At 45.4% G+C, this 121,896-nt stretch overlaps 3 protein-coding genes across 4 annotated transcripts; 2 read left to right on the top strand and 1 right to left on the bottom strand.

Annotated features, from left to right (window-relative positions):
* Window positions 1–1,848: 1,848 nt before the first annotated feature.
* LOC140429843 (neuroendocrine protein 7B2-like) lies at window positions 1,849–15,311 on the top strand. Its single transcript, XM_072517325.1, has 6 exons — window positions 1,849–2,018; window positions 2,357–2,576; window positions 9,104–9,253; window positions 11,412–11,524; window positions 12,963–13,016; window positions 14,982–15,311. The coding sequence occupies exons 2-6, from the start codon at window positions 2,363–2,365 to the stop codon at window positions 15,078–15,080; spliced, it is 630 nt and encodes a 209-aa protein (XP_072373426.1). The 5' UTR covers window positions 1,849–2,018; window positions 2,357–2,362; the 3' UTR covers window positions 15,081–15,311.
* Window positions 15,312–17,117: 1,806 nt separating this feature from the next.
* On the bottom strand, window positions 17,118–73,002 carry LOC140429842 (structural maintenance of chromosomes protein 2-like). Its single transcript, XM_072517324.1, has 24 exons — window positions 72,535–73,002; window positions 66,678–66,827; window positions 64,770–64,892; window positions 64,532–64,570; window positions 63,164–63,274; window positions 61,265–61,309; window positions 59,051–59,284; window positions 58,460–58,609; window positions 57,730–57,963; window positions 56,600–56,759; window positions 55,011–55,128; window positions 52,730–52,868; window positions 52,478–52,597; window positions 51,127–51,331; window positions 47,285–47,420; window positions 45,553–45,677; window positions 42,143–42,336; window positions 38,888–39,031; window positions 38,603–38,797; window positions 35,906–36,106; window positions 33,978–34,094; window positions 25,716–25,876; window positions 19,469–19,616; window positions 17,118–17,639 (listed from the first exon to the last, which is right to left on the bottom strand). The coding sequence occupies exons 1-24, from the start codon at window positions 72,700–72,702 to the stop codon at window positions 17,448–17,450; spliced, it is 3,609 nt and encodes a 1,202-aa protein (XP_072373425.1). The 5' UTR covers window positions 72,703–73,002; the 3' UTR covers window positions 17,118–17,447.
* Window positions 73,003–73,230: 228 nt separating this feature from the next.
* LOC140429841 (dnaJ homolog subfamily C member 25-like) lies at window positions 73,231–96,345 on the top strand. 2 transcript variants are annotated; one of them, XM_072517323.1, is made up of 4 exons: window positions 73,231–73,257; window positions 84,329–84,481; window positions 88,102–88,572; window positions 89,756–96,345. In XM_072517323.1, exons 1-4 carry the CDS (start codon window positions 73,246–73,248, stop codon window positions 89,876–89,878), a joined length of 759 nt encoding a protein of 252 aa, XP_072373424.1. In that variant the 5' UTR covers window positions 73,231–73,245; the 3' UTR covers window positions 89,879–96,345. The 2 variants fall into 2 exon arrangements, with proteins under 2 accessions (XP_072373424.1, XP_072373423.1); XM_072517322.1 differs by lacking the exon at window positions 73,231–73,257 and adding an exon at window positions 77,079–77,384.
* Window positions 96,346–121,896: the final 25,551 nt, after the last annotated feature.

Genomic DNA, 121,896 nt, shown 5'->3' with positions numbered 1-121,896 from the left:
TTCCAGTAATCCTCCAGCTTTGGACAGGACCAAAACATATGAACGCGATTAGCGGGGCCCCCCCCCCGTCCCCCCCGCAACGCTCACACACATCTTCTACTCCTTCAAAGAGTCGGCTCATCCTCGCCCTCGTGATGTGTGCTCTATATACCACCTTCAGCTGTGTCAGCCCCAACCTCGCGCACGAGGTGGAGGCATTCACTCTCCGGAGCACCTCACACCAGAATCCCTCCTCCATACACTCTCCCAACTCTTCCTCCCACTTTGCTTTGATCCCTTCCAGTGGTGCCTTCTCCTTTTCCAAAATAGCTCCGTACACTGCTGACACTGTCCCCTTCTCCAGTCCCCCTGTCGTCAGCACTTCCTCCAGCAATGTGGAGGCCGGCTCCATCGGGAAGCTCTGTATCTCCTTTCTGGCAAAATCCCGAACCTGCATGTATCTAAACATTTCCCCCTGCTCCAGCCCATACTTCGCTTCCAGCTCCGTCAGCCCTGCAAATCCACCCCTAAGAAACAAATCTTTTAGTGTCTTAATCCCCTTCTCCTCCCATTTCCGAAAATTTCCATCCCACCTCCCTGGCTCAAATCTGTGGTTCCCCCGAATCGGCATTTCCCTTGAACCTGTCCCCAACCCGAAGTGTTGGCGAAACTGCCTCCAGATTCTCAATGAAGCGATTATTACCGGACTCCCTGAGTACTTCCCCGGGGCTATCGGGAGCGGCGCAGTTGCTAGTGCTTTCAATCCCGACCCCCTGCACAAACTCTCCTCCATTCTGACCCACTGGGAATCAACCCCTCTGACCCAGCTCCGCACCTTCTCCACATTCGCCGCCCAGTAGTAATACATCAGGTTCGGAAGACCCAAACTCCCGCCTGCCTTCCCCTCTGTAGCAGCACCTTTGTAACTCTGGCCACCTTCCCTCCCCATATGAACGAAGTAATCCTTCCCTCAACCCACAACCCAAAGATGTGCAGGGTAGGTGGATTGGTCTCGCTCAATTACTCCTTAATTGGAAAGAAAAAGAACTGGATGCTCTAAATTAAGTTTTTTTTTAAAACTTGGGGCAGCACGGTAGCATTGTGGATAGCACAATTGCTTCACAGCTCCAGGGTCCCAGGTTCGATTCCGGCTTGGGTCACTGTCTGTGCAGAGTCTGCACGTCCTCCCCGTGTGTGCGTGGGTTTCCTCCGGGTGCTCCGGTTTCCTCCCACAGTCCAAAGATGTGCAGGTTAGGTGGATTGGCCATGATAAATTGCCCTTAGCGTCCAAAATTGCCCTCAGTGTTGGGTGGGGTTACTGGGTTATGGGGATAGGGTGGAGGTGTGGACCTTGGGTTGGGTGCTCTTTCCAAGAGCCGGTGCAGACTCGATGGGCCGAATGGCCTCCTTCTGCACTGTAAATTCTATGAAATCTATGAAAATTGTTCCAGCTCAGTCCATTCTGGAAGTTAGGAATATTTCCTAAGTCCAGTTCCCTGACCAACTGTTATATTGAGTATAGGAACCATTCGAAGATTGACATTTTATGTTGTTGGCAGTATTATTTGCATGTGTCAAGAATTGGTCACCATCTTAGTATAACCACAAGATTGATCATGGCAGCTGCCATTTTGTATCATCCATGCTCACAGGTCCCGCAGGCGGGTGGGGGTGGGGCTAACTAACCTTCACATGCACATGGCATATATCGGTTAGAGAGAACCTAGGTTTCAAACAAATGTAACATTGGCAGAGTCTGTCGCAGATTATAAAAAGGGGGTAAGCTGTCTTTTTTTTTACTGAGGGGTCACCACGTCAGGCAGCGACGTTGCAGCCACCCTCTCCTGAGTCACTGAGAAAGCAGATGGAAAATTCGCTGCAGCAGCCTGCCCTCTCCACAGATGATGTCATTGTCCCGGCTGCCTAGACAACAGCAAATGAATTATTCACAGCAGATAGCAGGGGCCAGCAGAGGCTGCGAATGTAACACCACCGTCTCCTTTTTCCCAAAGAACGCAAGGTACCATACCTGATCGAAGGTAAGTCCTGACTGTAAACGTTAAATTCTAACAGCTTAATGGTAATTGAATCTGTCCACAAAAAAAAGATAAACCCCACATTGCAGCAATTGCTTTAAATGCAATGATTACAAAGGATAGAAATGCAACAGCCAAATTGTTTATTGTTTATTGCGCTAATTCATCGACTGTCGATTTATGTACTTTATTGTGCATCTCGGTACTGCTTCCTCTCCGCAATGTTTGATTTGATTTCAGGTGGTTTTTTGAGTGAATGTTGTGGGTGGTGAGTGGGAGGGATTCTCCCATTTGCCACTTGTCTTATCAGTCAGTAACTCTCTCCCCGTCTTTGCCTGCAGGTTTCCATGCCCTCAGCTACCATGTTCAGGGTGGTGCTGCTGACAGCGGTAACCTGGGCTCTAACATCAGCTCACGGCTCCCAGGATCCGGCCAAGGTGTCCGAGGCGGACATCCAGCGATTGCTGCACGGCGTCATGGAGCAGTTGGGCATTGCTCGGCCAAGAGTGGAATACCCGGCGCACCAAGCCACCAATCTGGTCGGACCACAGAGTATTGAAGGTAACGGGTTCCGACAATATTCCGCCGATCGCTGTGAGGCGCGCAGGCGCCCAAGGGTTTTTGTTTTGCATTTGCAAAAACAAAAGCATGCCCAGGAAAATGTTGTGAGTGCAACATCAGATATTAAATTGCAGCTTCTAATAGGGAATTCAGGAGAAAATTCTTCACCCAAAGAGCAGTGAGGACGTGGAGCTCACTGTCACAAGGAATAGGATATATACATTTAGTGGGAAGCTGGGATAAACAGACTGGGGAGAAAGAAGATGGATATGCTGAGAGAGCGACATTAGAGATAAAATAGGGATGAGGAGAGGATTGTGTGGAACAGCGGTGAGAAAGCTGCTTCCCGGGGGCCACATGAGGCCCATCTGGGTTCTGAGTGTGGCCTAGGAGACATTTTGTTGACCGTTACCCACGCGCAGGTTTGCCACATTCCGCTGGCTTCTGCCCACATCGTTTTTGTTCCTATCGGTGTGACTGAAGTGAGACGCAGGAAAAGCGAGGGCGACTACGTGCTGATTACTCCCCAACACTGACTGCGCTCCCCATGTGTAAAAAGTGTAAATATTTCTTTTGTTTTCACCATTTGAAGTTGATGACAGTCATGTTAATGATTAAGCATTTTCTATAACTTACTATTAAATAGGGCAACACAGTGGCACAGTGGTTAGCACTGCTGCCTCCCGGCACTCAGCACTCGGGTTCGATCCCGGCCCTGGGTCACTGTCCGTGTGGAATTTTCACATTCTCCCCGTGTTGGCGTGGATCTTACCCCCACAACCCAAAGATGTGCAGGTTAGGTGGATTGGCCACGCTACATTGCCCTTTAATTGGAAAAAATAATTGGGTACTCTTAAATTTATTTAAAAGAAAAAAAAACTTCCAAGAAATATTTAGCATGTATTTAATCTTATTCATGGGGGGTCATGGTTCGTGAATGAGCCCTGATTTCAATCTTGTGGCCCATTGAGATGAAGGAGGGTCACTCATGCGACCCACTCACTGGCCCAGGTTGCCTATTACTGGTTTGCACCATAAACACTGTTGGGCCGAATGGCCTGTTCTGTGCTTTGAATTCTGTGAAATCTTGTTAAATTTTAAAGGTTTTAAGACCCAAAAATATTTTTATGATACAGCTAACATGGCGAGATAATCCAAATCATTGACTTGACTATGTTTTTTTTTCTTTTTTAAAATAAATTTAGAGTACCCAATTATTATTTTTTTCTAATTAAGGAGCAATTTAGCGTGGCCAATCCACCTACCCTGCACATCTTTGGGCTGTGGGGGTGAAACCCACGCAGACACGGGGAGAATGTGCCAACTCCACACGGACAGTGACCCAGGGCCGGGATTCGAACCCAGGTCCTCAGCTCCGCAGTCCCAGTGCTATCCACTGCGCCACATGCTGCCCTGACGTGACTATGTTTACAACACTGTGGACAGCCTTGGCCTCCAGACCAACCTTTTGCGCCCTAAATCTCCTTTCCATTCAACTCATGGTCAGAATACCATTCTTGGCTCCCACACTCGCTGATGTTGTTAATGGTTCCGTCTCCACGAGGCGCTCCCTCTTAATTATCCTCCCATCTTCAGCTTCCCAGATGCAATCAGCACAGCTGTAGTAATGGATCCCTTGGTTACACCAGGAATCCTTCGATTATATCAATTATCTGTCCTCGTTTTGTCCCTACTTCTCATCACGTCCTTGGTGCCACCATCTGCAGCCAAAGAGTCAGCTTCTCTATGAATGTACGGCACAAAAACAGGCCATTCGGCCCAACTAGTCGATCCTCAAGCAGCTAACAATGTCAGCTCGAGCTTGTCATGACATTTCTCACCCCCCCAAACAGCATTTTCCGACTGCTTATTTAACATCCGGCCTTGAATCATTAACCTTTATCTGAAATGACCGAATGAGCAAATAAGACAAGACTGTATCCTTTGGTCACAGAGTCAGTGATGAGGGGCCCAACAATATCAAATCATCGCTAAAGCTGAGGAGGGGGAGGAGGAGAAACGTCTTTCCATATGGGAGTGGAGTACTTTGCCACTGCAAAGAGCTGTCTCTGCCTTAACTCAATCTCTTCAGGGAAGAGAAGGTAACCGCTGGATGTAGAGCTAGGCGCAGGGTTATGGAGAGAGCATGGAGCAGTGGGATTAGTTTTGGATTTATCCAGCACAAGAGTTCTAAACTTGTCTGGTCCAAAGTTCGATTTAAGATTATTCCTGCAAAGGGAATTCCAGAAATAGAACCAAAAGATTTAATGAAGGGAATTCGAAAGAGATAACAAAGGAAAATACGCTGTTACATGATTGAAAAATGTTGACGTTCAAAATACAAAGGGCGAGGGAAATGGTGTACTGAAGGGACATGAAAGGCAGACTTGCATTTATATAGCACCCATCACAACCACAGGATGTCCCAAAGTGCTCCACATGCAACAAAGTTTTGTAATACTTTTGTAATGGAGGAAACATGCAGCCAATTGACGCATAGAAATATCCAACAAACAGCAAAGGCCAGATCATCTATTTCTGTCTTCCTGTTGATTGGGGGATAATTGTTGGCTGGGACCCTGGGTCGGGCTCTACCGCTCATCATCAAAATAGGATTTATTACATTCACCTGGGAGGACTGACAGGACTTTGATTTAGCGTCCCATCCACAATGCAGCTCCTCCGACAGTGCAGCACACCCAGAGTACTGCACGCGAGTCTCAACATGGATTACAAGCTCACGCCTCTGGAGTGGGTCTTGAACCCACAATGACATTCCAGTAATATTCCAGAAAGCCAGTTGGCGGAGTTTGACCCAGTTTTATATTTATATATAGAGTGAAACATTATAAGACGCCGCTTCTTAACTCAACCTCTCCAGTTTCAGTAATTATCTCTTTATATTTGCTCAAGTGAAACCACATTTAATGCCCTACACCTGCATATAATGAACAATATATAATTAACAAGTGCTAACAACTGATTACACCTGTCATTATGGCACAGTGGTTAGCACTGCTGCTTCACAGCGCATGGGACTCAGGTTCGATTCCGACCTCGGGCCACTGTCTGTGTGGAGTCTGCACGTTCTCCCCGTGTGTACGTGCGTTTCGTCCGGGTGCTCCGGTTTCCTCCCACAGTCCAAAGATGTGCTGGTGAGCTGGGGTTACGGGGATAGGGCGGCGGAGTGGGTCTAGGTGGAGTGCTCTTTCAGAGGGTGGGTGCAGACTAAATGGGCTGAATGGCCTCTTTCAGCGCTGTAAGGATTCTATGTTATCTATGAAATCAGTTAACAGAACAACCCTGAACTTAGAGACAATTACATCTTGAATAGGGTTCATTCAGTCCGAAGACATTGGTCATGTTTAAACATTTATAGTCTTTATACCTGCTAACCATATTCAACCTAACCCATGCAAAGATTCAGCATCATCACAATTGATAACACTCCCTTCTGGGTCAGGTTGCTGGTTTGAATCTTACTCTGGAGACTGAATCACATATTCTAGGCTAAGGGTAGTGCTGGAGTGCTGCAGTGTTGGAGGTGTCACTCTTGTTGGATGAGAGGCTAATTTCTGTCTTCTCGTGGAGGTCAAAGATCCCGCTGCAGTATTTCTAAGAAGAGTTTGGAGAGTTACCTTTGGTAACCTGACCAGTATACATACCTCAACCAACAAATCTGTTGTTGCCGTTCTGTGGGATTTTGCTTTGCGAAAATTATCTGCTGGATTCTCTACATTACATCAGTGACTACACTTCAACGTCTGGGACATGCTGAGATCGTGAAAGGCACTATATAAATGTAAGAATGACATTCTTGTGCTGTGATGGATGTTGGTAGTGGAGACATGTGTATTTTAGGTTGAATCATAGAATCCCTACAGTTTAGGAGGCCATTCGGCCCTTTGAGTCTGCACCGACTCTCTAAAAGAGCACCCTACCTCGGATCAATCCCTGTAACTTCATAACCCCACCTAACCTTGGGACACTAAGGGCAATTTAGCACGGCCAATCCACCTAATCTGCACATCTTTGGACTGTGGGAGGAAACCGGAGCACCCGGAGGAAACCCACGCAGACACGGGGAGAACGTGTAAACTTTTTTTTTATTGGGCGTGGGCATCACCGGCTGTGCCAGCATTTATTGCCCATCCTTAATTGCTCTTTAGGGGGCAGTTCAGAGTCAACCACATCACTGTGGATCTAGAATCACATATAGGCCGGAGCAGGAAAGGATGGCAGATTTCTTTCCCTAAAGGACGTTAGTGAACCAGATGGGTTTTTATGACAATCAACAATCGTTTCATAGTCATTAGGCTTTTAATTCCAGACTTCTATTGAATTCAAATTTCACCATCTGCGGTGGCAGGATTTGAACCGGGGGGTCCCCAGAGCACTACTCTGGGTCTCTGCTTTACTAGTCCAGTGACAATACCATTTTGCCACCACCTCCACACAGAAAGTCACCCAAGGCCGGAATCGAACCCGGCTCCCCGGCACTGTGAGGCAGCAGCGCTATCCACTGTGCTGCCCTGAGGTCGAGGCTGTGAGAACAAGTCACGACACGGAAGAGAAAGTGAGATTGCTACTTTTTTTTTTGCCAAATGCCGATTTGGAGAAAATATTCCCTCACCCAGTATGATCAGCTCTATTTTTCACTACAGCGATTCAGTGTCAGTATAAAACTGTGTCACTACCCAACCCAACCTCCAGGGGCATTTCTGGGAAAATTTAACATTGACAACAATCATTCCTATAATGCAGGTCGATGTTTATCTCCTAACAGCCTGATGGCATGCCTGTTTTATTATGTTAGATGTGCTACATATATATTATAAGTAATTGTTGGTATAATGAAGCAGACTCCAGTGTCCTAGCTGAGATTTGACATGTTCACTGCTGTGACTCAAAGTTTAAACCACATTTATGTCTGATATCACCAGGTTTATACCACCTATAGGAAAATTAGACTAGTGTGTTAACGTTAGGGACTGCAATCAGAGGTTACACCATTAGTGCTGTTCCAGCTGCTAGACTACACATTTATAAAAATTAATTTTATGGGATTATGGGCATCACTAGCTAGACCAGCATTTATTGTCCATCCCTAGTTACCCTGGAGAAGGTGGTGATGTGCTGCCTTCGTACACCCACAGTGCTGTTAGGGAGCGAATTCCAGGATTTTGCCCCCGCGATAGTGAAGGAACGGCCAATATATTTCCAAGTCAGCATGGTGAGTGACTCGGAGGGGAACCTCCAGGTGGTGGGGTTCCCAGGAATCTGCTGCTCTTGTCCTTCCAGATGGTAGTGGCCGTGGGTTTGGAAGGTGCAGCCGAAGGAACATTGATGAGTTGCTGCAGTGCATCTTGTGGATGGTACACACGGCTGCCACAGTGCGTCAGTGGTGGAGGGTTTGAATGTTTGTGGAAGGGGGAGAAATCAAGCGGGCTGCTTTGTCCTGGATGGTGTTGAGCTTCTTGAGCGCTGAGCTGCACTAAATCCAGGCAAGTGGAGTGTATTCCATCACACCCCTGATGTGTGTGTTGTAGATGGACAGGCTTTGGGGAGTCAGGAGGTGAGTTACTTGCGGCAGGATGCCTATCCCTTGACTTGCTCGTTTCTGGTCAATGGTAACCCCCAGGATGTTTATTAAGTTTATCTAATCCGGGAATGCTGGAGGGGTGTGCACTCGCCTTTCCCCAACCCATTCCAATCCGAAAACTCCACACAGTTCAGGGATCAAATTCAGGAGCCTTTCCTGTTCTTTGGGAAAGAGGGGAAAGTGAATGTGGACACTTGACAAGAAAACAATCTTTGAAAAGGGACACAGCAATTTAAGAAAATAAACACATCTCTTGATGAAGTTGTATATATATCTGTACCAAAATGTAACCCGGATACTCACAATGTTGGGGAGTTCAGTTACGTTCTCCATCAAACGTTAATTTTGGGAAAAAGCAAACAGGTTTTGTTTTTATTTTGCTGTTGAATTATCAACTAAAGGTTGGTAATGGAATGGCACAGTGGTTAGCACTGCTGCCTCACAGATTCCAATCTCGGGCGACTGTGCGGAGTCTGCACGTTCTCCCAGTGTCTGTGTAGGTTTCCTCTGGGTGCTCCGGTTTCCTCCCACAGTCGAATGATGTGCAGGTTAGGCAGATTGGCCGTGATAAATTGCCTCTTAGGGTGGGGTTGCAGGACTAGGGTGTGGAATTTGGCCTAGGTAGGGTAGTCTTTCGAAGGGTCGGTGCAAACTTGATGGGCCGAATGCCCTCTTCTGCACTGTAGGGATTCTATGATTCTAAGTTGTCTATCTCATGATTGTTGAAAAGTTTCTCCTGTGCAGTGTCATCTGTTTAACCGCCCTTCTCAATATTTATATTTTTGTTCCCATTTCATGAGGAACATGCCTTCTACCGAACAAATGTTTTATTTGTTAAATCGTCGATAGAGCAGAATGTGGTGGTCAGATGTTGGTGAAACAAAGCCCCTTTTCATAGAATGTTTCTTTCTGATGTTGTCTTTAGGAGGAGCTCATGAAGGATTGCAACACCTGGGCCCCTACGGCAACATTCCCAACATCGTGGCCGAGCTTACCGGAGATAACATACCAAAGAATTTTAATCAGGAGCAGGGTTATCCTGATCCACCTAACCCTTGTCCTTTGGGAAGAAAAGGTAATTTGGGCCTCTGGATTTCACTTTTGACACAAGTATCTAAATGAAACAGCAAATGAACACTAATGACATACGAACATGAATTAGGAGCAAGAACATAGAACATACAGTGCAGATCCATCGAGTGTGCACCAACCCACTTAAGCCCTCACTTCCTCCCTATCCCCGTAACCCAATAACCCCTCCTAACTTTTTGGACACTTAGGGCAATTTATCATGGCCAATCCACCTAACCTGCACGTCTTTGGAATGTGGGAGGAAACCGGAGCACCTGGAGGAAACCCACGCAGACACGGGGAGAACATGCAGAATCCTGCGGGGAACCCAGCGGGTAATCGAACCTGGGACCCTGGCGCTGTGAAGCCACAGTGCTAGCCACGTGTTCTACCGTGCTGCCCCCAAGTGTAGGCCACTCTGCCCCTCGAACCTGTTCCGTCATTCAATAGGGTCATGGCTGATCTGATTGTGACCCCAACTCCACATCTATCCCAAATAACCTTTCACCAACTTCCTTATTAAGAACCTTCCTTAACCTTCCACCAACTTCCTTATTAAGAACCTTCCTTATCAAGAATCTATCTACCTCTACATTAAAAATATTCAAAGAAAGGGGCGCAGGGGTTAGCACTGCTGCCTCACATCGGTAAGGACCCGGGTTCGATCCCGGCCCCGGGTCACTGTCCGTGTGGAGTTTGCAAATTCTCCCCGTGTCTGCGTGGGTCTCACCCCCACAACCCCAAAAGATGTGGAGTAGGTGGATTGGCCACCCTAAATTGGGAAAAAAAGAATTTGGTACTCTAAATTAAAAAAATAAATAATCAAAGACTCTGCTTTCCCCATTTTGTGAGGACAATTCTTCTACTTTTCTGATACTATTTTTTTCAACATTTTAACATTGCTCATTCAACCTTACTGTTGATATTGGCAAGAAAACTTCACTGCAATTCACGCAAGAGGTTTACTCATGATTGACTCACGATTGACGTACGATTTCCTACCTGTCCGCTCTCACTTTTACCTGCATCCAGCCTTTGTGGTTGTTAGGACGGCAAAACTGTCAGCGTTCAGTCTTTACGCTGTGAAACTGACAATTTTTATCATCCGCACATGAAGTTAAATATAGAAATTCAGAAATAGTTGTCAGTTTCTCCCACCGTGCACTGTTGGACCCCACAGTTTCTCCCACCGTGCACTGTTGGACCCCACAGAGGGAAATCTTTAGAAATCACTTGGATTGAAATTACGTTCCATTTTTCATGTTCTAAAAATCCTTGAAGATGCCATAGCTTGTTGGGTAAATGGGGTTTTAATGGCATACTATGTCATAATTGTTATTGAACAACCTTTCACCCAGAGAAATTTATTTTATATTTGTGAAATGTTTAATTCCCCAGTTATGATAAACTCTTCATAAACTTTTAATATAAAACTTATATTTTGAAAGATAAAGGTTTGCTTATATTTCAGCTTCCACCTTAATCTTAATGATTTTCCCCAATCTTTATGGGCGGCGTGGCAGCACAGTGGTTAGCACTGTTGCTTCACAGCACCAGGGTCCCTGGTTCGATTCCCGCTTGGGTCACTGTCTCTGCCCAGTCTGCACGTTCATCCCGTGTTTGCGTCGGTTTCCTCCCACAAGTCCCGAAAGACGTGCTTGTTAGGTGAATTGGACATTCCAAATTCTCCCTCGGTGTACCCGAACAAGCGCCGGAGTGTGGTGACTGGGGTTTTTTCAAAGTAACCTCATTGCAGTGTTAATGGAAGCCTACTTGTGACAATAAAGATTATTAAAAACATTTTTGCTTTCTGTAAAATGATTAAGAAGGGAAGGATGACCAGTGTGCTTTATTTCCTGCCTATGTGAATATTTTAATATAAAAAAAAAAAGATAGAAACGAAAGTGATTGGCTGGTTAGCATGCTTCGTGCCAGCAGCATTACTGGCTGTCAAATTGAGATATTGTATCGCTATCAAAATTACATCAGGTAAGGTGGAATACAAGGTTAGGCGGCAGTGCACCACCTTCTCAAGAGCCATGAGGTAATGCATGCTGGACTATCCAGCGATGCCCACATCCCATAAATGAATAAATTTACAGGGTTCAGTGACTGATGCACAAGTTGATGAATCACTCAGGAAGGTGTATCATTGTTTTCAGCTGCTGATGGATGCTTGGAAGATACACCTGACACAGCCAAATTCAGCAATGATTACCAAGTCCATCAGCGCCTCTTTGATCCACAGCATGATTACCCAGTGATGGGAAAGTGGGTAAGTGTTCAAATAGATCCCCTTTCCATTACATTTCAAATTCTGAATGAATGTCTGAAAGGGAGAGAGATTGAGATGCATTGAATTTTCAGCATCATCTTATTAATGGTTTTTACTGCAGTTCTGAACTATCTCACTTCCCCGGACAGAACGGGTTCCTTCTGGTTCCCGTATCAAGACAACTTCCCTCTGGGTGAGAGTGCATGACATCAGTTCAATGCAACATCAAGGAGTATTAAGCCATGCAAACCGGTTCCCCTCCCATTCGCAGTTCCGCTTCTCCCTGGCCCACCGCAGGATCTTTTCCTTCTCCACAAACTTGTAGAGCCTCACGATCATCGCCCACGGTGGCTCTCCCACTCTCGGCTTTTGCCTTAGGGACCTGTGCACCTTGTTCACCTCTGGGGTCGTGTCTAGCACTCCCTCCACCACCTGCATCCTCAAAACGTATCTCGTGGCGCTTGTAACCGTCCACACCCTCCGCCAGACTGACAATACGCAGATTCTGCCTCCTGGATTTGTTCTCCGACTCCTCTACCTTTGCCCTCGGTGACATTGCAACGGTCCCATTGGATTCCCACCTCCAATGACACCACCTTCTCCATCTCCCGTATCTGCGACCCCGGTGCCTAGAGGCATTTCTCCACTAGCTCTGTCGATCCTTTCAAGGGTTCTACTGCTCCCCCAATGGCCTTTGACCGGTCCTCGTGCATCTCCTTTCTTTGCTGGCAGAACTCCTTTGATAAACGGCATCAACTGTTCCATCTGGGGCTTTCCAACTTGCAACGACCCTTCCCTCTCCATCTTCACAGCATTGCAATAGTTGAGTGTAAACGTAACAAAACGATGGGTGAACATTTCAACAGCAGGTGATCTGGGGCAGGGATGAAGGCCGGAGATGTTGAAGAAGTGAAAGTAACTTCTTTCTCTCTAGTACTTGCGCTTCGTATCTTCACTGGATTTTGAAACTTTCAATGCTTGCACATTTAGACTACACTCCAACCACAATCCACCCTCCCTCCCCCTCCAATAAAAGACGATAATTGATAGAAAGGAGTTATACCTAGTCACTCATGCTCGACCCTGGTTGATGTGGCACTCTTACAGCCTGTGACCCAATCCTCTCACGTGAGAAAGATTATTTCCAAACTTCAAAACAGATAGGTTTGACCGAGTCATTTTTCTTTATGCATTATTGGTGTATTTGATATGGTTTTCTGAACAATAGCTGTTCATTTATCCATTGTTTTGCCAAGCAATCATCAGTAATGAACTAGCTGCATTATTTGAAAATGTGCTGCAGGTATAAACTAGCTTATAAAAGTTGCTAGTGTTAAATTGGTGCCATTGCAAAAAAACACAAAGAAAATGCTGGGGTTTTACACAGACAATATGTGGTGGTAAATATGTTTAAACTTGTGCCTAAATTCCTTCACAGAACAAGAATGTGATGTACGGAAATGTGAAAGGAACCCCAGGAAGGAGGAGGAGGGTATGTTTCTCGAATTTCTTTTCTGTGGTTGGATTCTATATCCTTGTAACCCAATTGGCAATTCAAATATTATTTTGAAGTAGTTACCAAAAAAACCTTTACCGAATTCCATAAACTGACTCTGAACGGTTTTATCAGAAAATCCCAAGATGGACTGATTGGTGAATTATTGTGCACTTGCTCTTTTATGAGTGACAGAATGAAGAGAGCAAATAAACCAATATTTAATGATCACTTTCTATTCCGCAGTTCAGTGAGTGAAGACTTTTAAAAAATATCAGCAGCAGGTTTCAAAGAATATTTTCAGATTCAAATTTTAAAAAAAAACTGAATTTACTCATTGCCCCATCACCTTTTGATTTAAATACAGCCCCATCTGAGGGCATACATATTCTACTGTGCTGAGTTTAAGCAGCTCAATCTAGTCACAACCGGGCATAAAGAGAAAACCAAAAAAAGATGCTGGTTATGCGTGAATGGTAATGGAGGGTTGAGTCGTAACAGGAGTAAATCATTCAGCCCCTCAAGTCTTTCCCATCTGAAGCATCTTTCAGTTTACATATGTTAATGCATCTGCCTTTTCTGTTATGGTTTAGATAAAGCACAAGTCAACAACACATTGAGGTATTATTGAACTGTACTTCGGTTAGGGTTATTTGAAGACAGACAATGGGCAGCATTTTCATTTGGAGCCATTAATAGCGCAATAAGTCAGTGAAACAAAACATATCAGAAACCTTCCATTTTATGACAAACTGGTTATCCACAGCCTCCAGAGTTACTGATCGCAGCTAACCAAGGAAGGTGCCAAGTCATGATCAAGCATTAAGGGAAAGAAGAAAAAAATAAAAAAAATCACCCTGATCTGATAACCTAGCAGCTATGTTTAACTTCATATCGCCATGTTAGTTAGTTGGTTAGCTACCTACAGGTTCAGGAGTGAGTATGATAGAGATTGGAGAAAACTGAACATCTGAAGAAAAAGAAGTTTTCAAAATAGTCAAGGTGGCCATTGCAGACAAATCAGGTACCTTTGGCATAAGGATGAAACAGGCATGAAATAGGTGCAGTACAAATGAGACTTCCCAGTTTGAAAATCTGAATTAATTGGAAAATTAGAAACTTGCGTGTTTACATTCAAATGCTTATTAGGTGCAATTTTGGTGAAGCAGGATAGATGGGCCCTTTCCACCCACTGACACTAGAAGGCGTGGAATCTTCTGGCTGTCATACAACAGTATGCTGCACGATGGCTCAGGAACGGAGGGAAAGGGTGCACAGGTTCTCAGATGCAGCACTTGGTGAAGAAGGTCCAGGGGAGGAATGCTCTGTATCCACAATGGGGAACAATACTGCTTCAAGCTCCTGTTCCTCTCTCCTACACAGCTGCTGCTGTTCTACCTGGCCTCATGTCCTCCCCCAGGCCAAGAACTCCCTTTCCCTTAGTGACTCCTATGAAGGTTTGGCAGTACAGCACTTATTGTTTGTCGGCAAAGTTCTCAAGTGTTTTTGGAATAAATCTTACTTGGGTGTTGGATATTTTAACAAAAGGTTCCCACAAAGTCTCCTGTTGTGGTTCAGAGATTCTCTTCACAGCTGCAGCAGAAAAACACATCAAATCACAAGCAGAGCTTCAAATAGCGCTGAAATAACATCAACGCAGTGTTTATTCTCAAACAACTGGTCGCTATTTGGAGGTCATTAGTTGAACTGCTAGCTCCCAAAATATCGTCCAGTCTCTTGAGCACTAACAGGCATTTTAAGTGGCAATGAGCAAGTTAACAAGTCTTCAGTCCACTGTTCTTGGAACAGTTTTTAATTCCCCAAGATGACATTTTGATGTAAGATGGGCTAAACCCATATTTGAGAACGGTCTGTTGAAAATCACTCCAAAGCAAGTGTAAAGTCTAAAAAATACTATTTCAATATAGACATCAGATTTAAAAAATATTCTTTTGTTTCCAGAGTGTGAACCCATACCTGCAAGGGAAGAGACTCAACAACGTTGTCGCCAAGAAATCAGCTCCTCATTTCTCTGAAGAGGACAGACGCGCCAATGAGTAGATCAGTTACCAAGTCTAAAATAACTCCACATCTAATTGTATAGGATGTGGATCTATCATCCCATCAAAGGTCATAAAGCTATGATATGCACTGTTGATGAGTGGCTACCAAGTAGAAACCTGGCTGTTTGTATCAATGGCAGCTTAGGTTTGCAACAGTGCCTTGACCGTTGCATTAATGTTAATTGAGCAAGAATCCACTACAATGGTAATAAAAGTTTAACTAACTTAATGTATTTGGAAATTAATTAAATATTGAATAGTTCTAAATTTTAACTTCAGTGGCAATTTCAAGGTATGGATTTCCATTTCTCTGCGCATTGACTAGCAGGGATATACATAACCAACAATACACATTAATACCCAAAGCCTCAAGCCAGCGGTTCCACATCTCTAATGCAGACTTTTGCCTGGTTACTGACTTCTGCAATAGCACAAACCCCAGAAGAGAATATCAACTGAATGGGATAAATAACCCTCATATTTTAAAAGTAGGAACACATAAATGGTATGGAGAAAATGTTATTATTTAACATGGCTAATTCTGTGCGATACACCTCTGGTAAAAAAAACAATGTCCAAATCATTATCAAACAGGTACATTGGGGTAGTGTTCATGAAAGGTTGAATATAACTTTTACAACCAAAATTCTAAGGCTGGCTGGCTGAAGCATGAAGGGAAATCTGAAAAGGTGAGATGGGTGCCCCCTAATTCCAAGCAACTAGTTTAAAACTCAGCGTTATTGGTAGAAAGCTGAAATGTCTACAATCTATCCATCCCCAAACCAGGAAAATAGCTAACATGACAAGGGCAGATTAAGAAAAGCTGTAACAAAGATCACCCAAGTTGTTTGTTTAATGATTATTGCATGTGATTTTCTACCTCCCGATTTCCTCTAAAAACAGGCATTTTTGTGCCTTCAGGACTGTACCCAATCTGCACACTGGAAGTGTAGAGAGGCATAACAAATAGGAGGCACGCGATACAACCCCTTATGCCTGCTTCAACGATCAACAAGATCAAGGTTGATCTTCCACCTCAATCCCACTTTCCCTCCCCATCTCAATTCTTCTGGTGTTCAAAAATCTATTGGCCTTAGCCTCGAATATACTCAACAATCAAGCATCCATAATCCGGTAAAGAATTCCCAACTTCCAGTAAAAATATCCTACTCAATCCCTCAACGTTAATGCAGGTTGTGCATAACCCCTCCAGTAGAAATGCTAGAAGGGTGAAAGATAAATTCATAGAGCAACACCTACTAAAAGTGTTTTAACAAAAATAAGAGGAAAGAAGTTAATCAAGAGAAGTATATGTTTTAAAATGTTTAAATATTATAGGCAGAAGGTCAGATATGGGGTGTATAAATAATTCTCTGTTTGAGGTAATGGGGAAGAATCAGAAACCAGTGGCAGCCGCGTGTACCATCTACACACGATGGTACGCACACGAAGCAGGAACTCACCAGGTTCTATAGGCAGCACCTTCCAACCCCACAATCACTGCCACCTGGAAGGACAAGGGCAGCAGATACCTGGGAACACCACCAACTGGAGGTTCTCCTCCAAGTCACTCACCATCCCAACTTGGAAAATATCGTTCATTCCTTCACTGTCACTGGGTTAAATCCTGGAACTTGTTCCCTAACAGCACTGTGGGCATACCTACATCTCAGGGGCTGCGGTGGTTCAAGAAGACAACTCCCCACCACTTCCCAAGGGCAACCAGGATGGGCAATAAATGCTGGCCCAGCCAGCAAAGCCCACATCCCGTAAATTAATAAAAAGTTCCAAGCCCAAGAGGAGGACACGACAGGCCACATGGCATCCTTCTGTGCGCCACGAATTCTGCAATCACCTACCAAACAACAACCGTTACCTTGTATCCTGTTGAGGAATGTGCGAGAAACGTTAGCAGATCCTCACAAATATGTAGCGGTGTCAAAAGTCTTGTGCAGAAGCTGTATGGAGTTTTGAATGGGAAAGAAGCTATCGACTCAAGAAATGTAAGCCAAGCTGGGAGGCAATCAAAAGCATAAACAGTACATCTTTTCTTTAATTTTCTATCACTTAAAGTAGAAAAGTTCATATCAAAACCTTTGCGGTTGTCCCTCTAATTGTTTGGCCATCAGTATTTTTGAACATTGATGCAAGAAATATTCTAAAAAGCATAGCATTGTCCATGAAAAGTGTTCATAATTATAGAGAAAAACAGTTTATTAGAAATATAAAAGGACAGGTATGTATAAAAGTATAAGGAAAACAAAGGGGAAAGAAACACAACTTTGCTGTACAGTGTTACATATACAGAAGATAGCTTGCACAGTGCCACACATCCTCTTGTGAGAAGCTTGCCTGGGTTTCAGAACTATATTTGAAGTCTGTTCCTCCTTTCTTTTGTTTTCTCTTTATCTGTTCGGCCGGGGAGGTGATTGGGTGTGATTGAACCATTCTGACTCTGAGCAAATCTTGTGACTGTTGACACGCCATCCACAAACTTGGTTTTGAACAAGACGTTAGCATTAGTGAACATGCCATCTTTCAATGACACCACGATAAACTGCAAGATTAAAAAACAAAGTCACCTTGACGTGGATATAGCTTTTCTTGGAAAAATAAAATTCCTACCTCCTATTTCTCCTCTGCTATCCTGCTCAATAGATGAAGCACAGATAAAGTAATACCACAGTAATTAGCTATACACTGCGAATGGAGTTTGCCTCGTGTCTTAATCATGAACTATTCTTTCTCATTCATTGACAACAGGTTCCCAACTGCCAAGGTGAAAGGTTGGTGTTCAAGGGTTGGTCACAGTGCAGGGGAGAAATGTTAAATGGTCAGAGGTGTCAGCGGGGCGGCACAATGGTTAGCACTGCCGCCTCACATCACCGAGATCCCAGGTTCGATCCCGGCCCCGTCACTGTCCATGTGGAGTTTTCCCTGTGTCTGCATGGCTCTCACTCCCACAACCCAAAGATGTGCAGGATAGGTGGATTGGGCACGCAAAATTGCCCCTTAATTGGAAAATAAAATGAATTGGGTACTCTAAGAGTGGTCATCGGAGATTAAAGAGACATGGCTTTTAGAAGCCACTGAGAAATGTGCAAATGCATTTACATAAATTGGAGGAGTAGGAAGAGGGGGCACAAGCTTAAACGGAGAATAATCGGAGAAATTGACACTGGGGCAATGCTGCGCAAATTTCCTCAGTCTTCCCTCACATTTCAGAGTTTTGACACTAACCTGTTGCTCTTCTCCAGCAATGCCACCATCACTCAAATATCTTCCTTGCATCTTAGAAACCATCAACAGATGCTCTACCCAAGGAGCAGTCTGACCAGAAAGCTTACTGAATTCGATCATGACTTCCTCTGCCTTGGTAGGTTTACTGCTTTCATTTAAAAAATTTTTTTTAAAAAAAAATAAATTTAGATTACCCAATTATTTTTTCCAATTAAGGGGCAATTTAGCGTGGCCAATCTACCTACTCTGCACATTTTTGGGTTGTGGGGCAAAACCCACGCAGACACGGGGAGAATGTGCAAATTCCACACAGACAGTAACCCAGAGCCGGGATTGAACCTGGGACCTCAGCGCCATGAGGCAGCTGTGCTAACCACTAGGCCACCGTGCTGCCCACTGTTTACTGCTTTCATAATGCATTTCAGCATATTGCTGGATTTAGCGATTTTGTGCTATATTAGTTGGACACCTAGGTCTCTTTAGCACTTCAATTCTATTCACAGCTGCTTTTTCTAAAACAGAGGTTTGCTTCTAATTTAACGAGACAGGCATTGTCCACATGTGAACCATGAGTGAGTATTGACAGGGTATTCAATTGCTGACGCATCACACTCAAGTCCGATTCTTCCTCAGGCAACATCCCAATGAATTTAGTGGTTCCTCGGTCACTCAGATGGTTAAGGTAAGTAACAGAGGAATTCAGGATAATTCCATAATTCATCCCATAAATGAGCCTGGGCTCATTTAGATGCTCCTGGCACATATTGATAGGACCACTAAAATTGGCTTCAGCATTCTCGATCGAAAAGGGAGATATTGGCCAACATTACCATTATTGGAGGAGAGCACCAAATATGTACCCATTGTTAAACAGCCCACCATTGCTCAAAATATAAATGTGAGCAAATGGGTTTGAGGGTTTCTGGAGACTCATATGAAGCAATACCTCAGTGCAAAATCAGAAATAGGAAAGGAGAAGAAAATAGAAAAGGGTGAGGGAGGGGGTGTGAAAAGAAGCAGAGAAAATAGAAGTGAGGGAAGAAAGGAACAAATTGCAGGTTTCAACTCTTATATTGCCGAAAATGAAATGAGAGCAGTTAAACTTTTATGTGCTCTTTTCTTTTACATAAAGTGCGCATAACATACCTGCGAGTGCCGGAAATGTGTTCGCAACATCTGTCCAATGTTTTGGGTATGCGAGAGGTCCAGCGCTGCATCCACTTCATCCAGAATATAAATTGGAGCAGGTTTGAACAGCAGCATGGCCAAGATCAGGGATAGAGCCACCAGTGACCTACACAATATAAACACAGAGCAATCACATTCAGTTACACACAGAGCAGTCACATTCAGTTCCACACAGAGCAATCACATTCAGTTACACGCAGAGCAATCACATTCAGTTACACGCAGCGCAATCACATTCAGTTACACGCAGCGCAATCACATTCAGTTACACGCAGCGCAATCACATTCAGTTACACGCAGCGCAACCACATTCAGTTACACGCAGCGCAACCACATTCAGTTACACGCAGCGCAATCACATTCAGTTACACGCAGCGCAATCACATTCAGTTACACACAGAGCAACCACATTCAGTTACACACAGGGCAATCACATTCAGTTACACACAGAGCAGTCACATTCAGTTCCACGCAGAGCAATCACATTCAGTTACACACAGAGCAATCACATTCAGTTGCACGCAGCGCAATCACATTCAGTTACACGCAGCGCAATCACATTCAGTTACACACAGAGCAATCACATTCAGTTGCACGCAGCGCAATCACATTCAGTTACACGCAGCGCAATCACATTCAGTTACACACAGAGCAACCACATTCAGTTACACACAGGGCAATCACATTCAGTTACACGCAGAGCAATCACATTCAGTTGCACGCAGCGCAATCACATTCAGTTACACAGAGCAATCACATTCAGTTACACACAGAGCAATCACATTCAGTTACACACAGAGCAATCGCATTCAGTTACACACAGAGCAATCACATTCAGTTACACACAGAGCAATCACATTCAGTTACACACAGAGCAATCACATTCAGTTACACACAGAGCAATCACATTCAGTTACACACAGAGCAATCACATTCAGTTACACACAGAGCAATCACATTCAGTTACACACAGAGCAATCACATTCAGTTACACACAGAGCAATCACATTCAGTTACACGCAGCACAACCACATTCAGTTACACACAGAGCAACCACATTCAGTTACACGCAGCGCAATCACATTCAGTTCCACACAGAGCAATCACATTCAGTTACACACAGAGCAATCACAATCAGTTACACGCAGCGCAATCACATTCAGTTACACACAGCGCAGTCACATTCAGTTCCACACAGAGCAATCACATTCAGTTACACACAGAGCAATCACAATCAGTTACACGCAGCGCAATCACATTCAGTTACACACAGAGCAACCACATTCAGTTACACATAGAGCAGTCACATTCAGTTACACAGAGGGCAACCACATTCAGTTACGCACAGCGCAGTCACATTCAGTTACACAGAGGGCAACCACATTCAGTTACACACAGAGCAATCATATTCAGTTCCACACAGAGCAATCACATTCAGTTCTACACAGAGCAGTCACATCAGTGACACAGAGCAATCACATTCAGTTCCACACAGAGCAATCACATTCAAAGACACACAGCGCAGTCACATTCAGTGACACACAGAGCAATCACATTCATTTACACACAGAGCAATCACATTCAGTTACACACAGCACAGTCACATTCAGTTAAACACAGCGCAGTCACATTCAGTTACACACAGAGCAGTCACATTCAGTGACACACAGAGCAGTCACATCCAGTTCCACACAGAGCAATCATATTGTTACACACAGAGCAATCACATTCAGTTACATACAGAGCAGTCACATTCAGTTACATACAGAGCAGTCACATTCAGTGACACACAGCGCAGTCACATTCAGTTACACGCAGAGCAATCACATTCAGTTCCACAGAGAGTAATCACATCCAGTTACACACAGAACAGTCACATTCAGTTACATACAGAGCAATCACATTCAGTTACACGCAGCCATCACATTCAGTTACACACAGCCATCACATTGTGACACACAGAGCAGTCATATTCAGTTACACACAGAGCAACCACATTCAGTTACACAGCGCAATCACATTCAGTTACACACAGAGCAGTCACATTCAGTTTCACACAGAGCCATCACATTCAGTGACACGCAGAGCAGTTACATTCAGTTACACACAGAGCAGTCACATTCGGTGACACACAGCGCAATCACATTCAGTTCATGAAACTGGTGTTAACTCAGTATACTTCTCAAATCAGATACAGGCTAGAACGCGGCAGCACAGTTTAAGAAAAAGTCCCCATTTGAAGATGAATATTATTTTCTTTTTTCTCTGAAGTTGCTCAATTGTGAAATTTTCTCCCCCCAAAAGGCAGTGGAGGCTGGGTCATTGAATTTATTCACGGCCGAGTTGGATACATTTTTAAAATCAACAAGGGCATCGAAGGGTTATGGGGATAAGCAGGAAAGTGGAGTTGAGACCACAAACAGATCAGCTGTGATCTTATTGAATGGTGCAGCAAGTTGGGAAGGTTGAACTGACCTGCTCCTAATTCGTATATTCCTATTCTCATACGCAGAGCTTTGGTTGAACACTGCCTCCCTGGCCTACTTAGCACTGCTAATTTGCTGGAGCAATTTTGACTTGACATGGCAGGACGTGCTTAGTATTACCATATCAGAGTAAAACTATGGGCAAAATATTTGCAATTAAAATATTGCAAGGTTAGGGCGGCACGGTGGCACAATGGTTAGCACTGCTGCCTCACAGTGCTGAGGACCCGGGTTCGATCCCAGCCCCGGGTTACTGTCCATGTGGAGTTTGCACATTCTCCCTGTGGCTGCGTGGGTCTCACCCCCACACTCCAAAGACGAGCAGGGTAGGTGGATTGGTTACACTAAATTGCCCCTTAATTGAGAAAAAATAACTGGGTACTCTTTTTTTAAAAAATAGTGCAAGGTTTTATATTGAAAAAAATCATGACTTGTCATTTCAAGCGTATTCAATATTCTCCACAAATCAAATAATGGACAATTGAACAAAAAAAAAAAAAGAATAATTTAACAGAAACAAATATAGGTGTCAAGAGGCTGAAGGCAGGCATAATCAAAATCTGGTCCCTCACACAATGGATGATATAGTGGCCTTGAATAGAGTTCAGGGAAGAGCTACAAGAATAATTTCTGGCCAACAAAAGGTTACTCATATAAGCTTAATCGGCCATTCTCCAGAGTGCCTTTCTCAAGAGTAGCACAGACCTGAAGACTAAGAGGTGAAGGTTTATTAAAAAAATAAAAGCAATGGATGACATTGTCTATTGATAAAGAGGAGGATCCTAACTACATACAAGTAGAACCAACTAGATATTAGGCGGGTTTTCTACTCCCAGAGAGTAGCGAGCCTCTCGAATGTGTTGCCAGCTGGTGCATTGTGTACGAATTCTCTATGCACCCTCAAGAGGGAACTGAAGCAGTTCTTTACTGGAGCAGAGGGCACACAGATGGCACGGTAGCACAGTGGTTAGCACTGTTGCTCCACAGTGCCAGGGACCTGGGTTCAATTCCTAGCTTGGGTCACTGTCTGTGCGGAGTCTTCCCATTCTCGCCGCGACTGCGTGGGTTTCCTCCGGGTACTCCGATTTCCTCCCACAAGTCCGAAAAGGCGTACTTGTTAGGTGAATTGGACATTCTGAATTCTCGGTGTACCCGAACAGGCGCCGGAATGTGCCGACTAGGGATTTTCACAGTAACTTCATTGCAGTGTTAATGTAAGCCTACTTGTGACACTAATAAAGATTATATTATATACATCATATTGAAGGCAAGATTAGCACACTAGCCATGTAATCTCTGCAAATAGTTCTGACCACTTGATGAAGTTAAAGGGAATTTTCCAGTTATTGATCTTGTAATCTCATCTCCACTGGGAGATTACATGGCTGCGGTGGATAGAATGGTGTCTATTCGCAATAACCCAGATACCGGACTTGAAGTGCCTTTTAGGTGGGACTTTATTCTTCCATTAACAATACTCCTCGAAGGTTTTCAAAATCTTGCTCAAGCTTCATAGCTCTATACCATCTGTCAAATACCATTTCTTTTCTCCAGCAAATTCTACAAGAGTTTGATTCTGTGGCTCCCTCAGACTCCCAATCTTTTATCTGTAAGCTTCTGGAACATTAAGCACAGCAGTCTTAACCACATCATAACCTGCAGATTGTTCATCCAAAAGGGTTGAATAAACCTCCTTGCTTTCCCTACCAAAACACATTGTATTAGAATTGTCCATTTTTTCCCCAGGCTATTGTAATTACGTAGCAATTTTCTCAAACAATACAAAATACAGCTCAACTCATTCCTCTCTGAATTCAGGCACCAGGTGAATATTCCTTGTCAAATCAAACCCAGGAGTGAAAGCCAACTCCTTGCTCCTCCCGGTTTGTAAAATCAAAGTCTTTCTCCTTCCAGTTCAAATTTTCTGGTTTCCTGCTCTCTTTGCAATTAAAAGCTTTTCCTTTTCTCTTTCAGAGTGCAAGCTCCTACCAACATTCTGCATGATGGATTTCTCTAATCTCTGTCTCTATTGCAAACTAACCTTTCGTCAATAAAGTTCAGTGATATCTTAACACATTCTATAAACCAATTCCACAATGGCTTGTCATGTCGTCTTCCCTTCAAAGCCCACCTCCAAGGCAACATGAATCACTTGGGACTTATTTCCAGGTATAAATGCTAATTAGCTATTGTCCAAAAACTTCCAATTTCATTCTATCTTGGAATGAAATAGACAGTTTAATATATAACTGTGTATAAAACCCAACATTTAAACATCTCCCATTGAAACTTGGGAGACTAAAAGTCTATCCTAACTCAGCAAATGCTCTTACCATTGTCAACAGGTATGAACACCTTGCCTATTCTTCCCAGTAAAACAATCTGGGCCCCTTTTAACCTTTAACAACCTAGCAACCCAAGCTTGTCATCGGGCAGGATTCGGAGCAGATCATGTGAAAATGTCCAAGACAACAGATAAGTAGTTACGGCAGGAGTCAACTGGAGACTGAATAATGAAGCTGCAAGAGACTGTGTACAATGAGCATAAACAGCAGCTGTTGTGATAAAATTGGGGCCTGCACCCTCCTCCAACAATAATTTATCTGGGTTTCTAAACAAATCAGCATTGGTTTTCTATTAGCAGAGGTCATAAAAAAATTCAGATCAAGACTTTGTTATGTGTAAATAATTACCTTGTTTGCCTACAAAATAAGGACTACACTAAAAGCAATTAATTGCTGTAATTAGACTATTTCTCTGCACAAGTGCTGCCTCACCTGTTGAGTATTTCCAGCACTTCAAAAAAATTTCAGATTTCTAGCATCTGCATTATTTTGCTTTTGCAATTATCTGTAAATCTCTTGGGGATATTGTGAAAGACACAACATAAATGGAAGTTCTTGCCTTCTAATGATAGAATTTGCTGTTCAAGTTGAAATTCCAAATGTCAAGAGTCCGAGAACACTGCAAACAGGTTAATTGGAGTGTGTAAACTCGGCATAATTATGGTGTCTCTTTAATACTGAGACATAGACCGGCCCGTTTAGCTGCAAATATGCATGTGACTCTTTCAAATTTGGGTCCCAGTTGTTGCTTATAGCTCAGACTCCCACTCACTAAGAGGTGGAAAATCTTTATATGGTGTTCTTGTGAAAATTACAACAATTATCAATTCCCATTACAGAGGAGAAGACTGAAGGGTATAGATGAAAGCAAGTTAATGGTAAGTTACTGTTTCAATTAGAAAGATGGAGGTTGAGGGGCGACCTGATAGAGGCCTACAAGATTATGAGGGGCATAGATAGTGGATGGGCAGGCACTCTTTCCCAGGGTGGAGGATTCAGTCACCAGGGGACATAAGTTTAAGGTTCGTAGGGCAAAGTTTAGAGGAGATGTGCGAGGCAGGTTTTTTACGCAAAGGGCGGTGAGTGCCTGGAACGCGTTGCCAGGGGAGGTTGTGGAAGCAGATTCATTAACGGCGTCTCAAAGGCATCTTGACAAACACATGGATAGGATGGGTATAGAGGGATACGGCACAAGGAAGTGCTGAGGGTTTTGGCAAAGGTTGGTATCTGGACCGGTACAGGCTTGGAGGGCCACAGGGCCTGTTCCTGTATTGTTCTTTATTCTTTGTACTACAACTGAAAATTGAGGAGGAAAAAGTATTTACATCAAAAAGGTAATTAAAACCAGAAATCCAATAAAAAAGAGTGGCAAACCTTTGACCGCCACTAAGCTCAGTAAGATTCTCTTTCCAGGCATCTCCAAGGGCTACTTTGAATTCAAGTCCATCTAGGATAGTCTTGCCGTCGGGAGGCACCAACATGGCATTAGCTCCAGGAAGCAGTGTGGCGAAAATGGAGCCAAAATCTTTGTTTACCTAGGTTAAAAGAGATAAGCAAATATACCAGGGTCAAGATACATTGGTTAAAATTAACTTGTTTTATTAGCTACACATCAAATTGCGCATTTTACTCACAAACCAACAAGCAAATTAATTTGGTCACTCCACTTCTTCAGATTCTTTACATCAGAAGTCAGTGACAGTATACAGGTCCAAGGCCACAGTTAGTTGACCTTTGACATGTTAAAAATGTACCAGAAGCTCAGTCATGTTTAGCATTTTAAAAAACAAAAAACTTCAAAGACTGAGATATATATTCAAAATTGTAAACAAAATAAATTTGCACAGGTTTAAAATTAAAAGACCACACACACTGATGTTGCATATTAAAGCTCAAGGATAGTTTGTAGAATATCACAACTCTGTCTATTCCAAACTGATAAATGAGGGTCAGTTTTCTTCTTCCAGGCTTTTAATGATCCCCATTAATTTCCTTACTTATGGAGGCAGATACTTGCATTGGAAGCAGTTCAGAGAAAGTTTGGGATACTTCCGGTGCGGCATGTCGTGGAACGGTCGCACATCGAGGTGGCTCCCGCCAGAGAACTATGTTTAAGCTCTTTTCGCATGACCTTCGATGAAAATCTCCGCTGAGATTTGTTGAGATTGATGGATTGAGTGTTCCACAGTAAGGGGATGCGTAGTAGGTACAGAACTAGGCAACAGAAGAAAAAAGCAGCAGCTTCAAAAGTGGAAGCCTCGAGTGGCTTGGTGGAGAAGAAAATGGCAGAGGTGATTGTGGTATCAGGGGCCACCCCAGTAACCAGATCTTAGCTGTGTAACTGCAGAAACTCTGCGGAGAGGTCTCGGGAGACCACTAGAAGGCGATTTCCTTGATTTGCGGGGCCCTGGCTAAGGTGACAAAGTGGTGAAGCAGCAGGGTGCGGAGCTGCAAGAGGTGGGGGTTGCTCTGTTAAATCAGAGCAACCAGATTGTGGCTCTGGAGGTGGAAAGGGTGGTGTCCGATAACAAGAGTTGTGAGGGCTATGGTGGACAACCTGGAAAAGTTGTCCAGGTTGAGAAGGCAGAATCTGTGCGTGGTTGGGTGCCGGAGCAGGGCAGATGGGAAGGCCACAAGGTGCGAATCTACCAGCATGTTGGGAGTGGAGCTGGCCAGAAGTTGTGCAGCTTTTAATAACGCCGAGGCAGCACTGTATCATAATAATGTTCAGTTTGGTGTGATTTACCCCGTGCGCCTTCAGGATGACCTACAAATATAAGGATCACTACTTTGAGACTCCAGAGGAAGCAGAGGCGTTTGTCCAAAGAAATGGACTGGGGTTGAAATAATTGTAGTGTATTTTTCGTGGGTTGAGGGGTGCATGTTCAAAGGTGGGTGGGGGGTGTTCGGTTTCTTTGTCTGCTTGCTTTTTGTTATCAATGGTTGAAGGGATGTTGGTTGGGCTGTTGTGTAACTTAAAATGTGGAATTGTATTATGGGGGTTGGTGGGATGGATGTTGCTTACTGTTCATATTATGTTCTTCTGAAATTCATAAAGTTGGGTTTGGGCAGGGGGTTGGTTTGAAGTTTTGGAATTTTGGGGTTATAAATGGTTCTCGGTGTGGAGGCCACGCCGCTAGCTAGAATAGTTAGTCAATGGAAGTGAAGGGATGAGGTTATCGGTGGCTCGTAAGGTGGAGGGTTTATTAGGTACGGGCTTAGGGGTTATGGTTATTGGATGGTTGGGGTACTTGGGCGCCTGGTTGTTTGGGTTTGGTGGATGCTGGGAAGGGGGGAGGATTGGGTTAGTCTTCTGATGGTGGCTGGGGACTTTCTTTGTCCAGTTGAGTTGGGGATCTAGCGGTCAGCTTGAGTGGGCCTGGTGTCGGTCCTGCTCAGTGGGTTGCTGGACTGCCTCATGAGGCAGGAAAGGCTGACTCTGGTAAGGCAGGGGTCAGACGACCACCCATTTGGCTGGTCACAGGGAATGTGAGGGGGTTGGGTGAGACAGGTGTTTCGTTCGGGGTTTACAGTAGGGCCGGGGGGGGGGCAACAATCCTGATTAATAAGAAGGTAGTCACATGGTTGTTAGCAGGTGCTGGTCAATGTTTATGCCCCAAAATGGGAGACACCGCTTTTATCAATAGATTGTTGTTTTTGATCCCGGATTTGGATTCGCACCAGCTAATAATGGGAGGGGACTTTAACTGCTTATTGGATCCCCAATTCGATACGTTGAGACACAAGACGTTGAAACCTTCTGGGATGGCAAGGGCACTGTTGGTGTTTATGGAGCAGATTGGGGGGGGGGGGGGGGGGGGGGGGCAGGGAAAGCAGAACAGTGGAGATTTCTACACCCAGGTTAGAAGGATTTTTTGTTCTTCTCTCAGGTTCCCCAGGTGTATTCCAGGATTGATTTCTTTGTGGTAGGTAGGTCCCGCTGCTGTGGGTGGGGTACTCGACGAGTGATCTCTGACCATGCTCCGCATTATGTTGACGTGGTGGTTAGGTCTTGGCCCGCTCAGCACCTCTCTGTAGAGGTTTAATGCATCGCTGTTGGCAGAAAAGGGCTTCTGCAAGAGTGTTTCCACCACCATTGAGGAGTATCTCACATTTAATTGGAGTGGAGAGATTTCACATTCCATTTTGAAGGTAGTTGTTCGAGGGGGAGATCATTTCTTTTAAGACGCATATCGAGAAGAGTGAAAAGGGTGGAGAGGCAGAGGTTGGTAGATGCCATCTTGAAGGTGGATCGTCAATATTCGGTCAATCAGACACTGGAGTTATGGCTTGTAGGAAGAAGCTACAGTTGGAGTTTGGGCTGCAGGCAACGGATAGGGCGGCGCACCTGCTGCGACGTTCGAGGGGCTTTTTATGAGCATGGAGAAAAGGCTAGTCGCTTGTTGGCACACCAACTGAGGCGACCTTCGGACATTATGCAGGTTAGGGACGTGGCAGGGGGTAGAGTCGTCTCTGTTCGGGCCAAGATTAATGAGGCGTTTGATCGGAACCATTACGAGTCAGAGCCCCCAGAGGATGGGTCAACAATATTAAGAATGATTTGCTGGTTTGACTATTCCAGTGGTGGAACAGGAGAAAAAGGAGGAACTGGAGGCTCCTCTGACTTGAGGATATTATGGAGGATATGGGTCTGATGCAGCCAGGGAAGGCGCCGAGGTTGGATGGGTTCCCGATTGAATTTTATAAGAAGTTTGCAGGATTGCTGGCCCCAGTGCTGCTTGAGATGTTTGAGGATTTTATGTCTTGGGGGATGTTATTGGCCATATTGGTGCAGGCATCGTACTCCTTGATCTTAAAGAATGTTAAGGATTCAATGGAGTGTGGGTCGTACCATCCCATTTCATCATTGAATGCGGATGCAAAGTTGTTGGCAAACGTCATGGCTAGGCGCATGGAACCCTGCCTCTCAGGGGTCACATTGGAGGAGCAGACGGGGTTTGTTAAGGGAAGACAGATGTTGGCCAATATTTGGCAGTTGCTTAACATTGTTTTGTGCTTCTCTCCAGCCCAGGAGTTGGAGATGATTATCTAGATGCGGAAAAAGCGTTTGATAGTGTTATGGGCCAGGGTTTAGAGAACCCCAAAGTGTATCATGGAGTTCACCTGACCCACAACTTTTAATAGATTGTGGTATGGGGAGCACACGTCCCACTCTACAGGTGTGGTACAGCAGAAATGGAAAAGTATTTTTTAAAGCAAAACAATTGTTTATTCTATGAGCTCAAGTTAACCTTTTTAAAACATACAGTGAACATCATAGCAACCATTAATTCAAATACAACCCCCAACGAATACAACACTAAGTAAACCTTTAAGCTTTCCTTTTTAACATCCATACGACTTAAAACACCGTTTACCAGAAGCACATCAGGTTAAAGTCACTACTGTTATTAGTTTTAAATCACCAGGATCGATTTACAGTCTTTAGATTACAGAGAGAGATTCATACACCTTCTGGCTATGAACTGCAGCTATCCAGCTCTGAAAACTAAACTAAAACACAACCTGCAGCAAACAGCCTAAAACGAAAGTAAAAAGCTGACAGACAGCCCAGCTCCACCCACTCTCTGACATCACTGCAGTAGTAAACACCCATTTCTTAAAGGTATTCTCACAACAGATATTTATATACACATCCATTTATAAACACCCATTTCTGAAAGGTACTCTCACTACAGATATTTATATACACACCCATTTATAAACACCCATTTCTGAAAGGTACACTCACGTGACAATAGGGTTGAGTGGGCTATTTGTCAGAGGTCTTGGGGAGGTTTGGCTTTGGGCCAAGATTTTTATCTTGGATCCAGCTTCTATATATGGAACCCACTGCGGGCATCCTTATAAACGCTTTTAAGTTTGAAATACTTCCAACTGAGGAGAGGCACGAGACAGAGGTGTCCACTGTCCGCCACCTGGTCCAGTTTTTGTTATCTGGGTGGCCCATGATTGGCCCTCACTACAAAAATGAAATTTTGGGGACCTAGTAAAGCGGTGAATGCTGGCCTAAAGTAGGATAACTTCCTTCTGACTTTAGCAGATAAGGTTCAGTGAGTCAAAATGAGTACCCTCCAAGATTTTTATTTTTATTTCAGCGCATTCCAGTTTTCCTTCTGAAATCTTTCTTCGCAAGAGTCAATAAGATGATTGCGTCTTTTATTTGGGCAGGCAGGACCTCACAAGTTTGTTGGGGTTTTTACAAAGGGATAGGCAGTCAGGGGCCTAGCATTGCCCAACCTTTATACTACTATTGGGTGACAAATATTGAAATGGTGCGGGGATGGTATAGGGACAAGGTCCGTATGGGGGCGGATGGAGAAGAATGACTGTAAAAGCACTAGTTTGAGTTTATTGGTCACGGCTCCCCAAACAAAATGGACTACCAATCCGATGGTGGTGGCCAGCCTGAGCATGGGGAGTTTAGGCGACATTTTAAACTGGGTGCCATGTCAGTGTTGGCCCCAATTTGTGAAAACCATTGTTTTATGCTGGTGGTCTTAGACTCGTCCTTTGGGGCTCAGAGGGAAGAGGGGGTTCGAGCGATTTGGTGACTCGTTTGTAGATGGGAAGTTCACTAGTTTTGAGGAGTGGCTGGAGAAGTACAAGCTTCCTAGAGTTAACCAGTTTCGGCACTATCAGGGGCAGCACGGTGGCGCAGTGGTTAGAAATGCTGTCTCACGCTGCTGAGGACTGGGTTTAATCCTGGCCCTGGGTCACTGTCTGTGTGGAGTTCGCACATTCGCTTCGTGTCTGCGTGGGTCTCACCCCACAACCCAAAAAGATGTGCAGGTTAAGTGGATTGGCCATGTTAGATAGCCCGTTAATTGGAAAAAAAAGAATTGGGAACTCTAAATTTATTTACTTTTAAAAGTTTTGGTACTATCAGGTGCGAGTTGTACGCAAGGAGGTTGTTTCTTTCCCATTGCCACCCACCCCCATTGATGGGCAGAGTTCTCTTGGTGGTTGACGTAGGGGAGAGTGTCGGAGATCTATGGTCGGCTGGTATTGACGGAGCGGGTCATGTTGATAGAGATGAAAAAGAAGTGGGAGGGCGAGTTGAGCCAGGAGTTTTTCTGTTGGGGGGGGGGGGGGGGCTGCTGTGAAGCAAGGCTCTGTACAGAATCAACTCCACATTCTTGTGCACTAGGCTCAGCTTGATTCAATTTAAGGTGCTGCATAGGGCACATCTGACTAGGGCACGAATGAGTGGATTTTTCCACGGATGTTGAGGAAAAGTGAAACGGTGCTCTAGGGGCCCGGCGCATCGCACACACATGTTCTGATCCTGTACTAAGCTTGTGAGTTTCGGGGTCACCATAGCTTCCTTAATAGCCTGAAGGAGAATTCCATTTGGCTGGAAGTCTTCGGCCCTGCCCAGTGCGGTTAAGCGACCTGATGGAGTTTTTGTACTTGGAAAAGATTCAAGTATGTAATGAGAGGGTCGGCTGAAGGGTTCTACCCGAGATGGCAGTCGTTATTTACTATTTCAGGGAGTTGGACACTATAAGATTTTAGGGGAAAACATAGGGATTGGTTGTTGTTTCTTTTGGGTTTGGGGGGTATTGGACAGGTTGAAATATTGTAAACTATTGTACGTATACAGATGTAAAATTGAAAATTAATTAATAAAAATATATATATTTTTAAAGTTCAGAGAAAGTTCACTCCACTGAGTCCTGGGATGAAGGTTAAAGCAGGTTGGACCTATAAATGTTGTTTAGAAGAATGAGAGATGATCTTATTGAAACATAAAATATTCGGAGGGTGTTTGACAGGGTAGATGGTCGAGGACATTTCCTCTTGTGGGGAATCTAGAACCAGGTGCACAGTTTGTAAATTAGGGTCTCCCCATTTAAGATGGAGATGATGGAAAAATGTCTTCTCTCAGATGGCTGTTAGTTTTCAGAATCTCCACCAAGGTCATTGATGGGAGGTCGTTGAATATATTCAAGGTTAGGTTAGACAGATTTTTGATCCACATGGGAGTCAGGGTTATGGGGAATAGACTGTAGAATAATAGAATTTACAGTGCAGGAGGGCGGCATTCGGCCCATCGAGTCTGCACCAAACCTCTGAAAGAGCACCCTACTTAAGCCCCACCTCTACCCTATCCCCGTAACCCCACCTAACCATTTTGGACAATTTAGCATGGCCAATCCACCTAACCTGCACTTCTTTGAACTATGGGAGGAAAGTGGAGCAGACACAGGGAGAAAGTGCAAACTCCACACAGTCACCAGAGGCCGGAATTGTACCGGATCCCTGGAGCTGTGAGGCAGCAGTGCTAACTACTCTGCTGCAGTGGAATTATGGCCATAATCAGATCAGCTGAATGGCCTATTCCTTATGATAATAAACATCTCTTTAAACCCACACTTGCAAGGAAGAGGAAAGAAGGTAGCTGTTTTGTTTATTGGTCAATCACTAACAGAGGAGAAGCATCGACAGACTGAAGATATTCAGTGAGCCCATGTAAATCAAAAGGCAGTTTGGGAACTTCCAACGGAGCACGGATTCCTTTGCTTTGAATCATGAAGCCACCTGGGTTGGCCAACTCCCCGACGTAAAATGGAGAACAGCAAAGGCTGCAGGGAAATTCAGCCAACAGAGGCAGAAACTAGCAGGTGCAAGTTTACTGTGTATTATACTCTGCAAAAACCCAGGCAGCATCGATACAAGCAGCCATCTGCATAATAATGTAGCAGCCATCTACATACTAATGAGCGATCCCCGGGAACAATCAAAACATTTGGGATAAACAAGGCCAAGCCAGACTCCTCGGCGCCAGCAGGAGCCAACACAAAAGAGGTTAACGGACACCTCAAGACCGCCCATCAATCAGGGAACCGCTCCAGCATTGGAGAAATCGAACCAAGCGATTGGAACGAAGTCCAATCACTTGGAACCAGGTACAGGGTCCGCCCCGAAAGGCGGGAAGCCCCTGGGGGCTACAAAGTTAAGCCCCCAAGTTCAAATCGTCCTTCTTGACCGGGTCACTCAGCAACGCGAACCAACCCTTGACAGTGACCGGTTCAGCTGCCGCCAAGAGCCCGTAAGTCTTAAGTCAATGCTCGCTACGAGATAGGCGCTCCTAGCTACCAGTCCATACCAACCTTTGAATCCCGCAGACTCAGAACCCGAACGAAAGGCCATTTGTTCCCCTGACCTGGGGCCAGTCCGAAGCTAAGTATAGGCCTGTTAGTTGTAGAAGTAGCTTAGAAGTCGAATTTATGCATGAGTAGCGATTACTGTGTATAATAAACGTGCTTTGATTTGAATCTTACTAATTGGTGTATTGAGTTATTGATCATTACTTGAACTTGAACCTCGTGGCAGTATCATAAAGATACCTGGCGACTCGAGAGCAAAGGTTATAAAACAGAGCCAATTGAACCAACCAAAAGTTAGCAACAATCATTAATTCTAGTTCTTGTACAGGGAGGCCTATTTTCTTTGGTGTTGGTTGAATTTTAGACAATTAGTCTTACCTTTGCTTTCATTGGTAGTTTTAGTGACTATACTTCAGTCCTTTTTGCTTTATATGTTCTGGTTATTCAAAAACAAAGAAAACATCCACCCTAACAGAATAGTGACATATAAATTAGTGTTTACCTGCTTCCATGCAACATTCAAGGCTTCATTTTTCTTTTTATCCAGCTCTTCAATAGTCGACAGAATCTTTGACTTGTCATTTTGAACTATTCTTTTCTTCTTCATCAAATCGTTGTACTGTGAACAAACATAAAGGGAATCTACTCAGATTTCATGAGTGTTTCTCTTACGCAGTTGCACCGTTCTTATATCACACGTGGATGCCAAAGACTGGCACCGACAATTTTAATCAAAGCTATTTTATAATTAATGCCCACCACGATGCAGATATTAATGTATTTAACTTCATACTTGATTATTGTCCATTGAGAGGGTGAAAATTACTTGCGTGGTCATTTAAAAGTGTAACTTTTAGTACAAGGATGGAATAGAATCCTTAGTCACTTCATAGGAACCCACTTATAATTTTAATGGGTATGCACACTCCAATTATGTAGGGCAGATCCCTCCAGGCTTAAATCCCTATGTTGTTTATAATGTTATCGGGCAACCTTTTCTGTCCCATGGGCTATCAGCTCATAACAAAACAAATACACAGCAGGAATACCAAGGCAGGAAGTGAAACAAAAACAGAACTGTTCCAAATGCCATGGGACAAATGTGATGTAAAACAGCCCCCAAACATTCACTCCTTCAACCCCAGGACAAACATAGCCCTTAATTATGGCTATTAACATGGTTATAATTACCATTTTAGAGAAGTAAAACAGCTGCAGGGGACAGCTGTCGAAGTGCATGCATATCACTGCGTGTACTTAATCACTGAAATGCTCCTTTATTAGCCGAACAAGCAAATCATACCCAATATTTATAGAATGTTACTTCACTGGCAAAGCTTTACAAAAGGTTGCTTCCACAAGTCACCTAGAAACGCCTACAATTGATAGGCAATTGAATATCATGTTGAATGGTCTTTGTTACCGAGATATTTGCTGAAGGGGTTCAGTTAGCTCAGTTGGATGGACGGCTGGCTCATGATGCAGAGCGACACCAACAGCGCGGGATCAATTCTCATACCAGTTCAGGTCATTCATTAAGGCCCCGCCTTCTCAGCCTGGCCCCTCGCCAGAGGTTTGATGACCCTCAGGTTAAATCACCACCAGTCAGCTCTCTCTCAAAAGGAGGGTGCAGCCTATGGTCCTCTGGTGACTTTTCCGAAATTTGTTCAAAATTAAGTGCAAAGAGAACCAGAATTATTGACATTTGAGATGGCTTAAGGTGCTCTTATATTAAGAGTGTAGCAGAGGACAATTACTGCCAATTGCATGAAGACTTTCAGGAAACAGGGGGTGGAATTCTCCCCCCCCACGCCAGGTGGGAGAATCGGCGAGTCCTGGCACGCCGCCCGCACGCGATTCTCCCACCACCCCAAACCGGCGCGGTGCGAATCACGGCTGGCCGCTGGGAGAATCGGCGCTTGCCGTTGGTAATGGGCGAGAGGCGATTCTCCGGCCCTAATGGGCCGAGCGGCCTGCCCAACACGACAGGTTCCCGCGGCGCCATCCACACCTGGTCACTGCCGGCGGGAACGCTGGAGGGGGGGGGGGGGCGAGAGGGGTTCCTGTACTGGGGGGGGGGGGGGGGCTCAAAAGGGGTCTGGCCCGCGGTCGGTGCCCACCGATCGGCACCGGCCAACCCACGCATGCGCGGGTGATGTCATTTACGCGGCGCCGGTCGCGTCATTTATGCGGCACCGCTTTTACGCGGGGCCAAGTCCCGGCGCGCGTAAATGATGCGGCGCCGGTCCTAGCCCCCCGGGGGCGGGAGAATAGGGGGCTGGAACGGCCTCCGACGCCAGAGTGAAACACTCCGGTTTTCACTCCTGCATCGGGACTTAGTCTCGCGATGGGAGAATTGCGCCCAGGACATCAGCCCCAGAACATCAGCTTCTTTTGTGCTCTTGAAGAGATTTAAATGTGAAGTTATACCCGCTCCTCTGCCTGGCTGAGCATGTTCATTGCCCTGACGTTCACAGTTTTGCCCAGTGTGTCTTTCTTCTCCTTTAGTTGTTGGAGCCGCTGGCCTGCTTCTTTAGGATTGTTTGCTTTAAAATCATAGGCTGTGTTGGTCTGGCCAAAGAGGTGTTTTTCAGAGGTAATCCACTCGTACTCTTTCAGCATTTTGGTCACCTGTACAAGTTTTAATTAGGACAAGAAAGAGAGTTACTGTAAAGACCAACAGTCCAACTCCTAATTAATCAAATTCTACCAAACATGGGATTTGTGAAGAAAATAAATGTTCCAGTTTAGGCGGAAAAAGAACCAAATTCCCAACTATTGAGTGAATGCTTGCAAGCACAAATTCTTGCTTCTGTACTCACTTGCACTATTAGCAAGTAATTATTTTCTTTGCATTTCGCAGAAAATTACCAATTTTTGGGGCCCCGTGTGTGTTCTTGCTAGGATTAGCATCTTTGCAAGTGCACGGGTACTTACCCAGCCAGGACTGCCAGAGTTTGTCTCATTTTAATGAAGGTGGCAAGTTCCCCAATTTCCGTATTAGGCCTAGCATTGGGAAGTTGTTAAAGAGGGAAGGGAAATCAGGCATTATAAACTTTCAGAGAAATCTAGCATGTAGCTCCTTAAAGCACTGACAATACGGTTTACTTCTCCGTCTCAGTCACTGAGCACAGACCAGTTAACAACGGTCTCAAACATCCTTCCTTCAGTATACAGTCACCAAGACCAAAACTACCCTCGGATTCCCACTAACATCCAACTCCAGCCTCTTCCCCATTCATTTTCTGGAGACAGATTTTTGTCATATTTCTCTACTTTTAAACATAGCTTCATTCTCCACATAGATAAAATTTATCCCTATAATACAACCAGCATCAACCATCTCTCCGCTGAAACTAACTTGCGCTTAACAATTCACAACCAGACTTTTCTAATGTTCTCCTGGCCAACCGCTCCCTTCCACAAACAAGCCACATTTAAGGTTTGCAACCTCACCACAGCTATCCATATCAAATTCCACTAGTTTGCAGAGTTCCTGGAAATTGACTGGTCATCATCACTTCAAGTACACTTAAAGGCTCTGCTCTCAAACTCTGGTATTCCCCAGTTCTGCTGTCATTGCCCCCTCCCTCCCAATTTAGGCCTAATTATTGCTCAACATTCCACACATCCACCCACCTTCAGAATGTGCTTCACACCTCTCCCAACAGTCTTCCCTGCTCAGTACACTCTTGCTCGTCAACATCTTGAGTCATCTCTTTTGTATGTAAGGAGTTGCATGGTGGCATAGTGGAAGGATGCGAGAACACAAGGATGCTAGAGGTGCAGTGGTTAGCACTGCTGCATCACAGTGCCAGGGGCCCAGGTTCAATTCCGGTCTTGGGTGACTGTATAGAGTTTGCATGTTCTCCTAGTGTCACCGTGGGTTTCCTCCGGACGTTCCGGTTTCCTCCCAGTCCAAAAATGTGCAGATTAGGTGGATTGGCCAGTGCCTGGGGTAATGGGGATAGGGTGGGGGAGTGGGCCGAGGTAGAGTGCTTTCGATGGGCTGAATGGCCTCCTTCTGCACTGTAGAGATTCTATGGCGTGCTAGACAAATCTAACTTGTTAGATAGTCCTTCTTGATGTTTTGAAGACGTGAGCATAGGGATGCTGGCCACTGACTTGTTTCACATAGTAAAATGATCAAAATTGAGAAATTCAATCCCAAACATCAATAATCCTACAATTTAAGTCACGATAATTATTAATCCATTGAGATTTTCATGTAGGCATGCTGGTTTTCTTCTGTATTCCCAACATTTAAAAACTTTTATTAGAGGTTGGATAGAATAGGAATTAAACGACCTGCGAAAGTCAAATAAGGAGGTGAAAGAAGGATATTGTTGTTGACTGGAACACCACAACAGCAGTGTTTGAACCACCAATGTTTCTGATCTATATAAACCTTTACCGCTTTTGATCTTTATGAATGATCTCGGAACATTGAAAGCCATTCAATCATTTCCATTTAACAGTGGAGACAGACCGGTAAGGATAGAGGATGCAGTTAAACAATTTGCCATAAATCTGGATCGGTTATGGAATTTGGTAGGCATGTAACACTAAAGTTAAGTAGCTGTGAAGGGAATAGAATTAACACAAGACTTGGATCGGAAACAGAGAATGACAACAAATTTGGCACCTTCAATCTGAAGACTGTGCGGATAGGTAATTAAGAAAGCAAGACAGATTGTTGGTATAGTAATGGAAGTTTACAAGCTATACTGAATTTTTGATTATTCAGGTGACATTCAAATCACTGTGCATAATTTTGGTCACCATGCTTCTAAGCAACAGCATTTGGAACAGCCATCTTCTCACATTCCTCATAGAAAGTGCAAGGGAAGCTGTGCCCTCTTTATCTGTGTCAGAGCCTTTTGGTCTCTATGGGAAAGTTGGAAGCAGAAATCAGTGTGCCGAATTCTCACTATAAACGATTAGCTGAATCATGACCAGGACTTCACACAAAGTCTGCTCCAGAGCCACTAAAATATCTTGGGGGTTAATTTGCAATCTCAAGACAGCACCGGTATTGATTTCTAACTGTAAAGGAGATAATCTTTCCATTACATTATCTGAAATGTTAATCACTCATCAACTGCATACTTATTCTCCTAAACTAACCTTAGCAGCAGCATCAGCAGTGTCCCGTTTATGTTTATTAATGTTGTGCTCCAATTCCTGAATTTTCAACTGTGCCTCATTTTTCTGTTTCGCTAATTCAGATATAAAACTAGTTTTGATTTGAATGTCCTTATTCTGAGACTTTATGTCTTCCTTTTGTTTCGCCAGGTCATCCTGAGCCTTCTTCACAGCATCCTACAAATAAAGGATTGAGACACACATTTAATCAACAAAGTCACATTACCTCTTCTTTGTGGATCAATTCTACATTTAACACGTCCGCACCTTATTATTTGCCACTTCTTCAGCCATGTTTTCAATCTGTTCTTTGTAAGATCTGATGGCTTCTTCCACAGCCTCAATCTGCTGTTTGTAGCCAGTCTGCTCACGCTTTAGCTCTTCCAATTCCAAAAGCAGGGCATCCATTTCCTACACATATAACAACACAAACTAGTATCCACAGAAGAAAAAAAAAACAAAGTTTCCAATCTCCTGATTTTCTCCCACCCCTCATTTCGGAATATAGAACCCCAAAACCCCCTCAATAAAGGATAGAAGACTGGAACCAGCTTTTACGAACTGAATTAGGACTGAAATTTTTAAATCAGCCTTCATTAATTTGGCACTTTGTTTGAGCTAGTGACCCGGAAGAGAAAATGTGTAATGGGCGGCTGGGAGACAGTTGTTATGGGCGGCATGGTGGCACCGTGGTTAGCCGCGCCTCATATTAGGGATCAGGGTTCAATTCCAGCTTTGGGTGACTGTCTGTGTGGAATTTGCACATCCTTCCAGTGACTGTGTGGGTTTCCTCCGGGTGCTCTGGTTTCCTCCCAAAGTCCAACGATGGACAGGTTGTGTTGATTGGCCATGCTAAATTGCCTGTTAGTGTTAAAAGATGTGCAGGTTAGATGGGGTTACAGGGATAAGGCAGCGGAGTGAGCCTAGGTAGGGTGCTTTTTCAAAGAGTTGGTGCAGACCTGATGGGGCAAATGGCCTCCTTCTGCATTATAAGGATACTATAATTCCAGATAGGCAGCATTTTAGACAGGTTATATGTTTTTTTTTTTTTGTTTTTTTTTTTTAATAAATGTTTTATTGAAATTTTTTTCCCAAACAACAATTTTTCCCCTCTTACAAAGCAAACGCAACAATAACAATACAGAAATTTTAAACAATACACAAGTAACAAAACCCCTTTATCTTTGACCTAAACTAAACCCCCCCCTCCCCCCCCCCCCCCCGCCTCCCCCTGGGTTGCTGCTGCTGGTCATCTGTCTTCCCTCTAACGTTCCCCTAGGTAGTCGAGAAATGGCTGCCACCGCCTGGTGAACCCTTGAGCCGATCCTCTCAGGGCAAACTTTATCTGCTCCAGTTTAATGAACCCCGCCATATCATTTACCCAGGCCTCCAGTCCGGGGGGTTTTGCCTCCTTCCACATGAGTAGGATCCTGCGCCGGGCTACTAGGGACGCAAAGGCCACAACGTCGGCCTCTTTCGCCTCCTGCACTCCCGACTCTTCCGCAACTCCAAATAGAGCTAACCCCCAGCCTGGTTTGACCCGGGCCTTCACCACCCGCGAAATCACTCCCGTCACTCCCTTCCAATACCCTTCCAGTGCCGGGCATGCCCAAAACATATGTGCGTGGTTTGCCGGGCTCCCGCCACACCTCCCACATTTGTCCTCCACTCCAAAGAACCTGCTCAATCTTGCTCCCGTTATGTGTGCTCTATGTAGCACCTTAAATTGAATCAGGCTAAGCCTGGCGCATGAGGAAGAGGAATTTACCCTGCTTAGGGCATCAGCCCACATACCCGACAGGTTATATGTTAATACCTTGAGAAAGGAAATTATGCAGCAATCAGGTAGCATTTTTTGTATGATCTGCTGAAGCAGATTCGGCCTCCCGGTGATCCATGGCAAGATGGCACCGGAGCGTGACGACTCTCTGCGAGCTCTCTCACACAGATCCTCTTCTACATATTTTCTTTTCATGTACTAAATAATCTGTTTGAGCTGCACGCAGAAAAATACTTTTCACTGTACCTCGGTACACGTGACAATAAACAAATCCAAAAGTCAAGTCCAAAACACCAAGGATAGGTTTCCCTGGGCTGGATTCTTCGCACCCAGCGGCAAAATTGCGGACAGCGCCGGTTCACCGATTTTGCGGGCCCGAAAAGCGGAGTACTCCGCCGCCTGGGACCTACCTGGGGCCATTGCCAGAGGCCCGCTCAGCTATTCTCCACCCCAGAACGGCCAAAGACCCGACGGCGTGGAACTAATGTGTTCCAGCCAGTCGGGACACTCGCACAGCGGCTGCAGAATCAGTCCGCGGCTGCCCTGGTTGGGGGCGGGCCGATTGGAGGCTAGTGGGGGCCTTATAGGCGGCCGGGGAATGTTTGTGTGGGGGTTGAGGGTCGGGCCCGTGGCCAATCGGGGGCGGGGTCTCTTTTGTGGGTCTAGTCCACGGTCCGGGTCCACCATGCAGCACGGTGTCATGATGTGCAGACATGCACATAATGAGATACAGACAGGCAGCTAATGAACACAGAGAACAGGACATAACCAATCAGCAGGCAGAACACTTGGGGGTGGTTTCCCACTATAAAAGGCACGAGGCACTCTCACTCTGCCTCTTTCCACTGGGGACATCTACAGAGTGAGTCAGGGTGTATGTACAGTATCACACCTACAGCACGTGGCTAAGAGCTAGTCTGGTTCAGTCAGACAGAGTAACCACACTTAGGTTAGCAGAGAGTCGAACTCACAGAGAACTGTGCCAACTGTGTGACAGGTTCAATAAATCAGATTGAACTAACTTCATGGTCTGGAGTATCTTTCAGTTAAAGCTGCATCCAGTTGCAGCCCGTGTTATCTCAGTGTGCTTCACACGACACACCCGCTGGAGGCAGCCGTGCGCAAGCGCAGCCTCTGACCTGGAAATGCGGGGGCCCGTATCTGCAGCAAAAGCTGCAAGATCTATTCCAGGTCTCTGCTAGCCCCCTGCAGGGCTGAGAATTCGTGTCCATTTGATGCCAGGTTTCCCGGCATAAAACTACAGTTTTGACGCCGGCTTGGGGGGACATAGTCCCAATAATGGATAATGCAGCCCTCTGTTTTCAAATTGGATGCTATTCCCTTTAGCGTGAAGGAAACTTCTGAAATTAAGTATTCGCCTTCACATCTTGAGTTGAACTTTCCTGTCAGCACATTTGGAAGCGGGGAGGAGTGTCGTAAAATAGAGTAGGTGACCTCTCCAATCCAACGGCATCCTCTCAAACCTAATCAGTATGCAAAATGGAAATACACAGCATGTTAAGCACAGTCTAGAGAGGGAGAAAAAGAGTTAACACGTCAGGTGGAGGATGTATGTTGACCTCGCTTTTCTGGTCATAGAAATTACAGAAAAAATATCAGAGATGAGCAAAGTTGAATTTGTCAAGTCATTCCCAACAGTATTCCACTTCACACAACGACTGCCCTCCATCTCGCTATTCAGAGACAAACTAGATGCGACATCTCATTCCAATGTTATGCACCTGTTGTTTCCCTTTAGTCTTCTTATTGGACAAGTCAGCCTTCTTTTTGGCACCATCCAGCTTTTTCTGAGCTTCCTTCAGTTCCTTTTCCCTCTCAAACTCAGCATTTTTCATCTTGTTTTCCAAGATCTTGTACTTTTCTTCAGCCTTCTTTTGGACTTCTTTCGTTTTGTTCAGTGTTTCTTCACACTCGCCTATAATCAAAGGAGACGCCATAACAACATTGTCATTTTGAGCTTTTTCATGCCTTCCTATATGTTTGTGCTCCATCATTTTTTAATCAATAGTCAAAGAACAATTTACTTACAGCAAATGAAACGTGTCATAAGAAGTTTGTGGTATCTATACTATGAACAAAAGGTTTTGCAACGCAAAAAAGACATTTCTAAATATCCATCAAGAAATAATGCAATTGGGATAGACATTCTAAGAAACTCAAAGCCTTAGATGCAATAATACACACATTTAAAAATCTCAACGGTCAGAACAGCAAATACCAGTATTCGAGTGAAAAGCACCATCAAGTAAGCCAATTAAAATAGAATCCAGCAGTAAGGCAAGTTGACCAAAGTTAAGAGCTCAACTAAGAAATTGAGGCTGTTGCGCACTCCTCATGGCCTCCAAAAGGAGGAGGGAAGAAGGCACCCGATTCAGTAGAGCGCACTCTTTGAAAGTGAATGCACTTGCAAAGCACGTCCCATTTCCAACACAATTTTATCCTCTTCTCTTGCTATAAGCAGTCTTTCTAAAGCGGTTATATATTTTCCATCAAGAGTGCAATTCCTCCCTATTTTGCTTCCTATGTTTAATTCCAATTGTGCAAAGACCCACATTTCTGCAATGTTTAAGTCATCAATATTCTTGCTTGATGTGCATTGCTGTAGCTCAATACTTTATTCTTGATGCTTCTTGCATCATTCATTCCTTTTCATTCTGGTTCATTGTATTTAAAAAGTTTAGTTAATTCCTGTATGGAGGACTTCCGGTGACGGCGGGCGGGAGACAGCCGCACACTGGAGGGCTCCCGCTCAGGAATAGGAATTTCTGAGTTTTAACGCCCGGTCCCAGGGGCAACGGAGGCTGAATAGGCTGTAAGAAGGCACATGGAGGAGAAATGTGCAAGTTTGGGAGAAAAACGGCCGTGAAAAAGGGGGTAACGGAAGACCGCCGGGGAGTGAAAAAGTCAGCGCAGGAACTGTAAGGAAAGCAGAGGCTGGAGCACCAGGAGAGGCTGCATCGCTCACAGCAGAAGAAATTACCACGGTGATGGCTGTGGAAGTTGAAAAACAGTTCACAAAATACATGGAAGCGATGAAGAAGGAGATGGGGGCGGTATTGAAAGTGCTGGTGGAGGAGGCGATTGCCCCGGGGAGGGCGGCGGTATCGAGCGCAGCAGCGGAGGTGCGGGAGCAAGGTGAGACACTGAAGGAAGTGGAAGAGGCATTATTGCAGCACAGTGATCAACTCACCTCGGTGGGGAAGGAGTTGCGGAGGGTGATAGAGACCAACAAGAGTCTGCGAGCCAAAATGGAAGACCTGGAAAACAGATCCAGGCGACAGAATCTGAGGATTGTGGGTCTTCCCGAAGGGGTGGAAGGCCCGAGGCCGATGGAGTATTTTGCCACGATGTTGGCGAAGCTATTGGGGGAGGGGGACAATCCCTCCCGTTATGAACTGGATCGGGCTCATCGGTCATGGATGCCTATACCAAAGGAGAGTGAGCTGTCAACAGTAGTAACTCTGTTTCCGCAGGTATAGAGTGAAGGAGAAAGTCCTGTGCTGGGAAAAGCAGAAGCGGGTGGTGCAGTGGGCTGGAGCTGGTATACGCATATGCCAGGACTTTACAGTGGAGCTGGCGAGGAGGCGGGCTGCCTTCAGCCGGGTGAAGAAGGCACTATACATCAGCAAGATGCAGTGCGGCATCGTATATCCAGCTAAGTTGAGGGTGACCTACAAATCCAAGGACTTTTATTTTGGGACGGCGGAAGCAGCGGAGGAGTTTGCGAAGGCAGAAGGACTGTGGCAGAATTGAGGAATGGTCGTGTTCCGATGTAGCCTCATGTAACTTTATTTTTTCACTGCGTGTTGGTCTATGTACTAAATGAGTCGACGCTGTATATATTTGACAAGGGAAGAGATGGGACTTTCATTTGCAATGATGGTTCTTTGGGGCTTGGGTGTGTATGCGGGGTTGTGTGCTAAAGGAGATTTCTTGGTTTTCCTGGGACCGGGCAAGGGGGAAGGTGACCCGGGCGAGGGCCTCCACTCTGGCCGGTTTAAGCCGGCCAGTGAACAGAGTGAGGTGGGGGAGGGGCCGCGGCCATCGGAGCCTGGTAGAACAGGTTTCGGTGAGTCTAGCGGGATAAAATGTTGGGGGAAGGAACCGAGGTGGGGGGGGGGGGGAGGAGTTTACAAGAGGATGTGGAGCGGAGGAGTCTGGGAGAGGGGGTGTCTACAATTCATGGGTGTCATTCACGGTACTCCTTCGGGAATTGGATGGCATTGAATATTGGGGGGAGGGGGATGAACTGTATATGTCAATGGTGACCAGGGGCAATTCCTGATTCCTTTTTTTCCACCTTGGGAAGGTTTGTTTTATTTGATGCTTATATTGTCATGCGGGCTGTTGTTGGAGGGTTGGTGGGAGGATGGGATTGTTGTTATTAATAAGGGGATTGACATTGTATTCGTTACCGTTTACTGTTTGTTGGTGAGGTGTAAATTCTGAAGAAAATGTGAAAATGGAGAACAAAAATATTTATATATTTTTAAAAATTCCTGTATAAGGTCACTTATGTGGACGAAAAACAAGTGACCCCGGAGAACTCCATTTAATATCTTCCCCAGTCTATTATACTTCTCATGAATGCTGTTAAACCCAACATCTTATGCAGTTTCCTGCACTACACTAGATGTTTCTTTAGTTTAATCAGAAGATTTACTACAAGGAACTTCATTAATACAAGTTTTAAATTCAGCTTACACTATATGGAATTATCCATATAACCTGAAATTTATCGGACCTACTTTCTAAAACAAAAGGCTAACAATCAAAATCTTCCCTTTCTAAAGCCTGCCAGACGCTCGAGTTGAGGTTTTGTAGGTATTACTCCAGCTTACTCTTTAGAACAGAGCCCACTACTTTGCACGTTAATGACAGCATCCACTGTCGTTGATTGTTGCTTTGGTAAAGCAGGTGGTGTTGAGAAACTGAGCCAGTGCTAGCCATGAGGCTTCAATGACTGCTCCCAGAAATGATGCAAACCGGACATTTTAAATGTAAATATTTAGGCGACAAATACTCCACAAGGCCATATAAAACCTCATGCTGGGAATAGCTTTGACTATATCCTGCACCCTTGAAAAATTTCACAACCATCTCCCTCTCCTTAGTTATAGTAGCAAAGTACCAATTGTTTTTTGAAGAGTTTCAAATTCCTCCTGCTGTTTGTGGTAGGAGCTCTGTTGAAGCTTTACAAGCAGTAGTTCTTCCTCCTGAGATTTCAATTCACACTGCAGTTTCAACTCTCGGTATCTGCAAAGATTTGTGAAAAAGTTTACATTGTCGCATCAAATGAAGGTATAGGAATACAGAAAATTAAATTTACTGAATTGTTTCGGTCCAAATAAACATATGTCTGCAGTGGACATTAAGTCTATATTTTTTTTCTTGCTCATTGGTTAGGTCTGTATTTTTCTGCCTTTTCATTGTGCTGCTAAATTTTAATCTACGAAACTTCACCCCCACATACTTGGATTCTGAATCTAACCAGCACAAACAACTTTTTTGCAGGAGTTCAAAGATATGCATATAAAAAGGCAAGATTCTTTCCAGTAGCCAGGTCACAGCCTCAGATTTGCCATTCCCTCAGATTTGCCACTCCCTCCTGGCTCTTCAGCAACAAGAATCAGCATGATTAATAACCAAGCTGCAGATCAAGAACATTAGAAAAGGTTAGAATCCAATAGGTCAGCACAGCTCAAGGAATTGGAAGTGAATGAAGCAAGATATTATTTCTGACTGTTGGGCAGCACAGGAGCACAGTGGTTAGCACAGTTGCTTCACAGCTCCAGGGTCCCAGGTTCGATTCCCGGCTTGGGTCACTGTCTGTGCAGAGTCTGCATGTTCTCCCCGTGTCTGCGTGGGTTTCCTCCGGGAGCTGCTCCGGTTTCCTCTCACAGTCCAAAGATGTGCAGATTAGGTGGATTGGCCATGCTAAATTGCTCTTAGGTGTTGAAAAAGGTTGGGTGGGGTTACTGGGTTATGGGCTACAGGTGTGGAGGTGTGGGCTTAAATGGGGTGCTCTTTTCAAGGGCCGGTGGAGACTCGATGGGCCGAATGGCCTCCTTCTGCACTGTAAATTATATGTAAATTCTATGTATTCATTCAGAATCAGAGGAAAGGAGCATCCCATTTTATGAAATAACAACAGCCACTTGGCCTCACAGAGGTCCTGTTGCCAACAACTTTCTGCAATAAACAGAGGGATAGAGGAAGAAGAAAAAAGCTCAAACATTCTGTTATAACCTGCCTACTTACCATTGGCTGGGGACTAATGACAATCCCACAATCCTGTGGGAGTATGAGCTTCCCCAATGAGGGGGGGGGGGCGGAGAAACCATTAGTAAACTCCTAGTATAAATAAAGCTGGCCAGTTTATTGTAAATAAATGTTATTACTTTTTATCCTTAAAACTCGTGCTGGATTCTTCGTGGCCCTCACAAAACATTCTGTACTCTGTAACACAGATGCACGTTTGGGCTAAGGCAGAGGGATCCTTGAGCAGGAATGGCTTGGTGGCAAAGGGAAGGTGCAGTGAAAGGGGAAAATGAGCGAGACAGTTAAGTGGATGGTCACAATCATCATAACAGAGGCCCGTGGACTCTTCACACTCATTGACGTTTGCGACTTCAAGACCAATTAATTCAGCTCTCATGCAGAACACTTAAGGTAACATCAGTGCTTTGCTGAGGGGCAATAATTGGTTTGAGGTACCCTCCTTTGAATGAGATATCAAACAGAAAAAGTCAAATAATTGTAACTTGTTCAAAGAAAAGTTGCTGGTTTATACTCCATAAGCATTCTAGGTAATCATATAGGTAGAATAAAAAATGTTTTCAGAACCCAAGGAGCAGACGTACTTTTCCACAATATTCTTTAGGCTCTCCAGCTCTTTATTCACTTTCTGTAAGTTAGCTTGTTTAGATTTGAGCTCATCCTGGACATCTTTCAGCTCCTGGAGTTTAACCAACACTGAGACAGACTGCATACGAGCACCTGATTAATAGAATTAATGCACAATGGGTCACAAATCCCAAACACCATTCAGAGATCTTACACAAGAGAACAAAAGAGCAATGTGTAAAAGCACATTCTGGTCCACCGTAATCTACAAACTTCAACACAATGGAAATAGAGTAACCTCCATTTTATCGAAACAAATAATGAAGTATCCGGATAATGTGCACATTTGACCAAACTATCAGATTTTTGCTTGCGATACCATTCTACTGCACTGACACTAGTGGTTGCAAAAAGGGCATTCTTTGTCTTGGGAGATTTTTTGGTGTTTTTCTTTTGTCACAGCACATGAAGAGCTAAATACTTATTCCGGGCCTAATTGATTCTCAACAGCTCAAGAAAGGGAGGTTGACAAGCATCTGTATATTATAATCTCTGCGATTGCTGGGTAGTGTGTCTGAAAATATTTCTGCAGACAGGTATCAATTGGATTATTTATAGATGAAAAGGGCAGTTGGTGGGAGGGTACAGCCATTCAGCTCAACAACAAGTGTGCTGCAAAATCTTAATGTGATTTGCAGCTGCAGTTGTGCGGACAAGCATTTAGGATCTGGTGAATGACTGATCATAAGACCATAAGACTTAGGCCACTCGGCCCATCATGTCTGCTCCGCCATTCGATCATGGCTGATATTTTTCCATAAACCCTGATCCCCTTATTAATCAAGAACCTATTGATCTGTCATCTACCAGTGTTGAGATACATCAAAAACAAAGTTTATTTTGGTGCATTTGCAGAAGAGGATCTTGGGACAGTGCATCGGTGGCCATCTTATTCCAAGTCAAACGGAGATTCACGTTAGCGAGCCACCATATAAAAGTACTTATTAGAGGTTCAGTTCTGTGCCTCTCAGAAAAAGCTCTTTTGTTATTCCAACAACTGGGTGGCATGGTGGCGCAGTGGTTAGCACTGCTGCCTACGCTGCTGAGGACCCGGGTTCGATTCTGGCCCTGGGTCACTGTCCGTGTGGAGTTTGCATATTCTTCCTGTGTCTGCGTGGCTCTCACCCCCACAACACAAAAGATGAGCAGGGTAGGTGGATTGGCCACGCTAAATTGCCCCCAAATGGAAAAAAATAATTGGAGACACTACATTTATTTTTATAAAGTTATTCCAACAACATTATGGTTACCATAAATTAATTTGCATTTGAAACTATTGACGGTTCAATAACTCGGACTAGAAACATATAGCTTAAGCTGACAGAATAGTTAATCTAACTACCAAAGAAAATTACATTGGGGTTAGTAAGAATACAGAGATGAGGGTTAAACTGCTTGCCCCACCCCCCGCGATTCATTAATGGGATATGGACATCGCTGGCATGGCCATTTATTGCCCATCCCTAATTGCCCATGAACTGAATGCCATTTAAGAGCCCAGGGGCAACGGTGGCTGAAAAAGTTGTAAGGCGGCACAGGGAGGAGAAATGTCCAAGTTTGGGAAAAAAAAACGGCCGTGAAAAAGGGCGTTAATGAATGTCCGCTGGTGAGTGGAAAAGTCAGCGCGGGAATTGTAAGGAAAGCGGCGGCGGGAGCACCAGGGGAGGCCGCATTGCTCACAGCAGAAGAAATGACCACGGTGATGGTAATGGAACTTGAAAAACAGTTCACAAAGCACATGGAAGCGATGAAGGAGGAGATGGGAGCGGTATTGAAAGTGCTGGTGGAGGAGGAAGAGTAATAACTGTGTGTTTCCGTAGGTACAGCGTGAAGGAGAAGGTCCTGTGCTGGGCAAAGCAGAAGCGGGTCGTGCAGTAGGCTGGAGCTGGTATACGCATATACCAGGACTTTACGGTGGAGCTGGCGAGGAGGCGGACGGCCTTCAGCCGGGTGAAGAAGGCACTGTACATCAGCAAGGTGCAGTGCAGCATAGTGTATCCAGCTAAGTGGAGGGTGACCTACAAATCCAAGGACTTTTATTTTGGGACGGCGGAAGCGTTTGCGAAGGCAGAAGGACTGTGGCAGAATTGAGAAATGGGGCTGAGAGCGGGTCTTGTACCGATGTAGCCTCATGTAATTTTATTTTTTGACTGCGTGTTGGTGTATGTACTAAATGAGTCGACTTTGGACAAGGAAAGAGTTGGGACTTTCATTTGCAATGATGGTTTTTTGGGGCTTGGGTGTGTATGCGGGGTTGTGTGCTAAAGGGGATTTCTTGGTTTTCCAGGGACCGGGCAAGGGGGAAGGAGACCCCGGTGGGGGCCTGCACGCTGGCTGGTTTAAGCCGGCCAGTGAACGGGAGTGAGGTGGGGGGGGGGGGGGGGGGGGGGGGGGTAGAACAGGTTTTGATGAGTCTAGCCGGGGTGAAAAGTTGGGGGAAGGAACAGAGGCTGGGGGGAGGAGTTTACCAGAGGAAGTGGAAGGGAGGAGGAGTCTGGGAAGGGGGGTCTACAATTCATGGGTGTCATTAATGGTACTATTTTGGGGATTGGATGGCTTTGAATATTAGGGGGGGTGTGGACGTGGACAATGTATGTTAATGGTGACCATAGGCGATTCCTGATTCCTTTTTCTTCTTTTTTTCTCCTTGGGAGGGTTTGTTTTATTTGATGCTTCTTTTGTCATGCGGGCCGTTGTTTGGGGGGTTGGTGGGAGGATGGGATCGTTGTTGTTAATAAGGGGATTGACATAGTCGTTACCGTTTACTGTTTGTTGGTGGGCTGAAAATTTTGAAGAAAATGTGAAAATGGAGAATAAAGTCAAAAGTGAACGAGGTGGGATTTTCCGACATTAGACCAGGGTTTAATGAATTCAAATTTCACCATTTGCCATTGTGGGATTTGAACCTGGGTCTCTAGAGTATTAACCCTTGGCTAACTAGTCCAGTGACAATACCTCTATGCCACTGCATAACAACATGAATGCGGAGTGGTTAACGGCACATTGACCCTCTGTTCTTTACAATCGGCACTTGAGTGGTCTGCAAATGCTGAACAAAAGGCAAACATCTAGCCCCAAAAAACTAACACTTTAGAGGCGAGTATAAAGCTGAAAAAGGGAAAAAAGCCATTTCTTGCATCCATTCAGATACAGTGCACAGCAGTGCAAAATGGTTTTGAGTTTTAATAATAATAATAATAATCTTTATTGTTACAAGTAGGCTTACATTAACCCTGCAATGAAGTTACTGTGAAAATCCCCTAGTCGCCACATTCCAGCGTACGTTCGGGTACACCGAGGGAGAATTCAGAATGCCCAATTCACCTAACAGCACATCTTTCGGGACTTGTGGGAGGAGACCGGAGCACCCGGAGGAAACCCACGCAGACACAGGGAGAATGCACAGCCAGTGACCCAAGCCAGGAATCGAACCCGAGACCCGGCAATGTGAAGCAACCGTGCTAACCACTGTGCTACCATGCCACCCTTAAGCAATAGCTCTTGATTAAACTTGACTAAAGGAAACTTTCAGTCATTTAGTACTGGTTTGAGCATTATCTTGACCAACATAACATTACATTATCCTCATTTTAATTAGTATCCGACTTTCATTACAATCATGTTTTATCACTTTATGAAACCAGAAGTTTTGTTTGTTTGATCTTGCAGTGTACCAAAGCGAGACACTTTTAGTAAGGTTCCAAGATATGTTTTCTCACCCACATCATAAAAACGGCAAAAAACACGAGTAAAATAAAAGTATATGAGCAATCTGTCCCAAAGTGAGAAGCACTCTAACCTCCACTTAACGTTCCCTGTGGGTCAAATGTATCTCCACCAAGAGTAACGGTCTTGGTCATTATCCGAGGATCAAAGGTCACCTTCTTGGCATTATCCAAGCAGTCACACACGAACACAGACCCAAAAACATACTCCATTGCCTTCTTTACTTCATTCTCATATCCAACCAGGGACAAGGCCATGTGCACATTGTCTGCACCCACCTAAAATAAAGAAACCAAAAAGAAATGAATTACATTCAGCTGTACAACAACTGCACTTTAGATCATGAATATAGATTTATAATCTACAGCATAATGTGCTTATCTAGCTTTTCTTAAATGCATTTATGCAATTCGCCCCTACGCCTTGTTGTAGCTCAGTCCACAACCGTACCACTCTCTGGGTAAAGAAGTGTTTTCTGAATTCTCTATTGGATATATTACTGATTATCTTATATTTATATACTTACAGCTTCACACTCCCCCACAAGTGGAACCATTTTCTCTACATCTAATTTATCATAATCAAACATATCCCAAAAGAGCAAGAAAAGTGTCTTAGACCGACTGGATTTTTCCTTTCAAAAAGACATTTTTCTCCAAAATGTGTATATACCACAAGCAGTAAAAACAGCCAACGGATGCTTTCTGGCAAGGCATGGCCCTATTCATTTACAATAATATACCAGAGTGGAGAGTATTGCAAGGTGAACACAAAGTTAGTTTCATCACTGGAATCACACAGCACAGGTGGTGGTTATTCGGCCCATCATGTCCGTGCTAGCTATTTGAAAGAGTTTCCCAATTGTCCCATTCCCTTCCTCTTTTCCCTTAGTCCTGCAACTTTTTCCCTTCCATGTACGTGTACAATTTTCTTCTGAAAGTTGTTACTGAATCTGCTTCCACTACTTTATCATATAGTGCAATCGCAATCATAACTCTGTGGATAAACATTTCTACTCCTTTCCCCTCTGATTTATCCAAGAGCGAGCAAACAAACTATGAAAATTCATAAAACTACGAACTATCATACACAAAGTGTACCAGTCACAATTGACTGACACATTATTGCTAGTGCAAAAAAAAAGTGCGCGCTGCCTGGAACCATTTAAACAATACTTGCCTGACATCAACTATTACAATACTTACTGCTCCACATATCCAAGTGCATCAAACAAATCCGACCAAGATGATCACAGCAGTTACAATTAATCCGTCATACAGAATAGCTTTAAACTCAAACAGGCCTAAAAGATCATTTAAACATGTACCTGTACACATTTTTATTTTGCAAAAGCACACTCAGGCAAAAGTACATGCAAAAATCATTAAGCTCATAGTCCAAACATCTCAACATCCTGAGCTTACCAGGTTTTTGGCAGTCTTAACAATATTTTCATTAATGCATTTAGCAGAAATTTTGTTGAGTGGTATGATGGTGCATCTTCGTTTCAGCTCTCCTTTTTCTAAAAGCTTCTTGCCAGTCATCTAAACAAAGAAATTTTGGAGGAAAATTAGTCACTGGAGATCTAGGTGTGGAGATATGACAGCAGTCTTAGTTGAATTGACTCCAGAAACAGTGGCGTCCATCAAAATGTATTATCTGTGCTCATCACTTACCTCCGTGTCCACCACAACATTGTACAGACGGCCTCCAGCAACCACTTCCAACGCTGTCGCTGTTGCGATATCTTTCACAGAGAGAAGTGTGACAACAAGACCTTTCACACGATTAGAGTCCCAATTTTTTTCAGGATCCCTAAAAGTAAGTATTCCAGAATTTTGCTTTCAATTAGATTTAAAAAGTCTTCAACAATAGATAGCAAGGCATTTAAAATGCCTGTACATCAGAATGAGGACGAGTAAGCCATTTGGCCTATTGAACCTGCTCCGCCATTCAATGTGATCATGGATCAGCTGATTATGGCCTCAACTCCACTTTCCTGTCTGTCCCCATTAACTTTTGACTCCTTTGTCGATCAAACATCAATCTAAATATATTCAATGACCCAAGCCTTCCCTGCTTTCTGGGTAAGAGAATTCCACAGACTCTCAATCCTAAAGAGAAAAATAAATTTTCCTTAGCTCAATCTTAAATGCTTGGCCCTAATTTTTCTCTTGTTCTAGACTCCCCCCACATGGGGAAACATCCTCCCAGCATCAGCCTAGTCAAGTCCCTTCAGAATTTTTATTTATTTTGATACGATCACCTCACACTTCCATGGGTTTAAGCCCATTCGGTTTAATCTTTCTTCACAAGATAATCGCTTCATGCCAGGAGTCCTGGGAGTGAACCTTCTCTGAACTGCTTCCAATGAAATTATATCTTTTCTTAAGGAGACCAAAACTGCACACACTCAGCCAAAGGTGGTTTAACAAAGCCCCTGCACAGTTGCAGCAACACTTATACCCAATTCCTTTTGCAATAAACCCCAATATTCCCTTTGCCTTCCTGATCACTTGCTGTAATCGGTGTAATGTTTTGTAGATCACGTCTAACAGGACACTCAGATCCCTCTACACCATATAGTTCAACAGTCTTTCACCATTCAAATAAGATACAGGCACAGTGTCTTAAATCTGGCTATCCAAAAACCGTCAACATCCGGAAAACTGACATATTTAAGCTGCCTTGCATAAATTTAACAAGTAAAAAGAATGACTGGCTTGCTTGTCTAGACGCTGTCTCGGCAGAAAGGTGCATCGTTTAGATAGGAGCTTTGCATGTCTGTCTTTTCCCATGCTCCAAATGACCCATGGCCAGACTGGGCCCAAATCGAAAACCAGCAAGATCTGAAATCCGACATGAACTCCGTTTCTATGGTTGCTGGTTTTGAGACACTACCTGCTTTTTCCTGGCAAAGTGGACAAGCTCACATTTTTCCCCACAGTATAACCCACCTTCCAAATTCTTAAATTATCTAAATCCCCCTGCAGGCTCTATGCCCTCTTCACAACTCACTTTCCTGCCGATCTTTGTGTCATCAGCAAATCTTGCAACCATATAAATCGATCCTTTCACCAAAAACTAATCAGTTCTTCCTTAGGCCAAGCTTTACTGAAATCTGTGTATTCGTATTTGATGCATATTGTTTACAAACAGAAAGACAGACTAACAGCGGCAAAACATTACAAATGGCACCTTCAGTGGCACAATTGAGCACATAATTTATGTACATAATCGAGTACATATAAAGCAGGGCTAGTTTAGCTCAGTGGGCTAGATAGCTGGTCTGTAATGCAGTACGAGGCCAGCAGTGCGGGTTCTCTCTTATGACCCTCTTATGGACTGACCTCATTAACACTACACCCTGTATGCTTCATCCGATGCCAGTGCTTATGTAGTTACATTGTATATGTTGTGTTGCCCTAATATGTATTTTCTTTTATTCCCTTTTCTTCCCATGTACTTAATGATCTGTTGAGCTGCTCGCAGAAAAATACTTTTCACTGTACCTCGGTACACGTGACAATAAACAAATCCAATCCAATCCAATTCCCGTACCAGCTGGGAATTCTGAATTCTCGTGTACACGGACAGGCGCCGGAATGTGGCGACTAGGGGCTTTTCACAGTAACTTAATTGCAGTGTTAATGTAAGCCTACTTGTGACAATAAAGATTTTTATAATTTCTACTGTATTTTAGAAAGATGTTAAATGAGCTGCAGAATCAAATCCTGATATGTGAAGAATGGAAAGTCAAACAAATCCACCAACTGATTTTAAAAAGTGTTAGAATATAGATTGTTGCAATGTTTGGCAATTAAAAATGCCAAAATTAGCAATGCGCACCTACTTCTGAAGTTCACCAATATATTTAAGGTGATTTTTAAAAAAGGTTCATGCCAAAGTGAGTGACTTTGTTAAAAGTTATTTCAAGTTGGGAAAGATCAAACTTACTTGTATTCAAAATTCAAACTAGGGAACTTGGCCAACAAGGCTTCATAAGACTCTCTCAGTTTATTCACAGTTCGTGACAATTCTCGACGCTGGTCCAAAAGCTTCTCCTCTTTGCCATCTTTAGGAGAAGAAAAAAAAAAAATGTTAAAACACACTATAGTGCTGAATAATAAGATTCTAATTCTTCTGTTTACATATTATTGACCACACAAATAGTTTTCGGGTTTATTAGAAATCACAAAACACAGCTAAAGGGAGGCTTGCCAATTGGAATCTACAGATATATTTTAAATACTGCCAATATGACCACTTATTAGCAGATAGGTGACTATCTTTGACATCAATGCAACATTTGACAGAGTATGGCATCAAGGAAGGCTAGAAAAATTAGATTCAATGGGAATAAGGGTGAAAACCCTCTGCTAGTTGGAGTCATACCTGGCACAAAAGAAGATGGTTCTGGTTGCGGGAGGTCAATGACATTAGCCAGGAGCTCATGATTGTAGTGTCCTAGGCACAACCATCTTCAGCTGTTTCATCAATGATCTTCCTTCCATCATAAGGTCAGAAGTGGGGATGCTCGCTGATGACTGCATAATTTTCAGTAACATTCGTGACTCCTCAGATACTGAAGCTGTCCATGTCCAAATGCAGCAAGGCCTGGACAATATCCAGGCTTGGCCTGACAAGTGGCAAGTAACTTTCATGCCACACGAGTGCCAGGCAATGACCATCTCCAACAAAAGTGGATCTAACCACCACCCTTGACATTCAATGGCATTACCATCACTGAAGCCCCCACAATCAACATCCTGGCGGTTACCATTGATCAGAAACTGAACTGGATTAGTCATATAAATATTGTGGCTACTAAAGCAGGTCAAAGGCTAGGAAACCTGTGGCAAGTAACTCATCTCCTGACTCCCCAAAGCCTGTTCGCCATCTACAAGGCACGTCAGAAGTGTTATGGAATATTCTCCACTTGCCTGGCTCCAACAACACTCCAGAAGCTCCACACCATCCAGGACAAAACAGCCCGTTTGATTGCTCCCCCTTACACAAACATTCAATACACAAACATTCACTCTCCCTATCACCAATGAGCAGTGGCAAGTATGTACACCATCTACAAGATACACTGCAGGAACGTACCAAGGTTCCTTAGGCATATTTTCCAAACCCATGCCTACTACCATTTAGAAGGACAAGAGTAACAGATACCTGGGAACCCCAACACCTAGAAGTTCCCCGCCTAGCCACTCACTATCCCACCTTGGAAATATATTGCGGTTCCTTTTACATTTACTGGGTCAAATTCCCTCCCTAATAGTATTGTGGTTGTACCTACATCTCAGGGGCTGTAGTGGTTTAAGAAGACGGTTCATCATCACCTTCTCAAGGGCAAATGGGCAATAAATACTGGTCTAGCCAGCAATATCTATTTAACAGGACAAGATTAAATTGAATTTTGAAACAAATTGAAAAGTCATTACAAAACAAAATGAGAGTAGCACAAATAATATTTATCTGTGTCAGGATCAGTTTGTCAAAATTGATACAGTACGATCACATTCAAAAATGGTACAAACCTTCATAATTCAGTTTCTGCATTTCTGATTCTAGCTTTTCTCTGTTCTTTTTAACAGCTTCAAAAGCATCTTGGTTTTTCTTGTAACCACCGTCCACCTTTTTCACTTCGGTCTGTTTGGTTTTCAATTCCTGCTGGGCATGTTTCAATTTCATCTGAGCCTACGTCAGAACAGTAGAACATCAAAACAAATTGGTAATATTTGTGCTGAGAAAAAAAGTTAACATGGTTTGGCAATAACTATAATGGTTACAAATATGACTTATAAGTATAGATTGACATCTCTCCTGTACTTTAATCAGACCAAGAAATTTTATAAACAAAACTAAAATGCCACATGTTAGCAGAGTGATTAGCATTATGGCTCCACAGCGCCAGGTTCTATTCCCGGCTTGGGTCACTATCTGTGGAGTCTGCACGTTCTCCGTGTCTGCGTGGGTTTCCTCCGGCTTCCTTCCACAAGTCCTGAAAGACGGGCTATTAGGTAATTTTGACATTCTGAATTCTCTCAGTGTACCCGAACAGGCGCCGGAATGTGGCGACTAGGGGATGTTCACAGTAACTTTGTTGCAGTGTTACTGCAAGTCTACATGTGACAATAAAGATTATTATTATAAAATAAACATCTCAAAATAGCTTTCATTATGGACTATGGCCAAGCAAACCTTTGAAAAATTGAACCCCTAGATAGCCAGCAGTTTCTGGAAATGATGGGCTTCTTCTGCCCCCGTTTTAAATCTCAGCATCAATAACTTGATACTAAAACATTGCGATAGAGAAAGAGGATTTGAAAACAAGAATCAGAATTTTAAAATCAAAATATTACCTAAATATTCTATTTTAATGTGTATTTTAAATTTAAAAACCATATCAGTGTCATTTTCATTGCCATATTCAATGTTAGCAAATGCCACTTTTAACAAATCAGGAGGTTGAACATCAGTTTTGTCTCAGTAGAGCAAGTGTAATACAGTTTTCAGACTGACGTTCTGCAGCATGGTACAGAGGAAGAAACAAACTTAAACATTTGCATTTAAAGGATTACATTTATATGTATCATTTATTGTAGCACCAGTAGCAACCTTCGCTTCAAGCTATAAGCAGTCTCAAAACATATCACGAGTTACAAACCTGCTTGGCTTCTGTTTCGGCTTTGCTGATGTCATTCTTGCAAGCCATCATCTGTCCAGCAAGAGTAGCTGCCTCTCCATCCTCATTACTGGAGAGACCAGCAGAAACTGCATTGAAGTGCTGCTGAGCAGCTTCCAGAGTCTTGTCATCTTTCTGACTAGTCTCCTGTAGAGAGTTCAGTTCGTCAGAGATCGTCTTCACTTCCTTTTCCTTGGCTGCAAGAGCATTACCATCCTTAATAAAAGAGACAGATGCCAATTGATCAAGGTGCAAATAATTGTGCAAGAGTTGACACTTTACATTTGTGCGTGATGCTTTTGCAGTGATATAGATTAGATGTTCATGGCATAAGAGCCAGCAGACATAGAATTGAAAACTTGACTGCTACCGAGAGTTTAACAAATTACAACATTTTTAATTTGATTAAAATATCAATTCAATCGCTCAATCCAGTGACCCACAGAAAACCCAACTTGCAAACTTTACAGATTGTGAAATGCTGTCTTCAACAGGCATTCAAACTCTCAAAACAGAGTGGCTTTGAACAAAGCACTAAATTAGGAAATGCGCTTTGAAAAAAGAAATTTACCAGTATACCTCAAGACTACGGAAAGGTGCCAAGGGGGTGGCAGAGAGCAAAGTGTAAAAACATATATCTACATAAAATCAAGGGCAGTTTTAAAAGGGCTACTCCATCAACCACCAGGATTTATTTTAACGATTACCTCACCTCCTCCATACTTTTGACGAGCGTTTTCCGTTTTTTTTCTTCAGCTTTGAGGCTGTCTTTCTTAGAATCATATGTACTTTGCACTTTGGCATCCATACGGTGGGCATTAGCAACTGCCTGCTCCAGGGACTGAAGCACTCCGCCAACTTTCTGCAAGACAACAAATCCTTACTACGGGCTATGCAAATGAAACAGAGAATCGGTGTAAACCTCTCTGTCTCTCTCTATTGAAAAAAGTGAAGAACAGGAGCAACATTTTACATGCGTTTGATTAGCCAATGAAAGTAATTAGAGAAAAGACTGTAATCTAGATGTAGGGAGAGGCGAATCAACTCCTTGCAACTGGGAGCATCCAACTGTGTCCAAATTTAATGCTTCCTGCTTAGCCAGTAATCCAAAAAAAACAAATCAATACCTAGTTTTTACATCAGTTCGACATCACTTGGATCTTCTTTTTAAGTGCAATTTTCAACAGGAACTGGCCAACTGCACAAGCAAAATGTAGGTGCCATCTATCATCGGGACAAATACTTTGCAGAACATTAGCCGATCATAATGACAGCATAACAATGCTTTGCGACTAGTGTGTACCTCATCTCGGATTTTCTCCAACTCAGACACTTCTTTGCTGATTGCCTTCACTTTCTTTTCACAGTCTGCATTGGTTTCTTGGAGTTGGGTGATGTTGTCTTGCATCTTCTTCAGATCTTCAGCAGAGCGCAACTTGGTGTCCTCGGCGCAAACAAACTGATATGCCACATACAGACGGGTAAGATGCTCGATCTCACGGGTTATCTTCTGGAATTCCAAGTATGAGGATCTTTCCTACCAGTAACAAGATATGAACAATCAGAATGGGGTACTTTAATCAGATGGTTAAGAATCAAATAACCTGTTATGGGTGGCAAATTCTGGAATTAAAATATTAATTCAAATGACTTACATCAGTGACCTACAGAAATGCAGATTTGTAAACTTTACCACACGCTCACAGATCTTAAAATTTGTTTAAAATTACAGTTCAATGCAAACCTCCCCTGTCCATACCCTAACTTGCAATAAGTCCCATTCATCCATAGGTCCTCTGCTATATTGACTCTCCCCAGTTTTAAAACTCATACCCCCAAATCCTCCGTGGCCTCACTTCTCCCTATCTCTGTAAAATCTTCCAGCTCTACAACCCTCAGAGATCTCTGCGCTTGTCCAATTCTGGCATTTTGAGCATCTATATTTTCATCACTCCACCAGTGCTGACCATGCCTCTGCTGCCCAGACTCTACCCTCCAGAATTCCCTTTCAGCTTCTTCTTCTCTCTGCTCCTTTAAAACACTCCCTCCAAGTTTATCTCTTTGACAAAACATTTGGCCACCAGTCATAATATCTGGTTCTGTGGCTTGGTGTCAAACATTCATTGATAATCGTTCCCGTGAAAAGCCCTGGGACATTTATATAAATTTTGTTTTATAATGAAGATTAGCTCTCAGGAGTTTAACAGTTTCTAAAAAAAAAAAATCAAGACTTTAAAGTCCAGCATTTCAATCCAGTCAGGCATGAATAACCGTCTAATTTAGTGGCGCCTCTGTAAACAATCTCCACAGGACTTTCTCCCATCAACCTTCTCCAATAAAAACAGAAAATGCTGGGTAAACTCAGTAGGTCTGGCAGCATCTATGCAGAGAAACAGAGTTAATGTTTCGAATCCAAATGATCCTTCTACAGAACTGAAGCAAGCATTAATATTCTCTCCTCTTTGGAGTACAGTTGCAGAGACTCTGGTTGTCTTCCGTGTCTTCTAGAATCTTCCTCAAGGGTTTAACATTCACAAGAAAGCCTTGACAACCAGTGTCAGCATACTAAACAACACCGACCATCACAGCAGAATTCAGTCCCGTCCTCGTACAACTTTCACAGACACGGATTTCCAGGAAGAGCAACAGCCGTGACCATTAACCTAGGAGTGCCTCAACCCAACTGCAGTAACCTCACCCCCATCAGACTCAAATTTGGGTAAATGAGCATGAACATGATCTTTCTTCCATGTACTGCTCAACTAATACTGGGCAAATTAATTAAGGTTATAATGCAAAGAAAGGCATCAACAAATTATAAAAAAAGTAATTAAAATTCAAAGTGTTAAGAAAATGGACGATGCAGACTTGAGGTGTGAAGGCAGCATCTGCAGCATTTGGGATGATATTTTACGTTTCTAGACCCCCATTGTGATATGCTCAGCTATAGTTTAAAAAAAATATTTTTAAGATGACTTTCTTCCCCCATTTTCTATAACAATAAACGCAACAAATAACAGAAGAATTGATGCAAAACTGGTACAGACAGAACAAGAGTTTTGCCTGCATAAATAGAAGCAAAACCTGACAGATCAGATTCAGAACAGGTCTGCTGAGGAACGAGAGACTCCAGCTTAAATGCCGGATCAATCCAACAATTAGATATCACAGTGAGTGGGGAAACGAGAACAAGAGGGTAATAAGGAGACAACTCTGAACATGTCTCCCAGCCTACAAATGCCTCTATCTCTCCAGGTATTGAATGCTCAGCGATAGTTGACTACAGGCTGCCTCAGTGAGGAATTCTACAGGAAGGAAAGCAGAACAGCATCCTAATGGGAAAAATAACATTAGAAAAGCAGATTTTCCATTCCTGATTGAATGAAATGGAAAGTAAATAGGATTTGAGAGTCCCGGGGTCCTTCAGGTACTTGGTTAAATTCAGAGATTATATACTAACTGTCAAAAAGACAGATTATTACCTTCTTTTCCAATAGGGAAGCCATTAATTACATACCTCCTTCAGTTTCTGAAGTGTTGGAGTAATTTCCTCTTCAAGAATCTAAAATATAATAAAGTCCAGCAAAAAAGATTAAAAGATTAAAAGATTTAGAAGATTAAACAGAAGTGCTTTTACCTTGTTTCACAAATTAAAATACATAAAATTGAGTTGTTGCAACATCAAGAATATTGTACTGGCTTCGGTGTTAAACATGTCCACTCGTGTTAAACGTCTCCACATATACAGCTTCTGAGTATTCTGAAGAAAGATTTTTTTTTTAAATTGACTGGTATATCCAGATGACCTACAACCCTCAAACTGCATAGACATCCAAAGACAACGCACCTACACTTTGTCTTATTAGGTAGCAGGGAACACATGATAAGAACATTTATCGCAAGTGCAATTTAGTAACACTCCAGGCATTAATAAACTGCAACAAAAGATCTGTTGTTGTGGTCTCTTGCGAAGTTTTCTTTCCCAAAAGAAAAATCCAGTTTTATTTTTGGCATTCACAACGTTTATTGTGAATGCCAAAAAATGTGTTCATTTAGAAACTCTAATTACACAGTGTGGTATGGGCCAATTCTGGAACTGGAGCAGGCTGGCTATACGGGTAATTGAGTGGGCATAATGAGTTGAGGGAATAAGTTCAGCCAGGGAAGATTTCCAAGTAAATGTGTGGATGTGTGCATATGGAGCAGGATTGCAATTTCAACAGGGAGACAGGATAGCTGCTAGCAGGACTTCGACTGACAGTAGCCAAATTAAAGTTACACACGGAGGGAAAACAGGCAATCTAACCATAAAGTCCCCTTAATAAAAAAACGGTACAATTCCAAGTCTTGAATTTGTGAAATATTACACCTACAAGAAATGCAAGCTGGATCAGGGATGTGGGTGGCAGCATGCAATTTCCCTTCGGGAGTGCTTTTTAGGAAAATACTCCATGAAAGAGAATAGCCATAAATTCTCCCGGGCAAATAGATGTCATCAATTGGGAATCACGGGCTTCCTCATGCACCCATGTCAGAGATATCAAATCCAGCTTCTTTGGAGTTCCAGAATTCATGTAATCTACTGATCCCAAAATTCCAGCATGGCAGAAACCAATGTAGGAACTAATTCAGCAGCACAAATCACTGAACAGAATGAAAACAGTGCTACAGAAAAAGCAACATTGGAGAATGATACCGAACTAAAAAGAATGCCATCCAGTCCCTTCTCCTAAACCTGAATAGAATTGTTTAAATCGCAATATTCTTCCACCCTTGCATTGATTCATGGTGAGCATCAGCAAGCTGCCAGCACCTCACCCAATGCAATAAGCTATTTAACTGCAGCGTGATATTTATCTTACACATCACGCTCCGTCGCAGATGGTATTGCCCAAATTAATATTTTTCCCTTTAGTTCAGAGAAGTGTTGATGTTAATTGTAATAAAAAACAGAAAATGCTGGAAAAACTCAGCAGGTCTGACAGCATCTGTGGAGGGTGAAGCAGAGTTAATCTTTAAAGTCCGTGTGACTCTTCTTCAGAGCGGAGTACATACAGGAGAGTACGTTTCTATATCCATTACAGATGGAGTAATATTTTTCTTGTGGTTTTTGAAATTTACTCATTCAAGAATTAATTAAAAATCAAATCAACTGTATAGCACAGTGGCTTCTGTGCATTAGGTAGTTTCATTTAGCAAGTTAAAAATCCTCGAATTCACTCTTGTGTTTTAAAACCAAGAGCAGCACAGGTTAAGCTCGGTAACTTACCATTGCCCCAAACCACTTACCATCAGCGCTCATTCAGAAGAAAAATACTGTGGGTGTTTGAAATTTAAGTAAAAGCAGAAAATGTTGCAAAGACTGCACCAGTGACGCAACATCATTACTTGCTGTGAGAACAGGAAACCAATTTACCGTGTGAATTTCTTTCAGCTTAGCCTCCTTTTTCTCAATTGTTTTCTGGGCCGCTAACTTCTTACACTCGTACATTCTGGTCCCTGCAGCTTCCTCAATCAAGGATAGGATCTAAGGAAAAATAATAAAGAATTAACCTCTCCATTGCCCTTCAAACAGACTATTTTAAATCTACACACAACAGAATACTGAAGCTGCACACAGCAAAATTTAATAAAACTGTTCTAAAACAAGTACGCGCTGGTCACATCATTAGCAGCCTGTAAACCTGGGGTTGTTAACGTTATACTAGGCACCTGATATCCATTCTTTAACTGATTTCTATGAAAGCTTCTTTCTACAAAACTCTGAAATATGCATCCTTGACGCGTCTGTCAAAGCCGCACATCTCAGCTGAACTTAAAAATGGAACACACTTGGGGGCGGCAGCACTGCGGTGCAGTGGTTAGCACTGCTGCCTCACATCACCGAGGACCCGGTTCGATCCTGGCCCCGGGTCACTGTCCGTCTGGAGTTTGCACATTCTCCCAGTGTCTGCGTGGGTCTCACCCCCCAAAAAGATGTGCAGGGTAGGTGGATTGGCAACGCTAAATTGCCTGATTATTGGAAAAATGAATTAGGTACCCTAAATTTTTTTCTAAAAATGGAACATGCTTAAGTTTTGTACCATTGAATTACCTTTGCACACAAATACAACTATTAACAGCAGCCACAAAAACAATGCAAAGTTGATTCTTAGGAACAGGAAGACAGAGCATATCTAAATACTTAACATTCTGTGCCAAATATGGATAGGACAATGATACATAAAACAACTCCTCACACAAATTCTCCATTTCACCCTACCAGTAGAGTATACATGATGGTAGTGTGGCTGGAGGTGTAGGAAAAAAAACTAACTGGTGCTAGGTACTAGCTCAGTGGCTCCCAAGTACAGGAATTGGAATTCTATTCTGCATTTACTGGTATTCTATTCTGCGTCAACAATCATTTAGCTTTCGAACAAGCTGGTATTGTCTTCTACTCTGCTGAATGAGATACCTGAACTTTCTTTTTCATTCAGTTAAATAAATGGGTTCAGTTCAGTTAGACAACCGTGTACCAGTCCTATCTTCAGCTATATTCATATTGGGATCAGGGATCATTTTTGCTTATCATCAAGTTCACAATTTTATAGTCCTTGGAACAGAGGTTCCTACTCCTGTAAATTGCTAGCAGTTGGGTTTTACAGGTACAACCTCTAGAACACAGGATCAGGGAGTAGTTCTCCAAAAAGTGTATGATTAGGTCATTCAGGTCAGAACCACCATTCACATGGCCTATAGAGATAATTCATGACATTAGGCATCAGACACAAACTATACTTACCTCCGGAGGCTTCATATTCAGAACTTTAGTGATGCGGCCCTAAAAACAAAATCAATTTTATTATAAAAACCCACTACAGTCTCTATAAAAAGTGTAACAAGCATAATGGCTTTCAATTAAAATGGTGACACTTTTTCTTTAATACTATTTGTTTGAGTAAGTTCATTGAAACAAATATTTCAAATGGAAATTACATAAATGTCTAGCAGCAAAAGCACCTGAATCTTTAGGTACAAACCTGCATGATAAGGAAGTGTGGATTGTTGACATTTAGACCAATTGAACAGAAGAGGTCTTGCACTCTGGTATTGTTTGCATTCACACCATTAATTAAGTACTTGTTTCTCCCACCAATTACCACCTGCAAAATAAATTGCATTCATATTGCCAGCCGTTTAAAATCAGAATTTTAAAAAGTTTTGATTTTAACTAGATTAGTACAGCTGAATTCAGCGTAGAAATAGTTCTCCTAAAAACCTGTGCAAGCTCCCTCAGTCTTTTACAAAAATCAGTGAATAGAATGGTGAATTCCTCAAACAATTGAACCAGCACATTCCATTTAATCATAGAAACATCAATACCACTTTTATGCCAGAATTGGAAAAAGTGATGTTTTTCTTTCAATGGGTTGTGCAATCTCTCAACCTGGAAATTTATCTTAATTAGGACTCCTTGCAGAACAGTTGGGAAGAATGATACTTAATACACTTTTAAGAATGGCTTCTATCACTGCTTCTTAAGCTACAGTCTGCAGACTTCTTGGGGTCCAGGGCACAATGTGAAAGTGCATGCTGGGAAATGGGGGCGGAGTGTGGCTCCTGCATCTTTTTTATTCTTTCATGGGATGCAACTGTCATTGGCAAAGCCAGCATTTGCTGCCCACCCCTATTCACACTTGATATGGTGGTGGCCTTCTTGAACCACTGCTATGTGGTGTAGATATACCCACAGTGTCTTCAGGGAAAGTTCCAGGATTTTGTGCCAGCAAGTGAAGAAGTATATATCTTTCCAAGTCAGGATGGTGTGCGACTTGCAGGGGAACTTGCAGGTGCGTTGTTCCCATCAGTCTGCTGTTCATGTCCTTCTAGATGGTAGAGGTCACAAGTTTGCAATTACTGCCAAAAGTAGCTTGCTGAGTTCCTGCAGTGCATCTTGTAGACGGTATTCACTGTTGGTACTTTGCGCTAGCAGTGGAAGAAGTGAACGTGGTAGTGGATGGAGTGTCAATCAAGCAGGCTGCTTTGGCCTGGATGATGGGAGCTTCCAGAGTATTGTTAGAACTGCACTTATCCAGGCAAGTGAAGAATATTCCTTTATACTCCTGACGTTCCTTGTAGATGGTGGACTGGCTTTGGGGATTCAGGAGGTGAGTTACTTGCTGCGGGATTCACAGCCTCTTACCAACTCTTGTAGCCACAGTATTTATATGGCAGGTCCAGTTCAGTTTCTGGTCAAAGGTAACCCCAGGATATTAATAGTGGAGGATTCAGTGATGGCAATGCCATTGAATGTCAAGGGGAAATGGTTACATTATATCTTGCTGGTGATTGCCATTGCCTGGCACTTGGGATGAGAATGTTATTTGTGAATGGTACCAAACACTGAGCAATCAGTAAACATTCCCATTTCTGACTTTCGACCTAGGACATTACCCAGAGGACCTCAAGCAGTAATGTCCCAGGGCTGATATTGTTCTAAAAATCACTAAATATGACTCCAACCAGAGTAGAGTTCCAAAGAAAAGTTGATGTTAACTCTGTTTCTCTCCACAGATGCTGCCTACTGAGTTTTTACAGCATTTTCTTTTTTTATAATAAAGTATCCTTTGTCTGGCAGATCAACCATTGTGCAAAATTTGGTTCCCGAACCAGGAATCTAAACCAGGCTGCAGGGCTGAGCGCGCCAAATCCTAAACACTAGGCTGTCAGGCTATGGAATATAAAATGGATTTCATTCCAAACCAAAAGCACAATGGGGAACAAAAGAAAAAGAGGAAAGAGAGTGTGAAGAGGATGTGTTGCTGAAATCTTACTAACAATTCAATGTTTAATCTCACACAGTTCCTAAAAATACCTTTCAATAGACTCACTAAGTTTTCATGTCAACATGGTGGAATTTTAAACACAATAAGAACATTGAAGAGCACCTGTCTTGAGACTGTAATTTCATCATGTGTCTCAAAGCCCAGAGGACTTTGTTTTTTGTCAGAGTTATCAAAGGTAATTGAGACAGTGGCTTTTGTAATCCCGGCTTGTCCATTTTTGTAGACCAAATCCTGAAGGTTACTAGCTCGCACCTAACAGCAAAGAACAAAAGAAAGTTAATGTCAATGAAAGTTTCAGCATAAAAACACTTTCAATATTATATTGCGATCAAATTAAATAGCAATGTTCAATTAACACCCAAAATTTACTCAAGTCAGTCAATGGATCGTGGTTTTCCTGAACCCCTTGATCTCTCACGGTCGATGCTAGTTAGTGACCAGTTACAGACCTGCGACAGCACCTGATACAGTGCCACCCTCATCACTGACCCCCACCCCACAGTCTCACTGACCCAGGACAAGCACCACCCTTCCTCAATGACCTGGGACAGCTTCCTCCCTCACCAACCTCAAACAGACTATACCCCCAAGTGGCCTTTTGTAAAATTCATTTATGGGAAGTGGGCATCGCTGGTTAGGCCAGCATTTATTGCTCATCCGAGTTGCCTTCTGAAGGTGGTGGTAAGTTGCCTTCTTGAACCGCTGCAGTCCGAGGTGCAGATACACCCACTGTGCTGTTAGGGAGACAGCTCCAGAATTTTGCCCCAGCGACAGCAAAAGAACGGCGATATATTTCCAAGTCAGGGTGGTGAGTGACTTGGCGGGGACCTCCAAGTGGTGGGGTTCCTAGGTATCTGCTGCTCTTGAACTTCTAGATGGTAGCAGTCGTGGGTTTGGAAGTCGCTGCCGAAGGACCCATGGTGAGTTCCTGCAGTGCATCTTGTAGATGGCACAATGACTGCCACTGGTCGACGGTGGTGAGGGTTTGAATGTTTGTGGAGGGAGGAGCAATCAAGCGGATTTGCACGGAAACATCCCACATTCACGAACAGACACAGCAGATCCCACACAACTGCTCTCACCTTGACCCAACTCTGCCACCCCTCCCAGTGCAACCCCACCTTCCCACCACGGCTCAGACCACTGCCACCCCCATACCTAGACTCTGTCCGAACCCCAACTCCACCTCTCCCTCTTCACCCCCTCCCTACCAATAGCTCCCTCCTCTTCCCCCCCAATCTCTCCCACTTCTTCCCCCCCAATCTCGCCCTCTTCTTCCCCCCCCCAATCTCTCCCTCTTCTTTCCCCCCCAAATCTCTCCCTCTTCTTTCCCCCCAATCATCACCCCTCCCCCAATATCAACCCCTGCAATCTCTCCCTCTTCTTCCCCCCCACCCCCAAATCTCTCCCTCTTGTTCCCCCCACCCTTAAATATCTCCCTCTTCTTTCCCCCCAATCTCTCTTCTTCCACCCCAATCTCTCCCTCTTCTTCCCCCCCAATCATCACCCCTCCCCCCAATATCAACCCCTGCAATCTCTCCCACTTCTTCCCCCCCACCCCCAAATCTCTCCCTCTTGTTCACCCCCCCCTTAACTATCTCCCTCTTCTTTCCCCCAATCTCTCCCTCTTCTCCCCCCCAATCTCTCCCTCTTCTTCCCCCCAAAAAATCATCACCCTTCCCCCCCCAATGTTACCCCCCCACAATCTCTCCCTCTTCTTCCCCCCAATCTTCACCCCTCCCCCCGAAAATCAACACCTGCAATCTCTCCCACTTCTTCCACCCCAAATCTCTCCCACTTCTCCCCCCCACCCCCATATCACCCTTCCCCCCATATCACTCTTTCTCCCCCCCCTCCCATCACCATATCACTCTTTCTCCCACCCCCATATCACTCTTTCTCCCACCCCCATATCACTCTTTCTCCCCCCTCCCACCCCCCATATCACTCTTTCTCCCCCCCTCCCACCCCCATATCACTCTTTCTCCCCCCCTCCCACCCCATATCACTCTTTCTCCCCCCTCCCACCCCATATCACTCTTTCTCCCCCCTCCCACCCCCATATCACTCTTTCTCTCCCCCTCCCACCCCCATATCACTCTTTCTCCCCCCCCTCCCACCCCCATATCACTCTTTCTCCCACCCCCATATCACTCTTTCTCCCACCCCCATATCACTCTTTCTCCCCCCTCCCACCCCCATATCACTCTTTCTCCCCCCTCCCACCCCCATATCACTCTTTCTCCCACCCCCATATCACTCTTTCTCCCCCCCTCCCACTCCCATATCACTCTTTCTCCCCCTCCCACCCCCATATCACTCTTTCTCCCCCCCTCCCACCCCCATGTCACTCTTTCTCCCCCCCCTCCCACCCCCATATCACTCTTTCTCCCCCCCCCTCCCACCCCCATATCACTCTTTCTCCCCCCTCCCACCCCCATATCACTCTTTCTCCCCCCCTCCCACCCCCATATCACTCTTTCTCCCCCCCTCCCACCCCATATCACTCTTTCTCCCCCCTCCCACCCCCATATCACTCTTTCTCCCCCCCCTCCCACTCCCATATCACTCTTTCTCCCACCCCCATATCACTCTTTCTCCCCCCTCCCACTCCCATATCACTCTTTCTCCCCCCTCCCACCCCCATGTCACTCTTTCTCCCCCCCTCCCACCCCTATATCACTCTTTCTCCCCCCTCCCATCCCCATATCACTTTCCCCCCCCTCCCACCCCCATATCACTCTTTCTCCCCCCCTCCCACCCCCATATCACTCTTTCTCCCCCCCCCACCCCCATATCACTCTTTCTCCCCCCTCCCACCCCCATATCACTCTTTCTCCCCCCTCCCACATCACTCTTTCTCCCCCCCTCCCACCCCCATATCACTCTTTCTCCCCCCTCCCACCCCCATATCACTCTTTCTCCCCCCTCCACCCCCATATCACTCTTTCTCCCCCCTCCCACCCCCATATCACTCTTTCTCCCCCCCTCCCACCCCCATATCACTCTTTCTCCCCCCCTCCCACCCCCATATCACTCTTTCTCCCCCCATATCACTCTTTCTCCCACCCCCCATATCACTCTTTCTCCCACCCCCCATATCACTCTTTCTCCCACCCCCATATCACTCTTTCTCCCCCCTCCCACCCCCATATCACTCTTTCTCCCCCCTCCCACCCCCATATCACTCTTTCTCCCCCCTCCCACCCCCATATCACTCTTTCTCCCCCCTCCCACATCACTCTTTCTCCCCCCTCCCACCCCCATATCACTTTCTCCCCCCCTCCCACATCACTCTTTCTCCCCCCTCCCACCCACACATCATTCTTTCTCCCCCCTCCCACCCCCATATCACTCTTTCTCCCCCCTCCCACCCCCATATCACTCTTTCTCCCCCCTCCCACCCCCATCACTCTTTCTCCCCCCTCCCACCCCCACATCACTCTTTCTCCCCCCTCCCACCCCCACATCACTCTTTCTCCCCCCTCCCACCCCCACATCATTCTTTCTCCCCCCTCCCACCCCCACATCACTCTTTCTCCCCCCTCCCACCCCCACATCACTCTTTCTCCCCCCTCCCACCCCCATCACTCTTTCTCCCCCCTCCCAACCCCATATCACTCTTTCTCCCCCCTTCCATCCCCATATCACTCTTTCTCCCCCTCCCACCCCCATATCACTCTTTCTCCCCCCTCCCACCCCCATATCACTCTTTCTCCCCCCTCCCACCCCCACATCACTCATTCTCCCCCCTCCCACCCCCATATCACTCTTTCTCCCCCCTCCCACCCCCATATCACTCTTTCTCCCCCCTTCCATCCCCATATCACTCTTTCTCCCCCCTCCCACCCCCATATCACTCTTTCTCCCCCCTCCCACCCCCATATCACTTTTTCTCCCCCTCCCACCCCCATATCACTCTTTCTCCCCCTTCCCACCCCCATATCACTCTGTCTCCCCCCCTCCCACCCCATATCACTCTTTCTCCCCCCCTCCCACCCCATATCACTCTTTCTCCCCCCTCCCACCCCATATCACTCTTTCTCCCCCCCTCCCACCCCATATCACTCGTTCTCCCATCCCCATATCACTCTTTCTCCCGTTCTCCCACCCCCATATCACTCTTTCTCCCCCCTCCCACCCCATATCACTCGTTCTCCCACCCCCATATCACTTTCATCTCCCCTCATATATATCACTCTTTCTCCCCCCTCCAACCCCCATATCACTCTTTCTCCCCCCTCCCACCCCCATATCACTCTTTCTCCCCCCTCCCACCCCATATCACTCTTTCTCCCCCCTCCCACCCCCATATCACTCTTTCTCCCCCCTCCCACCCCCATATCACTTTTTCTCCCCCTCCCACCCCCATATCACTCTTTCTCCCCCTTCCCACCCCCATATCACTCTGTCTCCCCCCCTCCCACCCCATATCACTCTTTCTCCCCCCCTCCCACCCCATATCACTCTTTCTCCCCCCCTCCCACCCCATATCACTCTTTCTCCCCCCCTCCCACCCCATATCACTCGTTCTCCCATCCCCATATCACTCTTTCTCCCGTTCTCCCACCCCCATATCACTCTTTCTCCCCCCTCCCACCCCATATCACTCGTTCTCCCACCCCCATATCACTTTCATCTCCCCTCATATATATCACTCTTTCTCCCCCCTCCAACCCCCATATCACTCTTTCTCCCCCCTCCCACCCCCATATCACTCTTTCTCCCCCCTCCCACCCCATATCACTCTTTCTCCCCCCTCCCACCCCCATATCACTCTTTCTCCCCCCTCCCACCCCCATATCACTCTTTCTCCCCCCTCCCACCCCCATATCACTCTTTCTCCCCCCCTCCCACCCCCATATCACTCTTTCTCCCCCCCTCCCACCCCCATATCACTCTTTCTCCCCCCCTCCCACCCCCATATCACTCTTTCTCCCCCCTCCCACCCCCATATCATTCTTTCTCCCCCTCCCACCCCATATCATTCTTTCTCCCCCTCCCACCCCATATCACTCTTTCTCCCACCCCCATATCACTCTATCTCCCACCCCCATATCACTCTATCTCCCACCCCCATATCACTCTATCTCCCACCCCCATATCACTCTTTCTCCCCCCTCCCACCCCCATATCACTCTTTCTCCCCCCCATCCCACCCCCATATCACTCTTTCTCCCCCCATCCCACCCCCATATCACTCTTTCTCCCCCCATCCCACCCCCATATCACTCTTTCTCCCCCTCCCACCCCATATCACTCTTTCTCCCCCTCCCACCCCATATCACTCTTTCTCCCCCCTCCCCCCCTTATCACTCTTTCTCCCCCCTCATCACTCTTTCTCCCCCCCCCATCACTCTTTCTCCCCCCTCCCACCCCCATATCACTCTTTCTCCCCCTCCCACCCCATATCACTCTTTCTCCCCCCTCCCACCCCCATATCACTCTTTCTCCCACCCCCATATCACTCTTTCTCCCCCCTCCCACCCCCATATCACTCTTTCTCCCCCTCCCACCCCCATATCACTCTTTCTCCCCCTCCCACCCCCATATCACTCTTTCTCCCCCTCCCACCCCCATATCACTCTTTCTCCCCCTCCCACCCCCATATCACTCTTTCTCCCCCTCCCACCCCATATCACTCTTTCTTCCCCCCTCCCACCCCCATATCACTCTTTCTCCCCCTCCCACCCCCATATCACTCTTTCTCCCACCCCCATATCACTCTTTCTCCCCCTCCCACCCCCATATCACTCTTTCTCCCACCCCCATATCACTCTTTCTCCCCCCTCCCACCCCCATATCACTCTTTCTCCCCCTCCCACCCCCATATCACTCTTTCTCCCCCCTCCCACCCCCATATCACTCTTTCTCCCCCCTCCCACCCCATATCACTCTTTCTCCCACCCCCATATCCCTCTCTCCCCCCCCCAATATCACTCTCCCCCCTCTCTCGGACCTGGGACAGGTTACTGATGCCCAGCAGGAAGCAGATGGAGTCCAGGATGTTGGATTTGCCGCTGCCGTTGAGGCCGGTAATGGCGTTGAAGAGCGGGTCGAAGCCGTTAATCTCCGTCCTCTGCGCGTACGACTTGAAGCCGTCGATGATGATGGATTTGATGTACATCTTGCCCGGGCGGGTGGGGTTCAGTCCCGGCCTTCTGCCCAGCGGCGGCGATCAGCCGCTCGCGCTCCGTCCAAGGGTTTGAATTTTGGCGCCAACCGCCGGCCGTTTGTTCAATGTCTCGGCAACAACTTTACACTCGCCGTCAACCCGCAATTTTAAAGGGAATGCCTCCACTGCAGCGCCAAAGAATTGTCGCACTTGCGAGCGGTCTGCATTGTTCTCAGGATAATAAACTATTCCCCATTCAACGGCGGCTAAATCCAAGTTGTTGTTGTAGTTTCTGTAACGGCGGCGGCCTGGCGCCGCCCGATGACGTTGCCAGAAAGGGGCGGGGTCCGCCAGCTCCTCTTAAAGGGGCCGCGACCTCATAGGGAATCCCCACAGCGCAGAAGGGGGTCATTCGAGTCGGCACCGACCCTCCGAGAGAGGAGCCTTCCCAGGCCAGCCCCATCCCCATAACCCCACCGAACCTGCGTGGGCTGTGGGGAGGATGCAAAGAGGCATGACTTGGACAGGCAAGCTGAGAGGGCACATGCTTGGCAAATGCAATATAATGTGGGTAAATGTGAGGTTATCCACTTTGGTGGCAAAAAACAGGAAGACAGATTATTATCTGAGTGATGGCAGTTTAGGAAAAGGGGAAGTGCAAAGCGACCTGGGTGTCATGGGGGAACAGTCGCTGAAGGTTGGCAGGCAGGTACAGCAGGCGGTAAGGAAAGCTAATCGCATGCTGGCCTTCATAGCGAGGAGAATGGAGTATAAGAGTAGGGATGGCTTGCTGCAGTTATACAGGGCCTTGATAAGGCCACACCTTGAGTATCGTGTGCAGTTCTGGTCTCCTCATTTGAGGAAGGACATTCTTGCTGTTGAGGGTGGCCGGCGAAGCATTACCAGACTGAGAGTGGCAGGACTGACATGTGAAGAAAGACTGGATCGACTGGGCTTGTGCGCACTGGAGTTTAGAAAAATGAGAGGGGATCTCGTGGAAACATGTAAAATCCTGATGGGTCTGATGCGAGAAGAATGTTGCGATGTTGGAGACGTCCAGAATTAGGGGTCACAGCCTAAGAATAAGGGGTAAGCCATTCAGGTCCGTGATGAGGAAGAATGTCTTCTCCCAGAGAATTGAAAATTTGTGGAATTCTCTACCACAGAAAGCTGTTGGAGCCAGTTCTTTGCATATATTCAAGAGGGAGCTGGACATGGCCCTTGCGGCTAAAGGAATCAAGGGGTATGGAGAGAAAGTGGGAGTCGGATACTGAATTTCCATGATCAACCGTGATCATATTGAATGGTGGTGCAGGCTCAAAGGGCCGAATGGCCTGCACCTATTTTCTATGTTTCTATCCCTGGACACAAGGGGCAATTTATCATGGCCAATCCATCTATCCTGCACATCTTTGGACTGGGTGGAAACCGGAGCACCCGGAGAAAACACACGCAGATACGGGGAGAATGTGCAAACTCCACACAGTCATGTCATGCAGGAGTGTCACAAGTCCCAATGGTTTGTCCTCGAACAAAACCAAGGTGTTCGGATGGGGACGCACCGAGCACTGCGAGAGACATTGCCAGGAACATGCAGAGGTGCCTGAGGGAGGGCAAAAAAAACACCAAATGCATCCTATCTGCCCAGCCTTCCAAAGCACCAGCCCCCCCCCCCCACATGTGGCAGAGTCTGCAGATCACCCATTGGGCTTACTCAGACAGCATGGTAGCATAGTGGTTAGCACAGTTGCTTCACAGCTCCAGGGTCCCAGGTTCGATTTCCGGCTTGGGTCACTGTCTCTGTGGAGTCTGCATGTTCTCCCCTTGTGTGAGTTGGTTTCCTCCAGATGCTCCGAGTTTCCTCCCACAGACCAAAGGTGTGCAGGTTAGGTGGATTGGCCATTCTAAATTGCCCTTCGTGCCCAAAAAAGTTAGGTGGGGTACTGGGTTACGGGGATAAAGGGGGATAGGGTGGAGGTGTGGGGCTTGGGTAGGGTGCTCTTTCCAAGGGCCGGTGCAGACTTGATGGGGTGAATGGCCTCCTTCTGCACTGTAAATTAGTCAAGAAGGCATACGGCATGCTTGCCTTCATTGGCCGGGGCATTGAGTATAAGAATTGGCAAGTCATGTTGCAGCTGTATAGAACCTTAGTTAGGCCACACTTGGAGTATAGTGTTCAATTCTGGTCGCCACACTACCAGAAGGATGTGGAGGCTTTAGAGAGGGTGCAGAAGAGATTTACCAGAATGTTGCCTGGTATGGAGGGCATAAGCTATGAGGAGCGATTGAATAAACTCGGTTTGTTCTCACTGGAACGAAGGAGGTTGAGGGGCGACCTGATAGAGGTATACAAAATTATGAGGGGCATAGACAGAGTGGATAGTCAGAGGCTTTTCCCCAGGGTAGAGGGGTCAATTACTAGGGGGCATAGGTTTAAGGTGAGAGGGGCAAAGTTTAGAGTAGATGTACGAGGCAAGTTTTTTACGCAGAGGGTAGTGGGTGCCTGGAACTCACTACCGGAGGAGGTAGTGGAGGCAGGGACGATAGGGACATTTAAGGGGCATCTTGACAAATATATGAATAGGATGGGAATAGAAGGATACGGACCCAGGAAGTGTAGAAGATTGTAGTTTAGTCGGGCAGTATGGTCGGCACGGGCTTGGAGGGCCGAAGGGCCTGTTCCTGTGCTGTACATTTCTTTGTTCTTTGTTCTTTGTTAAATTCTATCTCAGAACCCATCGAACTGGAGTGGAAGCAAGTCAGCCTTGATCCTGAGGGGACTGCCTGTGACGAGACGTAGGAACGTACAACACTGAAACAGGTCATTCAGTCCAACTGGTCCATTTTGGTGCCTATGCTGCACGTGATAACTAGAGTACTGAATCCAGTTCTGGTCATCACACTTTCGGAAGGGTGTGAGTGCCTGCGAACGGCTGTAAGAGTGAGGGGATTTAGTAATAAGGTTTGGTTGGAAAAACTGGGGTTATTCTCCTTGGAGCGGAGGAGATTGAGGGGCGATTTGATAGAGCTGTGATAAGATAAGATTGTGACAAGAGTGACTTGGAGGGGAACCTCCAGGTGATGGTGTTCCCAGATATCTGCTGCCCTTGTCCTTCTAGATGTCGCGACTATTGGTTTCAGAAGGTGTTGCCTAAGGATGCGAGAAATGGCTTTTTTACGTCATAATGACCTGGAACCTGATGCTTTCCAAGGGTGGTGGAAATAGAGATGGTCAATGATTCCAAAAGGATATTGGATGGGAATCTGAGGGAGATAAACAGGCTATGAGGTGGGGGAATGGGACTGATCGGATTGCTCTAGACAGCCAGCATAGATTAATGGGCTAAATGCCTTCTTTTGTGCCAGAATAACTCTATGGCTCTCTGAACTTCCTCCCTCCCCTCTTTATCTCACCCTTTTCTCATATCTTTCCATTTCTTTCTCCCATATGTTTATCATAAATGCACCCATGTATTCTCAACATAAAAACAGGAGAAGGCCATTTGCCAAAGGAAGTTCCAAACAGATATATCAGGATGGTGACCAAATGCTTGATCAAAAAGAGTGTCTTAAAGGGAGCGAGGCGGGCAGAGAGCTTTAAGGAGGGATTTCCACACTTTAATACCTAGGACGCCCCAAAGAAATTAAGCACTTTTTGAAGTGTTTGTAACATAGGAAGTATTGCAGTCAATTTAAACCTGGCAAAGCTCCCACAAGCAGCAATGTGATAATGACCAGATCATTATGTACAGTAATTTGATTGAGCAATGAATATTGGCCAACACATCAGGCAGCACTCTGCTGCTAATCTTCAGAATAATACCATGGGATCTTTTCCATCCAACTCAAGAGGACAGATGGGGTTTTGGTTTCAACATCTCTCATCTGAAAGGCGGCACAGCTGACCGAACAGCTCTCCCTCGGTACAGCAATGGTGGTGTCAACCTGGATTCTCTTTCGTGCTCAGGTCCCTGGCGTGGGTGGGGGTTTGATCCCACGACCTCCTGACTCGAAGGCATGAGTGTCACCCACTGACATCGTGAAAAAGAAGCTTCGGTCCAATTCATTCACCATTTGGGGAAACAAAATGTAAATTGAAATAAAATCTATGAAGATTCAATGATAAAAGAGGGGGAATTAGATAAATGTTTGAGTGGGGGCAAGAACTGGTGGGATTTGTTGCGGGGAAGAGCATGAAGGGGAAATGGGATGGTTCATTCAAGGAGCTAGCATGGACAAGAGGGGCTGAATGGCCTCGCCCATGACCGTTGCCCGCGCGAGACGGACGACCGTTGGGGTTTGAAATGGTGACGTGTCACACGCACGCGCCGCTCCCACGTGGCGGGCTGGAGGCGGGGCGAGGGTACTGCGCACGCGCGGGCCGCCCGGCCGCCAGTGCGCTGACCATGGCGTCGGTGGGGAGGCGGGGGAGCAGGCTCCTGCTGCTCCGGCTCTGCGTCGCCTCCTTCACCCTGTGCGGCCGCGCCGACGGCCTGGTGGAAGGTCTCTACTGCGGCGCCGTCTCCTGCTATGACGTGCTTGGCGTGGCCCGGGACGCCGGCAAGAGCGACATCGCCCGCGCCTACCGCCAGCTCGCCCGGCGCTACCACCCGGACCGGTACCGGCCCACCGAGGCCGAGGAGAACCCCGAGGAGCGCTTCCTGCTGGTCGCCACCGCCTACGAGACTCTGAAGGTCTGCAGGGAGGGGACGGGGTTTGAGTAGGTTTGCGGCTTCTTCCCAATCCCTAGGAGGATGGGGCAGGGGCATCTTTGGGGTGGAGGAGACATCTGTGGAGGTCCCATTTGTTGTGGGTAGGAGGCACCTGTGGGGGAGAACAGGGTGGAGGGGGCACCTGGAGGGATGGGTGATTGGGGCTGTGAGGTGTGCAGTGGGGATTATGTTGAGTATTCATTTGGGGGTGAGTGTGGAAGAGTATCCCGAGGGTGACGGTGCTGCTCGAGGGGTGATTGGGGTTGGCACACTGCAGTCGCTCGCCTGACACTTAGTGTTTGCTGCTGGTGCTTGTATGCAGATGTCAGCTACTGGCAAAAGAAAACATGCATCTCTGGTTACTGTGATAGTTAATTTTAAAACATCCAGTCTGTAATAGCTGTTTGACAAACTGCTTTGGTTTGCATGGAAGATTTGGCAACTTGTCACTTCAACTTGTACCTCAGTTTCTCCTTCCAAACTTCCTAATACACTTGAAAGTATTTTGCTGCGGGGTTAATTGCTAACCTTATTTACAGAGGTATAATTTGTAGGATTACTGTTAAAAGTATGAAATGATATGTTTAAATCACTTGTTCATGTTAATCTTTTGGCAGCAATTCCGATACACAGATAGAATGGTAGCCGTTAGCGGTTCTGGTGAGGTGGACTGAGGGATAAATGGTAAACCAGGCCCCTAGTCCATGTTGCTTTTGAATACTGGGATCTTGTACCTCCACCTGAATAAGCCAGCAGGACCTCTAACACCGTAGCTCTGCTTTTTAGAACAGTGAATGGACAGCCTAGATAATTATGCAAGGTTTGGAGCATAGCTAAAATTCGCATCTTCCTCACTTAAAAACCTGTGTCAGCGAAAACTGGAATTCCAACCTGGGCCCTTTCTAATTCCTTTGGTTCTGCTATTCATTATATGAACACGATTGTCAGAGCCTTTGATTTTTTTTTCTGAATGTAGAGAACAAATCTTTTGTCATGAATAATTTTAAATTTCCAGTTTGAGAGTTGAGGGCGGGCTGTGGTAGATAGGAACAGGAGGAGGCCCGTTGAGCCTGCTCCGCCATTCAACACGATCACGGTTGATTGGACATATCAATGCCTTTTACACCCACTATCCCCAGAGCCCTTTTAAGTTATTTGTTAATCAGAAATCCATCAATCTCGTAAGAAACCCACTCAATGTCTGAGCTTCCACAGTCTCTAGGGTAGAGAATTCCAGAGATTCACAACCCTCGAGAGTGAAAACATTCTCCTCACCTTGGTCCTAAGTGGCATCCCCCTTATTTTGAAATTGGGCCCTTGGTTCTAGACCCTACAACCAAGGGAATCATCTTATCTCTATCTACCCTGTCTAACCTCTTTAAGTATTTTGTGGGTTTCAATGAGATCACCCCTCATTGTTTGAAACTGTAGAAAATACAGGCTCCGTTTGCCCAATCTCTTTTCATATGTCAGTCCCATTATCTCTGGAACAAGTCTGGTGAAACTTTGTTGCACTTCCTCTGTGGTAATATCCTTTCTGAGGCAAGGGGAACAGTACTTCAGGAGGGGTGTAAGCTCCTACAATTGCAGCAAGACTTCATCACTCCTGTTCTCAAACCCTCTTGTGATAAAGGCAAACATTCCATTAGCCTTCCTAATAGCTTGCTGCACCTGCACATTAGCCTTCAGTGATTTATGCAAAGGGGCACCCAGGTCCCTGTGCACATCTACGCTTTGTAATTTCTTACCATTGAGGGAATACGCCACACCTTGTTCCTTCCAAGTGGATTACCTCTCAGTTTTCCTTCTGCCCTGTTCTTGCCTGCTCCATAAGTCTGTCCAAATCCTCCTGTAGCTGCTTTACATCTTCCTCACAATACACCTTTCTGCCCAGCATTGTATAATCTTGGGCTGGTTTACCTCACTTGGCTAGACATGATGCAGAGCAAGGCCAGCAGCGCGGGTTCAATTCCGTACTGGCTGAGGTTATGAGGCCTGCCGTCTCAATCTTGCCTGAGGTGTGGTGATCCTCGGGTTAAATCACCACCAGTCAGCTCTCCCCCTCAGGGAAAAGCAGACTATGGTCATCTAGGACTATGGGAACTTTACCGTACCTTATAATCTTGGAAAAATTACATTTGGTCCCCGTATCCAAATCAAGACCCAATTACTGATCCTTACAGTTCTACGCTGTCCACAGGCTGCCAATGCAAGAATGGCCTGTTTATTTCTACTATTTTCTGCTTGTTGGCCGATCCTTGGAAATGGAGTGCTACCTATTGCTGAAGATGTAAAAGCAGGTCCTTATTAAGCACCGCTGGAGTGCATTTAGATTTATTGTCACTTGTACCGAGATACAGTGAGAAGTATTGTTCTGCGTGCAATCCAGGCAGATCGTTATACACATGAAAAACATAGGACATATGATAAATACACAATGTAATAGACATTGGGTGAAGCATAACTGAGTGTAATGCTACACAATACAGAGGATGCATGGAGTTCAGTCTGTAAGAGGGTCATTCAGGAGTTTGGTAACAGTGGGAAAGAAGCTGTTTTTGTATCTGTTCGTGCATGTTCTCAGGCTTTTGTAAGTAAATCTGTATGAAAGAATACGATGAATTATTGAAGTTCCATTTATATGCTATAGAAGAGTCTCAAAGACTTTAGGTGTTTAGGAGTAGCCTACTAATCTAGAAAGCCTGACTGGAATAGCAGTAACAAACATTGCCCTTTAAGGGGCAGCATGGTAGCACAGTGGTTAGCACAGTTGCGTCACAGCTCCAGGGTCCCAGGTTTGATTCCAGGCTTGGGTCACTGTCTGTGTGGAGTTTGCACTTTCTCCCCATGTCTGCATGGGTTTCCTCCGGTAGCTCCCACAGTCCAAAGATGTGCAGGTTAGGTGGATTGGCCATGCTAAATTGCCCTTAGTGTCCAAAAAGTTTGGGTGGGGTTGCGGGGATAGGGTGGAGGTGTGTGGGCCTGGACGGGGTGCTCTTTCCAAGGACGGGTGCAGACTCGATGGGCCGAATGGCCTCCTGCACTGTAAATTCTATGTGTGTGTGTTGAGAAGTTATAATTATCAACTACTGATCCAGGCAGAAGGTTTCTCGGTGCTTTCATCAGCAAGACTGTTCAACTTTGACTTAATTGCAGTTAATAACTCTTTGATGAGAGAGGCTTGTACTCTGCCCTCATTTCAATTAAGTGTTGCCCTCATTTCAATTAAGTGTGTTACATTTGGTATATGTAATGTACTTTTTATTCTTTCACAATGTTAAGGGTCCTTCCTGTTCCCTTATTTCCCCTTTCTTTTATTTTTGTCGTCACATTTTTGCTCCATAGATGATTTATGGACATCTGTCTTTGAGGCATCCTGTATCTTTGATTTAAGCAGAAGGAAGCAGTGGCCTGTGCCTTTAATTCAAACAAAAGGACTTGGAAGGTGGTGCTGACTTGGACTAGTGATTGTAGACTGACTGGCATCAGTGCTGACACTGTTTGATTTGGCTGGTAGCCAATGAATTTGGCCCAAAATGCTGTGCTCTCCCTGGTACCGTGGTGATTTGGATGTGATCCCACTGGGATGTTTTCAGAGTCACGAGGTTCCAGTTTGGATTCTGGCAGCCTGGGTGAAGAGATCTGACTAACTCTCTCCAAAAAGCTACTGAGGGCTGACTCTCTCTCCAGCAGTCTGCGTACCGTTTTTGCGACTGCAGAGGCCTGAAGTCAACCCACGAGCTGAAAGCAAGGTTTGATGTGAAATGAGATGTTTCTCCAGGCTGCCTGAGAGTACTGTGTTTTCTAGCCTCCGGGGACCCTGAATGAATGACTACAAACACTGGCTATAAATCCGAGTCTTTAGCATGTTATGAAGATAGTGTGCTAAAGAACTACCATCTAAAGACTCATATATCTTTTGACCTTCAATCTTATTGTGTTTTACTCCTTTCCACCCCTCATTTTTCCTGTCTTGTGTGTGTCGGTAACAGTGGGACAGTTAAAGGGGGTAGTAGGTATTAGCTTGTTACCAGTTGTATTTACTGCATATTTCATGATAGTTCTTGGTATAAATAAACCGTAATTGTGTTTAAACTTACAATTATTGAGCAGCCAAGGGCCAAAGACTTTGGGTATTTTTATAAGAATTATTGGTTAATTCACTTGTGTTGTGACTCTGGGGCACTAGCCAACGATGTCATAACAACGGGAAGAGGGCATCGCTGGCTAGACCAGGATTGTCATTGCCCATCCCTAAACTGCTGTTAGGAAGGGGGTTCCAGGGCCATGGAGGGAACTTGCAGGTGATGGAGAGGAAAACTGCAGGGGATGGGCACAATGGAAATGTGGAGCTTGTTCAAGGAACAGCTACTGCGTGTCCTTGATAAGTATGTACCTGTCAGGCAGGGAGGAAGTGGTCGAGCAAGGGAACCGTGGTTTACTAAGGCAGTCGAAACACTTGTCAAGAGGAAGAAGGAGGCTTATGTAAAGATGAGACATGAAGGTTCAGTAAGGGCGCTCGAGAGTTACAAGTTAGCTAGGAAGGACCTAAAGAGAGAGCTAAGAAGAGCCAGGAGGGGACATGAGAAATCTTTGGCAGGTAGGATCAAGGATAACCCTAAAGCTTTCTATAGAAATGTCAGGAATAAAAGAATGACTAGGGTAAGAGTAGGGCCAGTCAAGGACAGTAGTGGGATGTTGTGCTTGGAGTCCGAGGAGATAGAAGAGGTGCTAAATGAATATTTTTCGTCAGTATTCACACAGGAAAAAGACAATGTTGTCGAGGAGAATACTGAGATTCAGGCTACTAGACTAGAAGGGCTTGAGGTTCATAAGGAGGAGGTGTTAGCAATTCTGGAAAGTGTGGAAATAGATAAGTCCCCTGGGCCGGATGGGATTTATCCTAGGATTCTCTGGGAAGCTAGGGAGGAGATTGCTGAGCCTTTGGCTTTGATCTTTCAGTCATCTTTGTCAACAGGAATAGTGCCAGAAGACTGGAGGATAGCAAATGTTGTCCCCTTGTTCAAGAAGGGGAGTAGAGACAACCCCGGTAACTATAGACCAGTGAGCCTCACTTCTGTTGTGGGCAAAATCTTGGAAAGGTTTATAAGAGATAGGGTGTATAATCATCTGGAAAGGAATAATTTGATTAATCATAGTCAACACGGTTTCGTGAAGGGTAGGTCGTGCCTCACAAACCTTATTGAGTTCTTTGAGAAGGGGACCAAACAGGTGGATGAGGGTAAAGCAGTTGATGTGGTGTATATGGATTTCAGTAAAGCGTTTGATAAGGCTCCCCATGGTAGGCTACTGCAGAGAATACGGAAGCATGGGATTCAGGGAGATTTAGCAGTTTGGATCAGAAATTGGCTAGCTGGAAGGAGACAAAGGGTGGTGGTTGATGGGAGGTGTTCAGACTGGAGTCCAGTTACTAGTGGTGTACCACAAGCATCTGTTTTGGGGCCACTGCTGTTTGTCATTTTTATGAATGACCTGGAGGGCGGCGTAGAAGGATGGGTGAGTAAATTTGCAGATGACACTAAAGTCGGTGGAGTTGTGGACAGTGCGGAAGGATATTACAAGTTACAGAGGGACATAGATAAGCTGCAGCGCTGGGCTGAGAGGTGTCAAATGGAGTTTAATGCAGAAAAGTGTGAGGTGATTCATTTTGGAAGGAATAACAGGAAGACTGAGTACTGGGCTAATGGTAAGATTCTTGGCAGTGTGGATGAGCAGAGAGATCTCGGTGTCCATGTACATGGATCCCTGAAAGTTGCCACTCGGGTTGAGAGGGTTGTTAAGAAGGCGTACGGTGTGTTAGTTTTTATTGGTAGAGGGATTGAGTTTCGGTGCCATGATGTCATGTTGCAGCTGTACAAAACTCTGGTGCGGCCGCATTTGGAGTATTGCGTGCAATTCTGGTCGCAGCATTATAGGAAGGATGTGGAAGCATTGGAAAGGGTGCAGAGGAGATTTACCAGAATGTTGCCTGGTATGGAGGGAGAAGAGCTTATGAAGAAAGGCTGAGGGACTTGAGACTGTTTTCGTTAGAGAGAAGAAGGTTAAGAGGTGACTTAATTGAGGCATACAAGATGATCAGAGGATTGGATAGGGTGGACAGTGAGAGCCTTTTTCCTCGGATGGTGATGTCTAGCACGAGGGGACATAGCTTTAAATTGAGGGGAGATAGATATAGGACAGATGTCAGAGGTAGGTTCTTTACTCAGAGAGTAGTAAGGGTGTGGAATGCCCTGCCTGCAACAGTAGTGGACTTGCCAACACTAAGGGTATTCAAATGGTAATTGGATAGACATGGACGATAAGGGAATAGTGTAGATGGGCTTTAGAATGGTTTCACAGGTCGGCGCAACATCGAGGGCCGAAGTGCCTGTACTGCGCTGTTATGTTCTGTGTGTTCCTATGCATCTGCTGCCCTTGTTCTAGTTGGTAGAGGTCGCAGGTTTGGAAGGTGCTGTCGAAGGAGCCTTGGTGAGCTGCTGCAGCGCATCTTGTAGATGGTACACACGGCTGCCACTGTGCATTGGTGGTGGAGGGAGTGAATGTTGGAGATGATGAATGGGGTGCCAATCAAGCAGACTGCTTTGTCCTGGATGGTATTGAACTTCCTGAATGTTGTTGGAATCGTACTCATCCAGGCAAATAGCGAGTAGTCCATCGCACTCCTAAAGTACTCCTTGAGTAGGTTTGAGAGTGTAAGTGAGGAACCCTTGTATAACAAGAATTGCAGTTTTCTACATGTACTATTTTTGATACTCTCCCTGTTTATAATTAGAGAATTATCAATAGAAATGATCTAAATGTATGCTGTTACAAACAGATCAAAAATACTGTCCAGCTTTATACATGAGCTGAGAATTAATACACAGTTAGTAATTGCCATTTGTTTTTAACCCTGTACCGTGCAGGATGATGAAGCCCGAAAGGATTATGATTACATGCTTGACCACCCTGATGAATTCTACAGACACTACTACCATTACTACAAGAGAAGGCTGGCACCCAAAGTGGACGTCCGAATAGTTATAATTGTGACAGTTTGTGCTATATCACTCTTTCAGGTAAGGCAGTTATGTAAGAATATGTTACACAGAAAGGAAAGACTATTTGAATGTTGAGTGACAGTTCCAGGGAACTACCAAGCCTCTATCTACATAAACAGGCTGGATAACAGTTCCCAGTCAGTAAGCCTGACCTCTGCTGATGTAATCTTATTCATATGTTCTCTGTTAATTTGGTTCCTCCGTTATGGGACTGACCTGGTATTCCACTGTCAACAATATTTGCTGTAGGATTTATCAGGTAGCACAAGTGATCTAAATGGAAAATAATTATAAATTACTTTAAAAATTTAACTTTTGATTCTTGCTGAGGGACTGATGGAGCTGGATTTATTCACTTTGAAGCAGAGAAAGTTAAGGGAATATTTGAAAGCAATGCTTAAAATTAAATATTCCGGTGGTCAAGGAGAAACTGCTTCCGTTGTTGGGAGAATCAGTAACCAGAGGTGACCAATTTAAGATAATTGGCAAACAATCCAGGGAAGAACATCCTCCTGTTCAAGGATGAGCCTGATACAGTTTAAGGTGGTGCACAGGGTGCATATGACTTGGGCGAGAATGAGTGGGTTCTTCCAGGGGATAGCAGATAAGAGGTTTGGGCGAGGGCCAGCGAATCAAGCGCACATGTTTTGCGTTTGAAAAAATTGGGAACGTTCTGGGTGGGAGTGTTCGCAGTCTTAGCTAGGCTAGTGGAGGAGGAGGTGGGCCCAGACCGTTTGGTGGTGATATTTGGGGTTTCGGAGAAGCTGGAGCTCATGGAGAGGAGGAAGGCCAATGTCGTGGCCTTCGCCTCTCTGATTGCACGGCGACAAATTTTGCTGGCTTGGCGGTCGGCATCACCACCAGGGGTAGCGGCTTGGTTGGGTGACCTGTATGACTTCCTGCGGTTAGAGAAGATAAAATATAGAACATTACAGCGCAGAAGAGGTCCTTCGGCCCTCGATGTTGCGCCAACCCTTGAAACCACTCTAAAGCCCATCTACACTATTCCCTTATCGTCCATATGTCTATCCAATGACCATTTGAATGCCCTTAGTTTTGGCGAATCCACTACTGTTGCAGGCAGTGCATTCCACGCCCTTACTACTCTCTGAGTAAACAACCTACCTCTGACATCTGTCCTATATCTATCTCCCCTCAATTTAAAGCTATGTCCCCTCGTGCTAGACATCACCATCCGAGGAAAAAGGCTCTCACTGTCCACCCTGTCTAATCCTCTGATCATCTTGTATGCCTCAATTAAGACACCTCTTAACCTTATCTCTAACGAAAACAGCCTCAAGTCCCTCAGCCTTCCCTCATAAGATCTTCCCTCCATACCAAGCAATATTCTGGTAAATCTCCTCTGCACCCTTTCCAATGCTTCCACATCCTTCCTATAATGCGGCGGCCAGAATTGCACGCAATACTCCAAATGTGGCCGCACCAGAGTTTTGTACAGCTGCAACATGACCTCATGGCTCCGAAACTCAATCCCTCTACCAATAAAAGCTAACACACTGTATGCCTTCTTAACAACCCTCTCAACCTGGGTGGCAACTTTCAGGGATCTATGTACATGGACACCGAGATCTCTCTGCTCATCCACACTACCAAGAATCTTACCATTAGCCCAGTACTCTGTCTTCCTGTTATTCCTTCCAAAATGAATCACCTCTCACTTTTCTGCATTAAACTCGATTTGCCACCTCTCAGCCCAGCGCTGCAGGTTATCTATGTCCTTCTGTAACTTGTAACATCCTTCCGCACTGTCCACAACTCCACCGACTTTAGTGTCATCTGCAAATTTACTCACCCATCCTTCTACACCCTTCTCCAGGTCATTTATAAATATGACAAACAGCAGTGGCCCCAAAACAGATCCTTGTGGTACACCACTAGTAACTGGACTCCAGTCTGAACATTTCCCATCAACCACCACCCTCTGTCTTCTTCCAGCTAGCCAATTTCTGATCCAAACTGCTAAATCACCCTGAATCCCATGCCTCCGTATTTTCTGCAGTAGCCTACCGTGGGGAACCTTATCAAACGCTTTATTGAAATCCATATGCACCACATCAACTGCTTTACCCTCATCCACCTGTTTGGTCCCCTTCTCAAAGAACTCAATAAGGTTTGTGAGGCACGACCTACCCTTCACAAAACCACGTTGACTATCTCTAATCAAATTATTCCTTTCCAGATGATTATACATCCTATCTCTTATAAACCTTTCCAAGCCTTTGCCTACAACAGAAGTAAGGCGCACTAGTCTATAGTTACCGGGGTTGTCTCTACTCCCCTTCTTGAACAAGGGGACAGCATTTGCTATCCTCCAGTCTTCTGGCACTATTCCTGTAGACAAAGATGACTTAAAGATCAAAGCCAAAGGCTCAGCAATCTCCTCCCTAGTTTCCCAGAGAATCCTAGGATAAATCCCATCCGGCCCAGGGGACTTATCTAAATATGAGTTAAGGGGCTCAGCAGAGGGGTTTGAGAAAAGGTGGAGGATGTTTGTGACTGTTTGAGGAGCTGTTCACGGGGGGGGGGTGAAAAGGGGAAAACTTTGTGCAGACTGCATAGTTGATTGCTGGGAAGTATGTTTCCCGTGGTGTTTGTATTGTAACCTGTTTTGATACATGTTTGTAATAAAATACATTTTAAAATACCAACAATCCAGGCAAGAAATAAGAATTGTTTTGCGATCTGGAATGCCCGGTCTGAAAAAGTAGTGAAAGCTGGTTCAATAGTAACTCTCAAAAGGCGATTAACTATGGACTTGGGAGAAATTTACAGGGCTTTGCGGAAAGAGCAGGGGAGTGGGACTCTCCTTCAAAGGGCTCTGTCAGACAGAATGGCAGCCTGCTGAGCTGTATTCTAGGGATTGAATGGTAGACTTGGGGGGAGGGGGAAGGAAATGGTCTGTTCTGATACCTCCGCTCTATTCAGAGCAATTAATTACACTATGCTTTGCATCTAGAAAGTTCACATTGTTTCAGCTTTTATGGCAGTTGGTGTAAATGGCTTACAATTGTTACGATACAGACTAGCAGCCGAGAGGTATTGAGTCCAGATCCCATCATTAATTTAAAAATGGGAAAGAATGACTTGTTAGTGATCTGGTCGGATACGCTCATGTCCTTCAAGGAAAGGAATTTGGCATCCCTGTCTGGTCTGTCCTACATGCGACCCCAGTCCCATATGGCGTGGTTGACTCTTAATGCCCTTAAAATGACCCTCCAAATCGCTCCGTTTTAATGACAATTCCATAAAAATTAGGAACAGGAATAGTCCATTCAGCCCTTTGAGCCTGCTCTGCAGTTTTATAAGATCATAGCTGATTTAACACTTCCCTGCCTTCTCCCCATAATCCTAATTCCCCAACTAATTAAAAACCTAGTATGTCGATATGTAGAAGGTCCAACACTTCATGAGGAATGCGATGGGGGATTAATTCGAATAAATTGTATTATTACTGAAAGCAGGTAGCTTTCTTGCAGCAAGTACATTATTCAGGATTTCAGTTCGTTTGATGCAATTTCTAACGGGATACTGATTTGAGGGTCTTTTATATTTGTAAAATGGCTTTCAGTGCTAATTTTTGCACCTTTTGTGTGTTTGAATCTTTGTTGTTGTTGCAGTACTACAGCTGGTGGAGCAGTTACAGCGAGGCCCTTCATTATCTCACCACTGTTCCAAAGTATAGAATCCAGGCTACAGAAATTGCTAAGCAGCAAGGTCTGCTTAATAAAGCGAAAGAAAAAGGGAAAAACAGACGCTCGAAAGAAGAAATCAAAGAGGAGGAGGAGGAAATCATTAAAGGCATTATCAAAAATAACATTGACATTAAAGGGGGCTATCAGAAACCACGGCTATATGACATACTCCTCTTCCAAATCGTTTTGGCTCCTTATTACATCTGTAGCTATGTCATCTGGTACTGCAGGTGGATTTACCACTTTCACATAAAACGGGAAGAGTATGGAGAAGAAGAGAAATTGTACATTATCAGAAAAAACATGCATATGTCACAAGGCCAGTTTGACAGTCTTGAAGATCATCAGAAAGAGACGTTTCTTGAGAGAAAGCTGTGGTTATGGGAAAACTTTGAGGTAAGCCTTGCATGTTGTAATCGAGAGCAGGATAAGTTATTTTCATGTACAAAATGGAAACCCTAGTCTTGAAGAACGTGGAAGTACTGTAATGGACGTAACTCCGTCTCAAATATTTGTCGCATTATGCCTGACACATCTAAACACACCAGGACGAAAAATTAAATCAACGCATAATGCACATTGACAAGTGCAAAATTTAGACAGGCACCTAGTTTTAGAAGCTTTGTCACCTTCTCCTACAAGGGTGTTATCAAACTGAACAATATTTTGTCATTGTTCATGGTTATAAGTTGTTGCTGGAGGGGCGGCACGGTGGCGCAGTGATTAGCGCTGCTGCTTTATGGCGCCGAGGACCCGGGTTTGATCCCGGCCCCAAGTCACTGTGGAGTTTGTACCTTCGCCACGTGTCTGCATGGATATCCCCTCACAACCCAATGATGTGCAGGGTAGGTGGATTGGCCACGCTAAATTGTCCCTTAATTGGAAAAATAAATAAATTGTTGCTGGCATGGAATTTATATTGGGGAAAATAGCTGGCTCTGGATTCCCTGAAAAAATTCATCTCGTATATGTTTGTTTTCTTATCACTTTTCCTACACCCTGTACTTGTTGAGTCCTCTGCTGAGGTGCAGTCAGTGGGTGACAGTTGCCTTCTGGCCAGTTGCCCCAAGTGACCATTGGTAGTGACTGTCAATGCGCTGCTCAGCGTTACCAGAGGGAATACAGATTCAAAGCTGCTGGAAATGCTCAGACGACCTGGCAGCAAATGTGAAGAGTGAAGCGGTTTCTGGTTGATGACCTTTCCTCAGAACACAGACGAGAAATTTCTCAGCCACGTCCCATTGAATGGTGGAACAATGTCGAGGGGCTGAATGGCCTACCCATGTTCCTAGGGGGACTGCGTCCAAATCTGATCTGATCCTATACTTCCACAACCATCCCAGATACATACACTTCAGGCAGGGTTCACTGGATTCTGCTTCAGTGAGAACCCTCATTAATTTTGCCCCCTTGTAACCTAACTGTACTCAGTTGTAATGCTAATGGACCCTAGAGCAATTGGCTAACTCGAGCATGAGCCAAAGTTCAACCGTGGCACACCTTATTCTCACTGGATCAGCCCACTGAGCTGAAGGGGAGCAGTGTACCCGAGAATTTAATGATGTGTTTTTTTTTTAAGGTTTATAAGGTGGAACAAGAGGAAGAGCTCAAAAAGAAAGTAGCTTCAGATCCTCGATGGAAACGGTATCGACGTTGGATGAAAAATGAGGGGCCAGGGAGGCTGACCTTCGTAGATGACTAAATACCTCTGCCTTACACCACTGTTTACAGAAAATGTCTTTTTATACAATAAAACCCTATTTTGATAATGGAATATAAATATAATTGACCTAAACTCAGGATTCAGTTCATACAAAAAAATTGCAGCCCTATTACCATTTTGATTCATCCCTCCCAAAAAGATGCACGCTCAGATATTATCGGAAATGATATTTAATGGAGCTTGACTACATTATTTCCATTATTCAAATTATATTTTTTGAACTGGAAGGACTAAAGTTGATAAATTTTTACAATTTTGGTTGCTTATTCATTTTATATATAAATATATTAATATATAGGTGAGATGGAAATTGCATTGACAAAGGTTAGTCAACTGTAGCATTTATGGTTGTAAATTAAAATGTCATAGAAATAAAACTTAAAATGTGAGATTTGACCATTTAATGGTTATTTGGCTTTCTCGGGATGTTAAATCTTGGCTGTTCCAGACCAGCTGGCAGGAGCTTAGTTAGAGCCAGTATTATATATTAGATAGAATCTACAGGAGGCTTGTGAACATAGACTCTGGTTACAGTTTGCATTAATCGTATTTATTGCTTGCACCCCCTACCCCTTTGTACACCCCTCACTTCTGGATGCACTAATTTTACCATCATTAGTTCTCTTAAAAAATCTCTGATTTGCTTCACAAGTCTCAATTTTGTAGCTGATCAGCCAAATAATAAAAGTTGGTGTATTTCTTTTGGGCAGCTCGGTTCTCTGAACATGTCCTCTTAAGGACTTGACAACATCCACCAAATTAGCCAATATCCATTGTTGCTGTCTACTCTCGAGATAGAGCTGTTAAAATAACTACTTTACTTACTGTGTCCTTAAGGTCTCTTCCCAGCTATTGCAGTATTTAAAGGGGATCTTCATGTTGCCATTTATGTTCATTGCCTCAATTTGGATTTTAAAAAATGTATTTAGCATTGTTTCAGATTAATGAAATCAATCTAGACATTATTATGGGGCTAAGTACCTTAGTGCCAAGTAGCTGGCAGTATAAAATGTAGATGACAGTCCAAGCATAGATGATCTTTATGAAACACAGGCCTGATTGAACCTGTGTTGCACTAAGTTGGTGCCTCCAGTTCAGCATGCAGTGACAGATACAGAAACCTGGTATAGCTAATCTCTGGTGCCCACAAGCTAGTTTGTTAGAAAATGTTAATTGAGAAGCAGAATACTGCGGTTGCTGGAAATCTGAAATAAAAATGAAAAATGCTGGAAATACTCAGAAGCATCTGTGGAGAGAGAGAAAGAGTTTCTCCACAGATGCTTCCAGCATTTTATATTAGAGAATGTTGATGGTTTTATTAAAATGTGTATATCATGCAGTGGATCGTTACCATGTATCTCAACTAAATGCTTAGGCCAGGACCATTTTTGCACACTTGGGTCTATTAGTATTAGACTAACATGAAGCCGATAATATAATTTTATTCAAGGTTTGAATCTTAGAATATGCATCTTCCTTCGCTGTCCACCCCAAGGCTAATATCTTAGACAAACACAAAAACATCTCCAGTTGTAAGTAACTTGTTGAAATATTCTTCATTGTGGCTTTGCAATGAGATACTAAAGCAAAGTCACCTAATTTCTAAGCTTTATGAGGAATAACATATGCACAAAAATATTTAGAAGCATGCATTAATAAGATAACACAACTGACAATTTAGAATGTCACCAATGCCATTGACTGATCACTCACTGTGGACTTGGGCAAACCCATTGAGAGCGGCAACCGTTCCTATTCGGCAGCAGACAATGAAAGATGGCGGACTTGTGATACCAATCAATTTGACAATACCTAATTGGGGAAGGGGTGTTTGCATTATATGTTGGGTGAATGCAGTTTTGCTTCACTAGCTTACAAGTACTACTTAAAGCCACTTTCATTGGAAACCGTAACTAGGATTTTGTTTTGGATGTATAACACATAAAACATCACTTGCAGTTCACAAAGTTTCATAGTGAGAAAGTTCTCAAGCGAAGGCTAGCTGAACTCTGGGAATTTATTGCTACAAAGACTTGCGACCATGTGAATTAAATATCCGAAGACACTTCACAGGAAAAAGGAACACTTGCATTTATATGGTGCCTTTCATGAAAAATATGAGCAAATATGCTTTACGGCCAATTAAGTACTTTGGGAGTGTAGTCACTGTTACAGTACGGGAGGTGCAGAGCAAGCGTCCACAAAACATTGTGATAACACCCAAAATCCTTTTTGTTTTGTTTGTGTTTTATTGTCACATGTACTGAGGTACAGTGAAAAGTACTGTTCTGCGTACAGCCCAGACAGATCATTCCATACATGAAAAAAACATAGGGCATACATAAATACACAATGTAAATACATGGACACAGGCATTGGGTGAAGCATACAGGAGTGCAGTACTACTCAGTAGAGAAGATGCGTGATGAGATCAGATCAGTCCATAAGAGGGTCATTTAGGAGTCTCGTAACAGCAGGGAAGAAGCTGTTTTTGAATCTGTTAGTGCGTGTTCTCAGACTTTTTTTAATCTCCTGCCCGATGGAAACAGTTGGAAGAGTCCTTCCTAAATTAAATGATATAATTTGGGAGGTACCCTTGGCTTAGGAAAGTGAACTTCAGATAGGGTATCTGTTCCTGATTACTGTTCATCTACCTGCCTTGGTAAGATTTTTATTCTTTCAAGGAACCTTTAAGTGCGCTGTGTGAATGGCAGGTGATTATATTTATATATATATATATATATATATATATATATAAATAAAAATCCAGTCATCACATTGTCCAGGAGCTTGTATGCAAATTGGCTACTGCGTTCCCTATTTTGCAACAACAACTGCACTTCAGCTCACTGGCTGCAATTGCAGACAACACAACTAATAAGAGTAGCATTGGTATGACTTTGGAGGTGTAAAATATTGTGTCTGAGCAAATATTCGGCAAGATATGAAAATCTGCATTCTGGGGGGGGGGGGGTTCTGAGTTTAAAAATATATATTTTTCCTTAAATTTTGTTGGAATACGTTGCTGTTGCTGAGTTTTGTCGAACATTCTTTAACGTTTGTTATAATGTGCTAATCGGGATTCACATGTCGGCCTGAGAATAAATCCAATGCGATTAGCATATCTGTTTTACTCTCTCCCTCTTTGAGTTTGTTTTTTTAAACTTAATATACTTTTTGTCTTTTTTTGAACTTTTGCCATAGGGAATTAGTGCAGCAGGAAAATGGGTCAATACTGATTGTCAAAATGAAATGATGGCGCTATTCAAATGAATAAACAGACCATTGGACATGAAACTTGGGTGTGAAATTACGAGTAGAGCTGTATCTGAGCCACCTATAGTTGCAGATTTTTGTGTAAACGGTGTCAAATGTCACATTATAGGAATGAAAGTGTGATACATATGACCTTGTGAGGCACAATTGAATGGTGTAGCAGCACAGAATTTCTGGAGTTGTTCCATACCTGATATGTTGTGCCGGATGTTCCTTCCAGTTGCTTTCAAAGAAAGTCAAAATATTAGAATTGAGCCAAGTGGTAATTCAAGGGCTACTTGTTTTTCTAAATTGGCTTTGAATTCCACAGGTTATAAATATTTTTATATGCTGCAAAGACATTTATTGAGAATATAAATATTTATATACAGAGACGTGCCACCTCACGTGAGTTAAATGTTTAAAATAGTTTCAAATATCTAAAAACCCTAATATTTGTGTTACTCGCAAGATTATTTCATATTTGAAGCCACCATTTTATTAAAGAAAAATATTACTGCTCTATATAACTATTGTTCCAGCGCGGTCCTTTAATAGAAGGATTCCTCTGGAGATCAGAAAATAACACTATTCCTAACAAAGTGAAGTGAAACACTGATCGCTGCCTCCAGCCGATAATTAAAATCTTGCAAAGCGCAGCTACTAATCTGTATTCTTGTGTAACATGGATTGCTGAAAACCCTAATGTATGCTTTTGTTGCCTGCAGTCTCAACTGTTGCCGTGCTCCCAGGGGTAGCATCTCACCTCCTCCACACTAAACTTGAGTTCATTCAGCTCTGCATTTCCTTTCTTGCGCCGTGTCCCTTTCACCCATCACCCTTGTGACTGCTGACCTACATTGTGCTGCAGTCTGACAAAGCCTCGATTTTTGAAATTCTCATCCTTGCGTTCAAATCCCCCCACGACCTTGCTCACCCCTATCTCTAACACTCCAGCTCTCCAATCTCTACACTGCTTCAATTCCAACCTCTTGAGTGTCCCCAATTTACTTTATCCATCGACTTGCGGTGATGCTTTTGGCTACGCTGGCCGCAAAGTTATGGAATTTCTCCTCTAAACTCTGCCTCTTTAAGCCCATCTCTTTGTCCAAACCTTTGGTCAGTTCTATCACTGTGTCAAAATATGTCTTGAGAACATTTCTATGAAATGCCTTAGATCATCTTTGCTAAATGTGCTACAGAAATGCAAGTTGTTAGGTCTTGACTGATCTACATTTTTAAATGTGTCTTCTGACGTTTTTAAAAACTAATCACAACATGCGTCCATAAACACAACATTCTCCCTGTTCACCTCTGCCTCTGAGATACTGCTTGGGTTTTAGAGAGAAATGGTTGTCTTTTATGCAAAGACAGGACTATTGTATTCCTTTCTTACCCGGGGCAAAGTTTCCTCCTGTCAGATTTCTGTTTTGAGGACTGAAAGCGGTGGTCTGTCTAATTACGATGTTGTAATGTTTAGATAGGCAAAGGTTTGGAGGTGAGAGATGCTGAGGATATTCCAGGAATGTATTTTGCATCAACTTTGTGCCCATTGCAACATCAGGTAGACACCACTGGAGGCTCATTGGATACAATGGGCTAGAGTATGTTGAGTCTCTGCTTGCAGGTTCAACTTGCCATATGAGGCCATGAAAGCAAACACAAGCATGAAGTCACATATCAGTATTTGTATATAACTTTTTGTGAGGGGAACAATTTTTAGTCCATTCTCCACAGTAGAACTGGTGAAATTTGTGTTTGTATCTATTCGCCCAGCGTACTCCCTTTTCCAATTAACAGCAATATAAAGAAGCTCCCTCAGGCTGCAGTCTCGACAGGTATAACACTATTCCATTGTATATTTACACAAGACCATGGAATTTCTGTTGTATTTTGATGTGGACTTTAAAAGTTCTCTCATTCTGCTGGGTGTTCTTTGACTGGTGCCTGTGAATAATGCACTTTTAATTGTATTGTTCATGTCCGCATCTTGTTGCAAGAGCTCTTTGCAGCTGTCTATAAAGCTACTGTCTATCTGATTTTTTTAAACTAGCCCAGCGGTATTATTCGAGTTTTTTTTTTTTGTCTTATGTATTTACCTTATGCAGTTTGCCATTAAATTGCTGTAAATTTGCTTTATTTAAAACCTAATGAGAATACTGTGGCATGCTTTAGACAAATACGTTCCTTAAGTATTCCGAAGTCTTTTAATTGAAAAATATGAATTTCCATCACATTTTGGAATGTACTTTATGCCGAAGGCCTGTCCTGAGATCTGCTTCGGTCTAATCTTAGCCGATGGAATAGACAGGTTTAAAAACTCTTTTCTTTTTAAACTATTCTTGATCAGATTTGTTGCAAGATTGACTGATCTTATTTATAGATTGAGTATGAGATCCTTAATCTGGGATCTGTGTGATTGTGCATTTCTAGGTATATCACTGAGGGAGGAGGGGAAATCAAAGAATGAAATTAGATGCTCATTAGTATATTAATTTATTATCGACTCAAATTGTGGGGTTGAGGGGAGGGGTTCTTGAATATTCATCTGTAATTGGAACTTGGCAACTATAGTTTACGTGTCAGTATTTTGTGGACGTCAGTATTGTCACACCAGAAATGTGAAATATCACAAGCAAACTGCCTTCAAGAATTAAAACAAGCTGAAGTAAGCATTGAACAGTACAGCTCTCAATGCTCATCTCAATTGTGAGAAAACCTCGTGTGAATATGCTGGCACCTACAGTCTCCTAATCCTAACATATTGGGAGCCCAAATTGCTGTTTGCTACTCAGTTGGGTTACCTATCAAAGAAAATGTCCAGTAATTAGAATTCAACCAGTGCAGAAGGAGGCCATTTGGCCCATCGACAGAGCACCCTACCAAGGCCCAATCCCCTACACTATCCCCATAACCCCATCTAGGGGCAATATAGCATATACAATTCACCTAACCTGCACATCATTGGACTGTGGTAGAAAACCCACACACGGGGAATGTGGTAACTATGCAGTCAGCCAAGGTCTTTGCCGCTGTGAGGCAGCAGTGCTAACCACTGTGCTACACCAAAATTGGTCAACTACATATAATGAAACAGGATTGTAAGTTTAAAATGTTCTACTTTTGGTAGAACAGTGTATTATGCCATGTGTACTTTTGAAAAGTTTTAAATAAATGAATATTTCAGAGCATGTGTTTGAAATTGTTTACAATAAAGATGTTATAGTCTGTGGACATGAATATTTCACTTAGCTGAAGGGCAAATCGTATAGTTCATAAAATGCAGGTTAGAGACAGGAAGGATGAGCTAAATCATGAATGTTGGTGGGAAAAGCTTGCGTTTTAATAGTCTCCGGGAAGAGAATACCCTAAGATAAGAGGTTCCATAGCTCTGAGGGACTGCGACAAGGTAACATCAGTTGCTGTGAAAGTGGATAGAATCATAGAACGTACAGTGCAGAATGAGGCCATTTGGCCCATTGAGTCTGCACCGGCCCTTGAAAAGAGCACCCTACTTAAGCCCACACCTCCACCCTATCCCCGTAACTGCACCTAACCTTTTAGACATTAAGGGGCAAGTTAGCTTAGCCAATCCACCTAACTTGCACCTCTGGACTGGGAGGAAAACGGAGCACCCGGATCTAATGATGTCTGCCGTTAGTTAGACTCAACCTTGCACGTTTCAGGTTTTTGCAATTTTTTTGCATGCTAAAATGTGAGCTGAAGTTGTATGAATTTATAATCTAGGAGTGAGCCTGTTCTGCCATTGATAAGACAGTGGCTGATCTGATTGTGGCCTCCACTCTACTTTCACTCTATACCCTTCGACTTCCTTGTTAGTCGCGAATCTGGCGAATTCAGCCTTTTAAAATATTCAATGATCCAGTCTCCACAGACTAATGATCTTCCGAGGAAAACATTGTCCTTATCTTCATCTAAGTGGGAGACTGTCTCCGAGTTCTAGTGTCTCCCAACAAAGTGCCCTCAGGACCTTATGCTTCAATAAGATTATCTCACATTTTTCTGAAATCCAATGGATACAGGCCCAGCCTGTCCAACCTTTGTAGAATAACCCTGTCATCCCAGGTATCAGACAAGTGGACCTTCTCTGAACTGCTAATGTAATTATATCCTGCGCATATACTTCAGATGTAATCTAAGACCGTAAGCTGCAGCACCATCTCATACAATTATAGAATCCCGACAGTACAGAAGGAGGCCACTCGGCCCATTAAGTATATACCGACCCTCTGAAAGAGCCCTCTCCCTTCCCGTGCCACCCTTTCTTCCAGCTCTGGACCCCGAATGGGCATTGCCTCAAATGGTCGGAGCACTGACTACATGGTCTGCAAGCTGTTCAGATATTCCCGTCAAGTGGCCTCTGTCAATACTGAGTCAGGCTTTTGCGGGTTCAGGGGAGTGGGTTCCTGGCATAGGGAAGGTCAGTCGGTACAAGAATATGGGCTGTGATTTAAGGGTTGCCAACTCTAGCTGGGCATAGTCTGGGAGATGTCACATGACCTCTTACCTTCAGCTGCCCCTCACCCACTCCTGCCATTGGTCTCTGAGCCGGGTTGAGAGCCGCAGAGCTCAGGACTGCCCCTCTCTCCACCCCCCCCCCCCCCTCCCCCAGGTCCTCATTATATTTCAGGCTGAACCCTGCTACTGCCTCGGTCCCCCTCCTGGGAACAGCCAGTCTTTGGGCAAGGACTAACACGGTGGCGCCACCCTCCTCCACCTGCACTTCCTTAGAAGTGCTGCAGGTGGTGAGGAGACCACCCTCGGGAGTATCTCTCAGCCCCTTTAACTTCAGTGAACAGTACCTTGTTAAGATTCCAATTCTTTGTCCCTTTGACTTCAGCCTTCCTGGCACTCCTCTTTCATCCCTTGGTTTCTAGAACGATCTGTTCTTTAGCTTATGGGAATCACTTTCTTCCCTACACTCCATTGACCGGCCTCTCTCCTGGCAGTATCTGTGAGAGCTGCCTTCTTCTCAGATACTTGGCTCCAACTGAACCACAAGTGCGAGTTGGCAACCCTAAAGATCCCCCCCCCCGCCGCTCTTCTTCAGAATAGTCTCCTGAAGCCTTTTACATCCGTGTGCAAGGACAAGCTGGGCTGAGCCTAGAAAGACAGCACCTTTGAGAGTGCGGCACTCCCGCTGCACTGCAATTGGGATTGTCAGCTGAGAGGTTTGTGTCTGGTCTCTGGAGAGGCAGTTTGAAGCTTCTGACTCTGAAAACGTGATTTTTTCCGGTTCTGTTACCTGTTTCTGGTGTCACAGTGGCACGGGTTAGCACTGCTACCACGTAGCGCCTGGGACCCGGGTTCAACTATAGCCTCAGGTGACTGTCTGTGCGGACTCTGCACGTTCTCCCCGTGTCTGCGTGGGTTTCCTCCGGGTGCTCCGGTTTCCTCCCACAGTCCAATGATGTGGGGCGGGATTCTCCCAGCCCTGCGCCGAGCCGGAGAATCCCCGCAAACAGGACACGCTGCCCCGACGCCGGCGCGCGATTCTCGGAGAATTGGCGCCGGCATGGTTGTCGCGCCGCCGGTCGCGGGCCTCTCTACGTGGCTGGCCCTCCGATTCTCTGGCCCGGATGGGCTGAGCGGCCGTAAGGAAAGAGCCGAGTCCCGCCGGCGCCGTCCTAACCTGCTCTAGGCCGGCGGGACCTCGGCATGTAAGGGTCGGGTGGCGGCCTGTGGGGGGGTGTCCGATGTGGCCTGGACCGCGATCGGGATCCACCAATCGGTGGGCCGGCCTCTGTGGCTGGGGGCCTCCTTTCCTATGCGCCGGCCCCTGTGCCATGTTGCGTCCGGGCCGGCGCGTTGAAGGAGGCCACTGCGCACGCGTGCATTGGATGCACTGCGCATGCCCTCGTTGGCGCTGGCACAACTGCACATGCGCAGATCCCGCGGCGCACAATTCGCGCCGGGATCGGCAGCTGGAATGGCGCGAACCGCTCTAGCGCCGTGCTGGCCCCCTGTAGGGGCCAGAATTAGTCGTGGGAGCGGCCTGTTCATGCCGTCGTAAAACGCGACGGTGTTTACAACGGCGTGGACACTGCCGCGGGATTGGAGAATCCCGCCCGTGCAGTTTGGGCAGCACAGTAACACAGTGGTTAGCCCTGTTGCTTCACAACGCCAGTGTCCCAGGTTCGATTCCTGGCTTGGGTCACTGTTGAGTCTGCACGTTCTCCGTGTCTGCGTGGGTTTCCTCCCACAAGTCCTGAAAGACGTGCTTGTTAGGTGAATTGTACATTCTAAATTCTTCTTGTGTACCCGAACAAGTGCTGGAGTGTGGCGACTAGGGGCTTTTCACAGTAACTTCATTGCAGTGTTAATGTATGCGTACTTGTGACAATAAAAATTATTATTATATTTGTGCTTGACTGCTTTCCTATTGTGTGTGGATAATGAGCCATTCCCCCACTACAAAACCCTCACTCGGTACTCCTGCAAACCTCACAGTGAGGAGGTAGATGGCAGTATGAGCGCTTCTATTGAAGGCTCTGCCCCATCTTGCGTCCACTGGAGATGGTGAAGAGTTTGTGATTCAGTGGGCTGGTCTCCTCCCTCCAGTGAATCCCGGTGACATCAGTTCCTTCAGTGGGCGCCTGGGCGGAGTTTATTTTGCAAAATAAAGTATTAGCCCAGGAACAGAGTGAGTAGCATTGGAAAGACAGAGCGAGGGTGAAAAGCATGAGTACAAACTCAAGCGTGTCGAGCATGCAGCGGATGGTGGAGCAGCTGAAGTTTGAGGCAGGAATCGAGAGGATGAAGGTGGGTGAATGAAGCGCGGGGATACAAAATTGCTACATTTTGTATCGAGAACGTGAGCGTTCCATTCCCGGGGAGGGAAAGAAATTGCAACAAATGAATCTGTTCCCCCCCCCCCCCCCGTTACACCTTGTGGAAGAGTGGATCTCAAGTGTTGCAAAAGTTACATTGTGCATCTTTAGTTTGAGACACATTTCCCTCCCTCCAGCAATTGCAGATGCCACACGTGGCTTTTGTTTACATAGGTGTAATTATTTTATATTTTAAAAAGAAAGTTGCACCCAAAACAGAACCGTGCAACCCGGGGCACTTTGCGTTCTCCAAACTGGGCACTTTGCGTTCTCCAAACTGGGCTCTTTGCATTCTCCAAACTGGACTCTTTGCATTTCCCCCAAACTTCAGGTTTGACCTGTTCATGTTGCCTGCCCGCCCAGGGGAGAGACTCGGGGCATCCCTGCCTCCACCCACTCCAATGCCAACGGCCAGACTGTTAAACATACCGGAGCTTGGTGCCAAGAAAGAGTTGCATTTCTGTAGCGCCTCCCCATGCCCCAGGGTGTCCCAAAGCGTTTGGCAGCCCGAGCAAGTACTTTTTGAAATAGACGCTGGGAAATGCCCAGCAGGTCCAGCAGCATCTGCACAGAAGGGAAAGAGTTGGACGCAGGCGACAGGGACAGACGAATTGGGACCAGGAGACGGCCATTCGGCCCCTCGGGCGTGCCCCCGTCATTCAGCAAGCTGATTGTGGCCTCAACTCTACCACCTCGCCCCAATATCGTTTGGCTCGATTGTTAGTCAAGAATCTAACAGTGCGGAGTCTGCACGTTCTCCCCGTGTGTGCGTGGGTTTCCTCCGGGTGCTCTGGTTTCCTCCCACAGTCCAAAGATGTGCACGTTAGGTGGGGTTATGGAGATAGGGCGGGGGAGTGGGTCTAGGTAACACGCTCTTTCAGAGTGTAATTTCAGACTTGATGGGCTGAATGGCCTCCTTCTGCGCTGTAGGGATTTTGAAAATAGCTACCTCTGCTTTACAAATATTCATTTTTTTCCTTTAAAAAAAAATAAATTTGGAGCACCTAATTATTTCTTTCCCATTAAGGGGCAATTTAGCGTGGCCAATCCACCTAACCTACACATGTGTGTTGTGGGGGTGAAGCCCACACAGACACGGGGAGAATGGGCAAACTCCACATGGACAGTGACCCGGGGCCGGGATAGAATCCGGGTCCTCAGCGCCACCGTGCCGCCCTGCTTTACAAATATTCAACGATCCGACCCTGCCTCCACCACTCTCCCGGGGTACAGCGGTCCAAATATTTACAAATCTCCGAGAGAAAATTATTCTCATCTCCGTCTTAAACGAAAGCCCTCTTCACCCTTATTTTTAAACTGTGCACCCCTAATCGAGTTTCTGTTGCAACAGGCAATACCTTGTGTTTTATCAGATACGGGGAGAATAGCTCCTACTTTTATCGCAATGACTGTTCACCGCCATCCTCCCTTTGAGCCTGAGGTTGGTGAATTGATCCAGTCCAGACTTTGTGTGAGATCTCAGAATGTGTTTGTTGCACAGTATTCGGGGAGCTCTGCATTGTCAACGGTGTTGTAAGGTGGGGTCGGTCGCAACTTTTTAAACATTTAATTTCTTCCACTTTGCACCTTTTTGTAAATTTGAACTGATGTAATGTTGCCGGTGTCCTCATCTACAGCAAGTCTCGTTCGCCCCCTCCCCCACCCACCTCAACCTGCCGACTTGAAACTGACTTTCAATCTGGCGAAGCCTTGATTTTAAAAATTCCCTTGCTTATTTTGAAGCCTGCTCCATGGCCTCTGATTCAGCCGCAATTGGAATATTGTGTTCAGATCTGAGCGCCCAACTTTGTACTTGTTTTATTGTCATGTGTACCGAGGTACAGCGAAAAGCATTGTTCTGCGTACAGTCCAGATACATGAAAATAAACATGGGACATACATAAATACACAATGTAAATACATAGACACAGGCATTGGGTGAAGCATACAGGAGTGCAGTGCTCCTCCGTAGAGAAGGTGTGTGAAGAGATCAGTTCAGTCCATAAGAGGGTCATTCAGGAGTCTGGTTACAGCGGATTGGGAGAGGATGTGTTCTGGGCCAGGGTTCAGACAACCCCAAAGTGTATCATGGAGTTCACCTGACCCACAACTTTTAATAGATTGTGGTATGGGGAGCACACGGCCCACTCTACAGGTGTGGTAGATCAGAAATGGAAAAGTATTTTTAAAAATAAAACAATGTTTATTCTATGAACTCAAGTTGACCTTTTTAAAACATACAGTGAACACCTTAGCAACCATCCATTCAAATACAACCCCCCCCCCCCAAGAATACAACACTAAGTAACCCTTAATAACTTCCCAAACAACATCCAGAAGACAGAAGAAACACCTTTCAACAGAAGCACATTATGTTTACATTCACTACTGAGAACATTTATAATTCTGAATTCACCAAATGATCAAGAGATAGTCTTTTCATGGCACAGAGATCAACAGTACACCTGCTTTGTCTGGCTTCAGCTCCAACACTGAAAACGAAAGTGAAACACACCCTGCAGCAAACAGCCTAAAACGAAAGTAAAAAGCTGACAGACAGCCCAGCTCCACCCACTCTCTGACATCACTGCAGTAGTAAACAGCCATTTCTTAAAGGCACTCTCACTACAGACACTCTCACATGACAGGTGTAGAAAAGATTCACAAGAATGATCCCAGAGGTGAGAAACTAGTTCTGTCGATAGATTGGAGAAATATAGAATCCCTACAGGACAGAAGGAGGCCACTTGGCCCATCGAGTCTGCACCGCCCTTTGAAAGAGCATCCTACCTAGTCCCACTTACCTCTCCACCCCACTCCACCCTTTCCCCGTAACCTAAATTGAACATCCTTGGGCACTTAAGGGTCATTTTTAGCATAGCCGATCCACCTATCTGCACATCTTTGGACTGTGGGAGGAAACGCGGAGCAACCCGGAGGAAACCCACGCACACACGGGGAGAAGTTAGGACATTTTTCCTTTGAGAAGTGAAGGTTGAGAGGAGATTTTATGGAGGTATTACAAATCAGGAGGTAGTCTGGACGGAGCAGCGAGAGACGCGCTTCCCGTTGGCGGAGGGTTTGAGACCCAGTGGACACAAATTTAGGGTAACTGGTGAAAGAAGCAGTGGCGACCCGAGGAGAAACCTTTTCACTGAGCGGGGGGCGGGGGGGGGGGGGGGGGGGGGGGTGTTTAGAATGCACCGCCTGAGAGTGTGGTGGAGGCAGGTTCAATCGAGGCTTTGAGGAGGGAATTGGATCATTGTCTGAAAAGGAAGAATGCACAGAAGGCAGCACGGTGGCACAGTGGTTAGCATTGCTGCCTACGGCTCTGAGGTCCCAGGTTCAAATCCCGGCCCTGGGTCACTGTCCATGTGGAGTTCGCACAGTCTCCCCGTGTCTGCGTGCGTTTCACCCCCACAACACACAGATGTGCAGGGTAGGTGGATTGGCCATGCCCCTTAATTAGAAAAAATAATTGGGTACACTTTTTTTTTTAAAAAAGGAAGAATGCACAGGGCTACTGGAAAAATGCAGAGGATTGGCATGAGGTGTATTGTGCCAACATAAGCCTGATGGGCCAAAAGGCCTCCTTCTGTGCTGCAACTATTCTACGACTCTCCACTCTCCCTTACCTGTGTAATCTTCCACAACTCTCTGGTTTCTGTGCTCCAGTAATTCTGAACTCTTTTATAAAAGCCCAATTTTCCTCATTCTGCCATTGGCAGCCGGGCCAAAAGCTGCCTCGGGCCCTAAGACCACTCCAGATCTCCCACTCCTCCTCCTGCTCCACGTCCTCCTTCTTTAAGATGCTCCTTAGCGTTAGCCTCTTTGGCCAAGCAATAAACAGAAAATATTGCAGAATCTCGTCCAGTCATGCAACGTCCATGGGGGGGGGGGGGGGGGGGAAGCAGAGATCAAGTTTCCGCCCTGATCCTTATCAGAACTGAGGAACGGTATAAATGGAATTGGTATTGAGCAAGTGGAAGGGGACGAGGAAGAACACTTTGCTCCCACTCTGACCATTCTGTCTTTGGCCTGCTCCAGTGTTAGAGTGAAACACGAGGGACAGCATTTCGTCTTTCAACTCCTCACTCGGCATCTTTCAAGACTTGTAGATCACGATGGAGGCAGAGATTATATGTGTGTGTTTTCTTGCTGCGTCAGTCTTGTCTTGTTTCTTTCTTTATCCCTTCATGTTGCATTCAGTCGCTTGCTATTGTAGCCATTTGCCTCACTTGGACACATCTTTTGTTCCTTTATATATCCATTACCCCTCTCTTTGGCTGTTGCGTCATGTTGTCATTTAATCTCCGCTGCCCTATCGCAAACTTCCCTTTTGTCCTTCCTGGCCTCTCGCCCTTCCAGCTCAAAACATTTTGATCTTTCTTCAGTTCCGTTGAAAGGTCACCTCGACCTCCAGCGTTAACCCTGTCTCCCTCTGCGGATGCTACCTGACCTGCTGCTAATTTCCACTTTTCATTTCCGATTTCCAGCAACTGCAGTTTTTGTTGTTTTAAAAGAAAGACCAAATGGGAAGCTCTGTGATAGGGAGGAGGGAAGGTGGAACAATTATTTCTTTATTTTTGTTCCTTCCTGTGCTGGCTAGGCCAGTACTTCTCTTGCCATCAAAAGGTGGTGTAGTGAGTCGCTGCCTCGAATCACCGCAGTCCATGAAATGACAAAAGGTTTTGGGGCAGTGGGTAACGAAACAAAAGATATGGCCAGATGAGGTGTGACTGGCTGGATAGCAGGCTTCTGCTGATAGCTACACGAAGGGTTAAAGAAAGAAACAAGGCAAGATTGGCCCAGTAGATAAACACACCTGTAGATCAAGATGGAGGCAGAGATTATAATCTACCATTGCTGAACTCCATGTTGACTCCAGTCAAAGGGTTGAGGTGCTGTTCCTCGAGTTTCATTGGAACTTTGCAGCAGGTCAAGGACGGAAAGGTCACAGAGGGAGCTGGGTGAGGAAATGGCAAACAACAGGAAACTCGGGGTGGTAAAGCTTTTTTTGTCACTTGTCCAACACTTCCCAATATGGCTCGTGGTCAGATTTATCATGATACTTCTACAAAGCTGCTCAGGACATTTTACTATCTTACAGGTGCTATATAAATGCAAGTTGTTGTTGTTGTAAGGCCTGTTTTCAGGGCAGGACACAGATCGTCCTCCCCAAACTTTCTGTAACTTAGAATTGCCATTGCACTGGATTTGCACTTGGCATCGGCTCATTCTGTTTGAATCTGTCACCCCCCCCTCTTGTGAGTTTACGTTCCGGGTTGATTCAGAGTCAGACTACCTCTGTGAGTTTCGATGGAAGGTTGTTGAGCTGAATTGTTAGCTCTTGTTTCTCTCCCTTCGGATGGTGCCTGACCTGTGAATATTTCCAGCATTTTCTGGTTACGCCGGCAAAGCCTGGTGTCGGTGTGTAATAAGAATTGGTTTATGCCAATGCTACTCCTATTGTGTAAAATGCATCGCATACGTACAGCATGTGAAAATAACCCAGAGCGACAGCAAGTACATGTCTGCTTGTGGCTTAATCGGGGTATAATAATAATCTTATTCGTGTCACAAGTAGGCTTACATTAACACTGCAATGAAGTTACTGTGAAAATCCCCTAGTCGCCACACTCCGGTGCCTGTTCGGGTACACAGAAGGAGAATTCAGAATGTCCAATTCATCTAACAACACGTCTTTCAGGACTTGTGGGAGGAAACCGGAGCACCTGGAAGAAACCCACGCAGTCACAGGAAGAACATGCAGACTCCGCACAGACAGTTTTATTCTGTGGCCATGAATGTGTAGGTTAAGTCCGATTATAGGGATAAGGTGGGGGAGTGGCTCGAGGTACATAGAACATAGAACAATACAGTGCAGTACAGGCCCTTCGGCCCACGATGTTGCACCGAAACAAAAGCCATCTAACCTACACTATGCCATTATCATCCATATGTTTATCCAATAAACTTTTAAATGCCCTCAATGTTGGCGAGTTCACTACTGCAGCAGGTAGGGCATTCCACGGCCTCACTACTCTTTGCGTAAAGAACCTACCTCTGACCTCTGTCCTATATCTATTACCCCTCAGTTTAAGGCTATGTCCCCTCGTGCTAGCCATTTCCATCCGCGGGAGAAGGCTCTCACTGTCCACCCTATCCAACCCCCTGATCATTTTGTATGCCTCTATTAAGTCTCCTCTTAACCTTCTTCTCTCCAACGAAAACAACCTCAAGTCCATCAGCCTTTCCTCATAAGATTTTCCCTCCATACCAGGCAACATCCTGGTAAATCTCCTCTGCACCCCCTCCAAAGCCTCCACGTCCTTCCTATAATGCGGTGACCAGAACTGTACGCAACACTCCAAATGCGGCCGTACCAGAGTTCTGTACAGCTGCAACATGACCTCCCGACTCCGGAACTCAATCCCTCTACCAATAAAGGTCAACACTCCATAGGCCTTCTTCACAACCCTATCAACCTGGGTGGCAACTTTCAGGGATCTATGTACATGGACACCTAGATCCCTCTGCTCATCCACACTTTCAAGAACTTTACCATTAGCCAAATATTCCGCATTCCTGTTATTCCTTCCAAAGTGAATCACCTCACACTTCTCTACATTAAACTCCATTTGCCACCTCTCAGCCCAGCTTTGCAGCTTATCTATATCCCTCTGTAACCTGCTACATCCTTCCACACTATCGACAACACCACCGACTTTAGTATCGTCTGCGCCTTCCTCTAGGTCATTGATAAAAATGACAAACAGCAACGGCCCCAGAACAGATCCTTGTGGTACTCCACTTGTGACTGTACTCCATTCTGAACATTTCCCATCAACCACCACCCTCTGTCTTCTTTCAGCTAGCCAATTTCTGATCCACATCTCTAAATCACCCTCAATCCCCAGCCTCCGTATTTTCTGCAATAGCCTACCGTGGGGAACCTTATCAAACGCTTTGCTGAAATCCATATACACCACATCAACTGCTCTACCCTCATCTACCTGTTCAGTCACCTTCTCAAAGAACTCAATAAGGTTTGTGAGGCATGACCTACCCTTCACAAAGCCATGCTGACTATCCCTGATCATATTATTCCTATCTAGATGATTATAAATCTTGTCTCTTATAATCCCCTCCAAGACTTTACCCACTACAGACGTGAGGCTCACCGGTCTATAGTTGCCGGGGTTGTCTCTGCTCCCCTTTTTGAACAAAGGGACCACATTTGCTGTCCTCCAGTCCTCTGGCACTATTCCTGTAGCCAATGATGACATAAAAATCAAAGCCAAAGGTCCAGCAATCTCTTCCCTGGCCTCCCAGAGAATCCTAGGATAAATCCCATCAGGTCCCGGGGACTTATCTATTTTCAGCCTGTCCAGAATTGCCAACACCTCTTCCCTACGTACCTCAATGCCATCTATTCTATTAGCCTGGGGCTCAGCATTCTCCTCCACAACATTATCTTTTTCCTGAGTGAATACTGACAAAAAATATTCATTTAGTATCTCGCCTATCTCTTCAGACTCCACACACAATTTCCCATCCCTGTCCTTGACTGGTCCTACTCTTTCCCTAGTCATTCGCTTATTCCTGACATACCTATAGAAAGCTTTTGGGTTTTCCTTGATCCTTCCTGCCAAATACTTCTTATGTCCCCTCCTTGCTCGTCTTAGCTCTCTCTTTAGATCCTTCCTCGCTACCTTGTAACTATCCATCGCCCCAACTGAAACTTCACACCTCATCTTCACATAGGCCTCCTTCTTCCTCTTAACAAGAGATTCCACTTCCTTGGTAAACCACGGTTCCCTCGCTCAACGCCTTCCTCCCTGCCTGACCGGTACATACTTATCAAGAACACGCAGTAGCTGATCCTTGAACAAGCCCCACTTATCCAGTGTGCCCAACACTTGCAGCCTACTTCTCCACCTTATCCCCCCCAAGTCACGTCTAATGGCATCATAATTGCCCTTCCCCCAGCTATAACTCTTGCCCTGCGGTGTATACTTATCCCTTTCCATCATTATCGTAAACGTCACCGAATTGTGGTCACTGTCCCCAAAGTGCTCTCCTACCTCCAAATCCAACACCTGGCCTGGTTCATTACCCAAAACCAAATCCAACGTGGCCTCGCCTCTAGTTGGCCTGTCAACATATTGTTTCAGGAAACCCTCCTGCACACACTGTACAAAAAACGACCCATCTATTGTACTCGAACTATATCTTTTCCAGTCAATATTTGGAAAGTTAAAGTCTCCCATAATAACTACCCTGTTACTTTCGCTCTTATCCAGAATCATCTTCGCCATCCTTTCCTCTACATCCCTAGAACTATTAGGAGGCCTATAAAAAAACTCCCAACAGGGTGACCTCTCCTTTCCTGTTTCTAACTTCAGCCCATACTACCTCGGAAGAAGAGTCCCCATCTAGCATCCTCTCCGCCACCGTAATACTGCTCTTGACTAGCAGTGCCACACCTTCCCCTCTTTTGCCTCCTTCTCTGAGCTTACTAAAACACCTAAACCCCGGAACCTGCAACATCCATTCCTGTCCCTGCTCTATCCATGTCTCCGAAATGGCCACAACATCGAAGTCCCAGGTACCAACCCATGCTGCCAGTTCCCCTACCTTGTTTCGTATACTCCTGGCATTGAAGTAGACACACTTCAAACCACCTACCTGAACACTGGCCCCCTCCTGCGACGTCAAATCTGTGCTCCTGACCTCTATACTCTCATTCTCCCTTACCCTAGAACTACAATCCAGGTTCCCATGCCCCTGCTGCATTAGTTTAAACCCCCCCCCCAAAGAGCACTAACAAATCTCCCCCCCAGGATATTTGTGCCCCTCAGGTTCAGATGTAGACCATCCTGTCTGTAGAGGTCCCACCTTCCCCAGAAAGAGCCCCAGTTATCCAGAAATCTGAATCCCTCCCGCCTGCACCATCCCTGTAGCCACGTGTTTAAGGGTGCTTTTTCAGATATTTCCGTCAAGTGGCCTCTGCTAATACTGAGTCAGGTCCCTGGCACTGTGAGGCAGCGGTGCTAACCACTGTGCTACAGTGCCGCAGCAAATGTGGGGCGTGTGTTAATTTGTCCAGAACGTTTAAGGATTTTAAATGGTTTCATGCTTTTCCCACTTGAAGTTGCGTTGTAATGGATGAAAGATAATTCAACCAGGTTAGTCAATGTGTGGTGTCTATAACTGACCGGCGAGGCTCCCATGATGGGATGGGGCAAATTGACTGCCAAATTCAGATACTTTCTTGACAGAGAGCGACATAATGGATTCTCATTACAGCTTTCTGTCTCCAGTTTGGCTAAACTCTACTGTATCTTCAACAGTGGCTTGCATGCTCAAGTGTCTCAACACAAAGGGGCTCAAATAAAACACCCCAGAAACTCCAACCAAACCCATCTGGTGGAGAAGAGATTATCTTTTCTGCGCCGCGATGTAAAGAAATTCCTTTGGGAGGAAATACGTGGCGGGTGTAATTCCCCCACAGATTGAACATGGCAATGCTTCAGGGAAGGATGTTGGGACATTTTTCTGGGTTCAAGGTTCAATATAATGCAAGTTGTTGCTGTCACCACTTAGATTAGGGCAGGGCTTCCGAAACAGTCGGCCCTGACCCCCAGGGGGGTTACGAGATGAGATTTTGGGGTCGTGAGCTCTGGGGGCGGGGGCTGCCATGACGCTCGGACTGACTCCTGACATCTCCGAGGACCCTTTCAATTTCGAGGGGCCTTATTTTCCGCGGGTGGGCGTAGCCTATTGGACAGCCCTCTGGGGCCAGATTGCTGCTGCAAAGAAAATCCTACAAGAAAGTAGGAGCTCTCTTTTATAGATTGCCCCCAACGCTCCTCTCCTGTTTTAGCCAACCCTCTCCCCCACACTCACCCAATGAAGCTTCACCCCCGCCCCTCCCATTCAACAGCTGGAGCTTCCAAACGCGTTCCCCCCCATCCCACCACCTCCGTCAAATCAATAGCCCTCGTAATCCCTGAAGTTTCACTTCGGGGTCACATATAATCTGTGACATTAAAATGAGATCAAAACAGGAAAAAGTTGGGAAGCAGTGGTTTAGAAATTCTAAGCTGTTCCCCTTCTGAAGGGCGTTTCAGGAACAATTTTATTTACATCTTCCTCACTCCTGCTGAACAAATATATATTTACAGTGCTTAGGATTTGAGAATTGTCCCACAATGATTTCCACCATATGGAGCATTCTTTAGTTCCAATATATAGCGTTCAACAGAAATTGAAATGAAGAAATATAATAATAATCTTTATTATTGTCACAAGTTGGCTTACATTAACACCGCAATGAGGTTACTGTGAAAATCCCCTAGTCGCCACATTCCGGCACCTGTTTGGGTACACTTGAGGGAGAATTCAGAATGTCCAATTCACCTAACAAGCACGTCTTTCGGGGCTTGTGGGAGGAAACCGGAGCACCCGGAGGAGACCGACGCAGACACGGGGAGAACGTGCAGACTCCGCACAGACAGCGACCCAAGCCTGGAATCGAACCCGGGTCGCTGGCGCTGTGAAGCAACAGTGCTAACCACTGTGCTACCGTGCCGCCCATATTGAGCGGGACTTACCGACCTCCCTGTCGGGTGTTTTTCGGTGGGAGTGGTGGCCCGCCAATGGGATCTACCAGTCCCGCCGTTGTCAATGGGATTTCCCTCGTCACCGAGAAACCCGCACGCAGGAGTGGGACCGGATTTTCCCGCCGGCATAAACAGCCGGTAAATCCCACCCGTTACAAGGCTTTTAAAAAGTCTGCACAGTTTGAAAGCTCGAGTAAATCAGATTTAATTGATGCAGGTTTGTGTCTCGGGTCCCTGGGCTCTCTTATGGCATCAAATTTTTATGTCCCCTGTTGACGTGGTAGTTCTAGTCTCTAATTTAAAAACGTTTCCCGCAATATTGGCATTTCCTCCCTTTCGGGGAGAAAATGTTTTTCGGAAGTTAGCTCAGGGGATTCCCCAGGAATGTGTCAATATTTGTAGCCAGTCACCACATAGATATTTTTTTTTTCCCTCTTATTGAAAGCGGTAAAAGACTCATTTTCATTCTCAGTAAAAACTAGAGTCTTCAATCTAGAGCAGTGTTTTTCAAACTTTTTTTTCTCCCCGAGGATCCATTTTTACCAACTGGCCGACCTTTGTGACCCACGCCGGCCGACCTTCGCGACCACCATTTTCTTTTACCTTTAATGCGGGAGGTGAGCCTGCTTTGTCCTCACGATCTCACTACAATCAGGTTCACGGGAGGAGAGGGCTATGCACATATCGGGTGCAGGATTCATAGAATCATAGAATTTACAGTGCAGAAGGAGGCCATTTGGCCCATCGAGTCTGCACCGGCTCTTGGAAAGAGCACCCTACCCAAGGTCAACACCTCCACCCTATCCCCATAACCCAGTAACCCCACCCAACACCAAGGGCAATTTTGGACACTAAGGGCAATTTATCACGGCCAGTCCACCTAACCTGCACATCTTTGGACTGTGGGAGGAAACTGGAGCACCCGGAGGAAACCCACACACACACGGGGAGGATGTGCAGACTCCGCACAGACAGTGACCCAAGCCAGGAATCGAACCTGGGACCCTGGAGCTGTGAAGCAACAGTGCTAACCACTATGCTACCGTGCCGCCGGCTCCTTTGTGCCATCTTCACCTTTGTGAGAATGGAAAATCCAACCTCGCACATGTAGGTCGTTGTGAAGGACAAGAGCGACAAAATTCTTGTTTTACTCAGCCCCGGATACTCTGAGACGCTACTCCAGAATGCTGACAGTGTCATTGACCTGTGCCGTGTTTTTAATGTGTTGTCAAAGCTGAGGCGCAGAAGTTCAGTCAGCTTCGTGTGGAGTCAGGCTCGCCAGTCCATTGGCAGTTTCCTTACTAGTAATGTTTTCTTCGATGTGTCGAAGCAGTGTGGGGAACATGTAGTAATTTTGGCTTTGCACTCACAATTGCCAACTTCCAATAACTTTTGGAAAGCTGCGATTTCTTCACAGTGCCGAAAGCAATCATCATCCTTCCCTTGCAATTTGAGGTTTGGTTCATTTAGAATTGAAAAGATGGCTGCAAGGTAAGACATAGTTAGCATCCAAGTTTCATAGCAAACAAAGCAGCCAGAGAGGACAATTTCTCGAGGAGGAAAGCGTGGTTTCGTACCTCAGTTTGTAAACTCTGAGTAGCTCCCCTGTTGAAAGATCATTACAGCAACTCTACAAGCGGATGAAGTCCACCGTCATCGGGATTGACTGGTCACTGTTTCGATTCAATGCTTTAATGTAGTCTACAAGGTCAGCAAAAAACCTATAGCCACCCTTCAGTACACAGAGGGTGAGAGGTGATGAGTTCCCATTGCTTTCGTTATATCCTTTGCCAAACGTTCAGTTCTGTCCATGATTAAACCATGAGGAATATATACCGTCTCCAGATTATTGGAGTAATGTTCAGGGGTGCAAAACAGATCGCGGTCATAGCCTTGTTCATCATCGGTGATCACCACGCAGTCAGCCGCCGCCATGCCGCGATCGCACTTTGACCCCGGATTCAGGTCCCAACACTCCCGGACCGCATGCGCACTGATGAGCGGGCACGCACGTGCAATCCCAGGCCGCATGCGCACTGATAAGCAGGCACACATGTGCAGTCCCGGACCGCATGCGCACTGATGAGCGGGCACACGTGCAGTCCCGGGCCGCATGCGCACTGATGAGCGGGCACACGTGCAGTCCCGGGCCGCATGCGCACTGATGAGCGGGCACACGTGCAGTCCCGGGCCGCATGCGCACTGATGAGCGGGCACGCACGTGCAATCCCGGGCCGCATGTGCACTGATGAGCAGGCACACGTGCAGTACCGGGCCGCATGCGCACTGATGAGCGGGCACACATGTGCAGTCCCGGGCCGCATGCGCACTGATGAGCAGGCACACATGTGCAGTCCCGGGCCGCATACGCACTGATGAGCGGGCACACGTGCAGTCCCGGGCCGCATGCGCACTGATGAGCGGGCACGCACGTGCAGTCCCGGGCTGCATGCGCAATGATGAGCGGGCACACACGTGCAGCCCCGGACCGCATGCGCACCGATGAGCGGGCACGCACGTGCATTCCCGGGCCGCATGCGCACTGATGTAGCGGGCACACGTGCAGTCCCGGACCGCATGCGCACTGATGAGCGGGCACGCACGAGCAGTCCCGGGCCGCATGCGCACTGATGAGCGGGCACACACGTGCAGTCCGCCCGCATTTTGTTTAGCTGGCCATTATTAAAGCCGCTCGCAGCCGGCATTGTTAAAAGCCTGCTGTTGCGCGTGAATTCCCGCGATCGGGAATGCCACAATGGTTGGCTTTGCAACCCTCCCGACACCCGCCCGCGACCCACCTGCGGGTCGCGACCCCACTTTGAAAATGCCTGATCTGGAGAGAGACTCCCTTGGTCTAACAATCCTTGCCACATGCAGCTCTCTATGAAATATAAAATTCTAACTGTTCTGCTTCCTGGGAATGCGGGATTGATCTATGAGGAGAAATTATAGACCATAAGACGTAGGAGTGGAAGTCGTCCATTCGGCCCATTGGGTCTGCTCTGCCATTCAATGAGATCATAACTGATTTGATCTGATGATCTTCAACTCCACTTTCCCGCCTTATTCCCATAACCCTTGGCTCCCTTACTGATTGAGGTAACTGGGTCTGTATTCTGTCGAGCTTAGAAGAATGAGAGGCAACCTCATTGTTACCCTGAGACTGTACCCCCAACTGGGGAGTCTAGAACCAGGGGCCAGGTGTCGGAATAAGAGGTAGGTCACTAGAGGGGCGGCACAGTGGCTAGCACTGCTGTCTCACAGCACCATGATCCCGAGTTCAATTCCAGCCTTGGGTGACTCTGTGCGGAGTCTGCACGTTCTCCCCGTGTCTGCGTGGGTTTCGTCCCGGTGCTCCCGTTTCCTCCCACAGTTCAAAGACGTGAAGGTTAGGTGGGTTGGGCATGCTAAATTGCCCCTTAGTGTCCAAGATTAGGTGGGGATAAGGTGGGGGCTTCGGCCTAGGTATGGTGCTCTTTCAGAGGTGTGGACTCGATGGGCCAAATGGCCTCCTTCTGCACTGTAGGGGCTCTATGATTAGGGATAAGAAGAGGAGTAAACTGTTCACCCAGAGAGTGATGTAGAGGCTCAGTCATTGAGTGTGTTCAAGTCCGAGATCGTTAGATTTGGAGATACTAAAAATATGTGTGGGGACAATGGCGCTGAGGTTGAAGAACAGCCATGATCTAGCTGAATGACGGGACAGGTTTCAGGGGCTATGTGGCCGACTCCTGCTCCACACATGAGCTCGGATTCCGCAGACTAACCACCTTCCAGAGAAAATGTCTCCTCACATGTCTTAAAAGGGGGACCTCTTATTCATAAACTGTGTCCCTGGTTCTAGTCTCTTCCATAAGAGCAAACTCCTTGTGGCATTTACACGGTCAAGTCCCCCCCCCCAGGATCTCTTGTGTGTTCCAATCAGATCACCTCTTTCTGAACTGCAATGGGCAGAGGCCCAACCTTTCTTTGTAAGATAGCCCATCATGCATGGAATGAGTTGAGGAACCGGAACTGCTTCAAACGCAATGCTATCCTTTTTCAAATAAGCACACCAAAGGTGTACACTGTATTCTTCCAGATGTGGATTCTCTACAGCCCTGTACAGCTGCAGTAAAACACTCCTACTTTTTATATTCCATTCCCCTTGCATTACACACCAACATTCCCTTTGCCTTCCTAATCACTACCAACTTTGTGGTTCATGCACCAGACCACCCAGATCCCTCTGCACCGCCGAGTTGTCTACGCGCCGGCCTCCCCTGCAGCAGATATGGCAGAGGCTGTCCTGCCAGAGTGGGACTCCTGAGACACACCAGGAGATGCTTAACACTGACTTCAACACCACAGTGCAAACCATCATCTTACGAGATGATAAAACTGATATACAGCACCCTCGACAGCCCCCTGCTGCTGCATAAACGTATCGCCTTGTTTTCTTTTTGCTCGTATGTTCTTTCATTCCTTAAACCAGCAATTAAATGGGCTGCAATCCCATGTACCTAATTGGTTATTAACATTTGTTCCAGACTATACTGAAGAGTACAGGACATGAATGGGAGATCTCAAGTGGAATGTAAATCTTTGGGGGTCGGTTAGCTCAGTTGGCTGGTTCGTGACTCGGAGCGACGCCAGCAGCGCGGGTTCAATTCCCGTATCCGCTGAGGTTATTCATGGTCCTTTTCAACCACTTGCCTGAGGTGTGGTGACCCTCGGGTTAAATCGCCACCAGTCAGCTCTCTCTCCAAAGGGGAGAGCCGCCTATGGTCCTCTGGGATTGGTTACAATTTACATACGGTGGTTAATCATGTTGCAGCTTTCGCTCCCCTGTAAATATCACAGATTATCGAAACGCTGCAGTGCAGAAGTAGGCCATTAGCCCATCGAGTCTGCATCGGCCTTTGGAAAGGGCACCGTACTTAAGCCCATGCTTCCACTCTATCCCTGTAACCCTACCTAACCTTAAGGTGCAATTATAGCTTAGCCACTCCACCTAATCTTTGGACTGTGGGTATCTTAGACTTCAATGGGTTAAGAGCAAGAAAGGTGAAGATAACGCAGTAGATTTTGCAAAGAAAAAAACGTTCTGTTATAGAGTTGCCGTTATGCTATACTCATTGCAGTTCAGAGGAATGAGAGTTAGTTCTATTGGAAGCTGTAATATTCTGAGGGTGCTCGACAGGATATTTCCCCTCGTGTGGGAGTCTGGAACCAGGGGGCACAGTTTTGAAATAAGGGCTCGCCCGTTTCATTCAGTATGAGGAGGATTTTCTTCTCTGAGGATGGTTAATCTTTGGAATTCTGTATTCCAGCACGCACTGGAGGCTGGGTTGTTGAGTATACTTGAGGTTGAGTTGGACAGATTTTTGATTGACGAGTGCAGTGAGGACTCTGGGGGGCCGGTGCAGACTTGAGGCCACAAAGCGATCAGCCATGATCTTATTGAATAGTGGAACAGGCCCGAGGAGGCCTCCTCCGAATTAATATGTTCAATGTCTACATGTGCGCCCCAGTACGTTTGATGTAACTGCTTCTCAAATTTCGAGCCCCAACCCAGTGTAGATTCTTTTGAGATGTTTAAAATTTGCTGGAGTAAATAGAGAAAGCTGGCGGGAGCGATACTAATCAGGGGACACGGGTTAAAGATAACTGCCACAAGAATCAGAGGAGGCAAGGTGCAGCGAAATGTTTTCGTGTCACATGCTGCTATGATCTGGAATGTTATGTCTGCTGGAGGCAGAAGGAAATGGAATAAATACTTGCGGGACAATGTGGGGGGAAACAATCCGAGGGGGGAGAGGGAATAGGACTAATTTGATAGCTCTTAAATGGGCTGAATGGTCTCCTTCTATGGCTGGAGGATCCCAATATTCCTTTTGTCTCATGCCCCCCACCTCCACCGACCCTGACCTCTTGCCCCAGAAAAGATTAGAAGCTGCCAAGTATGTTCTCGAGGCAGTGCACCGTAATCGCTCAGATAATTAGATCAAATTAATAATAATTAGATCAAATTAAATTACTAACACATCAAGAACAGTCGCATTAATTTTAGCTCCTGCCTATGGAAATCTGCTCGATTTGAGATGGAGCGACTCCCGGTGGATGGACAGACTTGTGTTGGAGACATTTATTTCTGCAATGAGGAGGCCGCCGTACTGCGCCCAGAGGGGATGGTGACCCCTTTTGATATCTCCACTTTCTAATTGGCCGACTCCCCGAGGTGACTAGTGACCTGAAAATGAGACTCTCTGGGGCGACGCTGTGATGAATCCGGAGGAGAGCAGCTACCCTCGGAGCACGAGGTTCTGATCCCAGGAGGGGTGTCACACCAGGAGAAGTGCGCTGGGCCAAGTTTTCAAATCTTGTACGAACAATACTGGGGCGAAGGGACAGTCTCAAATCTTTCAACAATAATCGGTACTTCGTAACACATTAAATGTAATTTCTTGGCATTTTATTTCTGGTTGCCTTCAACAAGATTTTAATGCATATTTCAGCAGGTGCTCAGTTAGTAGAAGCATCAACTGTTACACCACAGGAAAAGGCCATTCGGCCCATTTAACCTGTGCCAGCTCTTTGAAAGAGCTAACAATAATAGTCTTTATCGTCACAAGCAGGCTTACATTAACACTGCAATGAAGTTACTGTGAAAATCCCCTCGTCGCCACATTCCGGCGCCTATTCGGGTACACAGAGGGAGAATTCAGAATGTCCAATTCACCTAACAAGCACGTCTTTCGGGACTTGTTGGAGGAAACTGGAGCACCCGGAGGAAACCCACGCAGACACGGGGGAGAATGTGCAGACTCTGCACATACAGTGACCCAAGTCTGGAATCGAACCCCCCCCCCCCCCCACCCCGGTCCCCTACCACACCGAACCCTGCCAGCGTGAAAATTGAGGCTGGGTGGGAAATGCTCCTTAAGTGTTCAAAAATTGGCAATTTAAGGATCTCAAATGGGGCGAGGGCGGATGGGTGGGGCTAGGCCTCGCCTATCCCAGCATAAAATTGTGGAAAGGTTGGTGCATGCGGCGTAGAGGAGGCCGTCCAAGAAATTTTACAGCCACCCCCCCCCACCTACAAACCTACTGGAAGGGGGCTAAATTCTGCTCCTTAAGTCTGGGTTCCCTGGTTACCAACACTCCTTGTCATAATATACACACAGGTATATGATGGTGCACAGACAGGCAGTGATTGACACACAGGATGACCAGTGAACACACAGAACACAGCAGCCAATCACCAGACAGGACACGACCACTATAAAGTCAGAGGGCACTAGTTTTCCCGCTCTCTTGGGATCCAGCCTCTGAGACAGTCAGAGCCCGTGAGCAGCAACTAGAACATACACCATGTGGTAGTAGGTTAGTCTGGTCAGGTTAGCCTCAGCTCTCCAGTCAAGTAGGGCAGGACGGTAGCATGGTGGTTAGCACAATTGCTGCATAGCTCCAGGGTCCCAGGTTCGATTCCGGCTTGGGTCACTGTCTGTGCGGAGTCTGCACATCCTCCCCGTGTGTGCGTGGGTTTCCTCCGGGTGCTCCGGTTTCCTCCCACAGTCGAAAGATGTGCAGGTTAGGTGGATTGGCCATGATAAATTGCCCTTAGTGTCCAAAATTGCCTTTAGTGTTGGGTGTGGTTACTGGGTTATGGGGATAGGGTGGAGGTGTGGACCTTGGGTAGGGTGCTCTTTCCAAGAGCTGGTGCAGACTCGATGAGCCGAATGGTCTCCTTCTGCACTGTAAATTCTATGAAGTCAGCATAGTGTCAACCTACAGTTAAAGTATGTATGATAGTTAAGAGTTCAATAAAATCGAGTTGCATTTCTTCAAGTGTTGGAAGCCTGTCTCTCTCACTGCTGCAGTAAACGCAGTCCTCGCAGACCCAGCTTACCCAACACATCACTCCTGTTACTGGAAACAGTTCCGCCTTATTTGCTTTCATCAAAATCCTTTCAATAGCTCTGAATCAATTTTCTAACGTTCGTGTTAAATTGTCGAATGACCCCCAGTCTCCTCGCCTAACTGAAGTTCCTCAGCCCTAGTATCATTCTTGTCAATCTCTCTAAGATCTCGACATCCTTCCTGAAGGACAGCGTGCCAAAATGATTGCAATACTCCAGCTGGGGTCTACTTGAATTATAAAGGTTTAGCATAATGTCCTTGCTTTTCTATACTCTATGCCTCTGTTTAGAAAGCAAAAAGATGCAGTATGTGGTTTGAATGCCCTCCTCAACGTGTCTTTCGGAAGATCTGTGCGCCCCCGCGGGGAGTGTGCACCAGGGCTCAGCCTGCCAACCCTAATCTTAACCCTGACCCATGTCTGACTACAGTTGTGCTACTGGATTAGTAAACCAGACGCCTGGACTAATGATCTGGAGAGATCCAACAACACAGCATTGGAATTTGTATTCAATTAAGTAAACCTGGAACAGCAAGCTCATATCAGTAATGGTGACACCGTGAAACTATTGGAGTTTTGTAAAAATGGACAGCACGGTAGCACAGTGGTGAGCACTATGGCTTCACAGCGTCAGGGTCCCGGGTTCGATTCCCGGCTTAGGTCACTGTCTGTGCGGAGTCTGCACGTTGACAAGGTGCCACACAAAAGGTTGCTGCATAAACTAAAGATGCACGGCATTGAGGGTAAAGTGGTAGCATGGGTGGAGGATTGGTTAACTAACAGAAAGCAGAGAGTGGGGATAAATGGGTGTTTCTCTGGTTGGCAACCTGTAACTAGTGGGGTCCCTCAAGGATCAGTGTTGGGCCCGCAGTTGTTCACAATTTACATAGACGATTTGGAGTTGGGGACCAAGTGCAATGTGTCAAAGTTTGCAGACGACACTAAGATGAGCGGTAAAGCAAAAAGTGCAGAGGATACTGGAAGTCTGCAGAAGGATTTGGATAGGTTAGGTGAATGGGCTAGGGTCTGGCAGATGGAATTCAATGTTGCCAAGTGTGAGGCTATCCATTTTGGGAGGAATAACAGCAGAATGGATTATTATTTAAACGGTAAGATGTTAAAACATGCTGCAGAGGGACCTGGGTGTGCTGGTGCACGAGTCGCAAAACGTTGGTGTGCAGGTGCAACAGGTGATTAAGAAGGCTAATCGAGTTTTGTCTTTCATTGCTAGAGGGATGGAGTTCAAGACTAGGGAGGTTATGCTGCAATTGTATAGGGTGTTGGTGAGGCCGCATCTGGAGTATTGTGTTCAGTTTTGGTCTCCTTACCTGAGAAAGGACATATTGGCACAGGAGGGAGTGCAGAGGAGATTCACTAGGTTGATCCCAGAGTTGAGGGGATTAGATTATGACGAGAGGTTGAGTAGACTGGGACTGTACTCATTGGAGTTTAGAAGGATGCGGGGGGGATCTTATTGAGACATATAAAATTATGAAGGGAATAGATAGGATAGATGCGGGCAGGTTGTTTCCACTGGTCGGGGAAAGCAGAACTAGGGGGCATAGCCTCAAAATAAGGGGAGGTAGATTTAGGACGGAGTGTAGGAGGAACTTCTTCACCCAAAGGGTTGTGAATCTCTGGAATTCCTTGCCCAGTGAAGCAGCTGAGGCTCCTTCTTTAAACGTTTTTAAGAAAAAGACAGATGCCTTTCAAAAGAATAAAGGGATTCGGGCCGGAGAGTGGAGCTGAGTCCACAAAGATCAGCCATGATCTCATTAAATGGCGGAGCAGGCTCGAGGGGCCAGATGGCCTACTCCTGTTCCTAATTCTTATGTTCTTATGTTCTCCCCGTGTCTGCGTGGGTTTCTTCCGGGTGCTCCGGTTTCCTGCCACAAGTCCCGAAAGACGTGCTGTTAGGTGAATTGAGCATTCTGAATTCTCCCTCCGTGTACCCGAAAAGGTGCCGGAATGTGGCGACCAGGGGCTTTTCACAGTAACTTCATTGCAGTGTTACTGTAAGCCTACTTGTGACAATAAAGATAATTATTATTATAAGCCCATCTGGTTGACTAAGGCCCTTGAGAAAGCTGCCGTCGTTACATAGTCTGACCTATACGTGACTCCCGACCCACAGCGAAGCTGTTGACTCTTGACTTCCCTCTACTGTAGTCAAGGAAGCAGCCCACTGCCACATCCCCAGGGGTGATTAATAGTGATGCCCACATTCCACAACGAATATGTGAATAGGTTAGAGAATCTAAATTTGAAAACGTGGTTGTGTTTTTTAAAAACTTTTTAAAACACGTACCTTGAAAAAAAAGGGAAGAAAAGTATACATCCTGTCACACACACGGAGGCTGACTGACTGGCTGGCTGGCTAACACCTTGTCTCCTCTCCCCACATCACAACCTGCCGACTCATTTTTTGCACGGCTGTGACAATGTTTCCTTTACCAACCTTTAAGATTGCACTGACGTTGTGGCCAAGGAAGATTTGAAATTCCTCTTTCACTTCCTCCGTCATTTAGATATTTGGTTACTTCAGTTAAATAAAATGCTGGTTTTCTCCCAACGCACATTTGTGAATGTTTAGGAATTAATGTCGTTGAGGAGCGAGGAGGTTTGATCTTAAACACCAACCTGGACCTGCGAACAGAGCAAGGCTCCCCAAGGCACATCACTGCAGCAATTTATCAGACACCAGTTTGACATCCGGCCTTGTAAGGAAATCCTTTGAAAGAACGCCCACTTGTGGCGGGTAATTTAAGCCTCTGAGATCTCTGCGAGCCTCTAATTCTGGGCCACTTGAGCATCCCTCGATTTTAACCGCACCTTCCCTTGCAGCATCACAGCTGGCTGAACCCCTAAGTTATTGAATTCCCTGCCCCTCTCCACATCTCTCCTTTAAGGCCTGCCTCACTGACTGGATTTTGATCACATTTCCTAATACCTCCTTATGTGGTCCAGTGTCAGACTTTGTTCAATACCCTCCTGTGAGGTGCCTTGCCACTTTTATTATGTTAAAGGTGCTATATAACTACAAGTTATTGTTGGATAGAGTGGGAGGTGTATAAACGCCAGCACGGACCAGTTGGGCCGAATGGCCTGTTTCTATGCTGTAAATTGTTGCCCTATAAATAAATCTGAGGTAGGGGGTTACAGTTCCTGTCTCCAAGGGGAGCCCTGTTCAGAACTGTTTGGATACGGGAAGATGCCCCACGAGCGAGGATTCTACATCCAGAAATATTGGTATGGTATCAGGATTAGGAATGAAAGGACAATGGGAAAGAAGTCAGAAGTTTAGAGAAGTTAAAGGAACTGGTTGAAAAAAGCAGGGGAAAGCAAATGTCACATAGACGGTCA

This window comes from Scyliorhinus torazame, chromosome 9 (assembly GCF_047496885.1).
Source record: "Scyliorhinus torazame isolate Kashiwa2021f chromosome 9, sScyTor2.1, whole genome shotgun sequence".
NCBI lineage: Eukaryota > Metazoa > Chordata > Chondrichthyes > Carcharhiniformes > Scyliorhinidae > Scyliorhinus > Scyliorhinus torazame.
The sequence above is the reverse complement of the archived record's forward strand: the minus strand, read 5'-3'. Positions and strand labels throughout refer to the sequence as shown.

Bases quoted from the DNA above. Each gene is read 5' to 3' on its own strand.
- LOC140429843 (XM_072517325.1), top strand. From the start codon at position 2,363: ATGCCCTCAGCTACCATGTTCAGGGTGGTGCTGCTGACAGCGGTAACC. The intron at 2,577-9,103 runs GTAACGGGTTCC...TGTTGTCTTTAG, and splicing joins CGGACCACAGAGTATTGAAG to GAGGAGCTCATGAAGGATTG. The intron at 11,525-12,962 runs GTAAGTGTTCAA...ATTCCTTCACAG, and splicing joins ACCCAGTGATGGGAAAGTGG to AACAAGAATGTGATGTACGG.
- LOC140429842 (XM_072517324.1), bottom strand. From the start codon at position 72,702: ATGTACATCAAATCCATCATCATCGACGGCTTCAAGTCGTACGCGCAG. The intron at 63,275-64,531 runs GTAAGTATAGTT...ATTTTTCCTTAG, and splicing joins TGAATATGAAGCCTCCGGAG to ATCCTATCCTTGATTGAGGA. The intron at 51,332-52,477 runs GTAAGCTCAGGA...TCTTTATTTTAG, and splicing joins TTAAGACTGCCAAAAACCTG to GTGGGTGCAGACAATGTGCA.
- LOC140429841 (XM_072517322.1), top strand. From the start codon at position 77,097: ATGGCGTCGGTGGGGAGGCGGGGGAGCAGGCTCCTGCTGCTCCGGCTC. The intron at 77,385-84,328 runs GTCTGCAGGGAG...TGTACCGTGCAG, and splicing joins CCGCCTACGAGACTCTGAAG to GATGATGAAGCCCGAAAGGA. The intron at 88,573-89,755 runs GTAAGCCTTGCA...TTTTTTTTTAAG, and splicing joins GGTTATGGGAAAACTTTGAG to GTTTATAAGGTGGAACAAGA.